General features: G+C 24.5%; 3 protein-coding genes and 1 non-coding gene across 4 annotated transcripts; all 4 read left to right on the forward strand.

Annotated features, from left to right (window-relative positions):
• The first annotated feature begins 22,170 nt into the window (after positions 1–22,170).
• Positions 22,171–22,252, forward strand: Trnas-cga (transfer RNA serine (anticodon CGA)). The gene has a single exon. It is a non-coding gene; the product is annotated as a tRNA-Ser (tRNA).
• A 1,856-nt stretch (positions 22,253–24,108) lies between these two features.
• Positions 24,109–33,611, forward strand: LOC145829465 (uncharacterized). The gene is made up of 14 exons (XM_082937267.1): positions 24,109–24,188; positions 24,671–24,738; positions 25,005–25,073; positions 25,299–25,335; positions 25,664–25,743; positions 25,823–25,901; positions 26,228–26,316; positions 27,204–27,394; positions 28,589–28,748; positions 29,077–29,114; positions 31,220–31,341; positions 31,928–32,093; positions 32,546–32,568; positions 32,644–33,611. Exons 1-14 carry the CDS (start codon positions 24,158–24,160, stop codon positions 32,904–32,906), a joined length of 1,416 nt encoding a protein of 471 aa, XP_082793393.1. The 5' UTR covers positions 24,109–24,157; the 3' UTR covers positions 32,907–33,611.
• A 6,715-nt stretch (positions 33,612–40,326) lies between these two features.
• LOC145849837 (macoilin-1-like) lies at positions 40,327–92,272 on the forward strand. The gene is made up of 14 exons (XM_082954914.1): positions 40,327–40,450; positions 42,946–43,087; positions 43,445–43,571; positions 48,979–49,108; positions 53,193–53,362; positions 70,186–70,281; positions 70,636–70,820; positions 75,142–75,302; positions 82,166–82,327; positions 83,170–83,349; positions 86,809–86,932; positions 87,922–88,096; positions 88,605–88,754; positions 92,137–92,272. Exons 1-14 carry the CDS (start codon positions 40,359–40,361, stop codon positions 92,187–92,189), a joined length of 1,947 nt encoding a protein of 648 aa, XP_082811040.1. The 5' UTR covers positions 40,327–40,358; the 3' UTR covers positions 92,190–92,272.
• A 14,755-nt stretch (positions 92,273–107,027) lies between these two features.
• LOC145849645 (ubiquitin-conjugating enzyme E2 S-like) lies at positions 107,028–121,661 on the forward strand. The gene is made up of 8 exons (XM_082954646.1): positions 107,028–107,074; positions 114,370–114,406; positions 114,665–114,812; positions 115,833–115,909; positions 116,389–116,502; positions 117,073–117,220; positions 120,095–120,141; positions 120,436–121,661. The coding sequence occupies exons 2-8, from the start codon at positions 114,398–114,400 to the stop codon at positions 120,529–120,531; spliced, it is 639 nt and encodes a 212-aa protein (XP_082810772.1). The 5' UTR covers positions 107,028–107,074; positions 114,370–114,397; the 3' UTR covers positions 120,532–121,661.
• The last annotated feature ends 16,076 nt before the right edge of the window (positions 121,662–137,737 follow it).

Consider the following 137,737-nt stretch of genomic DNA (forward strand, 5'->3'; position numbering starts at 1 on the left):
GACTTAGCAATCAGTTATAAAATCGTACTTTAGTTTAAAACATTTATTTATTTTTAGCGAAATAACAAAACTTATGTCAATTAGAAAAAATATCCTTTCTATTTTCTTGAGATTAACTATTTTCTTACTACTAGCTCTTTTAGCATTAAACTACTTTCCCATCCAACATAAGCATCTGAAACAAAAAATTCTTACTTCTATTTTAGTAGAGATAGATAATGTTTATTTTTTTGTTTATGTATGTTATAAAATATTAGTTTTTCTACGTAAGTAGACATCTTTTAAGTATCTAAGTTGAACAAACTTAATTTTAAAATATTAGTAAGTCTGTAAAATAGATTAGAAAACTTTTGTAATTATTTATAAAAATCTACATTTAACATTTGAAACCGGCTCAGTTTAAAAATCGTTGGTATAAAAGCTAATAACAGTTTAAGCTCGGTTTCAGTTTCATAGTGCTAAAGGTGTATTAATTTGTGAAAACAAACGTACTGTTTCTTTTCTCTAACTTAAATGTTTGTGCGTACCACTATCTGAAATATCCCAAATATACTCTTAATCTTGATAACAACACAACCATTATTTACAAACACTATATTATATACTCTATCTTAGTTGTAGAAACGTCTTGTACCATATAAAAACATAAAATAATTTTTACTATGATTATTTTTTATGAAAAAACCTTGACAAGATTTATACGCGTCAGGCTAAATCAATTTTTTTAAACTACTAGCAAAGAGTCATTTTTTGTCAGTTCAAATGCTTAAAAATTATCTAATATGTAAATTAAATTTGGGAATAAGTTTACATTTTGAGATGATTATTAAATTGAGCTTTTTTTTCTAATAAAATGTTGATTTTTGTAGTAAACAGTTATTTTAATAAAATTAAGGCAATGTTTTAAAAATATTAGGGTTGGAATTTTTTTAGATCAAAAATGAAGTTCAAAAATATAATTTTCCTCTTGAAAAACATTCCTCTTGAAACAATATTATCAGACTTAGCATAAAAGCTTACTAAAATATTTTGCTTCATGCTTTCTTATTTTGAAAACTTTTTTTTGAATACTTATATTTGAAAACTTTACAAGATAGTTTTAGTTTAGAAAACTCAAGTTTTCACCATACTTTCAAGGGCCATATCTAATAAAACAATTAAGTATAATATATTAAATAAGTATACTATAAAATATAAATTCCTATTGTTAATATGCTACTCTGTTACAACTAAACTAATAGTCTTGAAGTCAGCAGATACTGATGGCTCAGTATCTGCAAGACCCGTTAACTTATTTTTTTGTCTTAAGCCCTTCTTAGTCTTAATCATTCTAATGGTATAGTAATCACTTAAATAGTAGCTTAAATTAAAAACAACCGGTTATAAATTACACAGCACAGTTTAATTAACAATATTTTATAACAAATGTGATTTAAAAAATACGTATTAACTCAAGTAAAATTATACAAAAAGTTGATAAAGCTAAAGAATAATTCAATAATTTCTTTAATAAGCAACAAAGTTTAATCTATAATTTGGTACTTCTTTTAAAGCAACAAATTTACAAAAGTTTAAACACTCAACTGCAATCCACTCAGAGTTCCAATTCAATGATATGTCATCAGCAAGAGTTCAACAATAAACTGATCGTTGCTACAACAAGAATAGCATTTTGTATTAAAAATTCGTCGTTAAGCAAACGTCATAGTGCTTTAATAAATTTAAACTTGTCAGTGTTTACAACTAGTTATTTTGTAAAATTATTAACTATTATCACAACGCAGGGCAGATATCGATTACAGTCTATTTTGTTTTATCTATTTATAAGCCCAATTGGGCGCCGAGCCACAAGGTTTAGAAAAAATGGCAGTCTAAAATTGTAAAACCCTGCTATGACTGTTTTCTACAAAATATTCAACAAAAAAGTTCTCAAGACAACCGTATAGTTTTTTTCTAGTCTAACCTTACAAAAAATAAATTAACGATGGTTTAAAAATCTACCAGTTTATTGCAACATTTTGTTCAAATTAATTTCGGACAACCGTCCTTCATCAGTGAACTTTAAAACTAGTAGAACTAAACACATTCATGCAACAAAAAAATAAATAAAAGTTAAAATATATTATGACGTAGTAGTTCAAAACTATGTATAAAACTTAAATTTTAAAAGCTAGACGATTTTTACATTGTAATGATAATTTTGTATGTAAAAGTAAATTAAAATGAAATACGTATAAAAACAAACACTTTACCGTTATAAACTTTAAATTAAAACCTATCTTAGTAAAGAAATGTTTGATGTAAGTTATTGTTAATAAATATTTACTGCTATCGGCGAAATAAAAATAAAAACTTTTCCCAAACAATACTTAAAGTAATTATAAAAACCTATATTAATAAGAAGCTGTATCTTACAAACTTTTTATCTTAAAGAAATAGTTTAATTCCTGAATAAAAATAACTATTTTGAAACAAAACTTAAATCTAAGTAAGATAATAATACAAAAATTATATAAAGAATTAAATTAACTTGTTGCAGCAGCAAATTATTTTTTCTAGTATATTGTTTTTTAAGGTAAACATTTTATCAAATAAACAAACGGTTAAACAAATTGTGAAACAAAAAATATTCTTTGTGAAACTATCCTATTAAAAACCGATAACTGTAAAATTATTGATTTTATAAGTTTGCTATTGTCTATAAAAAGGCAGTATTGTTTTATTTATGTTTATACTTGCTTGTAATAAATTAACCCATTTACTCTCTAAGTAATCTAAGTTCGTATAGTTGCTTGTTGAGTCTGTAAAAGTGATTGAATATGCTTCTTCAAAGGTTTTGTTCGATGTTGGATGCTTGTTGGCGTAGTGAAGTTTGAGTGCAGCTCGATCATTTGTCTCGCTTGTGGTCATGTTCTTCCAGTTATGTCTGTGAGAGCACCATTATAGCACCATAGTCTAACCTTGAAATTTAAATAAAATAGTACTTATTCAACAAAAAATTGTTGTAATTTTATTATATTCTAAAAGTATTTTCGATTGCATAACTAAATAAACTATTAACTGTAAATTTGAATCAAAGACGTCTTAATAGTTTATTTAAATTAAATGCAAAAAAAATTTTTGTCTCCAAGCAGCAAGTTTAGTGCCAGTCAGTTTTCATTGTCATTAGAGAAACAGTGATTGCTATTCATAGACTCCCTAAATACAGACTATATAATTTGTTTCTTAGAGTTTTCATGTATAATTCATTGTATAAGAAATACTGTATTAAAAAGATTTTTCTAAGGTTTAAAAAATCTTAACAGTCATTGTAAAAAGTCTGTATTTTATAAAACATTTATATAAAATGTTAATGTTTTTATTGTTGGAAGGTTTTTGACGTAAGTAATTACCTGCATTTTTAGTTGCAAATATTAATTAAATTAATATTTGCAACTAAAAAGTAAAATAATTTTGTTCATTGTTAACTCGAAGCTTTTCGTCTTACTTCCATAAAACTTTATCAAGATGAAAGATGAATTAATATTTAACTTTGGAATAAGTTTGTAATTTGTAACATTATGACGTAAACAATAGATACTTCAGATTTAAAGTGTTTATAACCGTAGATAGTTAATATGCTAACTCAATGATAAATTTATAAAATTTTATTACAATACAATGGTTCACTCGTTTAAAAAAACGAGATCTTCAGTTGTTTAAAATCTGTAAAAATTTATGTGATAACAAGTAGGAAGACATTAGGCTAAACTTGAAATAAAAGAAGTTAAAAAGAAAAAATGTATAACAAAAAACTGAGTAAAATCTAATTAAAACCTATAGTTTAAAGTTACTAGCGTATGATGATTTTAATGTTGCTAGGTTAAATTTAGGAAAATGCACGTTACTTAATAATTATACAATCTTAAAACTAAAACAAATAAAAAAAAATATACAATAAAAAATAATTCTACTAACATTTAGTGGCCTTGTGAAATCTGTAGATAACTAACAAAGAAAAACATCTCTTTAACTAAACCTTTAAGTTAAGTTTACTCGTTTAAAAAAAAAAGTTTGACTCAGGGGTCGGCAAACTGCGGCCCGCGGACCAATTGCGGCCCTCGAAGGGTAAATCTGCGGCCCGCGAGCACGTTTTTTTTTTGAATGGAATGCGGCCCGCGAAAGAAATTTTTGTGGCCCGTGAGCATGTTAATGTGGCCCGCTGAGTAACGATATATTTTAAGTTAAATTTTTACTGGTAATTTGGTTTTTTTTATTTCGTTTTAAGTTCATGTATAAAATTTTTAAATAATAAAAAGACTTTACTGTATTAGCTTAAAAATGTGAAAAAAAAGATTAGCTTTCTAACAGGGTATTTTATAATTTTCATAATAACTTTCTTCTTACAACAGCAAGAAATTATTCGAAAAAAGAGTGTAAAGATTGCTTAGATTTAGTAAGTCAGTTATATAATAGCTACTTAGTAAATAAACCAAATGCAAATGTTTTTCATTTTGCACTAAAGTAATGCACAGTAATTAAATAAAACAGCATTTCTTTACAGTTTAGGTACTCATTTTAAATGTATTTTATACCTAATTTTCTTTTATAGATGTATTGTTACTAAATATTATATTTAAGTGTACACAAATACATTTAATATAACATAATAATAAGAAATAAGGTTTATTTCATTTTAGTTTTAACACGTTTGGATGTTTTAGTAGTTTTTTTAACTTTAAATTAATTCCAATGCACACAAGTGTACAAAGATGCTCATATTTTAAATCACTTTTTATTTACTGCTTAATTTAGATTAAGTTTAGTTTATGCATAATTTTCTACCATTATTGTATCTACATTTAATTTCTAAGTGTGTTCCGAAACATTTAAATCAATATAAATGACATAAATAAAAATAGTTTTTGTTATGTAGATATTTTTGTTTTTCAAACAATGTTTTTTAGAAAATTAAGTTAATTTTTATGCGTTGCATACTCATATAAACAATTGCTGTTTTTTGAAACTACCAATTTAATACAAGCTAGATTCAAGGATGGTAAATTTATTAAGTTTGTACATTGTGAATCAAATAAGTTCAAATTCAATTTTATAAATAACTAAACATTGCTACAAACTCAGACTATGACCATTTGAAGACTTTAAATCTCAGGCCAGTTTAGTCTTTTTTTCAGTTAGTTACTTGAATTGCTTTTTGTATACGAAAATATCAGGCTAGTTTTTTGTCACAAAGGCTGGCTTTTTTCTTTAAAGAGTGACAAATTAAATTTATGATGTATGTTTCGGTCAATACACAGTGTTGGTTTGAATTATAATACATGTAAAATTTTAAATCTTGCTGCTGATACAATTTGAAATACTGTTTATACTACTGTATATAAGTGTGAATAATTAGTTTTTCCAAAAAACTTGAGTCCCGGTAATTCTTGGAATCTGAAAATTTATATCTAAATAATCTGAAAAAAGTTTGAATTTGAGAATTTTTGAAAAACCTGAAATTTCAAACAATTTTTACATGTAAAGTAATGAAATTTTGATTTAAAACAAAAATTTACCATATAAATATTTTTATCCAAAACCACATTTAAAGTAGATTAAGAGCGTCTTTTTAAAATTGATATTATTTTTAAAAGATTTTTTTACCTTTAGTTTAATTTTATACTGAAAACAGAAGAAAAAATTTGTACTTTCACAAACTTTATATTGGTGCATTGCACCTTTGCTTTTAAAATTTATTTACCTATTGCTGTGCTTTGCATTGCAACTAAACCTAGAAATTCTTCTAAAATTTCAAATTTAGTAAAAACAACTCAAATAAAAATTCTCAGATAACATTATATGTTTTATCAGTGCTCTCATCTTAACAGATTGATTAAAGTCCTAATTTGATTTATGCTGCTTTATAATCTTCAGGCATTTATTAAACACGATTTTTGTTGTCAGTAAAGAAATTAACAAAAATCTTATACTACCGTCAACATAAATTCTTTAAGAAAATTATAATTCTAAACAGTATCTTCTTTTTAGTAATTAGTTTTGCTACTTTATAACTTGCCTTAACTTTTTCTTCAATCAGTCTGTAGGTACTGAAGATAATCATGTGCTTTGTTGGAACTGAATTAAGCGATTTGCTTTTTTTTCGTTTATTGCAATAACTCCTAAATAACGTTTTTCAATGCTTATAGCTCGTCTTATATTTCACATTTACTCTTTTCAAATGCAATATTTTTATTACAGATAAAGAATTGCTATAGTTCTTAATAAAAAGTTAGTTATTCTTCTTCATTAAAGGCTTAATAAGCTTTTATATTTTTGTTAAAAGTGTTTAATAAACCGTAATTGTCCATTAAAACTAAATTAAAATACTTTTTTTTGATTTATATTTAATTCACTGTTAATAAACTTCGTTATTTCTTTATTTTGTGAACTTTCTTTTAAACATGGTTGCCAAACAAGCAGGCTAGTTTAAAAGTTTTGAGAATACAGACTAGTTAAACCTGTTTAAGACATTTTTGTAAGACTCAGGTGTGTGTGAAACTTTTATTTTAAACACTTTGAATTCTCAGAATAGTTTTTACAACCGTAATGTAGTTTACTAATTGTATTTTTCTTTCTTGTCTTCTTACATATTGTGTACTTTTTTATAGTGATGATGTTTCAATTAGGTATTTAAGCTTGATTAACACTAAGTTTTATGCTTTTTCAACTTTTAATTAACTTGGCTTGTTTGATATAACTTAGACATTTTGCTGTTAAAGTGGCAACCATGTAAAATACTAATTAATTACTAATAAGGTATTTTACTAAAGTATTTGAGAGTTAATCAGGTTAAAAATCTGTTTTAGATTTTTACATAACAAATAGGTATTAGATTTATTTAGTTAATTAATTACTGAAATTTTTAAAGAGTGTAAACTATTTTAGACGCAATTTTTTTTTTAATTGATATTTTTAGAAACATGAAAAAAGGGTAATAGTACAAACAAGGAATAAAAGTGACCTCTAAAATATTTTTAAGCTCGACTTTTTTACAGAGTTACGTTATAAGTAAAATTACAAAATATTAAGTTTAACCTGTTAGTCTTTAAGAAATAACATAGTTTATTAAGACTTAAGTACATTAGTCAATGTAAATTTTATTCTATAAAGTATTTATAATTTAAATAGACATTCTCTGTATATCTAAAAGTAATTTGAAATATCAAAGTGAATAAAAGTTAAACTTTCTCTAGTAAGACTAATAGCAAATTGTTATTTAAATGTCACTAAAACTAAAACTGCAGCCCGCGAAGACTTTGAAAACTTTAAATTTGGCCCGCGAGCACCAACTGCCTGCCGACCCCTGTGCTAACTAAACAAAGTTTAACAAAGTTATAACAAAAAGCACTTAAAACATTTTAATCAATACACACTTAAAACTGTTCGTTTTCCTTTCAAAGTTATTTGCGGATTTAATACAGGGTTTTCTTCCTCAATGACCATTGATTATAAACTATAAAGGTTTAATCGCTTTAGAACTTTAATATTTTATATAGCTTTAAATAAACTTTAAAATTGTCATAAATATTTGTGTTTTGGCAGGATTTGCAGTTGTAGGTATGTTGAAATATTGCGCTGTTCTTGTCGGATTCTTTGTGGTCTTCGATTCGTCAGAAAAGTTGTCTGGATGTCTCTACCACGTAGGAGATGTTCTGATCTTTTTTGCTGTAAATAATAGATTAATTATGAAACAAAAGTTATAATATTATTTAATAACATAACGTATTTGATTTAATTATAAATTTGCAACTACATTCACAGTCTTTTTTTTCAAAAACAATTTGTTCAATAAAGTTTAACTTTATAACTAAATAAAATAAATTGTATTATTAAGTAATACTATAACTTTTGTTTCATTATTTGTTTTGTATATTATGAAAGCTCGCTTATTTTATTAATAAAAGCTTCGAATCTTGAGTATTTTAAGTATTTTGAAAAGTTTGTTAAAATTGTTTGTTATATTCATAAATATATACTCAAACTCTATAATGTAGATTAAATATATTATTAATAAACTAATTTTATACAAGATTAACTATAAAACATTTATTGTTATTATTTATTTTTTCTTGTTTTTTTTTTAATAATAAATTTTATCAGGTTTTTTTTAATTTTCATTTCTATCACTGTTACCCTTACCCTTTGTAACTGTTTTTTTTTTTGTCTTTAATTAGTTAATATTTTATTCATTTTTTTTTTAATTTATTTTTGCTATCACAGTTACCCCTTACCCTCGGTTGATAACTTTTTTTAAATTAATTTACCACTTATTTTTATTTTCTTGTTTATTTATTTTTTTTTTTTTGTACTTTTGTGCAAACATAACCCTTCATGCAAAAGAGTCTCTTCGTGCATGCTTAACTCTTCGCAAAAAAGTGTCTTCGTGCATATTTGACCCGTTCCTATTTGATATATTTATTGATTAAGAAAATCGACTATTATGATAACAATAAACTGAAGACAATGATATAATTTCATTTAATATATATGACTTGTTAAATAAAGCACTAAATAGTTGTCTACTTAAGGTCATTAAAGTGTTGATAAGCTGCTTGAAAAATATTAATTTTTGGGGCAGTAGTAAGACAATGCAATAAATGTGTTTTTAAGTAGAGATGCAGGCTAGATTTGAGGAAAATATGAAATTAAGTAGACCAAGATAAGATAAAAACAATGGTATTTGGATTATATACTATTAGTAAATTTCGACGAAATATTTCGAATCAAATTCTTCAAGAAAAAAAAATTATTGACTAAAGATGGATAATACAATGGCTTAAATTCTAAACTATACACTGTTTTTGACACAAAAAATAACTTGTCTTTCAAAGAATTAAATGTTCATAAGAAAATTAACGTTCATAGAGTTTAGGGTATAGATACCATTAAAAATTATTTATGAGAGTTTAGTTATGCAGAATATGCTAACAAATATTTTACAAACAGTATAAAAAACATTTAAAATTTTTAATGTTTATGGTAGAGATAGAGGATAATCTAAAAAAAAGTCGTATATCCAAGCATTTAACTATTAATAAAAATGATCAAACTTAATGTAAGTTTTGAAACAATCTGAAATTTTTAAAACTTTCTTATAATAAAAAACCAAATAAACTAGGTTTTTAATTTTCAACTCGAATTACTAAAAACTTAGTTTTGTAGAAACTTCTGCTACTAGTAGTAAATTTAAAAATTTACCTAGGTTTGTAGTTTTTGTTCAAAAAATACATAATGTCATTTAATTAACTGTCTTTAAAAAATATGCAAAAATTACTCATATATTTATGTAGCTAATAGCATCCTACAAATTTTTGTGTTTTTAATTTTTAAGAACACTATTTTGGTACTTATAGAGAAAAAAACTAACATTTTTAAGTTTTGTAAAAGTTTGAAGATTAGCTTAAGTTTACTTTCTTTTTTACCTTTTTATTGAGTTTGTATACTGAAAATAGAATAACAGAAGATTAACAGACTTATATACAAAAACAAGGAGCAAATGATTTTTTTAAGTTTTTTAATACAGTGATAATACTTTAATTACATCAAATAATATTTCTTTTAAGTATGATGGTTTTGACTTTTTTTGCTAAATTTAATAACATAAAATTGAAACTATATACTTTTTAATAAATTTATAAGAAAAATTAGTATTTTTTGATTTTTAAAGAACATCTATATCTTTTTAGCTTTTAAATATCTTGCTGTTTATGTTATAGTTTAAACTTAATTTACCCTTGATAATTATCTATAACAGAAAAAGGTAAATGTTACCTTGCTTCCTTTTCAAATTTTAATGCTCTTAGTGTAGTTTTATTAATTATTTTATATAAAAAAAACGCCATACTTACTCAAATGTCTCATTGACATTTGTTTGTCTATTTGTCTAATATCTAAAACTTGTTTGTATTAGTTTTTTCATTAAATAACAGATGAGATTACTTTATAAATGCATAAATAACAACACTTAGATTGTTTTTTCTTTGAAACTTGCTCGTATACTTCATTTGTATATTATAAATAAATAAAATGTCACCTAAAATTATAAGTTTAAATAAACTTAATAAAAAAAAAGAATGCATTACTTTTTTTTTCTTTTTCAGTAACAACTTTACTACTTTTAATCCGTTTAAATCAAATACAAATAATTTTATAACTTTGTAATGATATTTACATTTCATTTTCTTATTTTAAAGCGGGTTGTAAAGTGTTTTTCACTGTTTTCATAACGTGCTTCCAGTATTAAAAAAACAAACAGTTTTTTATTAAAAACAAACACTTTTTTATTTTTAGGAGTTAATATTCATTTAAATGCGTATATATTTGCGTTTGTCTTTAAAATACGCGTTAGTCGCTTAGTTGGTGAATTAGTTATACCGCGCTTCAAGTTACGATTAAATTCAACGTTTATTTCTAGTTTCGAGAATCAAGAAAACGTCTACATCGCAGAGTTGATGTTAGTATTTATATAACTTTACGATTGTTAATACTTTTTATAGATTTTATTTGTGTCGTGATTTAATAGTTTCTTTCTTCAGAACTAAGAGTTATTATTGAAAATATAGTAAATTGCATTTATTCAAAGTGTGTTTTATTCATAACTTAGGAAATAAGCTTTATAACTTATACTGTTAGAATAATATTTACTACTCGTAAGTATAGCAGTCAGTAAGTTACTGGAGACCACGTGTCTAATATATAAACATAACTAACATTAATATAGCCTATTTGGTTAAAACTTGTATATTTTCTTTTAGTCTGTAGTAACTAACTTTGAAATCTAAAAAGCATACGATTAATAAAATGAACTTTTTAATTTTAACAATGTATAAAATAAACATGTAATATTTAAAAACTAAACTACGTAAACATGTTTAGTAAAATATATTAATTGATTAAATTACATATAATAAATCAAATTCGTAAATAAGTAATCAAAATAACTACTAAATTTAGTTAAAAATATATTTCAAAGTTAAATAAATAAAAAATAACTAATGAAACGTCAAATTTCAAAACATTGTTTTAGCTTTTGATTATACTAGACGTTCGTAAATTTTTAGATAATAAAATTTCAACGATAGTACTAAGTTTCAGTAGCAGATCTTATAAAATTTAAGAATATATGCTATTAATAGTTTAAAATACTATGTTCCTAGTACAATTTTACCATACATTTAACATTAAGGTTAAAGTTTGTTTTGTTTTTTAGTATAGACTTGTCTTTGTTTAAATTTTTAGTTTTGTTTACATACTATTTTTCATGACTGTTGAAAATATCTTTCTAGATTTTATATAAGTACTGATAAGGTCTTTGACTGATATTTAATTTATTAATTAAAGTCTTGAAATAATAAACTATATTCCGAGTACTTATAATTCTTAAATAATTTTTTACCAATATTCTAATGTTTAGATTTTACCAGAATTTCGATCATTTTAAGTTACGTGTAGGCAAATAGTTCATCGAACTAAAAAGGAAAAAGTCAACTAACATTTAATAAAAATAAAAGCTTTAATATAAAAAAAAAAAATTTTAGTACAAACATACAGTAATCAAATGAGTACATTCAAAAATTAACTAAGTTGTTAAAACATGAATTAATTTCAAGTAAGGTTTAATGTCTTAAATCAGGGTTTCTCAAACTTTTTGTTTCAAATGGCCCCGTTTAAAGAAGAAATTATCATAAACTAGCATTTAAAAAACCCTAAGACCTTTTTTTGCTCTTCATCTGCCGCTCAGGAATATATACTGTTAGTTGACTGCCCAAAATTTTAAAATCTCCCCCATTTCGCCCCTTTACTAGTTATTGTCCCCTGACTTACTAAAATCGCCCACTTTTGAGAAACACTGTCTTAAACAAATACGTAAAAAAACATTATTCATTTATGTCTGATAGGTTTAAGAAAATCAAAAAAGTTGTTATTAAGTATAATGTTTTGAATCGATTTCTACTTATCCAAACAAATATGATAGATATACGTAATACCAAACAAAATTTTCGGGCAGAAAGTTATGAAAAACAATTTAAATGACCAAAAATTTGAACTATTGAAAACAAAGATCTTGACAAATTTATAAACACAAAAGCTAATAAAGTTTAAAAAAGTTTGAGTTTGTGCAGTGCTAACAAAAATAAAGACTCCATCCCTGGCTGGATATTAGATGGTTAAATAAAATAATTTCGCAGTTTAAGTATTTTTGCTTTAAGTAAATATTTAAAATTTTCTTTTTTAAATTTTAATTTAGAAACAAACCTAAAGTATAGTCTATAATTATAAAATTATTTTTTTATTTTTACTTTAAGACTACATGTTAATATATAACTCAATATTCCATAGATATTTTAGTTTAAAACTAAAAAAAATATTATGATCTTCATGGAATAGTTGTAATAAAATACACTAACTTTTTTTTTTTTTTTGAATGTTTAGATCATTTATAATTAAGTAGAATATTTTCTAAGAAGCATTCTAATCAAAAAACTTTTTATGTTAAGTTTTTGTATTACAATGTTTCTTTTAAACTAGAACTTAACCGCAAAAAACAAAGACAACTTAACATTAAACATGATGTCATCTGTTGCAAAAAGGTTTTAAACAACGTCACAAAAGCTTTCATTAGATATAAGATGTATTTCGTTTCCCAAAAGATTTCAGATATCGATTTTAAATTACATATTTTCGTTGTAATTAAGCACAATTTTTCTTTTTTATTCTCTAAAGCATTATTCGTTTTTTTAAACTTACTAGTGGAGCTTACTAACTTAAAAGGTAAAACCGGTTAACATTTAACTTTATACTAATATCTATTTTTCTACAGTACTTACTGTTATTCGAGGTTTTCTTTAAAATTTATTAATTTTAGTACCAGTTTGTTGAAGTCAATAAACAGCTTGAAAAAGCAAACATTTGTTTAAAATATGTAAAGTCAATTCTATTTGACTTATAAAAAAACAAGAGAATCTCAATTATTTAGTTATTGACTACTATTTAAAGTTAATCTATGACTAAAAATCTTGTTATCTAACATTTAACTTTTAAACTTTAGATTCAAGATTCTGTAGCGGTATTCTAATAAAACTCAAACAGTCTTAACTATTAGCCAATTTTTTAGTTTTTTATAAAATTTTCAATAACTCTACACTTGTTGTTTACATATTATAGGAAATAACCCTGTATAAATAAACAACATTTTCAAATGCATTAAACATATTATATGTAAAAGAACTGCATCTAATAGCACAATATTTAATTTTAACCACGCTTGAACAGTTTTATAAGATCGTCAGAAAGTTTTGATATAAGGACTTACCAAGAATCCCAAAAGGTTTGATTTTATCGATTTTTTTCGTGTTACATATATTACTTCTCTTTGTTATGTATCATAATAAAAAAAATGTTTATAAAAATTTAAAAGTTTAAACCTTAGATATTTTGTATGATAGTTGATCGGTATTTCTTTTATAAATTTTTTATTCAAGTTTAAAACATCATCTGCTTAACATTTACGATAATCTTTAATAAATACTTTTAGTTAACTAAGCTGTTTTTAACAACAACCTAGTTTAACAGCTAGTTATATTTAAATGCATTGGTAGTTGTACACATTATCAATAAAAAATAGTGTTAGATTTAAAAACGTTAAAACTGAAGCTGAATTAAACTTACAATTTTTAAGTATAAGAACAAGAAGACATTTTTTAATTAGTAGTTCTCAACATTAAAATGTAGCACATTAAATATAAATATGTACTTTGTAACATTTTTTTTGTTAATAGATTAAAATTCCAACTTATTGTTTAGCAAATATAAATTTAATTAAAATTACAGTACCTGGATTTTTTTGTGTCTAAAAAATTTTTTTGACATACATACTTCTAAGTTAAGAAAATAAATAGCAATCTAAAATTTAAGACACTTTGTTTATTTTCATGATCAAACAAACAAATAAATCTTTTTAAGAAGTCAGTTTGCTAACATATTGAAAAGTTTAAAAAAACTACATTACGGTATAATAAATCACAGTGTAATAAATATCTTTGCGAATGTTTTAAGCTAAGATTTTATTAATTATAATATTTCTGCTTAAAGTTTTAATTAGTTTTTTTTTTTTGATAAACTTCAACACTTTGATCTAAAATTAAATAAACTCTGCACAGAAAACGTTTGAAAAATCTTTCAAAAATCCAAATTTAGACCAAATTTGATTTAAACACAAGAAATTCATTGCACACCAGACATGGAAAAATTTCCTAAAATTTTTACTAAACTTAATCGATTTTTAGTACCAATGAAATTTTAAATGTATTGTAGTAATTTTTTTCAATGAAATATAGATAAATGAAGTATGTTAGATTTAAAAGTGAAGAGCAATTAGTAACCAACATTATGATAACATTTTTTTTATAAGATACTTTTTAAGTTTTTAAAACGCATTTAAATCGATTTAGAAAAAAATTAATTAAATAAATAAACAAATCAAGTTTGTTAATGTAAAAAAAAAATGTTAAGCTTGTATTAATTATATTGGTTTCAAAAAAAGTTACAACATTGTAACTAAAAGGTATAAATAGCCTTTTTTTAGTTAACAATTTTCAATAACAATCAAAAGCAAATACAACTTTTTATTTAAAAGGTTCTCAAAACTATTTAATATTATTTTCTTTGTTTTGCAAATGCTACTTTTTTTTAGAGAAAAGTTTTTACTGCTTTTTAACAGGTCTAGCTATTTTGAAAATAGATTACTGTATTGCTGTTAAAGCAAGTTTTTTAAATTTTTTATCGTAGTTTCAAGTTTATTTACGGTTTTTTAGTACTTTGAAAAGTTTTCTTGGTTTGAAATGATGTTATTAATTGTAAAAATATATTAAATATTCAACAAATAACATAAAGCATCAGTGAATTTGCTTAATTAAAAAAAAAGTTATTAGTGTTTTTAAAATAATTTCTGCACACACAACTTACATGTTTCTATATTACATATGAAAACCAGCAAAATCACTTAAACCAGCTTACCTTCTTTTGATTTTTTTCTGACAAAATTAACTAAATAACCTGTACTTATTATCCAGGTTCTACTTCCTGCACTCTTTTTAACGAGATATTCTTCACAGCTGTTTTATTTAAAAAACTCCCTTTTCCTAAAACTCCTGAAATTCCGTTCTTCATCCTTGCGCTTCTGTAAAATTGGGGCGAGTGAAGAGGCGATATGGTTGCAAGGGTGACCATACTAAACAATCCGGTGGTTATCTCCCCAGCAACTAGGCTACCACCGTTGCTATTGTTTACCTCATTCCTTCTTGTTGAGCATGGGGTGTTAATTATAACGTCATCACAGCGGCACAACTTCCTTGCCAGCTTCGCTATGCAATATGATGACAATGCAGCAACTACGGCAAATAAAATGAAAAGAAAAAACTGAGGAAGGTGGGCTTCAGGTTGAGTGACGTAGGTGGTTGCTGGTGACGTCACTTCTTCTGTAAGTGAGAGCGTTTCAACTCTTGATTGCGAAATTGAATTTGTTCGGTTTGATATTTCAGGTGTCGTCACGTTTTCGTAGCTCACTGTGTAAAATAATTCACGGTAATTAATGCACCAAACATTTCGAACTTTTAATTAAATTGTTTTTTAATTCTAAACTATTTGAAACACACTATTGAAAAGATTAACTTACTATAACACTATTTTGAACTTTTTTATGTTTTTTATTTCAAAATTAAGTGATGCCTTAATCTAAAAAAAAATTTCATTGATAAGCTATAAATACTTTGCTGTTAAACTTAGACTTAATTTAAAAAAAGAACAAAATCACTTAATGAAGGTTTTTAAATAAATTAGCTAAATTTTTTGATAAACAATTAGCACAGAACGTAAACAAACGTTGGTAAATACTTCTTAGAACTATAAACAAATAAAACTTTTTGAGTGTTTAAATTTAAGACTGAAGAAAAGTTCTCTTTAATTTTTAGTTTAATTTTTTTTTAATCTTTTAAATATTTTAATCTTCAATTTTTTGTGTATGTTAATTATAATTCATATGTTCTTTAGTTTTACTATGTTTTTCAATTAAAAAAGCTTATCATTTCACACCTAACTATCAATCATTATTATTAAAACTTTAATTTACTGTGAATTTTTTGTTCAGTTATATTTGTCCATTTAAAATGTTGTACCAATTCTTAATTGTTTTTGTAAATTATAAAACGTTGTACAATTTTTTTTAAAGAAACTTAATGGTTGTCAAGATTTTGAATTGCTTATAGAAAAAGATGTTTTTAGTTTAAAAAACATCATAGTATTCAAACTTAGTGATATTCTATTTGAATTTTAGTTAGTTTTAATCATATGAGATACTTTACTCTAAGATTTAAGCATACAGTTTTTGTTAAACATATTAAAAACCATTAGTAGTTTAAACTTAAATTTCAAATAAAACTTTTAAGCTGTTTTTATTTTTAAATAAATATTAATAACAATAATATTATGTTTTAAGTAACCAATTAATAATAAAAATATAAATGTTATATTTTTTTAATAAATTTTAGTTATATGAAAAACTAACTAAGAGTAATTATTTATATACTAACATCAATAAAAAATATTTAGTTCCTAAAAACTTAAAAAGAAAAGGCATGTATATGTAATGGAGGTATGAGAAAGCAAAAAACATGAATAATTTATCTAACTTTCGAATCTTGTTTAAAATTATTTAGGTTTTCAGCCTTGTAAAAATAACTAGGTGTTCACATATTTAAATTAGTTGTGTTTTAATCTACTTCATTTAAGCTTAAATGTACAAGATATGTAAAAGATATAAACTTTAAGTTGAAATTTATGGTTTTATAACTTTTAAACTTATCTGACTAGGCGCTCTACACTTATCAGTATAATTTGACTGAGAATAACTAGTTAAAATATATACCTGTAAAATATTAAAAAATGTTTTCACAGTAAAAAAAAACTTTTTTTAGTTACAAAAACTTAGACAGTGCTGATTAAAATTTAGATGTTAATGTTTTTTAGGAAATTTTCGTAGATTAAAAATTATTGTTTTCGTTAGCTTAAACTTTTACTAAATTTAAGCTTTAAAGTTTGAAAATTATCAATTATTTTCTTAATTTTTCTTTGACTAAATTTTTACAGAGACCTTGTATTATGGCTTTAGAATAAGTATATAGTTGTTAACAATATTATCCCTATTAGTTTTTATATAACATAATCGTACCTTTTATAAGAAATAAAAAACTAAATCTTAACTTTAAGATGCATTAAATATTATGAACTTGAGTTGTATACAGAAATTTGTACATACTTGATTTATGTAGAAATCATTTTATTCTATGTTATATGATTTTAAATATCATTTCAAGAATATGTCTTAAAATTGATGCTATAATTAAAAAGCCTTAAAATTTAAAAAACTTTTATCTAATGTTTTATAATTTTTAAAGACGAAAAAACTTGAAAAACATAACTTTTAATTTAAAAGAAGTTCTTGTTTCACCTGACTAAAATATATAGTTTTAAGTACACTTATATCATTTATATGTACAGTGTATGTACAGTTGTTTGAATTTAACATCGAAACTACTAATGTACAACATTAAGTATATTAATATTTCTAGCTTGTTTAAATTCATTTTTTAATTTCGTCAATTTTAAAAGTTAACAATTCATAAGAGTCTAAAAACAAACAAAAAATTAATTGATATATAGTCAAAACCATTAAACTACATCATGTAATTTATTATTACTATTTTGTTACAAAACTAATTTTCACTACTTTTTTAGACTTAAGTCAGTCATAATAAAAACTGTATTTTTATTCTAAGTTTATATATAAACTTGATTTTTTTTTAAATGTGTTTTTAATAAAATAAGTAAGATTAGTTTAAATATTTTATGTAATTAAATCAATACATAAGTTTAACTAAGTAGTATGTCATTTAAAATATTCATAAACAGCTTACCTGTGTACATTCTTCAGGAAAGTACTGCATTATATTCTTAAAATGTTTCTTTGTTTAAACTTTAGTGGTAACTTTTTAACTTTTATGTTTTTTAACTATAAAACTTTACGAAAAAGTGTTTAGCATCAGAATTTGAGGTAACTGTTTACTAAATTCGTACTTCAATTTATTTTAATACCTTTTCTTGTTTTATAAAAGCTGTCATTTGTTTTGATTTAAAATTGTAGCACACATTAATAGCTTTTATAACTATTTTTTTTTACATAAAAGAAAGTCCATACTACTGAATAAAATTACCCGACAACAAAAAATAACTGTGTAACTTTTATTATCTTCGTTATACTTTGTTGGTGATATAATATAAAAACACACAAAAGGAATGTAAAAGAAAAAATTTCTATAAAACAACTGTCTAGTAAAATAATATTTTGACCATATGAACAAAAAAGTTTAATTAGTTTTTTTATAATAAAATTCAAAAACATTGATAAATAGCTTAATAATGAAAAAAATCGCTTTTTCATGTATTAAACACAATTTCAAAATATATACATGTATTAAGGTGTTAAAAATAAAAACGCTGCTTGAAGCTTTTTTTTTTATGTAAATGTTTGTATAAGACTTTGATAGCATAAAAGATTTAAAGATAGTTAACATATTTTTTAGACCTTTTAATTAGAAAAAAAAAAACTGTTTGAAAATTGCAATTTAATGTCTTTTTACAAAAGATGCATTTAGTTGTATTTAAGCTTTAAAAATACAGAATCAAATTATTTCTTTTTTAATCATAGAACTAATTAAGCTTTTATTACAAAAGTTGATAGGGCCTCAAACAAATAGTAAACTATTCAGCATAAAATATATTTTTAGAATAATCTAATAAAAATAAGACTAAATAATGAAAATAAAGCTAACTTAAAAAGAGATCATTTTGAGCTACGGCAGAAAAAAAAGTTAAATTTTCTACTACAATACACACTAGTGTCTGCATAGATTTTACCTTTTTTTGCTTGTTATCTTATGCATACTTTATTTGCAAAACGAAGTGATTTATTTTCATGACAAATACAATACTTTTGATAAGCATTCCTTTTATTGCTTTTTTTTGGTTAATTACCAATGTGTTCAATTGTTTTTTTGTTTTTAAATGAAATATTGTTTCGAAAAAGTAAACAAGTTTACAAGATCGTAAACACGTTTAATCTTAAAATTTAAGTTTTCCCTCTAACTTATAAACAACTTGATTTTTATATGTTATACTTTCACTTCGTATTTTTTCCGTTGCATAATTTTAACAACAGACTAAAAACGAAAAATAATAAAACTATTTAGCGACAACAGGCTTTTTTTCTTGTTGTCAATTAATTTATAAACTTCTAGCTTCCTATAACTTAGAACAAGTTCTTATAGAAATTTATAGTTTTAAAACAACAAGTTTGAAAATAAAATTTAAGTTTATAAAATATGCTTTTTTTTCATAGCTAACAATATAACTGTAGTTTATAAATATATAAAATATAAAAACAATATAATACTATAATATACATAGTATACAATGCTTGAAAACTAACTTTAATATAATACCATTTTCTAAACGCTTTTTTTCTTTACTTAATATTTAACGACAGCTTAAAGTCCATGAAAAAAAAAACTTTTAAACCTACACTACAGATAAAAAAGTCTATGTCTAAGTTTTTTGAATGCTCTAATCTTTTTAACAATGAAAACTGTACGTTACTTTGACTTTTAGAATATTTACGTCTAAATCATAAAACTTTAACGTTTAATTCAAAGTACATTTTAAGATATAGTCTTATCAAGTTTATGTCGTAATATTTACAGAATTATAAAAAAATATCGATACAGTATCTTTACGCACTTGTGACGTTATGCACTCTCGTTTAGTTACGCATTTTAGAACTCTAAAAAATCTAAAATATAAAAATTTTAATTTCAATTCGTCAAAATTCTCATGGCATAAAATTTAATTTCTAATTAAAAAATCCGTTAATATATCTTTAATACAATGCAAGACAAGTTTATCCTTATGTGGGCAAAGGTCAAATTAAAAAAAGTTGTAGTAACATAAACAATTTTTATTAAACATTTTTCTTATATTTTATATATTTAGTTCAAAAGAAGAAATCCATTAGAGTACCAAATGCATATTTTGTAAAAGGCTGTAGAAAAAAACAATAAAGACACCACACCATTTAATAATTGTAAACAAAAGCTTAACTATAAATTAAATTTGCAAAGTAGAAGAGAATATAAATGCTAAGTATAAAATAAGTCACATATAAATAAAGACAAAGATAAAGTCTACTTATTATAAAAATTATTAAATTTTTCTAAAAGTATTATCATTTTATACAAATTTAAATCCTTTATTTAATATATGTATAGTTTCATCTTTTCTTTTCATATTTAAAAATAAATTAAACAAGTTTTTAAAAAATGAGAAAGTCCCCAGTCTGCTTTTAACTAGAAGGAATATCAAAAACAGCCATTATAGTAAGTATATTTGGTACCTCTCGTATCTTTACGATCTCTCGTATCTTTACGCATCTTTTCTGGGGACACAAGTGCGTAAATAAGCGAGAGGTTACTGTATCTAAACAAAACTCGTTATTTTTTAAAGTAACGTAAAGTAGTTTCTTTTTTAATATAAGTAGCTTGCTATGACAATAAACATAACTTAAATTGCTAAATCTAAACTTATTTACAACTTTTAAAAAAGTTGTGAAGCAGAAATTAAACAAAATGAGGAATTTTAAAAAACAAACACAAGAAATTTTGTAAAACTTATGCTTCAAACCATTTGTTTAGCAAGCATATATATTTTTAAAATTCAAAAAAAAATTATCAATAAACAAAACAGTTCAAAGAGGAATAAAAGACTATTTTAGTGTTTTATAACAAAACAGACTAATTTTTATTCCTCATACAGTATTTATAAGTAACTAAAAGTTCAAATATCAACTCTTTAAAACTTTATCGTTTATAAAAAAATAACAAGTTCAAAAATAAAACTACTAGTACTTAGACACGCTAGAATTAAAATATGATTTAAACAGTTAGTTTAGCTAAGATGATAATAGATCAAATAAAGTACAACGTATCTATATTTTTAATTTAAATTTGCTGTTAAAATTGTGTGGGAAGTTTTGAAATTTAATAATCAGTGAGTTATAGAGAAAGTAAAAGTTTTTAAAAGTACTTAGCGATTTTTAAGTATAGCAAACAATGATACAAGTAGGTATACAACGCTACAAAAAGTTTTTACTTTTTCAATATTAACTGATCTGTGGAAAGAGTTGTAGTTGAATTTCAAGCTGTAACACATTTTAGTTGTAAGTTTAACAGTAATAACTTTGTTTTAAGGTATTTATCATTAAGTTTAGAGTTTTGTTGGTTTTGATTAAAAGTTGTTATAATGATTTTTAGTATTTTTTAGTGCTAGTCGAGCGCAAAAAAAATGATGTTTTCTACTTTAAATAGGTTAGTACAAAAACCTATAACTCAGTACATTTTAAGAAAGTAAAATAAATTGTAATCATAACAAGCTAAGTTTATTTTTTATTCGATACTAATTATTTTTACGTAATATTTAAGACATAAGACTTTTTTTCTTTTTATAGGATTTAATTTGTTATATTTAAATAATTATATTAGTTTTATAGTTCTTTTGCAGTTTTCCATACGATAACATTCAATTAACTAATTTATTAAACATTTTACAGTAAAACCTATTAAAAATCTTAAGCTTATTATTGGTTGATTCTTTTTCTTAAAACTTGCCGAGTAATTGAAAAAAAAAATATGAAAAAGTTTTCAAATAAAGTTATTTGATATTTCTAAAACTAACAAAAAACAATTTCAAATAAAACTTAATTGATAGCCGAAAGTGTGACAATTCTTTATTTTTTTTTTCTTTTAAGTTTATATATAAAGTGTTTACTTTAATATGATTTAAATTTAAATTCAATATTAAGTACTTTATTGATTCATTTTTTATATTATAAATTTAATAACACAAAATTATATATTAGATAAAAGTATACAGACACTACTTCACACGTGTTTCAAACACTATGTATAATGGTTAAAAAAGCTTTCTACTATAAATGTTTATATACTATCATGAATTGGCCTCATCAGAGCTGCGATGGCCGAGTGGTTAAGGCGTTGGACTCGAAATCCAATGGGCATTGCCCGCGCAGGTTCAAATCCTGCTCGCAGCGTTTTTTACTAAATATGAAGTGCAAAATTTTAATCTAAATGTTCAATTATTATGTATTATTAAATATATTTAATACTAAGCGACATCATCTTATCACATTATACTTTTATATACAAATGTTTAAAGCTCATCAAAGTGTCTATGCACACTGAAAACTGTTTATATTTAAAAGCACTGATTTTATAATACTGAATATAATGAAAACTTACTGATACTTATATATACTGTAATTAAGCTATAATCAGAATTTTTTTTTTTTTAGCCAAAAGTTAAATATTTATAAAATATAAACTATAAACTATAAAATATAAACTATGAATGTATATGCTGCTTCAAAAAAGCTCGTATTCTAATTATATATATATATATATATATATATATATATGTATATAAAACTAAAATACACAAAATAAATTTTTGCTTGGGACAGCTGTTTCTGCGTTTAATACGCATCTTTAGCCAAGTTTTATTCAATAAAGAGCAAACTTGTAAGTACAGCAATAAAATTATACAAAACTAGGTATTACGTAATAATAGAATAGATAGTTGATTTTAGACAAAATTATTAACAGAGTTTTTAGATAAATTGTTTACGATAATGTATGCAGCCAGTTTGTAATTCGTTTCTTTTGTTTAGAGATTCTGATTTATTAATTTTTAAAATTTAGATTTTTTTCGCATTGCACAACTTACATCCGTTTTTTAAACTGTATTTATATATATATATACATTCATAGCTAATTAAAAAAACTAATTAAATAATCGTGTTTTTATTTTTTCTATTAGCAAATTAAATACTTTTATAAGTGTAAACTTTCTTAAACTTTTTTTTTATTAATAAAATATTTTTCAATAACTTGAATAAATTTAGTTAAAGGTAATTATCATAAAATATTTTCTTTTTATAGGTTCACATACATTTTCTAATATATTTAAAAAAACAAAACTTTAGGTTTTTTTATCAAAAAGCTTAAAAATAATGACTGTTGTAAATAGAGTTATTTTTAAGTTAGAAATAAAACACATTAATGTGATACTATTAGCATATTGTTGAAATTTTAATATATTTTCTTAAATTTTTTTTTGCTTTAGTTTCAGTTTAAATTTGTTTATGTAAAACTATAACAACTTTTAAGTACTGTCAAAAAAAGTTTGTACAATTTATTTGTATTGTAAAAATAAACGAATAACTCTAAATAACTTTTTTCTTTAAAAAATATACTTCTAATTTATGGTATTTAAACTACTTGATTGTATTAAAAAGAGGTCAGCAAATTGTAGCCAACCAAGCAGAAATCTGTGGCTAGCAAAGTAAGTGCTAATCAAGCTAGACTTTAAACAAAGAAAAAGTCAACTAAAAATATTTTTTGAATCAACATCGACAAAAACTTTATTAGTTTTCAATAATAGTCTTAAATTTTTACGAAGAAAACTTGTTTTAATATTTTTATCATTTATTTGTATTGTTTTTAACCTTATCAATTAACTTAAAAATTATTTTAATGTAAAATATTTTTTGTATGGTTTTAAAAGCTTCTTAATAAAGTAGACAAAAAATTATTAAAAACTTAATATATCAAAAAAGGTTTTTTACTAGTATTAAACGATTTAACATATGTGTTATATGTGTCTACATTTACAAATGATTTTTTTTAAGTAGTCTAAAAAAGTCATCTTTGTACTTTTGCACGTTTTCAGCATTTTTAAATATAAATATACATAAATTGTTATCTATTTAAGAATTTAAAGATTTTCTTTGTAGAACCTAGGTAGCTAATACTTACTTTAATTTACTCATTTTGGTAATAGTAATTATTATTGTTTTTCAGTTAAAGTAAGTTATTTAACAGAAAGCAGTTTAACAAAAAAATTTTATTTAAACTTCTTGAGATATTTTGTAGCTGCTATGAATAATCCAAAGAAAACTTCTACTATAAGTAAGTTTTTTTTTTAATTTATTAGTAGTAAAATAAAGTTATTAAAACGTCTATATTTAAAATAAAAAAAAATATTAGTACATTACTTTAAAAAGACAATTTTATGGTATTATTTATTTATAACGTTATGTATAACTCTTTTGATTTATTAGTTAGAAGTAATGTTTCAAAATTACTTAAGCAAACCTAATTTTTGAAAAAGAAATATTTTTTTTACTATACTGTTGTACTAAGTAATTATAGCTATTTTAGTTGTTTTTGGTACATTTTTATACCTAAAATGTTTCTATAAACTATTTTTTGTTTAAATTTTATATTGTATAAGTTTTCAAAACTATTCTAAACAGTTCTAATTTTGCTTTGTTTGAATAAATAAGACTACGTTACATATTTTCGACTAGTAGATTTTTATACTTGTATTTAAACTATTGAAGTTAGACAAAATTTTTAACTGTAAAACACATAACGTTATCATTTAAAAGGTGAATCGACGGAAGATTTTCTAACTAGAATGATGGATGTTTACTCAAGTTCTGAAGCTACTGTTAAAGTTATTTTGTTATACGGCACACTTTTATATAACAAAATTTACTTTCAAAAGCAAACCTTATTATACTTATGGAAACAACTACTTTCTTTTTAATATTTATTCAGCAAGATTTAAGTGATTTATTTAAATATATTTAATCTTCTATCAATTATTAGTTACTTTGGACCTTTATACATAAGTACCATACAATTAGTTTTTTTTTCTTTACACAGTAATTTAAGATAAATTTGTAAATTAATAAACTTACTCCATATATAATTTTTAAGATTTTAAAGGCTCAATTAGAAAAAGTTCAAGAGTTAAACACAAAGCATGTAAAAAAGAAACAAAATAAAGTAAGTTTTACTTTTCTATTACTTTATTTATTTTTCATAGTTGTAACGTTTTTAGTTGATTTTTAAGTATAGCGTTTACGTTGTTATGGATAAGACTTAAAACTGTACCAAAGTGGTGTACGACTTAATAACCAAAAGGTTTTTCGTACACCAAGTCCTATTTTGAGCGCTTTTTTTATTAATTAGACAATTTATGTAAGTATGAATTATAAATTACATTTTCAGGAGTTTCATACAATAGAAACAGGATTAATATCAAAAGGTAATAAACTTTATATGATGGTATTAATTTTACATCAAAACAAGATATTTCAATACACTAATTTTTTGACTTTATTTAGAAATTGCCAATAAAATTAAAAATAAAAACTTTCACCGCTTTAAATAAAGATGACAATAACCAACTGTTTATACTTTTATACATTTTGATAGTGCTTTTTTACAACTACTAAAATTTATAGTTTCTGAAATTAATGATATGAAAAAGGTGTTTTAGGTTTTTTTTTCATGTTAAAGTATATAAACTTATCAAAATCTACAGTTAAAATTCAAGCATTAGTTCAAAAAACTAAATAGAATATTTATTATAGGTCAAAAGAATTTAATACCACTATACAGCTTTCAACCTTTCAAAAACAACGAATCTAAATTTAACGCACCTTCGTGTCAGGTTTTTTTAAAATAAACTTTAAGAAAAACTGTGACTTAAAATTTGAAAAATACTTTTATAAATATTTATTCTTATCTAGGTCAAAAATACTGGAAATAACCTTATGGAAAAAAAACAGATGGACAATTGCGAAGTTATGACCACTACTAGCTGTCCAAGTTTTAATTTTATTATAATTTTATAACTAAAAATGTCTTAAAAAAGTTATAATTTAGTTTGATTGAGATGTTAATTTCATAATCTATCATACTAGATTTAAACAACAACAAAAAAAATTAAGTTATAGTATAATAACCATATTTTATGTACAATTTTTGATAAAATTTGATTTATTTATGATCGAAATCATTAGTTATAAATATCTAAAAGCGTCTATTTTGACTAAATTTTGAACTTTTATTTTTTTACTACTTATTTGAAATTTAAAAATAAATTAAGCATTAATTTAGTAACTGTTTTAATTTAAAAACAATTTTTTTTGTAGGCCAATCGGTTATGGATGATGAAAGTATTTCTGTATTTTTACAAAATACAAGAAGACATTACAGGCAGGATCTCGATGATTTTCAACAAGTATTACTTTTGACAATTGTTAAAATACTAAAGTAGTTGTGTTATATCTGAAAAACCTTAAAAATAGTTTATTTTACATTGGTAAGATACTAAAACGTATTTACATACAAATACTTGTTAAGTATATAACTCGAAAATACCTCAAGCATAAAATTAGAAAAAAAAATTGGTTTGTTAGCTTAAAGTAGACATATTTAATTGGACAGTATATCAAGTATATTTTTTGAAGTGTTTAGTAAATCATTAATTATTTGAAATAAATGTTTAATCAGTTTTACCAGCTAAATGTAAACTGTTTTTTTATGTAAAGTTAAATAACATCCTTATAGTATACTTACACTAAAAATTTTTATCATTGTATTAGCCAACTAATTTTAAAGTTTTTAGATTTCTGACAAAAATAGTGAGCATGCGCTTAGATGTTTAAAGAAACTTTTTGGTTTTACTATAAAATTTCTCACCAAAACATATTCTTAATTTTATTACTTTTTTTTATTAGGTGGCTGTATTAAATATAACTGTGCAAAATATAGTCTTAATTGTTTGCTAACAAAAGATCCTAGTGAAGTAACTTCACTTGAATATAAATAAAAACAAATTATACAGTAATCTTCCTTTATTATACCAACATATGTTTCTGTGAGTCAACGAATCAACACACTTCAACTGGGTTGTTAATAGGAAAGATAAGTTGTTAATGGAAAATGAGTTATCTTTCCTATTAACAACCCAGTTGAAGTGTGTTGATTCGTTGACACACAGAAACATATGTTGGTAGAATAAAGGAAGATTACTGTATAATTTGTTTTTATGTATTAAATTTATAAATTTAAAGTTTAATTAGTTTAATTTATAGCTTCCGATTGTTTAGTCTAACTAATTCATAGGACTCTCAGAGGACGGATATTTCCTCAAAAGTTTGGTACCTAGATGGAAAAAATCAAAACAGTTCAAATGATAAAACATTCACATTAAATATGCATGAAAAAAATTTCAGCAATAACATGAAGCTTCAATGTAGAAAACTTGAAAGTACTTTGATGTCATTGCAAAGTGAGAACATACACTTAAAAAGCAGGTTCGTTTGTTTTTCAATAATTTAGTTAATTTATTTTTGTAGTGTTTCATTTATTTTTATATTTCCAGAAGATATTTGTCAATTAATTAATTCTTTTTTAGTTTCTCATATCATTACTGCAGTGTACACAATGTTTAAAACTTCTTTCTGATAATATATTTAAAAAAAACAATAAAAAACTCTAGGTGGTGTTAAATAAAACTTTAAAAAAATATTATATTCAATATGTTTATAACCTTTTTATTCATAAATATGTTAAGTATAAAATATTTATTTTTGTATTTCTTAGACTTTGATTATTTTACCATCGATCTTACATATAGCCAACTGGTTTAATACAGAAACTTACTAGAAGTTGAGTTAGTTTACATCGACAAAATATTTATTGATGTTATCTATTTACTGGGTTTTGGATAAAAATTAATAAGGGAAACTTAGCTGGTATTGAAAATATTAAAAACAATATAAAAAAAATATTATAGTAGCAATACTTAAATATCTAAATTTGTTTTGAAGACTTACGTAAAATATTTTTATAAAATAAAAAAAGTTTTTATTAAAATTTTTAATAAAACTTTCAAAAACAATATTGTTATAATAGGTAGTACATTTATTAATGATTAAAAGTATAATAAAAACAAATGTTTAAGCACTGCTTTGGTTTATTACCGGTTTTCGGTGGGCCTTAGCCGACCTTTTCAAATAATTTCAAAACAGATGATTAAAAGTAGTAAATTTCTGACCTGCCATGCGAAAATCTTCATTGGATTTTTAGAAATACTTTTATTAATATTTATGTTTGCATTATTTGTAAAAGTATTTTGTTTTCTTAAAAACCTTTCGTATATTATTTTTTTGCTATTTACTAGTTTAACAATATGACTGAAGTTTTGATATCACTTATATTTTTAAAATTAACTAAAAGTTTTGAAAAAAATATGTGTAAATTGAAATGTAACTATGAGAAAAAATAAACTTCATTTCTAATACTTATAAAACTAATTAGTGAACACTATAGAAAATTGACAAAAATTTTAAAACTAGTTTGCTTAGACTATTTACTTAAATTGCTCAAATTGAATTTATGTATTATATACATTCTGATAGCTGATGATTTATTCTAAATGCCTAGTTTTAAGTATCTACAGTCTATTGCTAATTTCATTTTTTTTTAAATGTTAATGTGTTTTTCAGATTAGGAAAAGATAAACTTCATAGTTGTTCAAGTTGTAAAAACTTAAAAGCTAGTTTTGATGAAATAAACCAAAAGCTTCAAAATTGTGAAACAAAAAAAATAGAGTTACGACTTGAAAATAAAAAACTAAAGCAAATTGTAGAACTTAACCTGCAAGAAGTTTGTTTTTTCTTAAAACTAATACTAAAGTCTGTTTTATTTATAGCTTGAAAACACTACTAACTATGTATAAATCTAATATCTATATTCAACGGTTTTTAAACCTCACATCCATTAGAAAAATATCCAACTTAAACTTAAGTGTTTGTAAAAATTTAAACTATAATTGTTTTATAAAAAATAAACACTTAATGAGAAAAAGTTTAAACTTTATTTGCTTTAATCAAAAGTTAGAGCCTACAAAATAAATAAAAAGTTAGCGTATCAGTGTTTTCTCAAAGTTTCAAAACTAACGTAGTTACTGAAGAAACTCCTAATTGTTTTTCAGATAGACTCGGACAAAAAACACTCCTGCAATAAAATTAAGTAAGCTGTTTTATTTTATTACCTAAGTTTTGCTTAATTTTACTTACAAATTTAATCTTTATCTAATTAAAAAAAAAATTTAATAAGTAACATTATAAAATTTGTTGCTTGTAGTATTGTTTATTGAACGATAAAAAAAGCGCTCAAAGTGTTTGGTCCTAGTACCTAGTGTACGAAAAACCTTTCTGTTATCGAGTAGTACACCAATTGGATACAGTTTAGCGTTATTTTCCAGAAAAAAAACTTTTGTATACAAAAATAAAACACTAATTAGTCAAAAACGAGAATAACTGCTTTGCCGTTTAATATGTATAATAGGTTTTAAGTGTTTTTTTTCTGCTTAGTTATAGTAATCTTGATACCAAAGTTTAGTTAAAAGCAAAACCACTTAATAAATATAAATATAGTTACAACATTAAGGATAAACTCAAAAACTTTAACAAATTAAAGCTTTTTTAATTAAAAACTTAGTATTTAGAAATTAAAATTTAAAAAAAAATTATAAATTATTAAAATTCTTTGACTATCATAAATGCACATTTGTTCAAAAACTGTACACTAGAGGAAAAATTAAAAACATAAGTGTATTTTAGATCACATGTTGAAAGTATGTAGTACACTAATAAACATTAATTGTTATTCACAGAAAATTTTATACGTATAGTAAACATTTTAATACATATATATATATAGAAAAAAACATGATTGTAAAAACCTGATCACTTTCCACAGAGCCCACTTGAAGGGCTTTTAAATAATTTATTAAGAAAACTCGATTTTAAAAAACTAGAACATACGTTTCATAAAAACAATAAAACTGTCTATAATCTTCAGCTAGTACGGGTTGGTATCAACCGGTATGTAAATTTTGATTGTACTGTTCACTATTTTCGTTAACCTAAATCTAAACTTAGATTTTTATACGTTTTTGAAATTTATATTTTATTCATCAGGTATGTAAATGTTAATTGCACTTTTCACTATTTTCCATTATCTATATTTTGTATAACCTTTCAAAAATATTTTTTATTTCTTTGTTTTAATCATGGGATATGCGAATTTAAATTGCTATTGCTCTGTTCTTTATTAACATTACATAAATAACCTGAAGCGTATTTGTTTTAAACGTTGGATTTTGTATACTATTTGCACGTTAATAACTTTTTTCCTTGTTCCTTTAGTTTTCGGTTTATTTTAGTATAAAACACTATAATTAATTCAAAAATATAATCCTTTTGTATTAATAATTTAAGGTTTTTGTTTTTAGTTTAAAATTAAAAGAACACAGCGTTTTTCTCCTTATATGTACCCAACCAGCAGTACGTACCTTAGAAATACGTACCTAGGTGGCAGGTTACTGAAGTTGTGTTGCAACGTATTGCAAGCGATATATAATTTGGCTTAAAAACAACTTTTGCAAACTTGATATAAAAAATGTTTACAACTGTTATTTTAACTTTATTTACACATCAATGCTTAGTATTTGATCAATTTAATTTTGTTTTGCTTTAAAAGAATTTTTTTAGTACAAGTTTTATAATTTTTTTATTTAAGCGGCTTTAAAGGTACTTTTTTTCTTAATTAATAAAACAAAGAAACTTTTGAAAAAATTATCAACTGTAGCAAGACTTAAAAACACGTATAATTTTTTTTATATCTGTATTTAGATAAATTAGTTAAAATAAAACTATTACTTCAAAATCTTAATAACAGATAAAAAGTTAATATTTTTTATGCAATTGCGTATTGTAAATTGTTACAGCTATAAGTTGTTTACAAATTTTTTTTTACAACAAATTGTTTACATATCGATAGTTAGCAATTACTGTTTTATTTTACACTCTTACCTACAAATTTACTTTACAACTTTTAATTTTATGCCTATAGTGATATTAATTCAACAAACACTTTAAGCACAGTTTAATTTTAGTTTGATTTAAACTGGTGTGACAACTACTGTTGAAATTGAATTTTTCTTTAACGATATACTTTTTATGATATATTTACAATTTTAAAAACCAATTAAAAAATATTTTTTCTTATTAGTTTAATGGTAACTTAATTTTGAATAATGTATTACGAGAATAAACATTTAATTAACGTAGAATTGAAGACATAAAGGAAAAATTGAAACATTCATACAAAATGATTGATGAAGGTATGCTACATCGACAACAATTACATAAACTATTAGCTGAAAAAGAAGAATTTATTACTAAAATGCAAGGTTATATATCTTAGATTTGATTGCTTAGTAATATAAACAATATATTAGTGACATATTTATTTTTAACATTAGTTTGAATAAAAATATAGACACATAATGTATTTTTACTTAAATTTAATTTTTTTTACAATAAAACAAAAAAAAAAAAAGTCCTAGAACTGTAAACTACTTTATAAATTATTTGTGGGATTAAGCTAGTACACAATATAAAAGATTTTTATTAATTTAAAGTTTTCTTAAAATAAGAGTAAAAAATAGTTAGCATAAGCAACAAGATACAAAGTTGAACAGCTGATCATCAAATGAACATTTTAAATTATTCAAAAAACATCTTAAGATTCAATAATACTATATAAGATTAGAAACACTGAAAATTATGTTTATAAAACTTGTAACAAATATTTTAAAAGAATTATGTTTTTTTTATAAATATAGTTAATTTTTAAGCATATCTTGAAAAGAAAATATTATTTAGTATTTTTTTTCCTTTTTTAAACAGTTTTAAACCGAACAGTTTGTATTATCGGTATGTACTTACAAAACTACTTTAAAAAATTTTTAATAAATTTCAGTGTTAATTTTTTAGTACGACTGGACACACTCGAATTAGCTTTGAAATGTTCGAAAAAAAACAAAGAAGTAATAGAAATAGAAAACATCAAAACTTCTTGTAAATTCAAAGACTTAAAAAACGATAAAAGTGAAGCAAAGAAGCAAATAAGCGAGAGACATAAGAAAACATACAGTCAAATGTAAGCTAAACAAACATTCAAAAAATAATAATGCATAAAATAATTTTCAAAGTTTCTAAACAAAATTTTTATTTCCACTTTAAAAGTTTGGTACTTAAATTAACTTATTAATTTATGATATAAAACTGCTTACCAGTGTAACTAGTATTATCATTATTATAACTTTTTTTTTGCTATCTTTAAAAGTTACATTTACTCTTTTTAAATTACTTTTTTTTATAACGAAATTTACAACTATGAATTTTTTTTACAATATTATGCTCTTTAAAACAAAATGTCTTATACTGTTATACTAAAACATTATTTCCGCATTGTTTTTGCTAGCATTAGAAAGCTTGTATATATTGTAAATGTAACTGTCTTTTACAACAACTTTATCAAAAAATAACTTAGAGACCTTAATTTAAATATAATTTTGCTTTTTTTAATATCTAACAAAACAAAAATTGCAGAAAATCTATTGGAACTATTCCAAGTGAGTCCTTTAATTATTTTGTTGAACATTTAGTTTTAAAATACTTATAATAAAAGCTAATAAAAATTTTTTTAGGTAGTGAAAGTTATAACTTCTTGAAATTTCAAAATGAGTGTTGTATGAAAGAAAACTCGGGCAATAGTATTAATGGAAATAATTTAAAAGATCCGATACAGGCTGAAATAACAAGATTAAAGCTACTTGACGACGATAATGACGTTAATGACGTCACTTTAAAAATAAATGACGTTACATTAAATAATGAGTTCACAATTGGGAGTAACAACGATTTATTAGTTGAAGAACTTTTAAAAAAATATAACAAAACGTCATTTTAGAAAAACTTTTCAATTAGTTTCGAAAATCATACCTAACACAAAAAGTTTCTTTTATGTTTAATTAAGTTTAATTTTACTTTGTTACTATACTTTGATATATATAGTCTACAAGCATAACAATGGTTTAAAAATATTAAATCAATAGAAATAACACAAAATAAAGCAAAAGTTTTCAAAAACAAAATATTTTTATTTTTTAATTAAACGATTTGTTTGTTAGAATTAACGTACTAAAACTTTTTTTCAATTTAAAGTCCAGTTCAGATGCAAGAACAATTTATATACATCAAGGTAGCTCACTTAATAAGCCATTGGTTAAAGCGTCATATTATTTAATAAAAGTAGTTTTTGCAAATGATTGAATTGTTATTAAAGATTTTTTCAAAAATTTTTTCGACCTTTATCACCTAATGCACCTAAAAAAAGTGTTTACTTACAAACTTTTATTTCAAATGAAAACATTTATAAGATCATGAGGAGCTTTACTTTGTTGTTTCAATTTATGATTACTTCATTTTGCTGCACTTTGATAAATATAAATAATTTATGAACTCGTAAAACATTGCAGTTTATTAATAAAAGACTAACCTGAAATAGTTTGTAAGAGTTATAGCACTTACGAAGTATCTCAGAATATTATTATCTATAATAATACTAAATGTTTTGTGTTACGTAAACTTACAAACTTTTTTTTTTACTTTATGTTGCTACAATGTTTGTTTTTATCATAAAACTATTTTAGTTGTATTTCTCCTAAAAATAAAATAAGTTAATAATAAAAATTATTTTAATTTTTTTACAAAAGTAGTTTTTTATATTTTTATTATTATAATAACAGTTTTTCTAAAATTTTACTACTTCAATAAACTTAAAACAGTGTGAGTGCGCAATTAAATTATTTTGTTATTACTAAAAGAAAAAATGTAGGAGTATTTTTTAAATTTTGACTATTCTAAACGGAATTTGTAGAAAAGTTTTATTTCCTTAATATTAAAAAAATAAATGGTTATAATTAACGATTTTCTATTGTACATGGAGTCATAATAATTTGTCTAGTGGATGTAAAAATAGAGTACTTCTATATAAATACAATTAAATACAGTGTTATTTTAAAATAAATATAAAGTACTCGAAGTGTATTCCAGTAATACCAAAATAAATAAAAAAGAAAACAAAACTTAAATTGTTTAAGTAAGTTATGAAAATTTTTCTAGTCTTATAGATATAAAATATTTAAATAAAAAATACTGTTTTTTACAGTGATTAATAGTCAAAAAAATATAAATCGATCTCTACAAATTTATGCAGTCATTCCTTAACTAACTTCATAAAAACATGCTTACTATAGATTTAATTTTTAAAATAAGTTTTTTGATAAAAGACAACTCTTATTTTGTTATTAAAAAACTTACTTGAAAAAAGTATCAATCCTAAAACTCTAAATAAGTCCTAAAATGAAATTTATAAGTTTATAAAACAAAATTTTTTAAATGGAAAAACTAAACAATAAACACAGTTAAAATACAGCATTTTTTAAATCTAAATTATGTATATCAGTTTCAAACGTATAATTTTATGTTTAAAGATCTTTATTAGTTTTATTAAGTTAATTTGTAAAACAAGTAAGCAAGCAGTAATGTAAACTTTAAGTGTCCTACATTACAAGTAGCTACGTAATTATGCATTAAATTCATAAATATTAATAAATTTTGAAAAATTTTAATACCGATTTAAATTAAAATGTTTTAATTAAATTAAATTAGAAATTAATTTTTTTTGGTTTAACTAGTTTGATAAAGTTCGACTAAGTGTTTTGATATTCATCTTACTGCAACTATAAAATTACTCTAAGTAACGTAGAATATGTTATTAGATTTTTAAATTATAAAATCAAAAAAAACGTGAATTATTTATCAATAACTGCAAATCAACTCAAATCTCTTTATTTTATATATATAGATACTTTAAAGTAGAGAAACTAAAACCGAAAGGCATGGTCTATTAAGCATAGTTATTTAGTCACAAAGTGTTTTTACTTGAACACTATTTATAAAGAAAAAAGTCATAGTTAAACAATTATATACTAAACAGTTATTTTTTTTTATTAATTACAAATTAACAGTGACAAATACAAAGTAGTAAGTATATCATAATTTAATTTTTTAAAGTTTTCCACGAAAAAAAAAAATTCTAACAAATCCTACCCGACTAAAAATGATATTTCCTGTATTTAAAAACTAGTGTCAAAATAAACGTTTATTACCATATTTTTTGATTAAGTAAAAGCAATCAAATATTAAAACTAAAACCATTTATTTATTGACGATTTAACAAACTGTTTAGTTTATTAAAAGCCATTAGTAGTTCTTTTGCTGAATTTAAAATAAGAGTTTGTTGAAAATGCCTTAAACAGGTATTTTTTCATATTTTTTATTAAGTATCTTCAAAGTCATTGTATCAACCTAAAAAATAAATTTTATATAAATGAAAAACCTTTAACATAGAGTTGCTTTACATCATATTTTTTTATACATAAGCTATTTTAATTGATAAAGCATAAATTATTTTTAGATAGGTTAAATTAAAAAAATTTTATAATTGTAAATAAATTTTGTTTGTTTCAATGTTTTTACTTAACATACCAAACTAATTTGTAATAAGACTTAATTTTATCTTAGTACCTAAATTTTTTAATTTTTTTTTAAGTTGTAGTTAAACATATTCGCTGTTCCTTATGTTGATTTCTTCAGCTAAATTCATAAAAAAATTATTTCATCAAACTTTTATTTTTATGTTATTAATTTTGTTTAGTAAAAACTAATAAACTAATTAGATTATATTTGCGCCTAAATTGTTTTAATTTTTTACATGGAAAAGTTGTTTTTTTCTTTGCTTAATGAATACTGAAGTAAACACTAGTTTAAATTAATTATTTTTAATTTTATAAGCTTTTTATATAAAAGATCAACAATTAACAAAATAAGCATGTTACAAGTTTACGAGTTTAGTAGCCAAAAAATTTAGTTGTATTTCAATTTCAAGACATTTTTTTTTATTAATTAATGAGCACGTACTATTTCAAATAGTATAGATGACATAACTTTTGCTTAAAATTATTAGTAAACAGACGAAAATCAAGTAGTGTTTGTTTATAAACTTTACAAAACTTCTAAAAAATTCTCTGTTTTAAAGTGAATCTTTTGAATAAGCTATATAAGTTATTTTAAAAGTCAATAAGCTTATGGATTTCAATTAAAAGTTTTGAACTGGGTTTCCCAATTGTTTTTTAGCAAAAACTCCTTTAAATAAAAAAAATTAAATAGCTCCCTCGATTAATATTAAAAAAAACCTTGCTTAAGACTTTTTTTTTGCTCTTCAACACCAACTCTAGAATGTCTAAGGTAAATTTCAAAATTTTTTCGTAATATTTAGTGTAAGTTAATACGCATAAGATATTTTTTCATCATGAACTCCAGACTAGAATATCTATTACAAGTTTAAAGCTACAACCTAAGGGCCCTTTTACTTGTCACGCCCTCCTTTGGGACCTTCGCAACCAATAGCACCCAAAGGGGAAAACTGACCAACATTGGAAAACCCTACTTTAAACTAGCTGTAAAATTTATACTACAAAATTTAAAGCTCGAATATTTGTATTGCTTTTTAATGCATAATGACTAATGTAAGTTGTAACTATTAAAAAAAAAGCCAGTAAAATTTGACTATTGGATTACCAATTTAGTTAATTAGATAAGACTGTTTTACTACTCCAACTTAAAAAAACAATTTTGTGAGTTATAACCTTGTCATGCTACATAAAAAACTTTACTTTTTTACTCACTGATAGAAGAAACTATTAAAAATTTAAGTTTTAAAACTAAAACTTTAATTTTATATTTAAATATATTTTGACACTTTCCTAAAAAAGTGTTATTTTGAATTTTAATTATTTTACAAAAAATGCATTCAGAAATAAACTCTACCTGAATTTACTATATTGGTCTAAATGTGTTACAATTCAGTTTTTGCAAAACAATATTATAATGTTTTAAGGTAGAAAATTAAAACAAATCAGCAAAAACTTATTTTATTAAGTCTTCAAATCAAAAACACAATAGAGTTCTTCGAAAAAGGGAAGTGATTACATAAAATTATATGTTTGTAAAAGAAACATTTGTAAAAATAAACATATATTAAATAAGTTTACTTTGTGTTAAATCTTGCTTTAATTTCAATTTTGTACTACAGTTTTTTTTTGTATTTTTAGTTACAGTCTTTTTTTTGATATCTTTGATTTTCTAAATTTGCAAAGCTTACTGACTGAAGTTTGTTATAGACTAATAAATAATTTTAGTTAGTGTCAAAATAAAAAGTAGACAAAAAAGTGTTTGGTTTCTGTGTATTATTTATAATGATAGCATTGCTCAAACATTATTGATTTTGTCTTTGCTAAAATCTGCAAATCTTAATTGTCAATGCAACCAATAATGCTTAAAATATTTAGTCATACTGTTACTTTGTTACTCATTTTGCCATCACTTTTAATTTATTAATAAAGTATTTAGATGTATTTAATGAAATATTTTTAAACATTTTTACCTATATGTTTAGCAAAACAATTTTTTTTCTTGAAATATTAAGTTTTAATAGTTTAGATTTTAAATTGTAAACAAGTTTTTGTTTCAATATATATTCATTGATTTGTTAAACATTTTTTTATTTAAAAGGCTTTAAAAACTGGTAACCATGCATGGTTACTTATAGTTTAGTTTGACTTCTGAAAAAGTTTAAATGTATATTTACTTTTCTTTTTTATACATAAATCTTAATAAAATAAAATTAAGCTGAATATTTTCATAAATATAAATAGTATACTTTTCAAGCCTATCAAAAATATACTTTTTGATACTTACAAACAAATTACCTTGACTCATTTTTCAGTTTATGATATAAATTGTTTTGAAAGAATTGTAAAGAAAAAATAGAAATTACTTTATGTTAACTAAATGTTTTTATTATTTGTTAAGCTTTAATTTTCAATCAAATGTATAATTTTGAACAATTGCTATCATTCACAAAGTTTTAAATGTTTTTAGTATCATAGTTCTTAATCTATATGGTAAAGCAAAATATTTAAACTTAAGTTGATTTTTTTTTCATAGTTATCTTGTAAAAAAGTTTATTGAGCTTTTGCTATAATATTTATAAAAGGCTAAGATTTTTTAATATGATTAAAGTATTTTTTATACTAAAGACATTTATAAATTTACAAAATTAAAACATTGTGAATTTTATAACAATACATTTCCTCTTTATGCCAAGTAATTTATAAAAATAACTAGTTTATATAATATGATTTAAAATAGTCAAATCAAAGTACTAAGAAGAAAGTTTTTATAAAATTTGTAAAAATTCTCATAATTTATTGCTTATTGTAGTTACAGTCATACTTGAATGATTTACACACTGTACAATTTGTTAATTATGTTGTTATTATGTGTGCTGAGACTTATACTACATGTTATAAACTATTGACTTAGAGGTTTTATTTAGTAACATAAGTATCAACAATCAGCATGTGTTTAAAGCATTTTATGTCTTAAATTTTCAATCAAATTTAGAATCAAAAACCTTAGACTTATTATACTTTTAAAAACATATAGTTTGTTTAACAATTTTTAAGGTTTTTTTTTAGTTTGTAGTTTATGAGTTACATTTTAAAAGTGGTAGAATTATACACAAAACTTAGCAAAACAAGGAGTTAGCTTTAAGCAGTTTAAAAGTTACTTAATCTTATATGTAACAGTTATTTTATAACTACTGTTTTTAATGTTAAACATGTACATTTACATACATTTAGTATTTAAAGTTTATTTAATTTGTCTAAAAATTCTCATAACTCATTGCTTATTGTAGTTACAGTCATACTTGAATGATTTACACACAATACAATTTGTTAATTATGTTCATATTGTATGTGCTTACATTTATACTACATGTTGTAAGCTATTGATATAAGGATTGTTTTTTGGCCATATGTGTGATTGAATTTTTTCACAACTTGGTCTTATTTTGTAGAGTTTTAACTAAGTTATAAGTTGCGTTTTACAGATTTTAAAATTAGACATAATTTTTGAGATATAGTCGGTTAAAGTCAGAGAGGCCAATTAGTTCTTTATAGAAGGAAAAAATCATACCACTAATAAAAAGAAATCACTAAAAATCTATCTTCTCCTACGGTTTTTGAGATAAAAAGCTCAAGTATTCAAAAAATGTTCCTTACACTATTAGAAATCTGTTGTAGGAGTTTTAACATTTTTCAACAAATAAAACTAAAAAAACTTTTTTTTTCAAAAAAAGTGAAGGTTTTTTTTATGGTCAATTTTTTTTTTAATTATTTAAAATTTTGTTAAGTCAATTTTTTTTAATATTGTATAAAATATTTTTGAAAGTTTGAGATATTTTCAAAAAATGTAGTATGAGATAGGTTTTTAGTGATTTCTATTTATTTACCGTTTTAGTATTCTCTTCCCATATGGAACTTATTTTACTCCCAACTTTAACAGCTATATCTCAAAAATTGTTTCTAGTTTTTAAGTCTGTAAAATGAAACGTGTAGCTTAGTTAAAAATGTACTAAATAAGATCAAGTTGCAAAAAAACTAATTATATAAGACAGATATCAAGATGTATGGTTACATGACAGTTCAAATTCAGACAATTCAAATTCTTATAGAAATATTTAAGAGACCATATCCAAAAAGTGTTATATATTAAAAAATTTAAAAAGTTTGTTTGTAGATCTTATTAAAATTACTAGGCATTTTTTATTTTTTGCAAAATTTATAATGTTTTTGAAGATTATAAAAAAATATTATTTGCTAAAACTTATTTAAGCCATATCCCAACAAATATTTAAAATTTTGTATCAAAAAATAGCTTGTAGATATTAATAAAACCTTCATATTTATTTTTAAAGATATATATTCTTTCTGGATTTATAGCTCTTAAAAAGAATTTAAGAATTTGAATTGTCTGATTTTTTATAGTAGTGCACCCAAGATGTGTTTTTAAGTTTTCAATGAAATTTAAATTTACTAACTTTACTATACTTACACTTTTAAAAAGATAAAGTTTTTTAAATAGTTGTAAGGGTATTTTTAAGTTTAAAGTTGGTGACTAATGTTTTATAATGATAAAACTATGAAAAAAAAATAACTATGGAGTATGATAGGAGCCAGCTTTGAAGAGTTAAAAGATCTCTTTATTTTGAATATAACATTAATTTTTAGATACTGTTTTAAATCTTCAGTTATATAATTGTTCTGTTACTTTTGGTATTTTATTTAGTAAAAACTACCGAGTAAAATATTGGATCATATTGTTTTAAAATTTATAATTACTATAAGTTTATAAATTAGAGATTTTCTAGTTTAGCATTTTTAAGTAAAATATGAGGCGAAGAACTGGAAATATAGAAGCTGGAAAACCTCCTAGGAAACAAGCTATGAAAAAATCTAAATTCGCAGACACATTTTTTGGAAGGTCTTTTAAACATATTTTTAAAACATTAAGTTGTTATGTTTTTATTAATTTGAAATATTTCAAAATTTAAATTAATTGCATTGCTTGTAAGTCAATTTATGTGTTTAGTTTTTAAAATTTTATAACTTTTCACGCATAAATCTTTGATAAAACTTTAACAAATAAATAATACATTTTGATAACATTAAATTATTTTAATATTTTTGTTAGCTCTCTTCAGAATGAAGTTGCTAAAAACTAGATAATATAATAGAAATTTACTCCAGTTTAAATTTTTTGAGATATTTAATAAAAAATAGTTATAACATAAAAGGTCCAAAATAAATAACCTGTTTTAAGATACTAATTTTAAATTAAGTCATTCTTTACAGTTTAAAAATTAAGTTTAAGATAGAATTAGTCAAAAATAAATAACTAAGATTATAAAAAAATTATATAAAACTGAATTAAAAAGTAAAATATTAAACTTTAAGTCGGTAAAGAACTACTAAATACAAAATTTAAAATTTTACACAGATATTTACATTAGGCTCTTTTGGTACTATTTTTGTTAAAATAAAAGTTTCCAATCTTTTATACACAACTGAGATAATTATTATACTTATAGTTTTTAGCCATTTTATTCTGAGGAGAGATAAGTAAAAGTATTAAACAAATGTTTCAAATTTAGAAAAAGAGTTGTTTTATATATGTTTTATAATAAAAATTAGTATCATGAGAAAGCTTTTCAAAACTTTTCATAGTGATATTAAATGTAAAAAATAGTATAGTTAGCAGTTTTTGTTTTACTATATTAATAGAGTTTATTCCTGGCTTTCTGTTATATTGCAAATTTTTTGAACTTCCTATAAAATTATAATTTGAAATATTTTTGAAAATATGGGATTGAATTTAATTAAAACCTTTGTTTACTAAAAGTATGAAATATACTTTGTCACCTTAATTAGGGCTATCACTCTATTAATTCAATCAGGCTAACTTGAACTGTTTTAGAATTAAAAATCTCCATATGACTCAATGATTTTTCTTTGAGTTAAAAAATACATAGATTTATTTTTGATAATGTTTAAATTTTTTGCTAAATAAAGCTGAAATTTCACTTGAATTTTCTATATTTTGCCTACCATAATTTAGTTTTAGTATTTTGTTTTAATCAATGATCAAAGATAATGTAAGATAATAAAGATAAAGACAATTAAAATAGAATCAGTTAGAAAATGTTCATTAACTTTTAGCTTATAATGGAAAATCAATGTAGAAGTTTTAAGTAAGTTTCTTAAACAAACATTTTAAAACATTTATGCGTAATATACATGGTTGCCAATTTACCTGGAATTTGACAATCTAGGCAAAAAAAAAACTCAAAAAACCTGGAATTTGAGAAACTAAAAAAAACTGAAAAAACCTGGGGTTTTGAACAAATTTTGATGATGACAATAAATTTTTATCTATACGATAGATTTAGCTCAAAAAATCTATCGTATAGATAAAAATTTATTGTCATCATCAAAATTTGTTTCTTTTAAAAAACACATTTAAAGTAGCTTTATAGTATCTTTTCAATGTTTTTATACTATTTAACACAGTTTCTTACCTTAAACTTAACTTTAAAATAAAAATAGACCCAAAAGTCTGTACTTTTAAAAACCTGGTGGAAAAAATTTTGAAAACCTGAAAAGTTTTTGAAAAAACGAGTGGCAACCTTGAATGTATAATTAAGAGAATATTGAGGGTTAATAAACATTTTGAAAATAATTATCTTAATTTTGAAACTTTTAAGTAAGCTATATGTTGCTTTTTAAAGTTTTATGATATTCAAACTGGGTTTTAAGATATAACCTGTTAAAGTTGAAGAGTACAATATGATCCTATCGAAGGGGAAAAATAAAATACTAAACAATTAAAACTTACTAAAAATATATCTTCTCCTATGTTTGTTGAAATAAATACATCAAATTTCCAGAAAATTTTCCTTGCAATATTAAAAAAAAAAGTATGTTGTAAATCTATTTTGTTGCTTATATTTAAGAAATTTAAATATTTAACTTTATAAATTCTTTGCAACAGATTAGTTTAGATTTTAACTTTAAAATAACTAATACATTATTTTAAATCTTTAAAACATATTTTTTTACATTTTTGAGTTGCATTATATTGCTTAATTTTGTAAGCAACTAGACCTTTATCATCAGACCTGAATCTTTTGGTAGACTAAGACCCAGGTTATGTTTATACTGTAAATTTTCAGTAGGTCATAAACAAAACAGCTTGTAGTAATTTATCTACAAAAAACATTTTTATGTTTTACCATAAAGCTACCATTTTCTGGTATGATACAATGTTCACTAGCAAGACAGCTATCTTAATTATGGTGATGTTGATAATCAAAGACGAATTCAAGTTATATCACCAACTTATCTAGGCTCTGATAACTTTTGCCTATTTCTATCTAAGTTTTGTGAGTTAATGTTATCAATATTTTTTTTTCTAAACAGTTCAATAGTCTACATGAAGTTTTTTGGAGCTTGGGCATGTATATTATTATTGGACTTCATTGTTGAGTTCAGATTTGAATATTTGTGGCCATTCTATCTACTAATGCAAAGCTGTATTGAAACTTGGAAATGTCAAGGAGTAGTTAGTTGTTTATTATTTTTATACAGATAACTCTCATAATTAAAGAAATAATAATTAATACTTAATCAATTTTTTTTAACGTTTTACAAATTTTTATAAGTTTTTAAACAACATTGACTTATTAGATATCAACAGTATTCTATCAAGTAAAAAAATGTTCTAAATTATTAAAATTTTATTAAAAGCACACTATTTTTATAATGCACTTTTTGATAAATCCCGCTGTTTATTATCATTTTATTTTTTTCACTAAACATAAAAAAAATTATTGTAATATATTTCATATGTATATAATTGCTAGTCTATTTAAATGTTGTTGAATTTTATAAATTTGATAACCACTAATTGTTTCCACAGATATATTCTGTTTTCTTTGTTTTTGTTGCTGTAACTTCTGACGCAATTTGTTTCTTTTTTATACCAATTCAATGGATATTTTTTATGGCATCTACATATGTTTGGATCCAATATGTTTGGCATACAGGTTAGATGTTGACCCTGTAGTTAATAATAGTTAATAATTTTAAGAAAGACTTAGTTTTTTAAATATTAGTTAAAACACAAATGTACAGCGTACATATCTGTTTAACAAATAATGTAGTTATATTCTTGTTGTTTTGTCAATTTTGTCACGTATAGTTTTATAAATAAGTGCATAAACAGTTAAAAACAGCAAAGTTTTTTTTTTATTGCAAAAAGTATTATATGTAATGTTTTTTTTACATCTTTGGAACTTTAATTTCAATATTATTGTTCTAATACAATGTTATTGCCTTCTCATACAAGTATCTTAAAAATCTATGTAATTAAAAAATTTTTTTTAAAGCCTTGAAAGTACTTATGTAAACATTTTTTGCTTGTTTAAACTTATTTGTTATAATCGTTTATGCTTCAAATTACAGTTTATCAATTGCAAAATGGTAATTACATCAGATTAATTTCTTAGTCTTGAAATACACAAACTTTAATTTTTCAAACATGTACTAAATTTAAAAAATGTATTTTTAAATCCAGAAAAATTACTTAACTAATAGATACTGTTTTCTATGTAAGTACAAAATTGTTTTTTGGTCTTTTATGAGAAAGTTACTTAAAAAGTGTTTCTAATCCCAATATAAATTCAAAATTGTAAGAAAAAAATGTTATTATGTATTGTTAATTGCTTCTAATGAATAATTAAAAATAGAAGAGTTTTGTATTGATGAACAGTTATGTAGTTTTTAAATAGTTACTACTATCAGGGTTGCCACAAAACCTGGAATCATGGAAAAACCTGGAATTTGAAACAATTTTTACATGTTAAGTAGTAAAATTTTGATTTGACATGAAAAATCTATCATATAGATAGAAAAAATTTGCCATCATCAAAAGATTTTTTATTAAAACCCATATGTGAAGTAGCTTTACAGTATCTTTTCAATGATGTGATACTATTTAAAATAGACTTAAGTTTAAACTTAAAATAGACCCAAAAATATTTAATTGGAAAAACCTAGAAGAAATTCAGAAAACCTGGAAGAAATTTCTCAAAAACCGGCGGCCACCCTGTAATACCCAAAAATGAAAGTAACATTAGTCTTATAGTTAAATCTGTAATTTTTCTTGTTTTATGTCTTGCCTTACTAATTTTATATGGTAAAAAGTATTGAGATTATATAAGTAAAGTAATATTGACATAAGCTTAATTGACATTAATTTTTTTTTTTGTTAAAGATTTTTTTTATTTTGTATCCATAGTTCAAATATCTAATCATAATTATAAATTAATTTATTAAAGTTTTTTATTTTTTAATGATACATTGATAAAAAATTGAATTCACATACAAATGTTACAGAAAAGTTATTTTCTTTATACTTTTTGATTGATTTTTAAATAATATGTTTAATTTATGAAAAAAATAAATATGTCTTTATAACCTTGCAGTTAAGGTAACTATTAACAGAATCATTTAAGTTTCATCCAAAGGTTTTAATTTGCGATAATAGTTTTTAATCAGACAATAACAGTAAGACTAAACAAAAAGTATCAATTTCAAAAGTATTATAAAAAAGAAAAATACCCTTACCCATATCTTTAAATACTAACTGGTTTAATTTGAATGTTTTAAAGAAATAAATTATTACTAATTTTAATTAAATTAGTTTGCAGTTTGTAAAAAAAAATTGAAAAATTAACATATAAATATATAAAATTTGTTTAGGTAAAAATAGTTCATTTAGTTATATTTATAATATTCTGAAACACACATTATTTCTTAAAGACTATTTTTAAAATGGAATCTTCGTGGGATTTAATTTCTGTGCACGACCAATGAACTTGTGGTTTATTATTTAGAATTACCTTTATATTATATTTAGTATTCTCATAACAAAAAAAAAAAAGATTAAAGTAATAAACGTTTTGTATGTAAATGTAACTTTTTTGTTTACTTGTTTATACTAAAAACTACGTATTGTGGTTTATATGTTTAGTTTTGCAATTTTATTTGATCAAAAACTGAGATTACTTTCACTAATTGAATTATTATGTAATTATTAATTATCATTAATATGATATCCTACCTTTAACAAAAGTTTTTTTTTTATTATAATTTGCATAAACTTTTTAGTTTGTGCAGATAAAGTGTTCTATAGTGAAATTATCTTATTTAATTTATCTGTTTAATTTAATAAAGTAAGCAATATTAAAGTCGTACTTTAATAATTTTAATTAAAAATTGTACACTACTGTATTCTTACTAATGAAACATTGATTCTTTTAAATACAATTTACTAAAGTATTTAATAATATATACGACAGAATTTGCTGTGACCAAATATTTTTTCATGTAAAAACAGTTAAAAAATAAATAAAAACGCTTGTTTTAAATATACCCTGCAAAGTTAGTGACTTTTTAGTAATATATAAAAAAATTTACACTATACTTGCAAAAGTTTTTTGACATTGTGGAAAATACTTACTAAAAGTTTTAAAGTAAGTGAAATTTAGTACGTTTTAATTTATTTTAAAATATTTAAGTTGAGAAACTTAACTGATTAGAATTTGGAAACATTATTTTAATTTTTTATTGTAAATTTTAAATAACGTATTAAAATCTAGTAAATTGCCATATCAATTCGATTCATAAGTAACTTTAATTTAAGAGCCTTAAGTGAAATGACTCATTGGTTTTTGAATTAATTGTTTATAAAGTCAGCTTAGTTTGAACTTTATTCAGCCATGTAAGTTTAAAAATAATTTTCGAAGTTAAAATTTCAAGTATATTTTAAATTTACTTATTTTTCTAGTATATAAAACTTTTATTTTTAAACTACTGTGCATAAAATACAATTGTTACACAAATTAAGAAGAATATTATAGACGAAGGTTAATTATGTTTTTAAACTTTAACTTAAGCGTAATTTTATTTTAATAAATATAAGACAAAAAGTTTATACTTAGTTTGAAAAATATTTATTTATTTGCAAGTATTTTTTTACCTCTAAACTTTTGAAATAATAGTTGCTTTTGTGTTTTTATTTACTTGAAATATGTAGTTTTTACTTATAATTTTTTTAAGTATGAAAAAATAAGCAAATGTTTCAATTAAATTATAAATGTTATTGTTCAATTGATAATATATTTTAATTAATATGGTTGCAACACCAGGGTTGCCACGGGTCAGGCTAAGTCATTTTTTTTGGGTCAAAATAACCAAAAGTCAGTTTTTTTAGGTTAAAATGCAAAGTGTCAGAATTTGTCAGTTCTAATTAAAGAAATTCCCTTATTTCCAAAGCCTTGAAATGATAAAAAATTAACAGGAAGTCCTTTACAAAGTCAGACTAAAATTGCAAAGTTTTCCTAGAAACATGTTGAACTATTACCCTATTTGAACAAGTAGTTGTTGTATTTGATCTTTTTAGTAAAGTGATAGTAAGTGTGGCAAGGACACTTCCATAGTGAAACTTTGATATATACACAACAGTCTATTTTGCAAAATGTTAGAATCAAACTGTTTTTGTTTAAGTAAGTTTTTAAGATCTTTATAACTAAGCACTTAGTTTAGTATTTTATGTAACAAGTTTATTGGTATGGTTTTCCTCTTTATTTTTTCATAGTTATTTAAGTTTTAAAAATAAGTAAAAGTAGTTCATGTTATTTATTTTTGTATTTTCAAGATTTCATTACAAATAATAAGAAAAAGAATTTTATAAAACAGATGTATGATTTACTTTATTCCAGTTATTATTAAGTTTGTAAAGTAAGTAAGAGTAGAAAAGTACGTATTAATTACAAATGTTTAAATTTTAATACCATTTTTCGTTTTGCAGAATTAATTATAATTTAGTTTGAGTATTTTAATTAAAAATTATTTGCTAGTAGTTTACTTCACATTTGTGACACTTGGAGGTCATTTACTAAGAGGTAAGCAGTGAGAAAAAAGTATTCCTAGTTCATTGCAAAAATTTTTATAATTAAGTTTATATTATTTATTTTTGCACTCCAATAACTTATTATTACAGTTATCTTTTACTGAGGCACACATTCTGAACACAGCAGCTACTCAGTTAAGAAATAGAATAGAAAGTTTGTAAGTAATAACTACTAGTCTAAATAAAAAAGAAACCCGACAGAAAGTTTTTATTTTAGTTCAAAAATGTGTACTGATGTGCGTACTTTAATGTGTACTTATCAAACTATGTGTGCTCAAAATACGTACTTGATAAAGATTTTCGTACACATAATGCGTATTTAACTGGAAGTGTGTACTTAAAACCAGTACCTAAGAGGAGAATAAATGTCAGGCTTAATCGGTCAAAATCTTAAAAATTCAGACTAAACTTACAAAACTTTGTGTGGCAACCCTGAACACACTCAAGATACCCAAGATAGCTAAGAATATTTTGATTTTTTTTCAAGCCCAGAATGACTCAGGACCAGATCTGGTAAAAAGCACAGAATAATGTTATAAAATCCCCGGCAGTAGGATTTAATAATTTTTAAATAAATTAATTTTTACTGCCGGGGATTTTTTGACATTAATCAGTACTTTTTACCAAGTCTGGTAAAGACAGTTTGATTTTTTATAATAATCTTAGAATAGTTTTAAGACTTTTAAAATTTCTCAAGACTTATTTTTTTCTAAATGTTCATTAGATTTAGTTGATCTAGTTTCAATATTTTGTTATCTTATATAACCAATTTTGTTTAAGATTATGATGTTTATTGTTTTTGAAAGCCTTGTGGCAAGTTCTTTACTGTTCTTAGAAATAACATTGAAGTATTTTTTTAATCATAAATTTATATTTATCATGATTTGAGTTTACATTAAACTGTTTAATGAAAACTGAAGTCAACATTAAAGTTAATGAATATGCATAAAAGTGAGTACTTTGTGTGGTAAGGTTTAAGTTAGTCATTTAAAATGTCAAATAATAATTAAAACTATTTTCTATTATATATAAAATTAACTAACTTAGTTACATAAAAATATCCACAAGTTTTGTTTTAAAATCTCAATTGATTTAAACGTTGAATCTTCGAAAAACAGTATTTCTCATAAGTTTAGTGAAATGCAGAAGCATTCACATACAACCTTCCTTTTAATTAATAAGAAGAAAAGTAAACATGCGGTGTAAGTTTGCGCAAGATGCAAAAATTTCTTTTTAAGGTTTTAAAAAAATCAGGATGACTCGTGGCAGTTTAAGGTCACTCAAGGCAGTTTTTGGTCACTCAGGACAGTTTTTTTGACTCAAAGAGTGGCAATCCTGTATTAAACATTTTTACAATTGATTATTAAGTAAGACTTAAGAGACACAATTATCTTTGCCAATAGTATTCTTATAACTGTACTATTAAAAAAGATATGTAAATACTTTAAATATTTTATTTATGAATTTTTTCAACACAGATAGAGGAATATGTGTACCAACAGTATTATTATGGACGATATTCATGTATGTAGAGACTGTATTAAGACTAAAAAATTTACGAAATCATTCCTTGCATGTTAAACTGTGTCTACCATTCGCTGCCCACTGGTTAGTTTTAAACATTTGGTATCATAAAACGATTTCAATCTAATTCATAATAGACTTAAGTTATTACCTAGAAATAATGATTTTACATTATAGAAACTTGAGTTAGTATATTAACTATTTTCCCTTATTATGTCTTAGGAAGATTTCATACAAGTTTAAGTTTTAAATTATTTCTTTAAAGTTTTTTTTGTCACATACATTTTGCTGTTCTGGTTAATTAACTCGAACTTACTTATTGTTGAGTAGTAGTGCTCACTTCTGACTTGAATTTTATTATATTTCAGTATGTTTGATTATTATAAGAAAGTTAACAAATTTTTTGTACTTACTTAAAAACATTTAGGCCTTGTTTTCAAAGTAAGTACAGTTAACTGAATATAAAATTTGAAGTTAATTTAGAATTTTAGATTTGTTTCTTTAAAAGTTATGTTTCCGAAAAGTTTCTATACTGAATTAAATATGAAGTTTTTATAAGCTACTAGTTAAATTTTAAATAGTTTTATAGTTTTTTTTCGCTGTTTTAGAATTGTCTTAGAGATTGTTCGGCTTTCATAAATTTGTAGTTTGGTTTAACTTAATGCTTTTAATAAATCGACTAATTATTATCAAAAAAGTGTATATACAACTATTTATAATTTTTTTTAGACGTTATAGTATATTTTGTTTTCGAAATTATATATTTTCATAATGTAGTTTTCTCAAACCGAAAAATTCCTCAACGTGATAGAGTCTGTAAGTAAACACAACTATTATTAATTGTCCAATATATGATATAACAGATTAAGTTGACTAGTTTGTATTTAGTGTAAATTTACATGAAACTTGATAATGTGTAATCAGCATACTTATATTGCCGTAGTTAATATCATTATTATAACAACTATTATTGCTAATCCAAAATGATATTTTAAACTGATATGGAAAAGAGTTTTTACATTAGTAAAACACTTTTAATAATTGTTTCTCTTATATATTGTGTAAAAACAACTCATATATGTATTTAAAAAGAAAAAAATAAATTAAAATCATTTAAAAAATAGCTGCAAAATTTGATAGATTATAATAACAGTTTATAAATTATCTGTGCAATTTTCAATATAATTTATTTATTACACATAGCATTGATTGCTGTATTGATTAGTTAAAAAAACTATTATAACGTCATAAGTGTTTTCTGGACATTGATATTAGCTCCGAGTTTTCATGAGGTAATAGTTTAATTGTTTAATAATTTTTTGTTTTATTCTAGTCTTTTTAAACTAAAATGTTTAAGTTTGTTAAACTTTTTTGTCATATACAGAAAGTTATTTTTATTTCAATAACATAGTTTTTTTGAGCCATTAAAATATAAAAAAGTAAACATGATAAAGTTTTAATTAAATTTTAAAATAGTTTTAACGTTATGCTCTATTCTTATTCAGATAACTGATACTTTAATTTATTTTAAAACATAGCAAAGTAAAACTATTTTCATTAAAACGTCTTGTGAAACTTAAATAATAACTTAACTTTTTTTCTAAAACTACAAAAAATTTAAAGTAGTTTAATAACAGTAAAGAACACTCATATTACATAAATTATCATAAAAATCGTCGATAAAATACATTTAGTTTGGTAAATTTATTTTTGTGATTGATGAATTTTAGGAGAATTAATATTGGCATCAATACTGTATGTAAAGCTGCATTTTAAGTAAATAAATATTTTAATTTTTTTCTGGTAATTTGTTAATAATACTTGATCTGTAAAAAATAGTCACTCATTTTTGGTTTTTATAATTAGTAATTCTTATAATTAGTTCTAGTAGTAATTTATTGTAAAACTATAAAACAAATATTAGCAGATATTTTAAAGCCTGATTAATAAATCATATAAAACATATGATACCTTTATATAACAGCTGTAAAATATAAAATTTCACTGTACGTGTGAATTTGTATAACGTTTTGATAAAAACTGATCATAATTATACACGTTTTTAATAAGTCTTAAAAGTTATGTGTAACACAATATTATTATCTATATTTCGATACTTGAAATTTTTTATATACTTTTATAATCATTTTAAATTTAAACACAAATATAACGTGTTTTGGCATTAAACTTTAAAATCTAAGCGAGCAAAGCGTGTATGAGAATCAAAACAACTGTTTTAGCAAGCAAATACTTTATTAGACTGACGACGTTTCGCTGCCCATAAGATATGTAAAAGTCTTATATATTACTTATGGAATAACGACTCTGTAAAGCTCTTCATGTCTTAAAGAGTAGCAAAAGGTTGTCAGTTTGAAAAAGTAAATACGTACAAAAATGCTTTGCAAGGTGTAATAGTTAAATAAATATACATAATAAATTGAAATTTGGTCTATACAGACTAAAATTAATATTTTTTAAGAAATTTAAAACAAAACAAATATTGTACAATAATATAAGTTTTTCACACTTATAAAGTGTAAGTATTTGGTTTTTAAATACATTTATGATATTGAGTTTTGTATATAAGTAATTAATTTTATTAATGTACATTGAACATAAATGAAAAATTAACATAAGTAACAAAAATAGGTATTATAAGATATTTTATATATAATTTTTAATAATGCAATTGGTATAAAATATAGTATTACATACTGCTATCAACTTTATTGTCATGTTTTTCAAATTATTGTTTTTAATTACAAAGATATTTTAAGTTTTTTGATAAAGATAGTTTATTTCTAATAAAAGTTTTACAACTCAAAAAGCTGTCGTTTCTTATACACTAAAATATATGTTAGTAAAAAAATTGTTAAAGAAAACTGTTAAAAGTAATATTTACCATTAAATAAAAGAAATTTTGTATTAGTTTATATTTTATAGGATTACTGTAGAAAAATAAAATTAAAATTAAATAAAGTCCTATCTTTTTCATACAAAAGTTCTAAATAATCCACGAATTGGCTAGTTTTGACTTGTTATAATTTATTTTCAGTTGAAATTTTAACTTTTTATGAAATTTTTATTTATCAATTCAGTCGAAAATCTGCGTAAAGTTTGTAATTTCCTGTTATATCATGTATATAAAGGGAAGCTAAGTTTCATTTATTCAATATTTTGTATGAAAAAAATATCAATTTTTTTTACGTTGCCTATCACTGCAAGTTGTTTTGATTTTTTACAAGTTTACTATGCAATACATTTAAAAGGCGTTTGATACTTGTTGAGTTACAATTACATTAATTACCATGCGTTTACAGATAATAATAAATTCTATTCGATAGCTTCAGAATAAAAAAGTATGTTTTGTATATTATTTAATTTAGCATTTTAATTTACAACTTTTAGGTTTAGTTTTTATCCTAAAGTTGCTATATAAAATTTATTAACTTTTATCTAGTTCAAGTTAACTTTTTTAAAACTTTGTTTAATAAGCTAGTTTATAAACTTGAATTTGTATTACTTATATGTTTTACAAAACCAAAATATATATCAAGCTTAATAAAAAAAAAATAAATACACATAACATTTAGTAAGAGAATATTTAAGACGATTAGTATTTTATTTGAATTATGTTAAACTAATTATCTAATGATAAAAACGTGTGATCTTTATTAAAATTTTTCAAGGCGTGCTCTACATTTTGCGGACGTATACTATAACGAAAAGTGTCGGAAACAATTTTATAAACTTTACTTTATAAAATTTTAAATTTTGCAGTTTAATATGAAATATTTTGTTTTGACCATAAATAGAATATTTACAAACAATATGTGCAACAACTATCGAAAATTTAATAAATTTTACGTTATTTAGATTTGTTTTTATCAATTTACTTTTGACAAAATTTTGTATTATTTTTTTTCACTGTACAACAAAACGGTTTTGCTAAATAAATTTACAAAGCTGTTTGAATTTTAACTGTTTTATCAAGGTTTAAAATGTAGAACATTTTATAAATTGTTTAATAAATTTTATAAGTTAGTTTATGTTGTGATGTTTTGTTATACTAAAAATTTTGGTAATGGATCTCAATAAAAAGACCCGTTGATTTGTAGCATGTAAAATCCTGAATTTTTTGGCTTTTGTTAATAAAATATTTTTATAGTGTGGGCCATCCATTTGTCTCGTTAGGATTAGGATTTAAATCATACATTCAGTACAAAATGCGAATAAAAACTCAAAAGCATGTCGAAAAAGAAAACAATTTCTACTACGAATTATTAAAAGGTGCTTTACCTCAGCCTGAGCCGCAACAGCTAGCTATACAATCTACTGGTTAGACTCATGTTTAAATAAACAATTAGACTATAAGTAAAATAAAATTTATTTTTTAACGGTTTGCTGGTTTTTGTTATTGACAAAAGTTATAAGAAGAAGCATGCTTGTTGTGCGATCAGATATTTTTGAAAATAAATAGTGAATCTTATTATTGATATAGTTTACATAAATAGTTTTGCTCTTTAGTAACCCTAAATGTTTTAAATATAGTTCTAGCATCTAGAGTTTTTTTTTGCATAACGTCAATAAACTAACTGATGTGTAATAAATTATATGTAATCCCCAAAGTGTGTACCAAAGAATACAATATTTATATATGTGAAATTTGTTTTGATACACTTAATTGATATGTAAGATACAGCTAAGTTAAATCTGATTTACTATTATTTAGTTTGAAATATGCGTATATATACCACAGATGTTATTGTGTTAAAACTTTATTCCGACTAACGGCGTTTCACTGCTCTCAAATAAATTTAAGAACAGATCTACGGAGTATATAAAATATTAACACACATTAGAAAAAAAGCAGAAAAAGCATGTATAATTATGTATAGTGTTTATGTAGGTAGTAACTATAAACGAACTTTATGGTTTAAAAACAAAGTTCGGGATAAAAACATAAAATTATAAAATTGTCTACAAAAAATACAAATTTAGTAAAAGTAAGCACTAATCTCAAATAGCTCTAAGAATAGGCAAGTTTTTAAAATGAAAATTAAATTGAGTTGTGCAGAAATGTTACGTCTTAATAAATTTAACAAATTGGTCAATAATTTATGCATCTTAAAAACATGAAATATTAAATTTGCAAACATTTGTGAGTGTGAGTGTTGTGAAATAAATTAGTACATAAGTAGACAGAGTTATTTAAAGTAGAATCGTCGGTTGTGGGGACAAATATTCGATAAATCTTGTTGCTGTAAATTAAATAAGAATTAAACTATTTTTTTAATTATAATATATTTTTGATCAATATTTATAAACTGTTGTAAAGTATTATGGGTTTGTAAATATTTTTTGTTAGTAGTGATAATAGTTTTTGCTAAATCCATACTATTTTCAAAATTTATAAATTTTATTAAGTAAATTTTTTTTTTGATCTAATTCATTAATGTAAATGTTGTTTTTTCTAAGTTGTATAAAAAAGTTAATCAAAGTTGTTATGAATAGCAAAGGAAAAAATTTAAATTTATGAGAATTTTTTACTAAAGACTAAAATAAGTTCTGGTTAAACCACAAACTTAAGTTGTTGAAATAGTTTAACTGTTTAAATCTATTAAATGGTTTTAACTTTTGATTAGTTACTTTTAGAAAATACTTTTTTTTTTCTAAATCTAATCCAGCTAATATCTGTAGATTTGTTTTAAGTTGAATTGATAAATTTTTTTAAGTTTATTTAGTTTGTTGAGGTTAATCAATTAAATTTTTGAATAAAGAAACTCCACAAAGATAACTTTTAATCAGTTAATCAACTCCGAATTATAAGTTTTTTTAAATTACGAGTTTGTAAGTAGTGTTTTGATCGAAACGTTGATTAATATTGTTAATGCAGGCTAATTATTTAAACTGAAATTTTTCAAGTTTCAAATTATCTATATCTTAGTTGAAGTATATTTTACAATTTGTCTATAGTTATCAATATTAACTGCAATTTTTTTATTCTTAACTCTAAATGAACTTTTATTTAAGTTATGAAGTGTTATAAAACAATTTTTTTTATAGTAATTTCTATGTTTTGAATGAGACTTTGACTAACATTAATTTTTTTAAATTTTTTCTATAAAATGATTAAAATGTATTTGAAAAAAAGTAATTTCAATTTGTTTTGTAAAGCTTTTAAAAACAAAAATATCAAGAAAATCAACGAAATTCTTTAAAATAGTCTTATACTTAGTTAACTTACTTTGGACAGTAACTCTAAATACTTAAAGTATGCTAAATAGAGTTTTCGGTAAAACTAGTTAAATTATATATATTTTCTTATAGTACATAGAAATCAATTTAGTTGCTGATGTTTATGTTAAAATAGTAAAACCATGTAATTTTTGAATCAATATTTTAAAGATTTTTCTCATACTTTTGCTTGTTCTACACTTTATTTAACTACTTATGAACAGTAAACATATACCTTTTTTTCATTAGCATTGGAATTCAACATTTCTATAATTTGAATATTTATGTTTTTCTATAATCTAAGTTGTTTTTTTTTTCATAATATAAAGTTTTTTTTTTATGTTTTACCTTTAATTTTAATTTAAAACAGAGTATTTTACCGTTACATTTATTTACTTAAATAAGCAATTTAGTGATTTACGTCATTATAAAGGCTTCCTCATTTATAATTAATAAGTATGTTGTTTACTGATTTATAGATTTCAAACAAATTTCTAACAAGTATTGGTGTATAAAAAACGTAGTTTCAAATAAAGACTGTTTATATTTTTTTGATATACTTTATTACTATTTTTAATCAAGAATTTTGTAAAACTTTGAAATTTGGAGTGATCTTTTCTTAATAGTGCTTTTTATTTTTATAAATATTTAACTAACAAAGTTAAAGTTAAAAACTAATTAAGACTTTAAAAAAAATAACCTACATATATAACATTTTAGATATATTTATTAAACTTAGATAAACAAAACAAAAAAAAAACTTAAAGTAGAAAAGTGAATGAATAAATCAATTAAAGGGGTGTTAAGAATTTTTTAACAAAATTTAACATTGGTTCCTATATAAAAGCTTTAAGTATCAATTATAAGTCAATTTTTTTAGAATGTAATTTTTTAATTAACTTTTGTGATTTGACGTTTTTGTAAAAAGTTTCCCATACAAATTATAGACCAACATTTTTTCATTGTTTTTTTCTCAGAAATTTGAAAATTTACTTAAAGTCTTTCTATTTTTGGGGTAAAAACCTCAAATTGTTAGGCAATATTCCTCATAAAGTTTGAAAGACTCTGAACGTTGAAATTTTAAACATTACAGAATAAAGAAATTTAGATTATAAAAAAAAAAGATTGTTTTTTTAAATAATTTATTTTTTCTTTGATTTTATTATTTTTAGTTTTTGAAGTTTATGTATTAGTGTTGACTTACTGTAAAAATTCAAAGAAGATCGGTTAAAAAAAGAAGATCATTTTTAGTTAATTTTTTTTTTTGCGTTTTTAGTCTACACTTTCCATTAGGATCCTAATAACTTTTATTACTTAAGTCTTGAAAGTTACTCTAAATTTTTTTAAATGCTTAAAAAGAAATTGATAGCAAAAACGTTAAAAAAATAACATCAACTTGTAAAAAAACTCCATAGAACTGCTCATATTTTATGAGCAGCTAAACTGCTTAAGTTTAAATAAGTATTTACTTACAAAAATCATTTTATACAATTAACTATTATATAGTTAACATTAGTTCATTAATGGTAACTAAATTGTTGTAGCTTGTATTTAAAATTTTTGAAATTATTTGTTATAAAATCTTTTATACGTATGAAGTATGTGTACTTTGTATACAATTAGTTTATAATTATTATTTTTTATATGTTATTTGCAATATTTGTTTATAACTCAATAAAGTTTTAGATTTGTAATGTTTTAAAAAAATAATTTGTCAGAAGTTGTTATTAGTTTTAACCACTAGTTTTAGTAAAATGTTAGTTTGTAGTACCTTTATAGATAAAGTTTAATAATGTTTAAATTGTATTTAGTTATATATGCTTTTAGTTTACAGCAGTAGCTCCAAAACTAACGGAGCGATATCGCCTTCTTTGGAAACTACTGGTTTTCAACAACGATATTTTTAACTTTAAAGGATTAAATGTTTTATAGATTTGAGATTAAATATGGACTATAAGATAAAAAAAAACAGTTTAATGTCAGTTGTATAGTAATAAAGTTTTAAAATCCAATCTAAAAACAATGATTGAACTTAAAAGCTGAAACAATTAAAGACCAATTGAATTATTGTTACGTAATTAAATTCTTCTTAGGTTTTTCAAGCTGAACTAAAAAGCTACTTAAATTTGTTAACATTATAACTATTAATACATTTGAAAGTTATTCAGTATGAAGTTTAATCTTTTTAAATAGTTAAGTAAAACAAAGTTTCTCTATACGTTTTTTTGGGTTGAAAAAATGTTGTATTAGAAAACTATATCTATATTTTTATATTATACTGTAACGTTTATAATTTTCTATTTTATTTAACTAATTTGCTAACTTTTATCGTTGTTTACTTACAGATAATTTTTCGTACTTTTAAAGTTAAAAAAAAAATAACCTGTCATTGTAACAATATTCTTATACAGTTTTATAATTTATTACTTAAATTTATTCCTAAATTAGAATACGACAGCCTATTACTAAAATCGATCCGAAAATCATATAAAAAAAGTGACAAAACAGTTATGAATGAGATAAATAAAGAAGCCAAAGAAATAGTAACAAATCTAAAACTTGAAAAGAAATTAGTAAACCACTTACCTAAGCAACAATGCTATATAACGCTAAAAGACCACAAAAAGGATTTCGCCAGCAATCCCAAAACAAGATTAATAAATCCTAGCTATTCAGACATAGGTCAAATTAGCAAATGTATAATTGACAGAATCAACAATGTATTAAGAAAATCAACCAAATACCTACAGTGGCGAAGTTCCCAAGAAGTCTTAAACTGGTACAAAAAACTAAAAAAACACAAATACAAGTTCATGAAGTTTGACATTGTGGAGTTTTACCCATCTATATCAGAAAAGCTATTAAGTAAAGCCTTAGCTTTTGCAAAAGAAAGTACAAAAGTAAGCGAACAAGAAATTAAGATCATCTTAAACGCATCTAAATCTGTATTACATAACAAAGAAGAAGTATGGGTAAAAAGAAAGAGTAACACAGAAGAGAATGAACTTTTCGACATTACCATGGGAGGTAAGCATGGAGCGGAAATATGCGAACTAGTAGGTCTCTATATACTACATAAACTCAGGAATGCTTTAACCAAATGGGTTATTTTTATTGATTTTTATGTTTTATGTCTTAACTACGTGGTCTCCAGTAACTTACTGACTGCTATACTTACGAGAAGTAAATAATATACAAACAGTATAAGTTACAAAACTATTTCCTAAGTTATGAATAAAACACACTTTGAATAAATGCAATTTAATTTATTTTCAATAATAATTCTTAGTTCTGAAGAAAGAAACTATTAAATCACGACACAAATAAAATCTATAAAAAGTATCAACAAAGTTACATAAATACTAACATCAACTCCGCGATGTAGACGTTTTCTTTATTCTCGAAACTTGAATAAAACGTTTAACTTAATCGTAACTAGATCATACCGCGGAATAACTTTGCAACTCACTTTTACGCGTATTTGAAAGACAAACGCCGATATATACTCGTCGGAATGAAATTAACTCCTTGAAATAATAAAAATGTTTGTTTTTAATACTGGAAGCACGTCACGAAATCTGCGTAGACAGTTTACAACATCCGCTTTAAAATACGAAAATGAGATGTTAATATCATTACATTGTTTCTTTTTAAATTTTCAATTTTAACGTTTTAAGCCTGGTTTTAAATAATTTAAATCCTTACAATCCTACTTAACTTTAAACTTTTTTATAATTATTAAAAGGCCGCGTCAAAAAAAAAAGTAAGAAAAAGAAACTGAATAACTTATTATTTCAAAAATTACATAATTTACAAAAATTAAGTAAAGACACAACATAAGGACAAATTAAATTCATTTTGTTGTCTTTAATCATTCTCTCCGGCTTCTTGTCCTTGGACTTCTTGTAATCGGGCTGCTTCTTTTACTGTGGTTTATTTAGCAGGCACGAATTCTTTTAATTCGCTTGTTCTTATCCAAATTCAAAAATTCATCGAATTCACTTGTTGACATAGAAAATATTCATCTTTTCATTGTCCATCATTGTTGTATTCATTTGAAAGAATTCATTCCAAAAAATACGCGGCTCAAAAAAAAAAAAATGAGATATTCTTTCAAGAAAGTTTAGTAAAAACTACTATGTTATTATGCCAAAAGACAATAACGAAACTGTCAGAATTTACTTTCAAACCCATTTTTTTATACATAACAAAACAAAAATTAAGCATTTAAAGATGCATTTAAAGAAAATTAATAGTTTAAAAAACATGAAAAACTTTAATTTTGTTTTTAACTTAGAAAAACATATGTTCTTAATATTCAACTCGCAAACTTTAATAAACAAAACAGAAAACATTTTCTTTAAAATATTTTACAAAACAATAAGTAGTATTTCATGCACAAACTTTTATAGGATTCAACTATAAAATATTTCTATTAAAGCAACACAATACTTAAGCATTATAGAAATTTATAAAGAGAAAAATTTAGCGAGTGCTATTTTCGATCGTTAACAGTCAAAACTAAATGGGAGTTGAAAGTAATTTAAAATTCAAAATTTATAGGAAAAATTTATCACGAGTCGAATTGAAAGCTTTAAACTTGAACTTGATTATTTTACGAGCAAAAATCTGATAAATCAGTTTTGTTTTAAAGTTAAGAGTAAAATGTAGTTACTAAATTCTCAATATAAAAATAGGCTTATAAAACTTTTTAATTGTATAATTGTTATGTCTTAGCTTTTAATTAATAGTTCAGTTACCAAACTGTAATTTATAATATAAAAAACTTCATAACACATCATTAAAAGTAAAAAAACTATAAACTTTTACAATTCAGAAATTTTATCAGAAAAGAACACAAAATAAATAGACTTAATAGTTTCTTTCAGTTTAAATTCTTAAAAATATTACCTGAGTTTGAAAAAATTTAAAATAGATTTTCATGTTAATAAAAAGTTACAACTTTTTACCTTTATTAAAGTCTGTTTCGTTAGTTTTGTGAAAATATTTATATTTTATCTTCAAAAGGCTTTATGATAAATGTTAAAAGTTTTAGACCTGCTATTAGTAATTCTGACTCTTTTTTGTTCTGTGTTATAATTTCTTTTTTGTCAAAGGAATTAAGTACTGCCAAATTGTTTTTCTCTTTAGCTAATATGTTGCTTGATACGCTAGTTTGTGATTTTGTTTTTGAAGAATCGTAATATCTTGAGTCTTGTTTATAACTTTTAAGCTGCACTGTTGGCGCTTTATGTTTTGGCTCGCTATCATATTTTTTATTGTAACTGCTATTTTTCTGATGTTGTTTCTGATGTTTTTCTTTGCTAAGTTTACCTTGTTTTGCTGTAAAAACAAAAACTTGCTTATAAGCTCTATTAGCTTTTCTTTTCCGCTGTTGAGGGTTACTTGAATAATAGTTTCCGCTTAATCTTTTTTGTTGAAACTTTTGGTTGTAGTTTGAATTCTTATCTACAGCATATTTAGACCCTTGAACTGTTTTACCATTAGGACCTGTCACGTTTGCGGCTTCTGACATGTTATTTTTACCTACAACAATATCAAACTGGACTTTTTCTCCTTGTGCAAGAGTCCTTAAGAATTTGTTCGGGTTGTTTTTTATGATAGCTGTATAATGAACAAAAATATCGCTGTTCCGATCATCACGTTGAATAAAACCGTAACCTTTGCGAACATTAAACCATACTACTTGACCAGTTACTCCAACTGCTATAGTGTTTTTGGTTACCTGAGCTTTTTCTTTAACTGTTTGAAACTCTTTGGTTGTATTAGATGTTTTTGTAGGTAAGTTTTGATGACATGACAAACACTGTGCTATGTTAACATTATTACTACTATTCACATTGTATGATTTTCTTAGTTTAAAACTATCTCTATCTTGGTTATGTTGACGATAATTGTAATTATGATTAATACCATTATTTCTAAAATGAAAATTTTGTTGATAATTAGGACGAACTCGCTTATGGTAATTTATTTTAGACCTATGCTGACTTTGCTCATACTGCTGTAGTCTATTGTAATTAACTTGCTTAGGTACTAATGCGTTTTCTTTATAAGCATTCCATATGGCTTGTCCTTTTCTTTTAAAAACTTCTAAGCTTTCATCAAAGTGTTCCCTAATCTTATCTTTAATCGAAAAGGGCATTAAGTATGCAAGAAAAAACTTAATTCTGTCCTGTTCTCGACATTTGGCCCAACTTACGGCTGTAGCAAATATTTTATTAAAGTTTGTACACTCATTCCAAATTGGAATTTTATCTAAAATTTCAGCTAATTGATTGTCCCTATTAATAAAAAAGTTTCTTAAAGAACTGTAGTTTCTTTCACCTCGTTCTGTCATTTTATAATAGTCTGACAACTCTTCTCTCGGCCAAAACCCAGTTAAAAATTTATACTTTTCTGTATTACTAGAAATATTTTCATTTAACATTTCCTCCTCGAAAAAACTAATAATATCACGAGGGTTTCTTACAAAGTCTAACCTTTTAAACTTTTTACTTAGTCTTTGCGCCTTAAATGTGTCGCTAAAAATGTTTAAATTATTTTGATTACTTTTTTTGTAATCATCGTAAAAAGGTTCGCGTTTTTCTAGCATCGCACGTTCGTAATGTGGTGATCTAGACTGCTTTAATCTATTATTTAGTTTTTTTATTTGCATTTGCAAAAATCTTAACTCTTCTTCATTTGTTAGCTGCTTAACTTCGCTTGATTTTCTAAATTGTTGTTGAATGCTGTTTAACTGATAAAATTCAGCATTATCAATCATCATCTCTGCTTGATGAGAATTATTAAGATTGATATCGTCATTGTTGTTTGTGTGCATTTATTTTGTTGACTGCTCAAAGATTCCTACCAGAAGAAACAAGGTTCTTAAAAGACACTGCGTGGTTTCCACTTTAACCAAATTGGACTTTACTTTCGAGCTAGTTTAATATAGTTACAAACTTATTCCTAAGTTATGAATAAAACACACTTTGAATAAATGCAATTTAATTTATTTTCAATAATAATTCTTAGTTCTGAAGAAAGAAACTATTAAATCACGACACAAATAAAATCTATAAAAAGTATCAACAAAGTTACATAAATACTAACATCAACTCCGCGATGTAGACGTTTTCTTTATTCTCGAAACTTGAATAAAACGTTTAACTTAATCGTAACTAGATCATACCGCGGAATAACTTTGCAACTCACTTTTACGCGTATTTGAAAGACAAACGCCGATATATACTCGTCGGAATGAAATTAACTCCTTGAAATAATAAAAATGTTTGTTTTTAATACTGGAAGCACGTCACGAAATCTGCGTAGACAGTTTACAACATCCGCTTTAAAATACGAAAATGAGATGTTAATATCATTACAATGCGCTCCCAAACCTAACAACAGGATTGTACCGCGACGATGGCTTAATGGTCATAGAAAAAAACAAAAGTAATGTTGATATAGAGAAAATTAAAAAATCCATGCACAACATATCAAAAGAAATGGGAATAAAGTTAGATATTGAAAATCCTTCACGTAAAATTAACTATCTAGACTTAAGCTTCAATCTATACAACCACACATTCCAACCATATAGAAAAGAAAACAGCAAAATTATATATATTAATTCAAAGTCCAACCACCCTCCAGCAATACTGAAACAAATCCCAAAAATGATAGAAGAAAGACTTTCCAAAAATTCTAGCAATGAAAATCTATTCAATGAAATAAGTAAAGATTACAATGACGCAATAAAGTTAAGTGGCTATAATTACAAAATAAAGTTGTAATGATATTAACATCTCATTTTCGTATTTTAAAGCGGATGTTGTAAACTGTTTTACGCAGATTTCGTGACGTGCTTCCAGTATTAAAAAAACAAACATTTTTATTATTTCAAGGAGTTAATTTCATTCCGACGAGTATATATCGGCGTTTGTCTTTCAAATAAGCGTTAAAGTCAGTTGCAAAGTTATTCCGCGGTATGATCTAGTTACGATTAAGTTTAACGTTTTACTTCAATTTATCGAGAATCAAGAAAACGTCTACATCGCGGAGTTGATGTTAGTATTTATGTAACTTTACGATTGTTGATACTTTTTATAGATTTTATTTGTGTCGTGATTTAATAGTTTCTTTCTTCAGAACTAAGAATTATTATTGAAAATAAAGTAAATTGCATTCATTCAAAGTGTGTTTTATTCATAACTTAGGAAATAGTTTTGTAACTTATACTGTTAGTATATTATTTACTTCTCGTAAGAATAGCAGTTAGTAAGTTACTGGAGACCACGTAGTTAAGACATAAAACATAAATCATCATTACAATAACCCATTTGGTTAAAGTGGAAACCACGCAGTGTCTTTTAAGAACCTTGAATCTTCTGGTTACAAATCTTTAAGCAGTCAACAGAATAAATGCACACAAACAACAATGACGATATCAATCTTAATAATTCTCATCAAGCAGAAATGATGAATGATAATGCTGAATTTTATCCGTCAAACAGCATTCAACAACAATTTAGAAAATCAAGCGAAGTTAAGCAGCTAACAAATGAAGAAGAGTTAAGATTTTTGCAAATGCAAATAAAAAAACTAAATAATAGGTTAAAGCAGTCTAGATCACCACATTACGAACGTGCGATGCTAGAAAAACGCGAACCTTTTTACGATGATTACGAAAAAAGTAATCAAAATAATTTAAACATTTTTAGCGACACATTTAAGGCGCAAAGACTAAGTAAAAAGTTTAAAAGGTTAGACTTTGTAAGAAACCCTCGTAATATTATTAGTTTTTTCGAGGAGGAAATGTTAAATGAAAATATTTCTAGTAATACAGAAAAGTATAAATTTTTAACTGGGTTTTGGCCGAGAGAAGAGTTGTCAGACTATTATAAAATGACAGAACGAGGTGAAAGAAATTACAGTTCTTTAAGAAACTTTTTTATTAATAGGGACAATCAGTTAGCTGAAATTTTAGATAAAATTCCAATTTGGGATGATTGTACAAACTTTAATAAAATATTTGCTACAGCCGTAAGTTGGGCCAAATGTCCAGAGCAGGACAGAATTAAGTTTTTTCTTGCATACTTAATGCCCTTTTCGATCAAAGATAAGATTAGGGAACATTTTGATGAAAGCTTAGAAGTTTTTAAAAGGAAAGGACAAGCCATATGGAATGCTTATAAAGAAAACGAATTAATACCTAAGCAAGTTAATTACGATAGACTACAGCAGTATGAGCAAAATCATTATAAGTCTAAAATAAGTTACCATAAGCAAGTTCGACCTAATCATCAACAAAATTTTCATTTAAGAGATAATGGTTTTAATCATACTTACAATTATCGTCAACATAATCAAGATAGAGATAATTTTAAACCAAAAAAATCATACAATGGGAATAGTAGTAATGTTAACATAGCACAGTGTTTGTCATGTCATCAATACTTACCCACAAAAACATTTGATATAACTAAGGCGTCACAAACAGCCGAAGAAAAAGCTCAAGTAACCAAAAACACTATAGCAGTTGGAGTAACTGGTCAAGTAGTATGGTTTAATGTTCGCAAAGGTTACGGTTTTATTCATCGTGATGATCGGAACAGCGATATTTTTGTTCATTATACAGCTATCGTCAAAAATAACCCTAACAAATTCTTAAGGTCTCTTGCACAAGGAGAAAAAGTCCAGTTTGATATTGTTGTAGGTAAAAATAACATGTCAGAAGCCGCAAACGTGACAGGTCCTAATGGTAAAACAGTTCAAGGGTCTAAATATGCTGTAGATAAGAATTCAAACTACAACCAAAAGTTTCAACAAAAAAGATTAAGCGGAAACTATTATTCAAGTAACCCTCAACAGCGGAAAAGAAAAGCTAGTAGAGCTTATAAGCAAGCTTTTGCTTTTACAGCAAAACAAGGTAAACTTAGCAAAGAAAAACATCAGAAACAACATCAAAAAAATAGCAGTTACAATAAAAAATATGATAGCAAGCCAAAATATCAAGTGCCAACAGTGCAGCTTAAAAGTTATAAACAAGACTCAGGCTATTACAATTCTTCAAAAACAAAATCACAAACTAGCGTATCAAGCAATATATTAGCTAAAGAGAAAAACAATTTGACGGTACTTAATTCCTTTGACAAAAAAGAAATTATAACACAGAATAAAAAAGAGTCAGAATTACTAATAGCAGGTATAAAACTTTTAACATTTATCATAAAGCCTTTTGAAGATAAAATATAATTATTTTCACAAAACTAACTAAACAGACTTTAATAAAGGTAAAAAGTTTTAACTTTTTATTAACATGAAAATCTATTTAAATATTTTCTAAACTCAGGTAATTTTTTTAAGAAGTTAAAATGAAAGAAACTATTACGTGTATTTATTTTGTATTCTTTTCTGATAAAATTTCTGAATTGTAAAGTTTAAAGCTTTTTTACTTTTAATGATGTGTTATGAAGTTTTTTATATTATAAATTACAGCTTGGTACTAATTAATTAAAAGCTAAGACATAACAATTATATTATAAAAAAGTTTTATAAGCCTATTTTTATATTGAGAATTTAGTAACTACTTTTTTTCTCTAACTTTAAAACAAAATTAAATTACCAGACTTTTTGCTCGTAAAATAATCAAGTTCAAGTTTAAAGCTTTAAAATTCAACTCGTGATAAACTTTTCCTATAAATTTTGAATTTAAAAGTACTTTCAACTCCCATTTAGTTTTGACTGTTAACGATCAAAAAAAAGACTCGCTAAATTTTTCTCTTTATAAATATCTATAATGCTTAAGTTTTGTGTTGCTTTAATAGAAATATTTTATACTTGAATCCTTTAAAAGTTTGTGCATGAAAATACTATTTATTGTTTTGTAAAATACTTTAAAAAAAATGTTTTCTGTTTTGTTTATTAAAGTTTGCGAGTTAAATATTAAGAACATATGTTTTTCTAAGTTAAAAACAAAATTAAAATGTTTCATGTGTTTTAAAATATTAATTTTCTATTTAATGCACCTTTAAATGCTTAAAATGTTTTGTTTTGTATAAAATAATAGGTTTAAACGTAAATACTGACAGTTTCGTTATTGTCTTGTGGCATAATAACATAGTAGTTTTTACTAAACTTTCTTGAAAGAATATCTCAACTTTTTTTTTTTGAGCCGCGTATTTTTGAAATGAATACTACATTGATGGACAATGAAAAGATGAATTTTTTCTATGTCAACAAGTGACTTCGATGAATTTTTGAATTTGAAGTTTAGAGAAGAACAAGCGAATTAAAACAATTCGTTCCTGCTAAATAAACCACCGTAGAAGAAGAAATCGGAAGAGAAACGCCGGAATAGAAGATGCCCGAGGACAACAGGCCCAAGGACAAGAACTTCGAAGACAACAAGCCAGAAGCCAACTAAATGACTATCATTGTTACTTAATTTGTCTTTATGTTGTGTTTTATCTAAGTTTTTGTAAATTATATAATTTTTGAGATAATAAGTTATTCAGTTTCTTTTTCTTACTTTTTTTTTTTTTTTTGACGCGGCCTTTAAACAATTATAAAAAAGTTTAAAGTTAAGTAAGATTTTAAGGATTTAAATTATTTAAAACCAGGCTTAAAACGTTAAAATTGAAAACTTAAAAAGAAACAATGTAATGATATTAACATCTCATTTTCGTATTTTAAAGCGGATGTTGTAAACTGTTTTACGCAGATTTCGTGACGTGCTTCCAGTATTAAAAAAACAAACATTTTTATTATTTCAAGGAGTTAATTTCATTCCGACGAGTATATATCGGCGTTTGTCTTTCAAATAAGCGTTAAAGTCAGTTGCAAAGTTATTCCGCGGTATGATCTAGTTACGATTAAGTTTAACGTTTTACTTCAATTTATCGAGAATCAAGAAAACGTCTACATCGCGGAGTTGATGTTAGTATTTATGTAACTTTACGATTGTTGATACTTTTTATAGATTTTATTTGTGTCGTGATTTAATAGTTTCTTTCTTCAGAACTAAGAATTATTATTGAAAATAAAGTAAATTGCATTCATTCAAAGTGTGTTTTATTCATAACTTAGGAATAAGTTTGTAACTATATTAAACTATCTCGAGAGTAACCTTTTTAGTTAAAAAGTTCAAAGATGAAGATGATGAAAAGAAACAGCCTAGAAAAAGAAAAAGAAAAATAATATGGTTTAATCCACCATACTGCAAATCAATAAAAACAAACATTGGCAAGAAATTTCTCCAAATAATAAACAAATACTTCGGAGTAGACAGTAAATTCAAAAAATACTTGAATAAGAACAACATCAAATTAAGTTACAGCTGTTTGCCAAACATTGAGACAATCATAAAGAATCATAACAAGAAGCTCACAAACTGCAACAAGAATGATGAAGATGAAACATGTAACTGTAGAAACAAAGAGAAATGTCCTTTGAAAGGCGGTAACTGTAGAGCAAAAAATGTCATATACCAAGCCACAGTAAAAACCGACAATGCAACTAAATCATATATTGGTCTAAGCGCCAACCAATTTAAAAAAAGAGTGGCAACCCACAGAACGACAATAAATAGCAACCCAGAAGATAAAAATTATATTCAATACAAACAAGCAACTGAGCTATCAAAATACATCCACACATTGAAGAACGAAAATAAGAATTATGAATTGACTTGGACAATACTGGAAAAAGAACATGAATCAAGACCGAGAATCGAGACGTGCAGGTTGTGCTTGAAAGAAGCATTAAAGATCCTACAAGCAGATAAGAACTGTATTAACAAAAGATCAGAAGTAATGAGCTCTTGCAGGCACAGAAACAAATTTTTATTATTCTATTGGAATGAGTCTAAAACCTAATAATTTAAATATTTTTAGCATTTTAATCATCCGTTAGTTTTTTCAGAATTTTGTTAAGAATTTGTTGTGTTTTCGTTTATATTACTGCATTTAGTTTTTTAATTTCTTTTATTTTTATTTATTAATTAATACCAATATTTAGTTCACCTAATTATGCATTTTTCATTAAAATTTGAATAGTTAATGTTTATTTATTTTTTACGCATCAATGAGTTCAGATTCACATTACTGCCAATGTCTAAATGTTATTTACTGTTTTGAAATTATTTGAAAAGGTCGGCTAAGGCCCACCGAAACCGGTAATAAACCAAAGCAGTGCTTAAACATTTGTTTTTATTATTATAATTTATTACTTAACATATTATTTTATATGTGGTAATAATATCGCTTTTAATTGTTTACTATTTTTCTCTACTTAAATTTAGACTAACTTTTAAAATTTATTTTATTTTTACTTACTACTTTTACTTTTTAAATGAAAGAAAATGAAATTACATGCATCGTTACTTTATGAATGTCTACCGCTTAAGTACTTAAGAAAAAATTCAAGTTTTTTTATTTACTTTTTCAAGTAATTTTATTTAAATATAATTTATAATATAAAACGTAAACTTTGCATTTTTTATTTGCTACATAAATTTTTGATTAAGTTTTTTGGTTTGTCTAAAATACAATAATTAATAATTAGCTCAATTTTTAGTCCACATTTATTGTTTAACTTATACTTTGCTTTTCATGTTAAATAATGTATATTAAAAAAACCCAGAGGTAGACAAACAACCGTCCACGGGTTGTACCGGATAGTAGTGACCATGTTTATACTGATGCTGTCTACTTAGTTTATAGCAAGTTAAAGTTACATAGTTTGATTTACTCTTTTTGTTTTTTTTTTTTTGAATCCTCGACCTTGTTTTTTAAAAATCGTGTAGTAAAAGTCTTTTTTTATAATTTATAATTATTAATAACTTCAATTGATCTTAACAATAAACTATTAATTTGAAAAGTATTTGCTTAATTTATAAGGAGTTTTGTACAAAATGAATACAATAATTAGAAGATTACACTAAACTGTATTTTTTGAAGCCTAAAGGTAAGTAAGGCAATAACAGTTAAAAAAATATTATTTGTTTCTTATTTTAATGACTTTAAAGGCATACTGTCTACAATCTGAATTTATGTAATACGTGAAAATAGTTGTTATATGTTTTAAGAAAGTTTTTAAAAACTAAAATCTTTTTTTCTAGTTTGAATAACAAGTTTTAAGACTGGAAACTCAAGCTAAGTTGTCATATAAATTAAAAATATGAGTTTGAATTTTAAATTTTAATAAACAAGAAATAAAATTTAGGTATTGTGCTCATGAAATTATATAACTTAAAAATGATTAGTTAAATGGTACCATTTTTTATTTTCAAATTTTATCGGTTGCATGCTTAAAATTGTACTTATGATAATCTTAGGAAAAAATTATTATTATAAAAATTTTATTTCTAAGCAACTATGAGATTTTTTTCTCTATTTTAACCTACTTAATTTTTTTAATTAATGTAATAAAGTAGAACTTTGCTAAAGTCTATAACTTAAACTGTTTCTCATGATAATATAAAAAGTACGTTTTCACTTAGTTTAAATATATTTTAAGCTACTGTTTTTATTTGTGTTAACATGGTCTGTTATTTTACTTATAGTTTTAAGATCCAAAAAAATTATTGCGGTCATAATATAGAAAAACTTCATATATATACATATATATATATTAAAAAAGTTTTTTCCGTACAGTATTATTATGAAAAATAGCTCAACTTTAATAATATATTAAGGAAAGTTCTCTCACTCAATTTCAATTATTAAAAATAAATATGTTTTTTTTTAATGTTATAATTTCATTTACATTTTTTATCGAAACTAAAAATTTTAAGTTTAAATTTTTTTTTGTTAAGTATACTTAATCCCTTAATTTTGTTTCCATAAAAGCTGCAACTGAAATTTAAATGTTTTGATTAAATTGGTAAGTAAAATAGTTTTATAAATATTTATTTTTAGACCAACAACTTCAATGTCTACCTGCACCGATACCTGTAACCTCACAAAAGAAAAATTCAGATAAAAAATCAAAACATACTACAAGTCAAGAACAAGGTAGTGTAAATGTATGATCACTAACTAATTATTAGTTTTAAAATAGTTTTTTATATATCGAAATTCTTTTACAATATGTTTTTTAAGTAAATGTCAATTATTCATTTACATATTTTCGGAAAACTGTGTAAATAACAAAATATCTTGTTAAAAAACTCTTTTTTTAAATAATGTTTTTTTTTTCAATCATTCACATTCTTATAATAATAAAATATGTATATACTGTTGTCAAATTTTTATTACGATCGAAATGCATTTATTAAAAACTGCAATTTGCAATATAAAACGAAACATGTTTTATCTTCTAGCTGAATACAATTAAGTAACCAACTCATAGTGATGTTGATTTTTAAGGCGACGTACGCGATATTCAAGTAACCACTCGGAATCGAGCGTCGAGTAAAAATAAACAAAAAGAAACGAAAAAAATAAGAAATACAAATAACAACCACCACGACGGAAACGGTGATAATCAAAATGGCAAAAGTGATAAAAAAATTAAAACTGTTATCAGAAGTTCGTCTCAATCATCACAAAATGTTTGTTTATTAATTAGCTAGTATTAATATTAGCAGTAGTTAACGTTTTTTTTTACTAGAAACTGTTGTAACTTTGTTATTTTAAAACTGAGCTGCTTTGCTTATATAAACACAAAGTACTATATAATTTTTCACCATATTCATAACTTTTTGTTGTTATACTATTCACATGAAGATATTTTTTAAATTTGTAATGAGTTATTTCGTTATATTTTCCACTTGCTAAAGAAGAATTTGAACAATATAATAACAAAACTTATCTATTTCCCAACTGTAATTTTTTCAGTTTAAAATGATTTTTAATTAAATCAAGTGACTAGTAAATTGGCCATAATATCAAGAGCAGGGTTTCCAAAAGTGGACCAAAGGATCACATAAATTTAGGGGACCATAAGCAGTTAAGATGCCGCAGGTGGGCCGTGAGGTTATAATTTAGAACTTACTCTAGAAAAGAGAAGAAGGTTTTAGGCGGTTTAATGGTAGTTTTAAAACTTAAATAAGATATTATGAAAAATTTTAGGAAGTTTAGGGGGCCATAAGCTACTAAAGGGGGAGCCACAAGGCCATAGTTTGAAATTTACCTTAGATATTCTGGAGTTGATGATGTAGAGCAAAAAAAAGTCTTTATAGTTTTTATGGTAGTATGAAACTTGTACTAGATGTTATGGAAAAGTTTTAAGAAATTTAGGAGGCCATAACCTGTAAAAGGGGGAGCCACAAGGCCATAACTTTAAACTTACACTAGGTATTCTGGATTTGATCATGAAGAGCAAAAAAAGGTAGTTTTTGAGGGGGCCATAACTTCTTTAATTTTTTTAAAAGGGGCCTTTTGAAAAAAAAAGGGAAACCCTGATCTAGAGTAAATTTTAAACTAACCAAAAGTACTACTAAAACTTTTTTTTGCTCTTTATCATGAACTCCTGAATATCTAGTGTGAGTTTTAAATTATAACCCCATGGCCCACCTGTGGCACCTTAAATGCTTATGGCCCCCCTTAATTTCTGTGATCACTTGGCCCACTTTGGGAAACCCTGCTCTAGATATTACGGTAAATTTTTGAAACTTACACTAAATCTTCTGAGGTTCATGATAAAGAGCAAAAAATGGTCTTAGGGTTTTTTATTGAGAAATGTAATTAGGAGAAGGCCATTGTTTCTAAATTTCTTCAAGGGTTTTTCTTATACAAAAAAAAAGTTTTAAAAACCCTACTTTATACAAAATTTGTGTTTATTTCTATTTAAAATTTATCTATAATATAGTCCACTATTCTTTTATAAATAATACATTGATTTACTTCGTAAGTAACTAATTATAACTTAATTTATAATTTTTTTGATCGTTTTACGATTTTACTATTTAACAGAAAAAATATTGAGTTAAAGATAATTTAGTGATGTAAATCGCGAACTTTCAGTACCAAAGTAAGTAAGCAGCTTAAAATTGTTTATAGTTGTTATTAAAGATAAGTAAATAAATCAATAACCAAAGTCTAAGTTATTTTAGAACTTTAAAATTTAAAAATACTTGTTTACTTAGATTTTGAGTATCAACTGTGTGGTGTTTTTTTATTTTAATAAATATATATATTTTTTTAATTTATCTTATAAAAACTTAAAACATTAACCGCCTTTAATAAGGTTTCTCAAAAACTACCCTAAGTCCTTTTTTTGCTCTTTATCACCAACTCCGTAATATCTTGTGTAAAATTCAAATCAATGGCCTTATGCCCCCCTCCCCTTTGCAGCTTATGGCCCCTTTGGGAAGCCAAAGTTGTGTAAGCTCCAAATTTTCTGGTAACATCTGGTGTAAGTTCCAAAACTACCCTTTAATACGCCTTAGACCTTTTTTCTCTTCATCATGAACTCCAGAATATCTAGTGAAAGTTTTAAAATGAATTTCATTCACCCTAAAAATCTGGTGAAGACCACTGGACTAACTCCATATTTCGTTCATTTTGAAACTCGTAAGTTAGCCTAGCAAAGCTGTAGTCATCAATATAAATCCTGATGTAGTCGTCAATAAAAATCCACAAACCTACTTTTTGCTGACAGTATAAGTGACGTCAGATTTAAAAATTGTCGTCCAACGTGAAAAATATGTTGTCCACTAGAAATAGCTTGTCTGTCTACTAAGAGCGTTTGTTTAAAATGATCAAAATTTGTCGGCAGCTTAAACTAGTTTATAACATTACTTAATTATAATTGGCTAGTTTATATTTATTTTACGTTTAATTTTTTTTATCAATATTAATATTGAAACGTAGCTGAAATTGAATATTTTTAGTAACTATTTAGCCAATATATTAAAGCGCTGCCACTCACTTCTTCTTGTTAAAGTATTTATAAAAGCTTATACTTATTTATTTAAACTTTATTAATATTAAACTAGTCTATTTATTGAGTTAAGGCTATGGAAGTCTAAGGATTTTTACAAAACTAACATTGGCTATAGTCAAGAGTCATAAGTATGAACTACAAATAACTTTTTATAAAATAATTTCCAATAAAGATAATAATTTACGTATAGAGAGCTTTTTATTTTTCTTTAAAGCTTAAGAATTCCCTTAATACTATATTCTCCTAGGTTTTATAACTATGGGACTTTAAATTTTCAGTAATATGTTCTTTCCTTGAATAGTTTAAAACATCTTCTTGTATTAAATACATTCTTGCTTATACACAAATAAGTAATGTAACTTTATTTATGTTTTTTTTTTAATATCAAATTATTATCTAGAAGCTTTGAAAAACTAATACAAGCATTAACTAATAAGTATAGAATATTTAAACTGAAAAAGTTTTGAGACGATTGCATTAAAACAACGAAAGAAGATAGACTCTTGAAAATAAAATTTTTTTCTCCGTTTTATCTTAATCTATAATTATTAAAGTGTTTATGCTTAAATTTTAGTTCTGAGAATTTGTTTTAAGGGGTACTTAAGCAACTGGTAGCTAAATTTAGTTTGTGTAAAAGAAGACTAGTATATAAAATAATGTTTTGCACCTTCTACGGCATAAGTTTTGTTTTAGTTGTTATGTTTTTCAATAGCTCAGATTTCTACCATATTTTATTGTTAATTTTATTGATATAGTGATTATTTAATATTTATTGTTTAAACTTTAGGTCATTATTTTCTTATTATTTTTTAATTTTTTTTTTAATTTAGCTAGTTTTTTTCTTCAACGAGTGGTAACCCTAGTTTGTTTTTATGATATATTTATATTTGAGTGTAATAAAAGAAACCTGTTTGATAAATTTAAAGAAACATTTTTAAAGTTTAGCCTCATTAAATCTTAAAAACATTTAAACTATATCTAAATATATGCTGCTATTGCAAATAGATAAAAATAGTTTTATAATTCAATAAAAATAATTAGAGCTCACGTTTTAAAGTATATAACTCAAATAAATTGTTTTGACATTATTATTAGCAATAAAGTGACTCTCAAGTATACTTAAGTAGATTGCATAATTGCTTGTCTAAACTTCAAATGTTTAACAAGCCTTATAAAAAGTTATTAAAATATTGATTATAATAAAGTTTCAAAAATTAAGTTGACTATGAAAACTTTACAAACCAAAAGTTGTATGAATTTTTAGATATGTATCCTAAATGTATTTTTCAAGAGTATTTTGAAAATTTACTATAGTCAAGGATTTAGTTTTGTAAGTTTAAGGTGTAAGTTTTAGTATGGTTAATTGATAGTGTTTATTACTATTCATAACTACAGTTGAAAATTGTAATATCACCTCTTCTCAAACCATAATAGCTGCTTTAAATTTAGTAAATATAGTTATAATTAAGTTTAGCAATTTTGTTTATGAAGTGTATAGACTTTTTGAAAAGTTTTGATGTGTTAACAATCTTGTTATACTTGTTATAACATTTTTAAATCCGAATGAGTAGGCTTAATATTTATGTAAAGACATCGTTTTTTTAGTGGTTTTGTGCAAGTATTAAATTAGTTTTTCAGTATTTTTACAGAAAATACTTAACTTTTATCATTTAGCTAAAAATCATGTTATTTGTTTGTTTTAATAAATGACGTAAATACTATGAATAAATAAAAATAAAATATCTATTCTTTGTTTTTTATTCAGAAATTAAAGTCAATTTAGTTGATTCCTTTTTTTTACCTAAAAAGTTTAGCATTTGTTGATCTCTAAAGTGAGCTAGAATAAACTTAATTTTGAAATTATTAAAATAAAATTTACAATAATTTAAAACAGTCTACTCTTGAACTTTTTATTAGAAAATTAGTGTATTTAAATTCTTAAATAACTTTTCTTTGAACTTAATTCTGTCCTTTCGTTTGAACAGCCCTCACCAAAAACTAACAATAATCGGAAATCACCAAAACTAGTAAAGAAGAATGTTTTGCCTAGTAACGAAATAATTACCAAGACAACGTGCATAGTAACCAATACTTGCACAAGTGCTGTAACTTCACTGGTTAATTCTACTAAGAAAATTGAACTCACGTTAGTAAAGCTAAAAACATAAAATAAATAATTTACTTTAAATATTTTATTAAGTATAGGTTCTTTATAGTTTATGTTATGCTATTAGAGTTACTAAAATCGAAGATATCAAACGTAAATTTTTACTATTTTCTAAGATTTTAAAATATGAGAATAACGTTTAATATGTTTATTATTGACAAAATGTAACAAAGTCTTCTCAATGCAGCTTTTGTTTAAGATAGTTTTAAACCAATCATTTTTGTCATAGATATACTATAATGATATGTTATTATGATTTTAATTTTCGTGTAGACCTCTTTTCTACTGCAGTCTAGATGAATAAGGTTGAACCACATTTTTAAATAAAAGTACATTTATAATTTTAGTAATTAATATGATTTAGTTTCTGAACGGCAAGTTAAAATGTTTAAAAGCAATATCAATGTAAAGTTTTAACTAAAAAAGTGTAAACACAGTTCTTATTCACTTATCCGGACTTCATTTATCCGAACAGTTTCAGTCGAAAAAAAATTTCAAAACTAAATAAAAAAAGCTTTGTGTGATACAAATATTTAAGCTGTCATTGTGTAAAAAGACTTAAGTGTATTATAAATTTTGCAATTAAGACCATTATTATGACGTTATAATACTACTAAAGCTTACATAGAAACTTTGTTCAAAGCTAGTCAAAAATCAAAAAGTTTTTCATCTAAATAAAAAAAAGTTCTTGATAGTTGATAAGTTCTAAGTTTTTTTAGAAAATAAATGTATAAAAGTTCTTAATTCAAAAACATTTTGTTTAAGATGAGGTGTATGACAATTATTCTTAGTTTTTATTTAAAAGTTATATAAGTTAGACACACTCAACATACCAGGTTTTAGAAATTGACAAGACATAAAAAACAAACTAGTTTCACTAACCGTTGAAAAATTGTGTAGAAGTTTGTAAAATGATTAAAAAACGCGTCAAAGTTTTTTTATAATGGAGCAGTTTAACATAGGCAGGTCGACTTTGTACGACATTTTGTAAAGTAAAGAAAGTTTTGAAGATTTTAAAGCAGAAAAAGAGGAGCTGAGCTTTTATCATTTATTATGCTTTACATAATATACAGCAGTTATATTATTTTTTGAAAAAATATATACTTTACTTATCCGGAAAAATGCTTATCTGGACATGTTTACGGAAAAATCTTGCCCAACATGTCCAGATAAGTGAATAATCACTGTATAAACAAAACAAGTGTCTTTAATTATTATACACTTCTAAAGTATTAAAATTACTAATGTTTTCTCTTGTCAGATTTAGACTTTTTTTATAAATGTCTTTACCATGACCATGTAAGAGAAAAGTATTATAAAGTTATTTATAATTGTTATAAATCCATTTTAAATAAATAATAACTTAATACAAAAATCTATTTTAATGTTTCTAATGTGACTGAAAATAATAACAGTAAAAGTTAAATCTAATAATAAAGTTAATAGATTAGTTAAATTTAACTATATCAATAACTTGATAGATATATCACACTGTTATTTAAGTATTCTGTGAATTAAATTGAAGTATTTATATTTTTAAATACTTTATATGTTTAATCGCAGCTTGTATAATAATAGTATAAAACTATTACTAAAGAACTTAGTATTTGAAATGTTTAGAACTTCTATTTCGTTTTTATTACATATAATATTCTAAAGATTTCAGAAGTAATACTAATTTTTTTTAAATATAAATAAGAAACTTGTTTAATCTTTATTGGTTGAATTTTCGGCTTAACTTTCTTAGTTTATTTTATGTTTATTAGCGTATTAAAAAAACTTCAAAAAAATGCTTATAAAATTACTTAGAAAATAATATTTTAAGCTGCTAACAATTGTCAAATTTGTTTGTTATTGGAAATTTATAGAAAATGTAGGTGTTTGGGGCGTAAATTAGAATTAAATTATAAATTTCTGATTATAAATAAACATAGTTTTTTCAACTTTAATTGTCAATGATATAAACATAAAATTACGTCAATACTTTTCGTACTTCATTAATCAATTTACTTTGTTTTCCTTACGATCAAATTGAAAAACTTAATAGTTCAAGTTAATCTATCTTTATATTGAAAACATGTTTGCTGTTTAATAAGTTTTTAGTGTTCAAAAATATAATAAGTATTGTGTGTTGTGGCTTATATAACGTGTCATTTTTAATTATATCAGGTAACCGTTGATACAACCTGTACGATTTCTAACATTGATAATTTTTTATATTTTGTTGTAAAAGTAGTTAATAGTTTTTTTGTTTATTGGTAAGTAGTTTTTACATAAAGTAGTTCTTTTGCTACATCATCTGTTAAAAAAATACAATGCGGACGAAAACTAAATGTTTTAGAATATTGCTTTGTACGTTACCATGAGGACTACAAGAATTATATTTGATGTATTATTTTTATTGAATCACAAGAAGAGTTAAATATTTAATCGTGTAAAATGTGCAGTGCTTAAAGTTTGACAAAAAAAGGTTTATCTTCTTCGACATACAAACAAAAGTTGAATTTTGCTAGTTTTCAGTAAAATAGACAAGTTAAATAAATTATGTTCCCGTAAATGCTTCGTTATTTTCTTTTTTTGTTATGGTAATAAGAAATTAGTTTTATTTAGGGAAATCTATAAATATTGTGAATTTAACTCACCCACATTTTTTATTTACACAAAAAAGTTATTTTTTATCTTCGATTTAAAAATTTAAACAATAAGGTTCTTTTAGACTTTGACTAAAAATATTTCCTGGCAGTAAGTCACTTACAAATAAAAAACAAAACCAACAGAAAAATCTAAATCTATAATTTTAAAAGAGCTTGTAGGATGATAAGGTATTCATCTGGCATTGACGGTGAATTAAGATTGCAAACCTAAAATTTAACTAAAATCGCTTTATTGTCTTCCGTTTTAATGACCTTTGGTGTCACTCCTTGATTTGCAAAAAGTAATTTTTGAAAGCAGAAGTTGTAAACTGACAGATACAACTACTCTGTAATTGTATAGTGTTAACCATTTATCAGACACAATAGATTATTATATATTAAATACATTGGAAAAAATGTTCTAAAATGTTATAATTTTCCTGTAAGATTTAACTTAATCTCTTTAATAAACTTAATTACATTCGAAATAGCTGTGTAATTTCGTGCCTCATTTCAGTTTCCTTTAGTGTTTAATATGGAATGTCCAACATCATTACTTTATGAATCAGTTAGAGAAAACTCAAATGAAATGTCAGTATCATATGATTAAACAAAGTTTAGCAATTTATAATTTATTCAGCATCTGTTGCCATGCAGTTTCTGTAAAAAATTCTTTAGGGAATAGGGGGGTCCAACATTTTTTTTTTTTACTAAATTTAGTTTTGGTTCTTATATTAAAGCTAAAAGTATAAACTATAAGTCACATTTACTAGAATATAAAATTTTTAATTAGTTTTTGAGATTTAGATGTTTTTGTAAAACAACTTCTATACTAACATACGGACCGCAATTTGTTTATCGTCAGTTTTTTCGGAAATTCAAAAGTTCACTAAAAATTTATCTTCTTCTTCATTTTCTAAGCTAGAAAACTCTAGTTTTCTGAAAACGATCCTTTTATAGTTAAGACTATGAATGTTGCAATTTTAAAAATATTAAAAATTGAAAATTTTAGATTAAAAAAACAAAAAAAAATTAGTGGTTTTTTTATAAAACTTCTATTTTGCAAAATAAAAAATTCCTGCACTCATTTGATTTAAATATTAGTTATGGACTTTCTGTGAAATATTTGAAGTAAATAATGAAGGATAGAATAGATTTTTAGTGTAATAGTCTTTTTTTTGCGTTTTAAGTTTGCGCTTTTCATTAGGAACTTATTGAGCATGCCGACTTTGATCGCTTATATCTCAAAAGTTACTTTATTTTTTTTAAAGTGATTAAAAATGTCTGATAGCTCAAATATTAACTCTACAAATAAGATCATCTTGTAAAAAAGATGATGGAGCCCCTTCCCCCTTAACTGTTTTTTGGCTAATCTGGTCTAAGGCATGCTATTTATTTTAGACCAAAAGTTTTCAATGATAATTCTTTAAAATCATTAAGGCGTCGTTCAAGTGCAAAAATTTTGCACTTCGGCTTGTCTGTAAATCTATTTGCTCGAAAAATAGCGAGTGAATAAAGATGTTTAAACTGAGGTTTATACGTTCGTTAGAACCAAATTCCTAAAAAATTCATCAGGCTTTTGATAAAACTTTTTTTTTATTGGTTTAATGTTGTTAACAAATTTTGTCAAAAATCTATCAGTTACCATCAGTGGCACTCTATTTTGGAAATAAAATAAGTCATCGTCATTTTTTTTTATGTGAATTTTGAGACGATAACTACAAATCAACAAATGCAATGTATTACATTTGTTTTAGCATATTGGAACCTAGGAATAAATGACAAATGTTGTGAGGTGTTTATTACGGGAACGGGTCAAATATACACGAAGACATTTTTGTATGAAGACATTTCTGCACGAAGGGTCACTTTTTCACAAGAATAATAAATAATAAATTAATTAAAAATAAAACAAAAGAAGAAGAAAAAATAAGTTACCTACCGAGCTTAAGGGTTAGGGGTAACAGTAGAAGTAAAAGTAAAATAAACAAAAATTCAATTTTAATAAAAAAATAAAAAAAATAAAAATAAAATTTAACTCTTGCAAAAGTGTCTCTTCGAGCATATTTGACACCTGTCCGTTTATTACATTCTCGCAATGTAATCCTGTAACCAAGGCAGGGTTGCCAAAATACCTTGAATTTGACAATATAGGCTAAAAAATGGAATTTGAGAAAAAAAAAAAAAGAATTTTGAACAAAATTCACCAAAAACGTGAAAAAACTTGGAATTTTAAACAACGTTTACATGTTAAGTAGTAAAATTTTGTAATTAGTAAACTAAGTAGTGAAATTTTGGTTTGACACAAAAAATCGATCTTATAGATAAATTTTTTGTCATCATCAAAAATTTTTTTTATTAAAAAATACATTTCGATAAGCTTTAAGATATATTTTCAACGTCGTTATACTATTTAGCACAGTTTTTTTTACCTTGAATTAATTTTAAACTAAAAATAGATCCTAAAACGTGTAGTCTTAAAAACCTGGAGAAAATTTGGCAAATACCAGTGGCAACCCTACCAAGGGATGTTGGTATACTTAATTGGTTTTTACTATTAATTCTAACTTTTTTATTACGATATGCTACTTTATCTAATCAAGACGCAACAAATGATCAGATAAATCTATTTTAGAAAAAAAAAACTAAATACTATTAGAAAACAGTATATTTCAAAGTACAAACTACTTTTTATAAATCTAAAATTTGGTATAAATTAAAAATTAATAATAAATTAATATTAATAAAATAAGACCTACTTACAACAACTGAGGATCTCCTACATGCAAGTATAGGAGTGAAATATTGTTTTGTTAGTAATAAACTGTTAAAATAAATATTGGATAAAAATCTCCTTGAAGACATTTAAGTCGAGAATTTTAAATTGTTTAATTTGAAACAAGTTATAATATAATAAATTAAGTTTAAGTACAAAGTACTTTAAAATCTTTAACTAATGTGAAACCATAAAATATTTAAATCTTACTCAAAACGAACTAAAATAATTAATTATTGTTTATTTAGAACTATTTATGTATAAACAATAAACATACATTGATTGGTAATGTACAGTTCTTACAAGATAAGTCTTTATCTTTATTTAGGTGATCTCACAATAATAACTGAGACTGAACAAGAATCTAATGTTGAATGTTATGTTTGAACACATACTTTAAACTTCCATATATAGTTATTTGGTCAGTAATATTTCTAGTTGACTGACTCCACAAATTTGACATTTAAAACAATAAAACAGCAAGTAAATATAGCAGTTTCATTACAATCCCACAATTTCTTGTTCACACATCTGTGACGGACTGAAAAGTTTCATAATGTGTTCTGTGAACCAATTTTATTGTTTTTCTGAAGAGAATTTATCCATCTTGCAACGTGATCGTTAAAAAGCTACGGTGCTTCGAGGTGACCATTTTGTTTCCAAGTCTTAAGGATACCGAATGTAAAACGACGTAAGACTTTGTCTTGAATGATATATGCTTCAAATAGTTACTGCTAGTGAATTGACTTGTTTGTTTCTGTGCGTTAAAACAACATTGCTTTTTACTTTCCTCAAAATTTTAAGTGGAATTACTCCCTTTAGCTGCAGTGGTTATATATTACCACATATTCAACTTTAAAATGTTTTTATTTTTAAGAGTCATTTTCGCATTTTTATTTTATTTTCGTTCGTTGTTTTTGTGTAAAATTAACACCAAGCTTATTACTGTTGCACTTGCTCATTTGTACAAATCGAGCACTTTAATTTTTGTTCACTTAGTATATCTTATTTTTGTTTTAATATAAAAAAAAACAAGATAATATTACAAATGTATCATTGAAACTTGGTTGATTTTAATTTACATATTTGAAAAAAGTTTAAGGAGGTATTATCCTATTTGTTTACATATACAACTAAAGTGTTTTAAAAATGGCCTACAGACTTGGTTATGCCATGAATGATTTATTAGTTTTTTTTATTTATTTCAAAGTCTTTTAAACTAAATAAAAGTTAACTATATGAGACCGTAGTTGCCAAAAATAGCCAAAAAAAGGAGTATTACTACTATGGTTTGAAGCTATGTCAAGTAAAATAGAATATTAAAGGTATAATTGCATACATAAACAATCTCTCTTAATTTATTTTTATTGCACAGCAATGAAATATTGAAAGCTATATTACTAAAATTATCAACATAATTTAACTGTTAACAGAATAGAACAAAAGTTTGAACAGACAATAACCAAACTTCGTTCTGAACTTCAAGAAGTTAAGAGAGAATCTAAACATAAGATAGATGCAATTACAATAATTGAAAGAAATACTAAAAATGAATTGAAGAAATTAAAAGAAGAACATGAAACGTTAAATAATAAGTATGTTTTTTTTTTTACTTGAAGTTTTTTAAGGCCAAAGAGTGTATGAACATTTCCAGAAAATTTAAGGTCTTTAGCAAGAAAATTTGAGGTCTTTAGCATGAAAAACCTATAAGATTATAAAAATGAAGTAAATTTTTAAAATTTGTATTAAAATAATCCCTCCAGTTGTTTGTATTACAATTTTTTACAAAACTAACTGTGTTTCAAATATTATCTTTTAGGTATTTTATAGTTTATACTGCTTTTAAATAAGATGGTTGATATTTAAAGAATTTTTGACCTACTTCGTATGGCCTTAAATTGTATTAGTACTTATTAAATGATTTTAGGTGCTATAAATAATAAAGTTTTTCAAAAGTTGCAACGACATAGGCTATTTTGTTTTAAAATTAAACGAAAAACAATCTTAAAAGCTATTTTTTGTTTGTATAAATTTATGATAAATTAAATAGCTTAAATTCAGAAAGGATATTTTTTTAAATAGCACCAAATAATTAATCTTTTACTTAGCAAATACTTTTAAAACAAGCTTAAAATCAAGTGAACGTATAAGTGTAACAAATATCTGATAAGAATTACTTTCAGTTAATTAAAGATGAAACAACTGAAATATGTAGGGGTCTTACAGTTTTAAGTTATACCTTTTTAAAACATTAACTAAAAAAGGAATGCAGTATTATTTAGAAACATTTTTACTGTAAAAAATAACTTAATGATTTTAAACTTAAGCAAATCCATTGTAAACTCATCTAACTTTGCTTTAACTTGAAAAAAGTTTTTGTTTATAAGTATATAAAAGATATTATAAGTGTATTACTAGAATAAAAATAATCAATTAGATATCAGTGTCTATGTAGTGGAAAACAAAAAGATAAATTATCAATAATGTCAATGGAAAGAAAAATTAAGGTTGAAATAGAAAACAGAAATTCAACAGAAAAATATTTACAAGAAGAAATTAGAAGATTAAAAGAAAGAGACGAAAATAAAAAAAAAGAAAATAATGAAATTCTAAACAAGTTTGTTATTCATGTTTTATATTATTGATAGTGCTATTAATTGGTTTATTTTTAAATTGAAATTATTATTCAAATACTTACTTGTTTTGTTACTTTTTTAGTTATATGTTTTATTATTCAGTTCATAAGGGGACCACCCTGTTTTGTACATGTAGAGTAAGAATTTTTTTAAAAGTTTTGTTTTTGTGCATACATTACAGTTTTATTTATTTTCTCTATGGAGTATACTAACAAATATATATACAAAATACACTTTAATGAACAAACAGTTCTACATCTACCTAGTTTACTCAAAGATTAAAATTTTCTCTTAGAGGGGATTAAATAGCTAACAAATGTACTAAAACGAACTAAAGTCGAAGTAGTTAAAAAAGATTCTTACAGAATATGATTTGAAAATCTGTAAACAGATAATCTTAATTGAAAAACTAAGAGAACGCACAACTAAATAATTCCTTTCCCTACAAAATCTAAACAGACTAATTTCACGCTAAATCACTTCTGCTGCTCTATCAACAGTGTTCAACAACAGCAGTAAATTAAAATTCAGCAGAAGCAAAACGATCAGGCTCATCAACAATTATTAGTTCATCAGTAAATCAAGCTCAAATCTCAGCAGTAAAGAAGCCACAGAACGGTTGTGCTCAGAATTTCACCTGAAGCTATTTATCAACTACGGTAATCAATAGCATTTCAAACAACTACTAAGCCTCAAATTTACAACTCAACAACAAATATGACAACCGCTAATATGCTCCATTGCTTGGAGTTTTAAAAGAAGACATCAAAAATTTTCTGGTAAAAATTAGAAAACCATTTTTCACAGTTGGGTCATCGATTTAGCTGTCCAAAGAATGCGGCCACTTCACATTCAAACCTTTCTAGCTAACTAAAGTCCTCAAACGTTCTCCAGAATTTTTCATCGAGCGTTTTTCGGCCTTTGTCATCTTTAGCTTTGACATACAGATGCTACACATGTATAATATTTCGCTTGTTTTCTACTTTACCACTTAATAAGCAGAAAATAAACTACGTGTGAACACAAGTCTTTAGAAACTCCGAAGTCGCACTAGATGTGAATTCCAGTTTGCCATCACTAAATGCTTTGTTAAGTACCCCAAGTTCGAAGAAAAAATCGTTGTAGCACTTAAACAATCCACGCGAACCACCCTGAGAAGTCTCACAGGTAGTTAAAACTTTTTACAAAAAGCCTGACAGTCTGATACACAATATCTACAAGTTGTTTGCGGGAAAACTCGAAGTAAATCCGCATATATTTATTTTAAATGGGCTTGTATGACCTTTTATACTTTCTTTATTTTTGACGGCTGAATTGTAATTGCAGCCTTGGCCTTTGACTTGAATTGCGTTATATTTTGTATGATATTTGGAAAAGAGACAAATTGTTTGGCATCACTTTGCATTGACTTCACGTTTATGCTTGAAATGTAGCTTTTTGAGAACACGGAACCGTAAACTAACCAGTAAACCTGATCTGCCCATGTAGAGTATGACTCCATCATTTAGATACAATGCATCAATAATATTAATAAGCAGAAAATTTGTTTTAAGATGATAGAAAGCACTTTATCATTTCGTATCTCTAATGCAGCTTCCTTCCTAGCAATGGCCATGAAATAATATGCTTCATTAACCAATAAAGACCAACTATTTTCTTGAGTTGTTTACCATAAGGATTTTGATCAGGCATTTTACGATTTGATCAGCTACGTTATTTTCATACAAATGCAGTTTAGTAAGGTCTTAGTAATTTGAAACTCACAGCAACTTCAAAAAGTTGATGAGATGGTTGAGATCTAATTGTAGGGAAGTTCTTATTCATGAACTGGAAACTATAATTTTTTTATTAAAGAAAGTTCATGTTACAGTATCACACACTTTCACAATCCGTTTATATTTGATTTACACTTTCTTTTAAGACATTTCGCTAAAGTTAGCTTTGAAGGTCTCAAAGAGGCTATCAGTGTTTTTTGCAGCCCGAATAGTCATGGTTACATTAATTTTCTGGTATAGAAACCAGCCTCCTAAAAGTTGTTTCATCCTTAAAGGTTCGACTGTATGCCAGTATCAGCTAAAGCACTCACCCATGCAGAGTCGTTTGTGCCACGTTTAGCAATCTTTGCCATATTTTGATTTTACAATCTTAACCATGAAAATGATCAGTGTTTGCTTTTGTCTTACGCAAGGTGTTATTTTCAATATGATGCTATTTAAACCAATCGTTTGCTAACGTGCTTTGGTATTATGTCTGAGTATCTTGATGTAAAAAATCAGAATTATTATCTTATATTCAGTATAAGTATACATGTATAAATATAATCAGAAATCTGAAAAAAGTTAACTTTTTTTGATGGACTGCGCCAACAAGGAAAGCAGTATGTGAAAAAAATTTCAGCTCAAAAATTAAAAGTAGTAGAGCTTAAAAAATTACTTAAACCTTGAGGAATAGTATAAAAAACAGCACAAAAATAGATTCCCAGCGGTTAGCCAATTTGAGTTGATGGCATTTGAAATTTTGTTGATATTTCCAAAAGGTTAACGGCTCACTTTGTTTTAAATTTTTCACTTACACTAATTTTAACATTTATTCGTACTTTCTTACAAAAAAATAGCATTTATTTAGATTTTTGTCTTCGAAAGGCTAACCAAACATTTGATTTGGAGTTGATGTTTTCATTTAAAACGAAATTAAATAGTTTTTTGTGATTTTTTTGTATGATTTGCCACGCTAAAAAATTTTAACTAAGCTCAACTCTAGTGTCAAAGCTCTTAGTTCACCCTACAGTGATGGTCATACTTTACTTCGTAAAGATTTAGAACAACACCCCATGTTCACCGGTGTTTGATACTTACAGTCATTAAAAAAATTACCTCCTCTATGTCCGAAGTTGTTTCTTAAACTTTAAGTTTCGAAAACATTGTAAGGATTTGAAATATTTTTTGTTTAATTACAATACAAACGATTCAACTCTAATTCGAGACGTTCACTAAACTACTCAATAAAATCTGAAAGCAAAAAAGTATAAGAACGTAATAAAATCAGTTCAATTAAAGTTTTTATTTCTTTCATATTTAAACCAAATACCAATCTCACCAATCTGTTATATAATTATCACTTATTTATTTGTTCATAGTTATAAAATTAAAGTTAACAGTATATTCGTTTTAAACTGTTTAATCAAATTTCAGTTATATTTACTCTTCTACATTATGTAAATATCATACAGTTTTTTATTGTTTTTATAGCCAGCAGAAGTGTTTTGTAGTCTATATCTATATTAAAAAAAAGATAAAAACAAAATTTGTGGAAAATAAAACTACATATTTTTGGTTTTTAAAACGTTTTCTAGCTAAACTCATCCTTTCCTTGAAACTTTATAGAAGCCACTTAACACTTTTTTAATTAAATATTTTTGTTTATAAGTTGTTATTTTAAAGAGAAAAGGAAGAATGTATTCAGTTACGGAAATCAAAAATTGAATTAGAAAATAAAATTAAGAAATTTTCTGAAAGTTTGAGTAAAAAAGAAGAAGGATTTGCCTTATTGAAAAAAGAAATTTCGGTGAGTTATGATGTCAACTTACTTTATTTATTTTGTTTAATTAAATTTTACCTTAATAGAACATGAAAGTTGATCAAAGTTTTTGTTTTATAACTAACAAATAGTTATAAATAAATTTAATCTTTTTAAGTAGTACTAACCCTACAATCTTTTATGATCTATTTTTCCTTAACTAAATTAATTGACAGCTTCACTGAATTTTATAATAGCTGTTATTAAATAATTAAGTAAAACTGTACAAGTAACATGCTAGTGTAAAACGTATCAGCTAAATGAAGCTCAATACCTCAATAAGAACTGATTTTTTTTTATAATATTTTTTATTGAACGATAAAGGTAAAACGCTCAAAAATTTTGGTCTAAGGACCTGGTGTACGAAGGAACCTTTCGGTTATCGGGTCGTACACCACTAAATAAGGTTTTCAAAAGGCTAGCTGTTGACAAATTTGTAAAATCAAAAAAATAATTTTATTGAAAATATATATATATATAAGTTATTTTAAGATTAATAATAGTTGTAAGATGTTCTTTTCATTAATAAAAGCAAGCTTTGTTTATCTGATGTTTTTTTTAGTCTAGAGTTACTTAGAAATTTTACAAAGTCTTTGTAAAGTTCCTTAAAAATATTGTCAAAACAATTAAAAGTTTTGACTTTTTACTAAACTGAAATCTGCTCTTTCAACAGTTTTTATAACTTATAGCAAGTTAGAAAAAATATATTTTGTTAGAGATTTAATATTGTGCAGTACTAATGTAAAACTAAAATATAAAACAATAGTGGATATTGTAGGAGCATGTAATTAAATTATACATATTATACACATGTGTTTTATACTAAATATATATTAAATAATGTACTTGTTTAAATGGCATCTATTATTATTTTAATAATTAAATTTAATTGCAGGAAGTTTTAAATTTCTCTACTAAGCTATGAGTCACTTTTTTTTTTTTTTCAACATACAGTTGTCAAGTAAAATATATTATAGCAATTACAACAACGTGAACGAAATGCAAAAGAATCTGAAACACTGATGTCAGCTTTAGAAGCGATGAAAGAAAAAAACTTAATGTTAGAAAATTCACTGAGCGCTGAAACTAAAATCAAACTTGATTTATTTTCTGCGTTGGGAGATGCTAAAAGACAACTTGAAATTAGTCATCGTTAGTTTATTTTCGAACATTTTTTTGTTCAAAATTACAGATTTTTTTATTATTATTCTGTTTAATCAAATTAAGCAACTGCAGTAAAAAAGTGGTTTGTAATACTTTAAAGAGCATTGCACAACTGATATCATTAAAAGTTCTCTGGTTTTGTTTTATAAAAAACAATCATCATTTGATTTTAACTATTTTTAACTACACAGTTTTTTTTTATGCTTAATTTTATAATTAAATTTTTAACAAAGTTAGTACAAAATAGGTTTTTACTTAATTTATACTTTTTTTTAAACTTTAATGTTACTTTTAAGTACAAAATGATCTGTAAAATTATTTATCAAGAGACTTTAACCAATTTTTTTTTATGGTAAACAAATTACTTTTTTTAAATTATGATTTTCAGCTTTCATAAAGTTTTGTGTCTGTTTAGTGATCGCTAGATTGAAAACTTTTATTGCAAAAAAAATTCTTTCATGTGCCTCACAAATTAAGTATGGCTCTTTTTTTTTAGGAATGATTTTGAAACGAGAACAAGAAGCAAATGAATTAAAAAATCGAATTTCAGAAATGATTTCAATTATGCATACCAATCAAACAAATTACCAACAAAATTTTCACGGAAACCAACAAAGTAGACCACCTTTTTATAGCAACCAACTAGGTTAAATATACATTTGTAAAAGTACAATATCTAACTAGTTTTTTTTTCTAACTGTATGTTTATACCCAAATTTACTTCAATCTAAGTTTTATTTTCGAGATTTAAAACATTCTATCTGTATTTTTAATCACCAGTTTAAGTTAATCTAATTAGCTTTTGTTTTTTGTACATATATATAGTGTTTATTTTTATAAATGACACTTATTATTTTACTTTACTTTTTCTGTAGCAAAGACGTTGTTTTATCAAAAAGTACTGCCCTAATATTTTTTTATGTATCTAAAACTTAAAACAAACAAATAAAAATTTTGCCCAGTGTATTTAAATTTAAGATAGCATATTCAATTGTATAGCGTATATACTCTTGTACTTTTAATTAAGTGAAACATCTAAGATTTTTTAAGTTGATTAGGTCATCTAAATTTATAGGTACTAAGTATAAATTTTAGTGAAACAATTATATACTACATACTTTTTCTAAAGTTTATTTTACAAACAATGTTTCGCTCGATATATTTGAAAGTCATATTTTTTCAGAAGTCTTAGTTTTATAAACACTGAAAACTCTTTGGGCGATACATTTTTTGTAGAATAAACTTAGGAAAAATAAATAGTAGTTAATCTGTCCTCTTTTTAAAAGTAGAGATTTATAATTTTATCTTTAAACAATCGTTTAAAATCAAACAGTTATTTTAAAAATTAAGTAAATGGAGAGAGAAATTGTTTGTGATTTTTTGTTTATAAATTAAAATCTTAGTTTTTAGGTATTATTGCCAAGTTTTTTAATAACTTAACTAATACCCAAATATAATATAGTCAAAAGTTCAAATACATCTAAGGAAGTAGTGAAGATTTTTGATACATCAAGAAAATACTTTTATAATTTAAAGTGTTTCGTTTTGTCTTTATTTTTTTATATACTGTTTTTCTATAAAGATGAGTTTTAAGTTTACAAATATTTTTATTAATTTATATTAATATCATAATTTTTTTAGTTAAGTGCTTTATAGTTCTTATTTAAAATAAACTACAAGTTATAAAATATATATCTCCCATGATATTAATATTAAATATTATCTATTTAGGCCATAGAGGGGTAATCTAATTTTTTCAAAGTTGATTATAATTTGATTTATATAGGGGTTTGAACATACCAGTTTAGTTATCAGACCACAAGCCTTCGCTAGACTGAAACTCGAGTTTTGATTTCAATAAAACTCATCAGTCAACCACATCCCAAATATTCAATGTACGAAAGGTTTATCATGTTTTAACATGAAGCAACCGTTTGCTGGTATTTATCAGTGACTTCAGAATTGTATTTTGCCATCCAACGTTTAATACGTTGTTTACTAGGCAAGACTGCTGGTATGACGGTATTGAATACGATCAAAGTAAAAATCGACGAAAGTCTATAGAGCTTAAGCCTGGACTTTCGTATGCCGTGAAACTGGGCAAGTTGGGAACCGCTTACCAATCAAGGGTTAGGGGTAACAGTGATAGTAAAAAAATAAGAATAAATAGATAAAAATAATAAAATTATAAATAAGAGTTAAATTGGGTGGGATTCGTGAGTATATCCTCAAGTTAACATAGATGTTTGATCATACCAATTCGATCATCAGACCACAAGCCTTCGGTAGACTGAAACCCGGGTTTTATTCTTATTGCGCACGAAATTCCAGATCCAGGCTCTATATTTCACATATCATAAGCAAAAATAATTTTTCTCATTATTCAACTAACAACAATAGCTTCCGAGTCAATCTTTACCTGAACTCGTCCTTATTAAGACTTATCAAGCAGATACAACTGCTGTTTCTCCAACCTTCCGACATAAAATACCTTAGCATTGAAGTATACGTTTGTGCGTACAGTAGAAAAAATATTTTACAAGTTAAATTGTAGTTTTTTTATTTGAAATTTTTTTATTTTTTTAATGTGTTTATAAATCCAGCCCTATAAATATTTTAAACCATTTCATATATCAGAGACGATAATTTTTTTGTAAAATAAATCTTTACCTCCCTCTATGGCCTTTTATTATAATTATTAGCTTTTAAAAGTATACTATAATGGTGTATAGTATTATAATATATATCTATATATATATTTATTTGACTATATAAAAAACAATAGGATTAATCGACCGTTTCGTATATGAGATGTATAAGCTCATATAGTCATCAGTAGAGCTAAAGTTTATTAACAATGTTTAAGATAAATGTAAAATTTGAAATTTTTTATAACTATTATGACGTAGTAATAATAGAGATTTTTTTTGTACAGTAAGTTAAGTTTGAAAAAATACGCTTATCTTGTTAGTATAAGAATTTATGCATTTTGAAAAGTTTGGAAAGGGGTGTATTAGAAAAAATTTTTAAACTGTATTAAAATAAATGTTTTACACTATATCAAAAAAATATTTTAACTATTCTTGTTTGCGGCTTAATTTTACTTTGATTTAATATTTAGTTAGTTTTAATTTTTATAAAAAAAGTGTTTTTGGTAATGAATGCATATATTTTGTTATTCGCTTTTATATATCTATATATATCTTTTTGATTATATAAAAACAATAGGTTTATACGAACGTTTCGTATATGAGATTTTTAATCTCATATACTCATCAGTAAGCTAAATTTTATTTACAATTATAAACAGAAATTTAGAATTTTATTGTACAGTAAGTTAAGTATGAAAAAATACGCTGATCTTGTTAGTTTAAGAAAATTAAGGACTAAAAAATTGAGTGGGAAATATTAAACAGGACAAAATCAAAATTCAATACTAAATTGGGCTGCAAACTTTTTAACTTTGAAAAAATAGAAAATTATAAATCAAACAAGAACATAACATTAAACAAGAAAAGCGAAATACAAAATATATGCATTCATAGCTAAAAACGCTTTTTTAGCAAAATTAAAACTAACTAAATATTATACCAAAGTAAAATTAAGCCGTAAACACGAATAGTTTAAAACATTTTTCTGATATAGTTAAAAAAAATATTTATAATACAGTTTAAAACGTTTTTCTAATACAACCTTTCCAAACTTTTCAAAATGCATAAATTCTTAAATTAACAAGATCAGCGTGTTTTTTCAAACTTAACTTACTGTACAAAAAATCTTCATTATTACTACGTCATAATCATTATAAAATTTTCAAATTCTAAATTTCTGTTTAATATTGTAAATAAACTTTAGCTTACTGATGAGGTTATGTATCTCATATACGAAACGGTCTATTAAACCTGTTGTTTTTATATTATCAAATAAATATTAAGCTCCAATTCAATTTTTCGAGCACTATCGACTTAATAAGATCTTTAAATATATATGTATATCTATTTAATTCTAACTTAGTTTTTTTCAACTAGAATATCAGCATAGTAACACGCCAACATCAAACTACCATGGAAACAACAACTAGTTTCCAACAATATTTAATGACGTCATTTTTGTACAAAAATTTGTGTCTGAATGTGTACCTCGTAATTAAATGATATCTGTAAATGAATTAGTTTTCTTTTAAATTTATCTTGTTAAACAAATTTACATAAACATACTTAAGTTAATTAGATAACAATTCTAGATTTTTTTAAGCTCGATGATAAGTTATTAACAATTAAAAATTTTAATTTATCAATGAGTGATTTTCTTTACAAAGCATAGTTTTTTAATATTTGCTAGAGGCCAAAATTTAATTAGACATATAAATGTTTCGTGCAAAAAAATTTAATCTATGTTCTTTAAATAAAAACTTATTTAAACAAATTAAATTAAGACTTTTTTTTCAATTAACAATAGGTTTTAAATAGCCTTAATTTCTACTAAATGTCAATTGATTTCTATAAACATCTTGAGAACCTGTTTTTCTTGTTTTTTTTTTGAGTAGACCGTTAAAGTTTTTACTTTTTTCTTAATAACAATTTGGTTTTTGTAGGAAATATGTCAGTATAAATCGTTGAAAATTTCTGTAAGAGTCTAGAGCAGGGTTTCCCAAAGTGGGCTAAGTGGCCCCCTTACGGGCCATGACAGATATTCAGGGGGCAATGAGCAGCAAAGGGGTAAGAGGTGGGCCATGAGGTCATAATTCGAAACTTACACTAGATATTCTCGAGTTGCAAATGAAGAGCAAAAAAAAAGGTCTTAACTGCAGGGTTCGTGCGCGTCAGGCTAAATCAGTTTTTTTTTTAAAAAGGTGAAAAACGTCAGGCTAAATCAGTTTTTTTATTTAAAAATTTGAGAGTTCCAGTTTTTTTTCAGTTGAAATGCTTGAAAATTTTTGACTAAAAAAATGGAGAAATCTTTTGAGATGTGAATTTATTTCTAAATGAAGATTTAGTTATTAAAGACAAAATCATTCAGTATTTGTACAAATAAATGCTTAAAACCTTTTGTTGAATCTTTAAAAAAGATTTAATAATCTTTATTATTTTGTTTTTAGTAGATTATAAAGGTCATAAATATGAAAATTCACAAAAAATACAGTTTAAACATTACAGTTTAGTTCAACAACTTAGCTGTTTGTTTGAATTTGTTTACATTAGCTATGTTTTTCAGAGCTTAGTTGGTTGAACTGATTTAATTTCTAATTTAAAGGCTTTATACCAACTACTTTTTAGATTAAAATTTTAGCAATTTTTTCATATATTTTACTGTTTGTTTAAAGTTAATAGAGATATTCAAAACACTAAAACTTTGCTTTATGATATAAGTACTAAATTTTTTGGGAGTACAAGTTTTAGGTATAATTCAGTTTTCTTTACAAAAACAAAATAATAAAGATTTTTTTAAGTCTGATACGACATCAACAATCACTGTATTTATTTAGAATTTATATTTATGTATCAATTTTAAGTATTAGTCAAAATACTATAATAATTTTTATTTACTTATTTTAATATTCGTGTAAGCGATTCATTTTAAATTTTAATAAAACACGACAATGCACTTCATTTTAATATAAATCTTATGGTTATAATGTTTTTACTTAGTGCTCAATTAAATTAAACAATTGTGTTAATAATATACATTAAATTTTTACACTAGAAATATATTAGATATAATACTTATTTTAAAACTTATCACAGAATTTGCTATGTTAAGGGCATAGGGGGGTATTCAGCCTTTTCACAATTTAGTCTTATTTTATTGATTTGTAACTAAGCTATGAGTTGCTTTTTGCAGATTTTTAAAGCTCAAAATATTTTTAACATAAAGCTGGTTGAAGTCGGAGACTACAATAGTTCTAATGAAGACCCCCCAATACCTACAATGACTTCTAAAAGGGGTTTTCCTTACTTTGAAAAAATGTCAGGCTAAATGAAAAAAAAATTCGCGCACGAACCCTGTAAGTGTTTTTAATGGTAGTTTTTGAGTAATCTTGTTGAAGGGGGCCGTGGCTTTTTTAATTTCTTTAAAGGGGGCCATTTGCAAAATAGTTTGGGAAACCCTGATTTAGAGATTTTGTTTTGAGCCAAAAAAGTGAGTATACCAGTTAAAGTTATTTTAAAATTTAAGAAAAAGTAATCTAGTACTCCGAAAAAAAAATGTTAAGTATGTCTGTAGCAGTTAAGTAGTAACTCATTTTCCAAAAACTTGTATAATATTTTTCAAGGACCGGGCCATATCTAACTTGATTCTAATAAGTTACGTGAATTCATATGGTTTAACCATGGCGCCGACCAACAAAAGCTAGAAAAAGTGTCAGAATCAAGGACTGTAAGTCTTTAATTGCAAAGTTGTATACGAACCCTCTACTACAAGACAAAAACGAATCTAAACAAAAGTGGAGACGTTATAAATGTATACTTGATAACATATAATATATTCAGTTATAAGTATTAATTTTATAGCAAAAAAGTAAATAGTAAGTTTTGTAAAGTGTAAAAACATTTATAGCTTTATAGGTAGCATTTCTAGTCTAAGTTTTTTTTTGGTTTGTTGTTGTACTTTCGTCGTATAACACGATAAAAAATTAGCGCTCAAATATTTCGATCAAGGGACCTGGTGTGTAGAAATTTCCGTTATCGAGCTATACACCAACTCTTTACTTTATCTAACTTGTGTTATAAAACAAACAGAAAAAATGTTTTTTAGTCTCAATAAAATATCTAAGAAGAAAAAAACTCACTTTAAAAGAGAAATAAAACACACTATGAGACTTAACTTAGAATAAGTAATGGTATTTAAGTAAAGTTGTAGAACAAATTTTGCTTATAACAGTAACTTAGCCTATTTACTTGTATAAAATTGTTTGTAGCCACAAATGTATACATGTTGATTCAATTACAAAAGGATAACCACGTAAGCAAACAGCAAAGAAAAATTATTTACTACACTAGTTTCTTTATAAAAAAAAAATATATGCAATACTTTAAAATGTTTCTTTTATTTTATCAGTAATTTAAAAATTTCAAAGGCATTATTATATCAAAGACTTTGAAAAGGAACATATCTAAAGGAAAAACTGACTTATAAAATGAAAGTTTTGCAATAGTCTAAATATAATTAAAATATTATAGTCTTGACTGGATCAACGTCATAATAATTGAACTAACATATTTAGCAGCGACTATTCCTAGGTATCGGTATAATCCTAAAATATAATTATAAATAACTCAAATAATAAGAATAAATATATTAAAGACTTTTCAAGAATTAACACTAATAAACTTTTAACTGATGCTACTCAATTTTTTAACAAACACGAAACAGATAAAATTATTAAATCTAAAAATTCCATAAATACCAAATTTAATTACATATTAAGCAAAATAAAAGAGATTACTGACCAAAATGTTCCAACTAAAAAAATGTCCAAAATTAAAACTAAAATCTAAACCCTGGATAACAAAAGAAATACTAAAGTCCTTAAAAAATATATTTTATGTAAAAACCTTTTCAAAAATAATTTTAATAACCCAGTTAAACTGCAAGAATACAAAAAGTACAGAAATAAAATTACAAAAATAGTAACAAATTCTAAAAAAGCATACTATGGAAACATTCTAAAAAATTCTTACAAAAATACATCTAAAATTTGGAAATTAATAAATAACATCACTTGTAGACAGAAGAAAGACAGCCATTTTCCACATAGACTAGTCATGAATCAAAAATGTTATATAAAACCATCGGCAAACTGCGGCCCGCGAAGGGTAAATCTGCGGCCCGCGCGCATGTTTTATTTTTGAATGGAATGCGGCCCGCGAAAGAAAATTTTGTGCCCGCGAGCATGTAATTTTGGCCCGCTAATCAAAAATATATTTTAAGTTAATTTTTTTTCGGTAATTTGGTTTAATTCGATTAAATTCATTTTAAGTCCCTGTATAACATTTTTTAATAATCAAAAGACTATACTGCATTTGCTTAAAACTGTTTAAAAGAAAGATTGGCATTCTAATAGGTTTTTTTTTCTAAGTTTCAGAATAACTTTCTTTTTACAGCAGTAAATAATTATCTGAAAAAAAGTGTAAAGAGTGCTTAGATTTACCATGTTAGTTATGTTATACCTTTTTAGTAAATAAATTAGTTGCAAATGTTTTCAATTTTGTACAGTAATTAACTAAAATGTCATTTTTTTACAGTTTAGATGTCTTTTTTAGATGTTTTTTATGCCTAAATTTCTTTTATAGATTTTTTATTATTAAATGTTATATTTGAGTGTACACAAAAGTATTTAAAACAACGTAATAATAAGATATTAAGTTTTTTTTCGTTTTGACTTATTAGAAGTTTTCTTCGCACTTTAATTTTATTCCTATAAACACCAATTTAAAAAGATGCTTATATTTTAAACCACTTTTTATTTAATACTTAGTTAGATTAAGTTTAGCTTAGCATTATTTTCTAACATTATTGTTATTACATGTAATATCTAAGTGTTTACAGACACATTTAAAACAATATATATGTAATAAATTAAAATAATTTTTGTTAGGTTTTCATTTTTCAAACAATGTTTTAATGGCAAATTAATTTTTATGCCTTGTATTTACTGTTTTGAATTTATTTGACAAGGTCAGCTAACGCTCACCGAAACCAGGTAATAAACTAGAGCAGTGCATAAACATTTGTTTTATTATTGTGCCTTGTATACTAATATACACAATTGCTGTTTTTTGGAACTACCTATTAAATACAAACTAGATTTAGGGATTGTAATTTTATTAAGTTTGTACATTGTTAATCAAAATAGTTCAAATTCAAGCAATTAAACAACTAAACATTGTCAAACTTTCAGACTATGACTGTTTTAAGACTTCAAATCTAAGGCTAATATAGTATATTTTTCTGTTTTTGGCTTGAATTGCTTTTTGTATACGAAAATACCAAGCTAGTTTTTGGTCACTCAGGCTGCTTTTTTGCTTTAAAGAGTGGCAAATTAAACTTATGATTTATGTTTTGTTCAATTAACAGTGTTGGTTTAAATTATAATGTATGCTAAACTTTAATTCGTACAGCTGATATAATTAGAAATATTATTTACATTATTGTATACATATTAGTGTGAACAATCAGTGTTGCCAAAAAACTTGAATCCCAGAAAAGCTTTGAATTTGACAATCTATACTAAAAAAATCTGGAAAAAGCTTGAACTTGAGAATTTTTGAAAAAACATGGAATTTCAAACAATTTTTACATGTAAAGTAATGAAATTTTAATTTGACACAGAAATTCTACCATATGAATATTTTTATATTAAAATTAAACACATTTAGAGTATCTTGACAGTATCTTTTTAAATGTTGATATACTATTTAAGACAGTTTTTTTTTTAATTTTGTCCTTTCAAAAACTTTATGTCGGTGCATTGTACTTTTGCTTTTTAAATTTACCTATTGTTGTGCTTTGCGTTGGAACTAAACCTTGAAATTCTTCTAAAATGTTAAAGTTAGTAAAAACAACTCTAATAAAAATTCTCATATGAACAATATTTGTTGTATCAGTGCTCTCATCTTAACAAATTTATTAAAGACCTAATTTGATTTATGCACTTTATAATCTTCAGACATTCCTAAACACGACTTGTAGTCATTGAAGAAATAAACAAAAAATAATAATTTCGCCATTATAAATTCTTAAAAAGAAATTAAAATTCTAAACGGTGTCTTCTTTTTCGTAATAGATTTTGCTACTTTATAACTTGCCTTAACAATTTTTCTGATCAATCTGTAGTTACTGAACATAGTCATATGCTTTGTTGGAACTAACTTTAGTGATTTGTTATTTTTTCGTTCTTTGCAATAACTCCTCACTAACGGTTTTTAATTTTTATTAGTCGTCTTTTATTTCACACTTACTCTTTTTAAAAGCAATATTTTTATTGCAGATAAAGAATTGCTTTAATGCTTAATAAAAAATAAGTTATTTTACTAAAATAATTACTTAATAAACTTTTATACTTATGTTAAAAATGTTTAAAAACCTAACTGTTAATTCAAACTGACTTTTTTTTTTGATTTATATTTAATTTGCTGTTAATAAACTTCGTTATTTCTTTTTTTTATGAATTTTAATTTAAACAGCGTTGCCAAACAAACAGTCTAGTTAAAAAATTTGAAAAACTTAGGCTAGGTTAAACCTGTTTAAGACATATTTAAAAACTCAGGTGTGTGTTAAACTTTTATTACAAACACTTTGAATAAATCTTCCAATTCTCACAATAGTTTTTATGACTGTAGTGTAGTTTACTAACTATAATTTTTCTTGTCTTCTTACATTTTGTGTACTTTTTTATAATGGTTATATTTTAATTAGGTATTTAAGCTTGACTAACAGTAAGTTTTTTGCTTTTTCAAATTGTAATAAACTTAGGCTAGTTTGATATATATCAGACAATTTTGCTTTTAAAGTGGCAACCACGTAAAAAACTAATTAATTACTGATAAGGTATTCAATTAAAGTATTTAAGAGTTAATTGTGTTAAAGTATTTGTTTTAGCTTTCTAAATTACAAAAAGGTATTAATTTTATTTAGTTAAGTAATAACTGGATTTTTTGGTGAGTGTAAACTATTTAAGAAGCAAAAGTTCAGAAATATTATAAAAGGGTTAATAACATAAAAAGTGTATAAAAGTGACCCCAAAATGTTTTCAAGCTCGGTTTTTATAGAGATTTAGGTTTTAAGTAAAACTACAAAAATATTAAGTTTAACTTATTAAGTGCTTAAGAAAGTAACTAGTTTATTAAGATTGAAGTATATTACTCAACGTAAATTTTATTCTAATAAGTATATATGATTTAATTAGGCATTCTACGGGTAGCTAAAAATCATTTAAAATGAAATAGTGAATAAAATTTAAACTTTCTCTAGTGTGACTAAAACCAAAAGATTATTCAATTATCACTAAAACTGTGGCCCACGAAGACCTTGAAAACTTAAAATTTGGCCCGCGAGTACCAACTGCCTGCCGACCCCTGCACTAGACATAGTGAAAAAACTTAACATTCATTTTTCTAGCATTGGAAAGCAAACATCAACACAAAAAGGTAATCCACTAGGTTTTACTGAAAATCTCAGGAATGTTAGAAAAACTTTTTTGGTTTGATGCTACAGACACTGAAGTATTTAATATTATCAGGAGTTTAGATCCAGTGGTGAGGATAGTATATCTGTAAAGATCCTTAAGAAAGTAAACAATCTTATAACCCCAGTACTAAGCAAATTAATTAACCAAGCATTTTATGAAGGTGTTTATCCAAGTAGCCTAAAACTTACAAAAATGATACCAATTTTTATATCAGGATTAAAAACATTACCAAGAAATTATAGACCCATTTCACTTCTATCAAATTTAAATAAAATAATTGAAAAAAATATCTATAATCGCCTGTACAGTTTTTTTTTTTCTAAAATAAAGTTCTAAATAATTCTCAGTCTGGCTTTCGACAAAATCATTCCACCACTTTAGCTTTGTCTGTGTTTGTTGAAGGGGCTCTATCCAATTTTGATAAAGGAAACGCAGTTTGTGCAGTCTTTTTGGATTTAAGTAGAGCATTTGATAGTGTAGATAGAAATATCTTACTAAGGAAAATAGAATGATATGGTGTGAGAGGAAATATGCATCTACTAATCAGAATATATCTAGATGGAAGAAAACAGTTCGTTAGCTTTAGAGGATATGAGTCAACCTGTGAAAAAAGTTGGGGTACCACAAGACTCAGTATTAGGACCGTTGTTATTTCTAATACACATAAATGACTTACTAAATAATACTTGTCTTAAAGTCCTCAACTTTGCAGATTATACAATGCTATACATAACATTTACAAAAGACACATACCTAAATGACAGTAAAAATTTTAACACAGAACTAAAAAAGGAATCAGATTGGCTTATGGGAAACAAACTTAAACTAAACCTTAATAAAACCAGAAGCATCATTCTACATCAATCAAAAAATAGTTTTTGGAAAAATATAGAACTTAATGTTAAAATAGGTAAAACAGTTATAACAAACACAGATAGCTATAAATATTTTGGAATAATTATAGACAGAAATGTAAAATGGTTAGAACACATAGAAGCTTTAAAAACAAAATTACAAAAAACATTGGGTGTATTATATAAAACTAGACACTATATTAAATGAAAAAGCATTATATTTAATCTTTAATTCTTTGTTTATGAGCAATGTTAGATTTGGCTTGTTGTGCTGGGGAAGAGCAAACAAAAAATGTATAAATGATATCAATGTTCTCATAAACAGAGCACTTAGATGCATACACTACAAAAAATATGATGATAGTGTAAGAGAATTAAAAACTCACAAAATATCAGATGTTGAAAGTCTGTATCTATATAAAATAGGACTGTTTAAGTTTAACAATAACTTGTTACCAAATAACTTTAAAATTACTATAATTAATGTCCTTAATTATCATACGTGGTCTTCAGAAGCATACTTTTTCCTACCAAGATTCAACAGCAAAATAGGTCATAAATCGCTATGCTACCAAGAAATTAAGTTATGGATTAAGCTGCCATTATGTTTAAAAAATATAAGTCATTTTGGAAAGTTCCAGGATGAACTTATAAGTTATCTTTCAAATAATGATTCTCAAGGTCATTAGTGATCATTCCTACTAGTCTATTTACTTTTGTTTAAGGAGTTAATAGTATTTGTCATTTAATATCAAAATTTTTATTATTTTTTTTTTTTTTATTAATTTTTTTTGTTCGAAAGTTGATTTGTTTGGTTACAGTAAGATTGGTTTAGTCTAGGTTTTAGCGTTTTCTGTCTAGTTATTTTTTAAGATTACTGTTGTGAATTAATTTCAGAATATTTACAGACTATTTTTTTCTTATGCTTACAAACTTTTTTTTAGCATGCAAATGTAAAAGGATAGTTATAGATGTTTTTACTTTAGCAAAAAATAAAGCATTTAAATAGTAAGCTAAGATAACTGTTTCAAACAAACTTAAGTTAAAAATCTCTTTTTTTTTTGAGGAAATCAAAGAAAAAAATCTTATTTTTTATGTTTGCAAATGTTGCTTGCTTTTTATTAGTATAGTTTTAGACTTGTACAAGTATTTAAAAAAATGAAAAAAAGTATATTTTAAAACAGAAGGAATATTTGTTGTTGTTAATATCATTATTGTTAAAATTATTATTGTTTTTTTTCTATTAAAAGCATAAGTTTTACAGTACTTATCTTCATATTTTTATTTATAAAAGTTAATTTCAGTTATTGTATAAATCACTTCTTTAAAATTCTTAAAAAAAATTTTTTAATATTCTGTTTAACTATTCAAATGTAATTTCTTTTTACTGGTCAAGTTAAACTATTAAATAAAATATAAATTACCTTTTTAGCACAAAATACTTATAAAAGAAAATTCGTAAAAATATTTCAGCGTATTACTTTTTACTTTCTTTAAAGAAGTTGTAACCTATAATTCAAGTATTCACACGTTTGTTATTAGTGTTGTTTGTCTTCTTTTAAAAGTTAATTTAATGTTATATTTATTTTTTAGTTCTCGTGTTACTAAACAAGATCCATAATACATTATTAAACACAAAATTAAGTTAAATTTCGTTTAGTTTTATTTTCTTTCATTTTTACTTTCGTTTAACTAATTGTTTTATTACTAAAGATTTAAATATTTAAATGATAAAAAAAACTATGTGTAATAGCTCGTAAGAAACTTTATAAGCATGTGGTGTACGACTCGATAACCGAAAGGTTCCTTTGTACACCAGGTCCTTAGACCAAACTTTTTGGGCGCTTTTTTTTATCGTTCAATAAACAAAATGAAAATTTAGTCATATTAAAAAGTCTCTCACATATACCTCCTACCCTACAAAATGGGCCTAATCTTTTAAGAAATTAGACATATAACTGTGCTAGAGATTTATGTCCATTATTACTGCTTTGTATAAAAAAATTATTTGAAAGAAAAAAAAATTGTATTTTTTTACCATAACTATTTTTTTTAATTATTTTTGTACAACTTATTTTTTATTTTATTGATGTTAATATGCGTTTAGTTATCCAAAATTTAAGAATATAATTTTAGTTAGGTTTAGATAACTTTTATTTAGTACATTTTTGTCTGTTATCTCTTTAAGTTTTTTATTATCTAGTCAAACTTAAAGTCTATAGTTCTTTTAAATTTAATAAAACTATCAGTTAACTTGTTGTTTGTGAATGTGTAAAACATCGCTTAGAAGTTTGTTGTTATTATTTTAGGTAAGGTTTTGAATGTATTGAAGCTACTTTGCTTTATATTACTGTCATAAAATTTTAAATAAAGCGGTCAGATATATCAAATAAAGGCGAAAACACTTCTTGTCTTGAACAACAGAAGTGATTAATCAAGATTCTACCTAAGATTTTATTTCTAGTTGGAACTATAACTATATATTTTAACAAGAATTAAGCAGTTTTTAATATGATTATTCTTTTCATTTAGAGAGTTTATATTAATATCACCAAGTATACAAACAGAATAATCTAGAATTGTTATGACATAAATTGTATTAAATGACAGAATTTGAGTCGTTGTTCTTCCTTTAAAGACATACTAATCCTATTTTATACAATGTTTAACTTGTTAACTTACTTTTTATTCAAAGTATCATGTTTTAAATAGTTCATTTGATGTTCTATTCTTACTTTAAACAACATAGAACTTTGGTTATATTAGCTTGATTTTTACAAGACTTTTTTAAGCTAAATAAGTGATATTTAAAAGTTTATTTCAGCTGATTACTCAAATAATTTTTACAAAATATCCGTACATTTCAAATATTTGTTATTATTTGTAAAAAAAACTGTTTAAAAACTAGTCTATTTTCTACTTAGTGTAAATAAAATCTTGTTGGTTGTAAGAACATTTTTAATTAAAAACTTATATAAGTCTTTAATATATTTGTGTAATTTTTCTATTGTCAATTTCTTTTTACATCAAAAACATTTCTACTTGCAACAAGATTTGATATCTTACCAATTTAACAGTTTAAAAATTCAATATAAATAATTAGTTTATTAAATAAAGTACTATCAAACAGGTTTATACACAGTTTTAAACATTTGTTAGTTTGAATTTTTAAAGAAAATATAAAAAGCAAGGTCAATTTAGTTGAATATTTTTCTAATTTGTTAATAAACAATCAGCTGCTAATTGAGCAATAATAATTTGCTATAAGTTTTAAAATTATATCTTTTTTAAACACTCTTTACAGGTGTATATTAAGTTTTAACAAACGTTTAGTAAGAGCAATTCACTTTCATTTCTAACTCTTTTACAACAATTTTGTTTCTAACTTTTGAAGTTCTATTTTTTTTTTAGTTTAATATTAATTTTCAGTAGTAAGTGTGATCTTAATCAGGGGTAGGAAAACTGTAGGCCGCGGGCCAATAGCGGCAATCAAAGTTAAAATATGCGGTCCGCGAGGTAATTTTAAACCTAAAAACTTTTATTTTTTATAAATAAAAAAAATTGTTGTAACATTTGCAATCAAGTTCTTAATATTGTAATTATTGTTTACTACTGTTCTATTATTGCTTATGTAATTATATTTTATGTTTAAAGTGATAGTTTTATATCAATTACTACAGTAATTTTTAGATAACTGCGGTCCGCAAAAACTTTTTTGTATATAATGAAAATATGTTTTCTAGGAAAATCGGTCCGCAACTTATAAAAGGCTGCTACCCCTGAATTAAACTAATAGTTGAATTAGGTTAAAATATGTTCATTTAGAAACGTAAAAACCAGAAAACGAAAAGTTTTAAATGATTGGAATTTAGAAAACATATTTAAGAATTATCGACTTCCATTTAGAGCAGCATTCTAATCTAAATCTTTTGTTTTTCTATTACAAATGTAGCAATTAAAAGTTTACTTAAAACAAAACTAAAACTACAATCAACTCATATTTTGTTTTTTTTCCTCTGTACTCAGTTATTTCTAACAAAAGTGCTTCATAAACAACATTTTATTACTGTAGTTTTTAGACTAGTGTATATAAGATTTTTTGAATGAACGTTATGTTATTTTTGCTTTAGTTCGTAAACTTAAAACTATCGAGCTTTAAAAACTATAAACTTTTTAATTTTTTTAAGGTCAATTTGATAGTATCGTTTTTTTTAATCTTGGAAACCTTTTTTTGATTTAGTTTTTGGTTCAGATTCGTACTTTTATAACAAGGAATAGAATATTGTTTAGTTTCAAAAATATTCAGTATAAAGGTTTTGTTTTATAATTGTTTAAAACATTATAAATTAAGAAATGTTCAAGAAAAATATAATGAATCGGAACCTATTTAAAACGTTTCAAAATAATGTATTATTCTATATTTTTAACGCTTCTGTTTTCAAAATTCTAATCAAACTTAGTTTTAAACTACTAATAGGTTACACACAATTAATACCTATTTACACATAGCTACAGACTATTTTATTTTTAGAATGAACAAAAAAACATTTTAAAGAACATAAAATTAGGGATTGGTCTTTGCTAATTAAATATGTTTAGTTTCCATATACCGACATTTCTCTTCTTAATTTTCTTTTAATTAGGTGAGTTTAGCGCGGGTCAACCTGTTTGGATAATATTTTGGATTTGATTTTTATACATACTTGCCACCATCCTAAAAGTTCTACACATGAAAAAGTAAAATATTCACACTTCGTAGAGTTTTAACAAACATTTTTTAAATTTATATTTTTTGTTTAATAGGGTTAAACTAAATTTACTGGATGTGTCAACAAATATTACTATATTTTGTTTTTTTATGACAACCTGTTATTTGGCAACTTATTTATTAATAATACTCTCTGACTTATATGTAAACATTGTAATTTTGTAACTAAATACGCTCCCTGACTTTTTTTCTAACGTTATAGACTTTTGTTATTTTTGAGTTTTTGAGTTTAATCAGTCATACAAAATGTTAATACTGTTAAACATTCAGTTTTCCTTGGTAGTATGTTTGCACCCATTCGTGTTTTAGTATGTTTTATGCTTAGCAGAACAAATTTCTTTCAAATAATTTTAATTTTGTTTCTAACCTTATAAGCTCTGTTTTTTAATTTAGTATTTTAATTTTATTTTCTTTTAGATATTAAACTTTTTTTCAATTTTATTGAAATCTAAGAACTTTAAAAAACATCGCTAAGAATACTCAAGGACGATTATTTAAAAAGCAAGATTAAAGCACATTTCATTTTTAGCAAAATGGTGCATTTCCATTTTTTATTTTATACTTTTTTCAAGTAAGTCATTGCAATATTTAAATAATCTTACATTTTAATTTTAAAACTTTTAGTAAGTTCATCGAATGGGCTTTATTTTTAATTGTTTTTTTTCTTTATATAATACATTAAGAAGTGATAGTATTTTTAGTTAAAGTCAGTACAAAAGTAAAAGTAAATGTGATTTGAGATATGTAACTTTATTTAAAGTGAAATGTTAAATAAAGCAAAGGATTTTTTTGTAAATTATAACATTAAAAGCTATATTGTCTTGTTAAACACTAGTAATAAGGAAACCATGTCATGGTCTTTTCTTTTGATAAAAAGAAGTAGCTTTTTACAGATAAAAGCGTAAGTTAGGTATTAGTAACTGACCTGGCAAAGAATAAACTATGCTTTTTAGTTAGTGTGAAAAGATCAAAAAGCGGGTAAGCGTAAGGGTGGCCTTTACACGGTTTCAAAATTCAACTGAAAAAAATGGAAAATTCAACTGAAAAAAAAACCTTAACAACTTTTAAAAGCTACAACTTGCTTTAAATATTTTTTCTAATACTTTTAAAAACCTGTATACAAATAATAATGTTTGCTAAACTAAAACAATAGGTTACTTTACTACTTTAACAATCCAGAACTAATAATACGTGTAATACTAAGCAAATGCCAACTGTATTGTTTGTTATTTTCATATACTATAAACATAATGTAATATTTTATGCTTACGTTTTAATTCTTATATACACAAATTTCAGTTGCACTGTTTGTTATTTTCCTTAAATATATAAAACAGTATTTGTTCAGTATTAACTCTAAACATGTATTTGTTAGTTAATGTTTCATTTCAGTAAGTGTGAAATTTTTTCTATAAAAACTTACACATAACTTTTTTATACATTTTAAATAATAAAAATGCATTTTTAGTAAAGATTATCAATAAAAAACACCTATTTAAGCGGAAGATTAAAATTTATAATTTATTAAACGACAAAAAAAAGACGCTCAAAATATTTGGTCTTAGGACCTGGTGCACGGAGTGACTTTTGGTTATCGAGTCGCACACAACGGAATAACGGATACCTTTATTACATCTTGTCTAGTACAATTTACAGTACATACAGTGACTGTATGTACTGTAAGTTGTACTAGACAAGATGTTAAAAGGTATCTGTGGTGTGTATCACAGTGCATCACTGTATTACAGTATGTCATAAAGACAAAATTAATATATATATAGTTTATTGAACGACTAAAAGATTATAGTTTATATTATAAATTGTACTTCTGACACCCATTTTAAAAGTTATCTTGTTTTTATTGAATTTTTGACCAACTATTTTTAAAGAAAACATTTTTTTTAATAAAACTGTTTTAAGAAACTATATAGTTGTATTCTTAAAATTATTTGAAATAGTTAGTTTGAACAAGTGTTAAAATTATAGTCTCTGCTAAACTGGGCGAAGTTTATATTTGCTTGATTTATGTTTTTCAGTTGTAGAAGGGGAATTACAAGTATTTGAATTAATATTACAAGGCGGAATCTAAACAAGTATGTATGGAATCAAAAGTCAAAGTAGCTGACCAATGGAACTTGAAACAATCAATTAAACTTGTTAATTAAGAGATTTGTTTCTATAAATTCAAATGATATATTAAGTATTGTTTTTCATTCAATGTTTATTGTATTAAATATGTTCCAAACTCATTAAATAAAACTTATTATTTGTCCAGTGTAGCAGATTGCTGTAATAGTAACATTATTCATTCAACCTTTTAAAAATGTTTGAGTAACTTAACAAGATTAAGAAATTATTCAGAAAGTCTAGTATAACCTTAATTTTAAATCTACTAGAATAGTGCTAATAGACTTAATGTAAACACTGTTAACTTAAAAACAAATTACTTTAATTTCTTAAGACATTGGGAAGTTCAACATTAAAAACAAACATTGACCTTTATTTGAAAGCTTTGTAATTACCTAGTATGATGTGTACCAATATCAAGCTGAAATTATATTATATTTGATGTCTTTTTTAACCACAATTTTAGGCTAAAAATTTATATTTATAAATACATGTATAAAATTAAACTTAATTTAATATTAAATCTTTAACATTTAGTAACTTTTATTTTACAATGTAAATACACAGGGTTGCCACTTTACCTGGAATCCTGGAAAAACCAGGAATTTGACAATTTAGGCTAAAATTACCTGGAAAAACCTGGAATTTGAAAAATTTTGAAAAATCCTGGAAAAACCTGGAATTTTGATCAAAAACCTGGAATTTTCAATAATGTTAACATTTTCAGTTGTAAAATTTTGATTTGACATTAAAAATCTGTCATATGAACAAGATTTTTTGTCATCATCAAAATTTTTTTTTATTAAAAAACACATTTTAAGTAACTTTACTGTATCTTTTCAATATTTTTATACTATTTAACATAGTTTCTTAAATAGAAATTAACTTAAAACTAAAAATAGACCCAAAAATATGTACTTTTAAAAACCTGGAAGAAATTTGGAAAACCTGGAAAAAAATTTGAAAAAACGAGTGGCAACCCTGAATACAGTATTGTAAAATAAAAATGATGTAATATTTTAATTTATAATAAACAAGTTTAATTAGTACTATGTGTTTATATAGATTCTTTAAAACAAAATGTCTTTTTATAGATTAAACATATTAGGCTTAAAACATTGATTTTTAGCCTAAGTTATGGTTTTAAAGAAATCAAATACACTATAATTTCAGCTTGATATTAGTGCAACATCATCCTAAGTAATTACCAAAAGCTTCAAGTTAACATTATAATAAAATAATTTTAAATACTATAAAATTTTTCAATGTCTTCTAAGATATAGTTAGTTTTGTAAAAAATTACGTATGCCAAACCTATTGCAGAAAAAAAAAAGTTTGTTAATTTTCATGAAATTTGAAAAGTTTTGAAACCCTGTCTCTAGCAGGGTTGCCCAGAAAACCTGGAATTTAACAATTAAGGCAAAAATAACCTGAAAAACCTTGAATTAAGAAAATTTGAAAAAAACTTCAAAATTTACTAAAATATATGAAAGATCTAGAATTTTAAACAGTTTTTACATCAGGGTTGCCACTTTACCTCAAAACCTAACCTGGAAAAACCTGGTATTTGACAATTTAGGTAAAAATAATTTGGAAAAACCTGGAATTTCAAAAATTTTGAAAAAACCTAGAAAAATCTGGAATTTTGATCAAAAACCTGGAGTTTTTAATAGTTTTTACATTTTCAGTAGCAAAATTTCAATTTGAGACAAAATATCTATCATATAAATAAGACTTTTTTGTCATCATCAATTTTTTTTTTGTTTTTAAACATATTTAAAGTAACTTACAGTATCTTTTCATTGTTTTTATACTATTTAACACAGTTTCTTATATAGAAATTAGCTTGAAACTAAAAATAGACCCAAAAATGTGTACTTTTAAAAACCTGGAAGAAACTTGAAAAACCTGGAAAAAAAATTTTAAAAAGAGTGGCAACCCTGTTACATGTAAAATGATTAATTTTTATATGAAACAAAAACGTATCATATACTTTTTTTTCTAAGCATTAAAATTATTTTTTACCTTAAATATTTTTCAAGTAATATTAAATATGTTTTGAATATTTTTATACTATTTAAGACAGTTGTTTACCTTAAATTTAAATTGATACTAAAAATTGACAAAAAAACTTCCACCTTTAAAAACCTGGAAAAATGTCAGAAAGCTTTTGGAAACCCTGCTCTAGCCAATTTAACTCATGTATATAGCAAGTGTTCCTTGCAATATCTATAATTACTTGTAGGAATTGGTAGATTTTTTTCAATTATGTGACTATAAACATGCTTTTTGTTGTATATAATTTTTTTGTCCTTTTTTTACAACATGGTTGTATCTTTTTAATGCGAGTGACTTCTAACTAGCTTGAGTCAGCCTAAAATTATTAGAATACTTTAAAAAAGTCCTCAAGCAAAGTTATAATACATATATACTAATAAGCATTGCACACAAAAAATATTTTAGGTAAAAGTTTGTGTTTAAATAATTTTTGCCAAAACAACTTGGAATTTCAAACAGAATCACTAAAAACTTAAAATTTTGAATTATTTCACATAAAAAGTAATAAAATTTTGATTGCATCAAAAAATCTATCATAAAGGTATAACAATTTTATGTAGCACTAAAAGTTTTTTGTTTTAAAATCACAACTAATTTGCTTCATGTATCTTTTCAATGCTGTTATACTTTTAAGACTATTCTTTACCTTAAATTTTACTTAGTATTAAATATAGAGCAAAAAACTTGTTCTCTAAAAACCTGCACAAAATTTAGTAAAACTAGAGAAATTTTTTTGAAAACTTTTGGCAACCCTGATAATTACTCTTGCTCTATTTTTAAAAGTTGTTTCAAGGTTAAAATAACATTTAACTATAAAAACAAATGAACTATTAGACATTTACTTCTATTAAGGGCATAGGGGGTGAAACAAAGTTTATAAAAATTTTATATAAAAAATAAACAAAAAAAAAAGTTTTTTTTTTGTCGTAAATTTTTTTTTTCTTTTTTAAATTTATTCTGACAGAATTTTCTAAATGTTGCAAGGAACATTTCCTTAAAATTTGAGGTAGTTATCTCAAAAAACGTAGGATGAGATAGATTTCTAGTTATTTGCAGTTTTAGTTTGTGCCTCCCATAAGAAACCTATTGTTGCCTCCAACTTTGACTGCTTATATCTTAAAAATTATTTTGAATTTTTTAAATCTGTAAAAGCATTTTATAGCTTTGTAAAAACTATATAAAATAAGATCAAATTGTGAAAAAAGTGTTTAACCCCCCCTATGCCTTAATAAAAGTAGTAAAAATTAATTTATTTGTTGTGCTATTATATCAGTGATTCATTGTCTATTGTTTTTTAGTATGCTTGAAACCATTGTTATTCGGCTTAAATATAGTTATACTTCATTTTTTAAATAGTAAGAGCAAAAGTATAAATATTTTTTTCTTACTTTTTTTTACAAATAGACTAATGAAATTACATTTGTTTTATATAAGTAGAGTTGGCACACAGCAGAAAATTTTTCCCAATTTTTACAATCAACACTGTAAAATAGAATGAAATAGTAGAACACAAGTTATATAAAACATAAAAGTCAGAATACCTAAAATAAAATCAATTTAAATTCATTCAAATCTTTCAAAAAACTTGCCTGAATTTCTCAAATAAAAGCCAATTAGCCTTAGTCAGTCTGAGTTATTTAACTTTAAACTAGCCTGAGATTTTCAAAAAATTCAAATTAGCCTGAGTGTGTGGCAATTCTGGATATTGTCAGGGTTACCACTTTCATGCTGACTCTTGTTTTTTTGAGAGAGACTTAGGCTAGCTTCTTGTCCTAATGATGTAGGAATGCAATAAACCACACACTCAAGCTACTTAAAAAAAATTAAAAACTTCCAAGCCAATGCTGGCTGGTTAAGTTTAAAAAAAAAACTTAAGCTATTGTATCTTAGTTTTAATTTGAATTTAGGTTAGTTCTATTTTTGAAGTTTTGAAATTTTATAGTCATTTTGAGTTCTACCATTTCTATTTGTTTATTTTAAATTCTTTGTTTTAATTATAAGGTACTTTCTGCCTTGTGACTAGGTTTACTTAAATATGATAGAAGTATACTTGAAAAACCTAAAAAACCTCTAATTGATAATTTAAGCAAAAAAAACTTATTCTGAGAATTGTTGAAAAAAGCCTGGATTTTTAAATAATTTTCCATATAAATTGTTAAAAATTTTATCAGGTACAAAAAATTTATGCTATAAAATTAAGGCCATAGGGGGGCAAACCGTGTTTTATACAAGTTGATCTTATTTTATAGAGTTTTTTTCTAAGCTTCAAGATGCTTTTTATTGTTTTAAAAAATTCAAATTATTTTTTGAGATATGACCAGTCAAAGTCCGGCCGCATAATAGGTTCACTATGGAAAGGGAAAACTAAAACAGCGAAAAAAGACTATTTCATTTAAAATCTATCTCCTCCTACATTTTTTAAGCAATCTTCTTCAAACTTTTACAGTCTAATCTTTATACAATGACAAAAAAACGTTACTTTAGAATTGAAAAAAAAATTATAAAATTTTTTTTTTTGAAATAAAAACACTTTTTTTTTTAATTTTTGTGATAAATTTTTTTTATTTTTTTAAATTATAAAAATTCTAAAGTAACGTTTTTTCCTTTTAATATAAGGAACGTTTCCTGAAAATTTGAAGAAGATTGCTTGAAAAATGAAGGAGGAGATAGATTTTTAGTGAATTTTAAAATTTCCGAGAAAATTGACCCCAAAAAATTTGCGGTCCATACGTTTATATTGGAAAATTTTAACAAAAAATTAAATATCTCAAAAGTTTAATGATATTTTTGAATTCTATAAAAACTGGCTTGTAGTTAGTACTTGAAGCTTTCATATAAAAGCCAAAGTTAATTTTTGTAAAAAAGAATGTTGGACCCCCCCCCCCTATGGCCTTAAATTTCTTTGTATCATTTTGAATTTTATTTGTTATAAAACTCATTTAAATTAACATTACAGTGTATTTCCAATAATTTTTACTGTTTAAGACAGTTTTTTACCTTATAAACTTAATTTTATACTTAGCAGACCAAAAAACTTGCAATTCAAAAAACCTGGAAAAAAGTTCAACCCTGATAAGTGTTTATAAATAAACCAAAGCCAGAATTTTGTAAAACTGATATCACTGATAAAAATGTTTGCAAAGTAGATAAATTAGTTAAGATATATTTAGTATAAAAAATACTTTTTTATGGATTAGTTGTCTTTTAGTTGAATGTCATATTAAACCTTGCTTATATGAAATCCTAAAAAAGAATAATAATTATCATTAGAGTGCTTATAAAAAAGTGATTTTTTAGTTTTCAGCTCAAAAAAATATATTTGGCAAATGCCACAGAAACATCTTGTGCAAAATTTTAGATTATTTTGGTGCTAGCAAATTTTGATTATCTAAAACCTACCTGTATGATATCTAATCAGTGCACTGAGGCATTTCTTGATTTTATGTAATTATTTATCACTTTTTGTAAACTTACTTGAATTTTCTTAATTTCAAAAAATCCTCCATGAAATTTATTTTAAATTGTTTCGAATTCTGCACAATGTGTTTTTGTGATAATTGCCACTTTGTAAAACAATTTCTAGCTAAAAACTCAAAAAGTCACATTTTTTTGGGTCTCATACAGTTTGCATTGATGTTGTTGTCAGAAAATCAAAATTTGCTAGCATGAAAGTTTCTTCAAAACATATAAAATTTTGCACGGGTTGTTTTTGTTAAATTTGCCACATTAAGGGCATAGAAGGGTCCACCTTGATTTTTCAAGTTGATCTTAGTTTATAGAGTTTGATCTGAACTATCAGGCATTTTTAACTGCTTGGAAAAATTCAAAGTAATTTTTGAGATATGAGCGATCAAAGTTGGTGACCTCAATAGGTTCCTAATAGAAGGCGCAAACTAAAAATGCAAAAACAAAATTTCATTAAAAATCTATCTCCTCCTTTATTTTTTAAGCAATCTTCTTCAAATTTTCACAGAAAGTGTATTATTAAATTTGAAAAAGATTGTAATTAGGAATTTTTATAATTTTGAAAAATAAAATTTTAATTAAAAAAACCACTTTTTTTCTTTTTTTTTTTTTTTAATCTAAAATTTTTATTTTTTAATGTTTATAAAGTTCTAATATTCAAGTCTTTTAAATTATAAAAGGAACGTTCCCTGAAAGTTTAAGATCTCTAGCTCAAAAATGGAGGAGAAGATAGATTTTTAAGTTATTTATTAAATTTCTGAGAAAATTGATCTCAAATAACTTGCAGTACATATGTTTGTATTGGAAACTTTTTATAAAAATTACATTATCTTAAAACATAAATAAGATTTTTAAATTCTATAAAAATGGCTTGTAGTTTGTACTTTCATATAAGATCCAATGTTATTAAAAAAATCTTGGACCCCCTATGCCCTTAAAAAAAATTTGAGCTGAAATCTCAAAAGTAACCTTGTTTATAAGCATCCTAATTATCATGCATATATTTAAACATATGGTCAGAGTTGCCACACCCTCAAGTTATTTAGAAATTTTTCAAAATCTCAGAATATTTAGATTTTTTTAACTGAGTCAAACTCAGGATAGTTTTGTTTTTTATAAAGTATAAGGATAATCTTGAGCTTTTTAAAAATCTCAGGTCAAATATTTTCTTTATTTTAAATAAGATTTAATTTATTTATTTTAGATATTTTGTTATTTCATAACCGATTTTGTTGAAGAACTTTATTTTTATTAATTTTGAAAAGTTATAAAAAAGTTCTTAAGGAATTTAAAAAACTCAGGTTGAATAAGGGCAGTTTTTAGTAACTCACAACAGTTTATTTTGACAGTGGAAGTAGGTATGTTTATACCTCATTTATTGTCCAGTGAAATATATATTTTATTACACTAAAATATCTTATGTGTATTGGCTTGTAGATGATTGTGCCAAAGCTGAAAAATTGTTTTTTGAGGAGTTTTAGTTAACTGCTAATTTTTTGCCTCAAAAAGTGGTGACCTTTATGTCACATAGTTCTATTTACATACTCTTTAATAAATTAAATGATAATTTTTATATGTACTTAATGAAGTCAAATTTAATCAACATAATTTTTTCATTAAATCAAATCATTTCAGGAACTATAATGAAATTTCCAAAGTTTTTTTTAGCTTAATACAGTGTAATAGTATTTTTAAACAAGTAGAAATTATTTTTTAATGTTGTAAAATGGTTGCTAATTGAAAATTGATCTAGTTTCTGAATTGCTAAAAATTAGAAACTTATTTTTCTCTCATTTTTCAGATTCTTTAAAGTGTTGCAAAAGCTAATCATGTCTATGGTAAGTATTTATTTCTAAAATAGAAAAATAGTTAACAATTAAAGAGAAATTTTTCCTTGACTTTTACATAACTCTTTACAATTCTTTCTTTAATACAAAAAGCTTTGTTTGCTGAATAATTTATATATGGTAATAATATTTTTGATCTTTTTTGAAGTTGAAATCTAAATGGTTTTCTGACAATCAAACCTATAGTTAATATTAAAAATTTCTAGTTTATTTTTTTAACTATTCCCAACACACTTATCTCTTTAACAGAATGAGAATCAGGAAAATCTACCTCCTCATGTGGTAAGAAAAGTTTGTAGTGAGTTTAAATCACTGATGAAGGAGCCAATTGATGGTATTGAAGTTCAAATTGACGAAAAGAACATCTCCCAGATGATTGCCAACATTCAAGGACCCCGTTGGTTTTTAAAGTTATTGTTAAAATAAATTAAATGAACAAATCAGGCAGTTTACTATTTTAAAAATTTTGTATTTGACTACTACGCACATAGTTATAGTTCTTTCATAACCACTGTACTAAAAAGACTTGATAAGTTACATTGACTTCTAATTATTTTAAATTTTGTGCTCAGTAGATGACAAAAGAAGTTCTAAGCACGTTAAATTGTTTAGTTGACAATAAGATAACTACATTTCACTTTTTAATTATATGTTGAGGTATACTATTTGCTTAATTCTTAAATGTTTTAACTGTTTATCAAAAATATTGCTCACAGTATTATACTATACAGTACAAGTGTAGAGCTACATATTTAAAAGAAATTTGGTTTCAGAAACTTAAACAAAAAACCTGAAATCGTAGAAAATCTTAGAATTTGACAATTTAGGCAAAAATAAAACCTGGAATTTAAGGAATTTTATTAAAAAAAACTTGGAAACCTGGAATTTCGAATAAAAATTACTCACAAACCTAAAATTTCAACAATTTTACATGTAAAGTAACAAAATTTTGATAAGATACAACAAATCTATCATATTTTTTTTTGTATTAATAAGAAAAAATTCATTAAAAACACATGTAAAGTAGCTTTACAGTACCTTTATAATGTTGTTATACTATTTAGGACAGTTTTTTTTTAATTAAGTATAATTTTATAACAAAAAAAGACCAAAAAACTTATTTTTTTTTTACCTGGAAAAAAATTACAAAAAACATTTGGTTACCCTGTATTTTAGGAATTTTTTATTTCTTATATTAAGTTGTAAGTTATAAAAAGTTCAGTATATCTAAGTAGTTAAAAACTTATATAGTAACTATTTTTGTTTAAAAAAATATGTTTTAGAACTTTTTCGAGAATGTTTCATTCCATAACGAAGTACAGTATTTTTATTTAATCAGTTCAAGCATAATTATTTCCCAAAAATCAAGAAATCATTAGTTTGTTTGAAAATTTTTAAGTTTTTTATTCTTTTTTAGAAGGAACTCCTTTTGCTGGAGGATTTTTCAAAATAAAGATTGTGCTCACCAAAGAATTTCCTCAGCAACCTCCTAAGGTAAAGTATGATTTATATATGCATGTAGCTAACGTAAAAAATAAAAATAATGTAGTTTTCTTTAGCACAATATTTAAGTAAGTTTAATTAACTAAAGTAACTACTAATTAAAGTATGTTTATATGTTATTTATTTTTTTATAACTTAGTATCTTGATCCACTTATACTGTCAATATAAAATTAGTTGGTATGGAAAAACTGTTAACAAACTTTTTAGGTTAAAGTAAAGTATTGCAGTGTTATTATTCATGTAGTGTAAAAGTTTACATAATTTTTCAAACAGAGCAAATATTTGCTTTTATAAATGTAGCTTGTCAAAATAAGTTCAAAAATTGCTAACAAACAAAGACCTAACTGTTAACTATAGTCTAGTTAGAAAAATATAAGCTTCAAACACATTAAAACCAAGTTTACAATTTATTTTTTAAAGAGTTTTAGTAAAGTAAATGGCATGTAACCTTTATATTTTTTCCATATAGGGTTTCTTCCTGACAAAAATATTCCACCCAAATGTTGGACCTTCAGGTGAAATTTGTGTTAACACTCTCAAGCAAGATTGGAATTCAAAGATGGGAATAAAAAATGTTTTGCTGGTTTGTTTACTAATGTTGTATGTAATAAATGCTAAGATAATTAATAAAATTAGAATTTTTAACATAGTTTTATTATAATGTACTTAAGAAAAAAACTTAGAGCTTGAATTTACCAATTATTACAGGGATTAAGTTTTTTGTGCAATAGTAATTAAAAACTAAATATTAACTAAATAAAAAACTGTTATTTTATAGCTTTTGATATTTAAAGGTTATAGTTTGTTTAATTTTATATAAAAGCTTAAATTAATTATGTCTATAAAATGGTTTTTAAAATACCAATATTTTGATTGTCTCAGAAACTTTTTGAGTTTGGAACTTAAGCTGATTATATGTGTTTAAATTTAATTAAATTAAAAGATTTTAATTAAATTTATCAGTAGCATGTAAGTATTTTAGAACCTAATCATTTATGTTAAAAAAACTCTATCTAATTAAAATATTTTAACGATGTTAAATTAGATGTTGTTCTAATATTTTGTATTTCTTTCTAATCATACTCAATTTAGAAACCAGGACAAAGTTAACAAAAAATAATGTTTATATTGAATAAAATGTATAAATTTTCAGACAATCAGGTGTTTGCTCATCCATCCAAACCCTGAATCAGCATTAAATGAAGAAGCAGGTAGAATGTTGCAAGAAGATTATTCAAGGTATTCCACAAGAGCTAGGTTGATGACTGAAATTCATGCGACACCTAGTCCTTTACAACAAGGTCAACAAAAAATTTTTAGTACAATTCAAAAAAAAAAAATTAGATGTAATCAAGCCTATAACAAACATGTTATATTTATTTTTTAATATTAGCAAGTTATAACTGTTGAAAAATATTGGCTTGGCCTTTAAAGTATGTGTTATAGTTGTTTAAAAAATAATATAAATGTGATAAGCATAAAAAAATAAAAGAAATCTAGTAAGTTAGAGAAAAATGCTAACCTACAATTTTGTTGTGATAGTAAAGCTTTTCTGACAATAATTAAATTGATAACTCATACATTTATTAGGTAAAAGGCTAAGGCAAAAATTAAATTCCCAAATAGTTTAATAAAAAACTTCTATGTTATCAAAAGATAACCATTCGTTAAAGATAATTGAAAGTTAAGTTGAATTTGATAAACATAGAAAATTCTAAATAAATTAGTTCTATATTAAATAAAAAGGCTATCCAGTAAAAAACTTGTTTGTTCAATAAAAATTGTATGTAAAGTTATCAAAATTTATGAATTTGTAATGTTTTACACTAAAAACCAAAACAAACTAGTGTACCTATAACAAAAACTTAATTTGACTTATTTATTCATTAATAACGAATTGTAAGAAATTTTTATTTTAACAATCTTCGTCAATTGTAAACAATATATATTAACTTAAGGTTACCCATAGTTTAGAATGACGTCTTCAAATTTATTCGAACCATTTTGTTCATATAAGCATAGGCAGGTCTTAATAATTTTTAAGGCATCTCCATAGTAAGACCTAAACAAAATTTAAAGTTTTAAATACACTTTTTTTTGTTATGTCAAAAAAAGTTATTGAAACAACCATCAAAAGTAAACCTGTTCACTAAAGAAAACTTTTAACAGTTTATGTTTGGGAAAGTTATTTTCCTTATCCTTGCTTTTTGTTTTCTACTTTAAGCTACTCCAATGCATCGCAAAATTAAAAAAACGTCATTTAAATTTTTAAGCAAATCAACATACTAACAATTGATATAATTAACTTGGTTCTAAACTTGAACTTCAAACTATACTAATAATACAATTAAAATAGCAATTTTGATAAAATAAAAATGTTAAGAGCTTTATTGCACAAAAAAATAAACACTTAACTTTCTTGGTAACTAACAAAAATAAAGTGATGTTTCTAAGTCTTAAGGTTTCTGGTTTTATTCTAAGGTTTTATTTCTATATACGTGAATTTAAAAAACCTATTTAGGTTTCCTTCTGAATAACAATTTTTCTATAAGTTTTTGCTTTAAAACGTTTTTGTTGTATTTCAATTTAAACTGTTTTTGTACTTTTAAACTATCGATCTACCGGATCCATAAAATTAGTATCTTGCAATATCCGCATCCGGGTCTTATTTTTAAATTAGTATTAGGCCGGGTTTTATTTCAGCTGGATCCTATGTAACTTTCAAAGTTTTCTCTTAATAACGAATGTAAGTTTCAAAACTACTCTCAGATACGCCTGAGACTTTTTTTGCTCTTCATTATGAACTCTGGTACATCTAGTGTAATCTTCAAAATATATCCGTAATATCTAGTATAAGTTTCAAAACTACCCTTAAATACTCCTAAGAACGGGAACAGGTCACTTTTGCACGAGAGTAAAAAAATTTAAAATAAAGAGAGAATTTTGTTATAAAAAGAAAAACAAGATAAAAAATATAAAAAGATCAATTAATAAAAATATAAAAAATGTTTTTGGCCGAGGGTACGGGTTAGTGGTAACAGTGATAATAATAATAAAATAGAAAAAATTACAAAAAAGAAAAAAAAAACTACTGACCGAGGGTAAGGGATAAAAGTGATGGAAAAAAAAAAATCCTAATAAAAATTATCAAAAAAAAAAACAGGAACAAAAATTAGATTTTTTTTTTTTAATTACCAACCGAATGTAAGGGTTTGGGGTAGTGGTGAAAGTAATTAAAAAAAAATCAATTTGTGCAAAGTTGATTTTTACAAGTTGATCTTATTTTATAGAGTTTTATCCGAGCTATCAGACATTTTTAACCGTTTGAAAAAATTCAAAGTATTTTTTGAGATATGAGCAGTCAAAGTCGGTGACCTCAAAAGGTTCCTAATGGAAGGCGCAAACTAAAAACGCGAAAAAAGACCTTTTCACTAAAAACCTATCTCCTTTTTCATTTTTTAAGCAATCTTCTTCAAATTTTCACAGAAAGTGTATTATTAGATTTTAAAAAGATTGAATGCAGGAATTTTTTTGATTTTGAAAAAAAAAATATTAAAAAAAAAAACCACTTTTTTTTTTTTGTTTTTTTTGTCTAAAATTTTTATTTTTAGTGTTTTTAAAGGTCCAACTTTAAAAGTCTTTTAGACTATAAAAAGAACGTTTCCTGAAAATTTGAGGTCTCTATCTCAAAAAATAAAGGAGAAGATAGGTTTTTAGTGATTTTTAAATTTCCGAGAAAATTGACCTCAAAAAACTTTCGGTCCATACGGTTGTATCGGAAACTTTTTATAAAAATTACAATATCTCAAAAGTTAAATAATATTTTTTAATTCTATAAAAACTGGCTTGTAGTTTGTACTTTAAGCTTTCATATAAGATCTAATGTTATTCTTAGTAAAAAAAATGTCGGACCCTCCCCCCTATGCCCTTAATAGACTGATAACAGTTATTTTTTCTCAAAAATTTAATCAGCAAACAAAGTTTCGCTCAAAGAGCTTGTTGGTGCATTCAATGAATAATTCTTATTAAAAAAAAAGTACTTCTATTGGTAGATAGCTGTTCTTTACAAAAATAAATAAGCAACAACACACAAACTAGCTTTAAAATTTATAGTTTTTATGATATTAGCTATTTAAATTAAGATGTATATTTTTGTTAAATTTTAACTTACACAGGAGGACCTTCCACTTCTGCAATGGCAGATTCCAATTCAAAAAATCAAGTATGTTTTTTATTACATAGTTTGATCTTCAGTTAATTAAATTAGATTAGAATTTTCAACTACAAAGTGTTGTGTTTAATTTATATATAAGTAAAGTTGTTTAATTTTAAAATTTCTTGTATCTATTTTAAATATAAATAAAAAAATGTATTGAAAGTTAATTTTTTTTTTTTTAAATTTTACAAAATTTTTTTTTTTAAACTTCATTTTTAGTAAAATTTCAAAATTATGCCACTATCTCTTGCATAATGTATAGCCAGAATGTTGTAATTTTTTGTGAAATAATAATTTCAGGGACCATCAACTTCTAAGCAAGCCAAGATAACCTCTTCCATTCACAAAACAGAAAAAAAGAAGAAAGATAAAAAAAGAAATTTAAAGCGATTGTAAAAATACAACAACTTATTATAAGTTGACTATTTTTGAGAGACACCCTGGAGAAATAACAGTTTTTTGTTTTTTACTGATAATAAGACTTATTCTATTTTACAGGTAAGACAAAAAGAATTTAATAAAGTTAAGTCTATAGAAACTTTAGGGTGTCTTTTGAAAAGAATATTTAAATTTGAAAAGTTTTGGCACAGTTAGTAATAACTCTCTATTGAATTTCAGGCTGAAGATTGTACATTAATTTCAGAATAATTGAACTTAAATTTGAGCTGTTAATGCTAAACTTGAAAAAATTCTTATACAGAACCGCTCTTTTTAGTTTTATATCTGTAGCAAACAGTCTGTTATAAAGTTAAAAGCTAAAGTAATGCTAAAAATTATTTTTCTCGGGGTACAATTTGATTTAAAGTTTTATTCAAAACTGTGCAAAAAAAATTTCAAATATTAAATTGCGTCTAATAGTTTAGAAAAGTATTAATTTATTTTGTTTGAATTCTGAAAACTTTCCCTTTTTTATTTTTTGCTCAGTTTGTTTTTATAGTCAGGAGTATTGTTCATTGATAATTTGGGATTTTACTTTATTAAGTCTCATAGTAAATTAACAAAAAAATAGTTAGCATTTTTTGTTTGAAAATTAAATTTAATGCTATTTACATTTATAGCCGTCAATTAAAGTGATTTTTACATCTCTAAAACACTTTAAATTTTCCACACACTTTCTATCATAAACTACCTTTAAATCTTGTATTAATTACTGACTCATGATTTCGTCTTGCTACTTTTTGTATTACAAAAATGATTAATACTTGATTTAAATAGTATGTAACTAGTTAATAAGCTAAAATAGTTATAATTTGTTTTGTAGTACAAACTAAGTAAACTTGTATATTCAATTAAAAATTCTTAGCAAAAGTTTCTCTGACCTGAATTGTCTATACAAAATTATTTCCAGAACTAAAGATTTTTTATTTATGTCTAATTGTACAAGCATAGTTACCAATAAAGGTTCCTGGTAATTTCTAAAACTTGATTGTTAGTAGTTTTATATATGCTTTTTAATGAAATAAGTTTGCGTTTTTACTGGCTACGAAGTAATATCTTTAAATTAGTATGGTTCAAGAGCAGATATACTTACATGGTTTGATTCTTTTTTAATAAATAACTTAGTGTAAAGTTTTTTGATGTATCAATATAGGAAGAAATTCTAAATATTTTCAAAATATCAATAAATAAATAATTTTGTAATAAAAAGGTTGTTGTTTAACTTAAAACTATGCTAATATATGTTACTTAATAAAACTAAAAATGGGTATCATAATTAAAAGATTTACAAACAAGTATCAACATAAGTGTTTTTTTATTGATTGATTACATTTTAATACTTAACTGAGACTTATCAAGTTACTCAATTAAGTATAATTTATTATTGAACTTGTTAACATAAAAGCTTTTTTTTTAACTAGTTATGTTGACTGTAAAATTTAACTGTTATCATTAAAAATAAACTTTAACCTATAAAAAGTTTTTTACTAACAGTAATAATAATTTAGAAGTATGCCACCTAGTGAAAAAATATAGTAGCTCATACATCTTGCTTTATTTACCATCAAGTGGTAAATCACAATAAAATAACTGTTACCAAATAATTTCTATAACTAGTAATAAGTAAAGTTCCTAAATATTTACCCATAATACTAGAGATATTGTGATTTTAAACTATTGATAAATTTAATTTTACATCCAATTTAAATAAAGAGGATATCGTGAAATTAAATAAATATTTGTGAGTTTAAATATAATACAAACTTATATTTTATTGATATAAATTAGCTAACTAACTTTTTATTAGGCTAAAGAACCTGCTTTATAAGATTTTTATTAAAAAATTTCACAGCCTGTGACATTGTTACTATTATCAAGGATTTTTTTCACTTTCTATTATATAACCTTAATATAAAACGTTTGAATTAGTGCAAGTTGTCAAAAAGTTATGATCACTTAATTAAAATGAACTCAAAGACTTTATAATTAGGTCTCCGGAAAAAAAATCAATCTAAAACTTACTGTTTTATTTTTAGATTTGTCAATTTTGAATACGATACGTAGAACATTAGTTTGATGAATTTATCTTTCATTGAAAATAAAAGTCAAACTACTAGTGACCAAAAGTACGATTTATATAAAAATTATCTGATGAAAGTAATTTTAAAACAAGCAATTTTAAAAGCTTCAATTCCTTTAATAGTTTTAAAATCGTTCAAAAGAATTAACCGATTGGTAACTTTTTTAATTCTAAACACTAATTTTTAATAGTATTATTTTTTGGTTAAAAATTTATTATTGAAACAGAAGGAATTTTAATAATTTGTTTAGATTGTTTTTTATACTATGCCATATTAAACTCCAAAATTAAAACTTGAGCAACTAACGTAGGAGATAAACGAAAGAAAAGAACAAAAACATAATAATAACTGGTAGACGCATAAATGTTTAAAAAGGTAAAATCACAAAACGTAAGTTTTTCTTACACTTAAAAAGAAACGAAAACTTAGTATGTAAAGATAGCATAGCACTTAAAATTGGATGTATTCAAAAAGTACGAGGAAACTTATAATAGATTTGATCGAAACAACTTCTAGTTTAATCAATTAAAGGGACATTAAAAGGATTCAATAAGGTTTAGAAGCTATAAGTGTAAAAAAATAGACTTTGATAAAACGAGTTGATATGTTTTTAGGAGAACTGAAACAAATAGTTACTAACAGTAACTAAACAACAACACTAAATAAATGGGATAAAGTAAAATTATTTCGAGTGCTTTATTAAAGGTTATCAGAGGGAAATAACTCTTTAGGGGCGAAAAAGTAAATGGGTAATTATCTAGTAACGAGGAAATATTTAATGAAGCTTTTTGTCAAGTGGGCGATTGTAAACAAAATTAGGAAACAATAAAATAAAAAAGTAGCAAAGTATTTCTAATATTTTTAAAGTAATATGCTGTATTTATGGCTTCTAAACTTTAAAAAATCTATGCACATTATACTCGTTTTGTAAAAGGTTTCACACGTAATGATTAATTTAAGTCCTTATCATTCAAATAATAAATTTTAGTGATTATTTTTTAAGCTGGAAAACATATTTAAAAAAGTAAATTTAACAGTTTTAGAACATAACACAAAATGATATATTGATAAACCAAATAATCTAAAAAAGTATATTTTAACCAATCTAAAAGTTTTTAGATTAAAATTCTTTTATTTGGTTAACAATAGCAAAGTTGCTGTAAATAACGGGTCGGCAAACAGAAGCCTGCGAAGAACAAAAAAAAGCGCTCAAAAAATTTAGTTTAAGGACCTGGTGTACGAAAAAACCTTCGGTTATCGAGTTATACACCAGGATGCAGTTTAGTGTCGTGTCCAAGACAGGCTTTAATTTCTTTAGCTTAAAATCCTCTAAAGGTTGTTTAAGCAAATTTGGTCTGTCATTTGTAAAAGTATTACGACTCTGTTTTTAGACAATAGAAAAATAAACAAATCTTAAGTTCTGCTTTAAAAAATGAAGCCTACATAAGTATTTTTACATCGTTAAAAACTAAGTTTTGATAAAGTTTAAAAAGAAAGTTAACTTTAAGTTCAAAATTACTTATACAAGTCATCAAGTACTTGATTCAAGAAATAAATATAAATTTTTTTTTAAGAGTAGTTTGAACGCTTTAGACACAAAATTTTATAACGTACTTAACTGTATTATAAACATAGACAGTTTTTAAAGTAGTGTAGTCCTAAATGGCCTGAGGTAGGAACTACCTTTAATTGGGGGAAGTCCCCTTTTTTTGTGGTTTTTACTGAATTTACCTTACTCATTAGGTTTAACTTAGTAATTAATAAGTATGTAATAAACTTAATATATATAATTTCTTTAATGAAGTGAGTTTATTGAAAACGTGGTGTTAATGTGAAAATTAGGAAGTAGAGATAATAAAGCAGCCAATTTATCAGTAGAATAAAACTGCAAATATAAACACAACAAGTAAACACCAAATTCTACAAACTAAAATGTCTTAATAATGTTCTTAAAGTGTCTTAATGACACAATCTTAAGCACAAAATAGGTCTTACTAAAAAACTACTACTAAAAATCGTGCTTCATGCACAACGATGGCTAAACTAAGCACAATAAAATACAATCATGCAAATAGACATCAAGATCTTATAAAATAATAAAACAGTTCTTATAATCAGTTAATGTACATCTCGCACGGTCTTATGGCCTAACTGAGCACATTACAATACAGTTATACAAATAAAGATAAAGTTCTTATAAAATGACAATCATAACAAAGTTCTTAAATTCAATCAGTGTCTTAAGTTCTTAAAATTAGTGTGCTTTTTGCACGATCTTATGGCTAACTGAGCCAAAAACAAAAACCGCGAACAACATATCGAACTGCGCGTAGTGCGCAAGCTAGGGCCTAATGAGCATTATCACAAACATTTTTAAAGTTTTATAGTGTAATTTGATATAAAATCGTCTAACGCCCCCTGGCGGTCATTTAAAATACAACAAAATGCATATTTTGTTACAGTAGTAGTGTCAATAAACATTTCAAATAATTTTTTTTTTGATGGGTCTTCAGATCAAACTTGTAATACAACTATTCTGATCATTTTTATTTAAGTTACTTAACGAATAAGTGAGAATCAAAATCAACTTTATTTTTTTTTTTTGTACTTGTAATTTATTTTATTGTTGTGTATTTTGTGCCTAATTAACCTTTTTAAACACAAAACATTAAGCCTATTCAGACTGATAGCTAATTGCTATTATTGATATTAATGATATGTTCTAAATACTAAAGACTAGTTTTTCAACTTGGGGCGGCAAAGCTTCACATGACATGCTGAAAAACTTAGGACAACTTGGTAAATATGCATGTTGCTTAATTTAAAGAAAAAAACTCCTAATTTAACTGCTGTTTTTTACTAGAATAAAAAAAAATTAAAATTATAGTACAAGTTTTTTTTTCGTTTTTGTTCGTTAAGTTTTAAATGCTAGTTTACGAGCACCAATGATGAAAATCAAGTAAGGATCATATACCAAATTACGTTGTGCATTATGTATTTGCAAAAAAGTTACTTAATTTTTGGCTACTTAAAATACTTATACTTTAATAACAATTATTATTTGATTATAGTGTTTAGCTAGAATGGAAATCATATTTTCGACTAAATCAGCTATTTTTTCGGCAAATTAAAATAAAAAAACTAAGCATTCGTGTCTTAATAGTTTAGTTAGAATATAAAAGTAAAGATAACTGTTACTTCTAATTTATTCCCATAACTATAATATTTAAAAACAAAATAAAACTCGTAAAAGTAATAGTTTTGACTTTTAACAACACATCACCTTTTTTTTTTTTTTAAATCAGCTCTTTATCATAATGTATGGTTTAGTTCAATCTGACTCTCATAGGTACAAAACTCACAATCAATAAGATAATGAGATTTTTGAAAAAAATAATCATATGTTAAATAAATTTTGAAATAAAGTTAGGAAAAAATAAGCTTTACTTTTATAAACAGCATAAAAAGATTAAGTATTTTTTGCAAAATCTAAAACTAACATTAATAACTATTCAAATTTAAACCATCTAGTTTTGTAAGAGTATTTTGGTTCTTGAAATTATAACGTTGACATCTACAATCTCAACAGCTGTTTGATCCTAGTAAAAACCTGTTAAAAACTCTATAGTTATCAGTAGCCTTAATACAACTTTAAAATATCTACTTTTTTCTTTAAATTTATATACAAAAAAACACCCACATAAAATTTGTTTGTCTAAACTATATTACAAGAAAGGTATGGAAATATTAAGGTAGACTTTAGTATTTTGAACTGTATTGATAACAATTTTATAATTTTTGGTTTTTAAACTAGTTTAACTTTTTTCTTTAGCTTTTTGCCAAGAAAACTTTAGTTGTATTTTATAAAAACGTTTGCTTTTGTTTCAATAAAGATACTTATAACAATGCAAATAACTGGTGAAAAAACTGACTATCAAAGAGTTAACTGCTCACTTAACACTAAAACATGACACACAAAACATAAAATCTTTTTTCAAATAAAAAAGACACGTTTTAAACTTAAATAAGTTTTTGTAAAGTTGGTGAGGCCCTACACTTGCATCCAGTTAATACTTAAAATTTGGGAGCCGATAATTTCTAACCCGCTATCATTTCTAACCCGTTCACTTCTAACCCGATCACTTCTAACCCGATCATTTCTAACCCGATCATTTCTAACCTGATCACTTCTAACCTGATCATTTCTAACCCATTCACTTCTAACCCGATCACTTCTAACCCGATCATTTCTAACCCGATCATTTCTAACCTGATCACTTCTAACCTGATCATTTCTAACCCGATCACTTCTAACCCGATCACTTCTAACCCAATTATTTCTAACTCGATTACTTCTAACCCGATCACTTCTAACTCGATTACTTCTAACCCGATCAGTTCTAACCTGATCATTTCTAACCCGATCACTTCTAACCCGATCACTTCTAACGCGATATTTTCAAACAAGATCATTTCTAACCCAATCACTTCTAACCCAATTTAGCCCAATCATTTCTAACCCGATCATTTCTAACCCGATAATTTCTAACCCGATCACTTCTAACCTGATAATTTCTAACCCATTTTACTTGTTTATTTTATTTTTTAATCTAGATTTCATTCAAAAACAAACTAGTCTTAATAAAATTGTTTAAGTATTTTATTATTAGTTTCTAAAAAACATTATGATTTTAATGTGTTACGTAAAAAACATTGTTAGTATAAACTTCAATTTTAGTATTAGCTTAACATAGGTTCAATTTACTTTAATCACCTTATTTTTTGACATTTGGTTCTACACATAATTTTTTTTTTTCATTATTTCATATTTTTCATTTATTTCAATTTACTTTAACAGACGTTTTTCGTTAATGATTAATACAATTTAAATTGTTTATTTTACAATATTTTGAATTATTCTTTGTAGGATTTTAAAGTAAGCACTTATAACTATATTTAAGTTGGATCTTATAATATATTCACGTGACTATAATAATTTTGTCATAAGTAAATTTAAAACATTTAACCTTTACAATTGTAATATTCAGATACAAGACCTTTATATTACGGTCTAAAAACTACGATGTAAGTCTGTTTTAAATGTTGTATTATTGCTGACTAGTGTAAAAACGTTTTATAGTAGATTAGTTTTAAGTTTCACTTTAAACTTTAATAAATTGTTATACAACTTGCATTGGCCTATTAATATAATGGAATTCAAACAAACACTAGGAGAAATTAAATACTTTTGTTATATTAAGTAAAAAAGCCCGATTTCAGGTATAACCTAGAAATTAAAACAGTTATGTCATATAACAAACCGCAAAAGTATTTTACGTCGATTGAACGTCTTGATTTCACATCATTAATAAATTCCTACTTAGTCTCAGAGCAAAAAAAATCACTAACATAACAATCAAACAGACATGTTTATTTGTATAACAAGTCCGAGGTTAATCAAATCTCGCCGAGGTAATCTTCATTAAAACCTTCACTTAAATAAATATAATAAAAAAATGCTTTAATTAAGACTTAAATTAGTACTTTAGTTGACAAAAAATTCTTCAAAATTTACTTTGTTATGAACAGCTGAATTAACGTAAGTAAAAACGAAATAAACACTGATAAAATATTTTTAAATTGAATAACAAATTAATTATAATTAAATTAACTATAACTAGGAGCAGAAGTTTATAAAAACTTCATCAAGTTTTTTGTTTCCTTTAATCAACTATTTATTCAGACAATTATTACACGCAATATGTTTACTTTTTATTCATTACAGTAAAGCCAGCTTGAAATCTATTGACTTTATTCTCGGTGCTTTTTTGCGCCTCTAAATTTCTATAAAAGTCATGAGTTTTTTCTTCATTAGAAATTAAAGCCTATATTACAGTTTCACAACACAAAGCAATCTTATTATTTTATAAAAATTTTTTTAAATACATAAATTAATCAAGTGACTTATGCCTTTGTTTCATATTTAATTATCGCTAAATAATCTTAAGTTTTTGTGTTTTTTGAAACCTGTGAAACAATAACTTTTAAAAGATATCAAGAAATATTTTAATGAAGTTTCTATTATTAATCGTGAGAAACTGTTATTTCAATTTTAAATTTTGAAAACTTTTAAAGTTTCATGATTAATGTAAATTTGTTTTGCTCTATACACATCATATTTTGAAAGAAAAAAAAAAGCAAAATAATAAGTTTCCGACACTTAACTTTTATAGTTAAGTTTATTATATAATATGTCTTATTTAATCTTTAAATATAATTTACCAATGGCTAAAAGAAAGAAAATTAAATTTAAGTTCTAGTAAATGACGGGTTCTAAATGTTGAAAAACGTCTACTTCTACTTTTGACTTATTAAACAGTATACATTTTCGTTTTAAGAACTTAAAATTTTATAATAATAATTTTAAATGAAACCACCATACTAAACACGATTTCATTAATTGTATTATTTCAAGTTCCATAGATACTGATATTATTATTCTTAAAAATGTATATTTCATATAAATTCGCCCTAAATTTGAATGCAACATGCCAATTTGGTCTCAATACTTAAAAAATGTGTATTAACTATAAAGAATATCTTCAAAAAAAAGTAGAGAATAGTCTTAAACTGCTGCAATACTCATTATATTTCTTACACTGACGACTATCAAAACTTAATATTTAACCTTTAGAATACAAAAGACTTATACTTTTCCTAATTCCATTTTAAAACTAATTAAGTACAGTTAATTTATAATCCATTTTTAAACTTTATTAAAATAATTGATTACCACGAAAAAAAACCATTGATTCATAAACCTAACGAAAATAAACCATTATAAACCATTGATATAATTGTAGAATTTGGTTCATTCTATAGTTTGATTTTAATAGCAGCGCCTTTTCTATGTAAATAATAAAAGGTTTTTCAATATTTTCGATAGATATTTATTTAGCCTGTATTCCTAATGTGCTTTGGACTTTAAATTAGTGGTTAGTCAATGCACTTAATTTTTTTTTTTTACAATTTTCTGTACCTTAATTCCAATAATGTTTATTTAAATTGAATCGATTATGCTTTGGCAAAGCGAAAAAAAATAATAGATAAAAAATCAATGAAATACCAAACGGTTGCACAAATAAACAGAACCTAACTTTAAAAGTCAGGATGTGTATACCCGGTTGATGTTTGAACAAGAATAATTTTTTTTCATGAACTTTTGTAGTTTGTTTGAATTCTGACATTATAGTATGTTCTAAAAGAATTTTATAAAAGTATCTATGTAGCTTCTTTTATTGAAGAAGTGCGTAATATAGACTATTTTGCTGATTGCTACAATAAAATCATTGAAATAATTTACTAAATCGTCTCAATATGTGTTGCTGAATTTTTAAGAGAATGTTTTTTGTTGAAAATAAATCGGAAATAAACTCTAAAATTAAAGATTGTGCAACTGTGTTTGGTTTTATTGTAACTCACTGATCGATAAAAGAATTAAAGTTAAATTTTCTTATTATGGAGTTAAAACCAAATATTTTAAAAACCTTTTCCTTTAAATCATAAATAAGTCAATTAGTGTTATACTAAAGTATAAATCTTTTTTGCTGTTAATCTATAAATATTAGATAAAACTATAGTTTTTGATTTTAAGGTATATAAATTTGCGTCTCTTTGTTAAGTGTCATTCAAATTAAGTGGCTTAGCTTTTGATGCCTAGGTCAAGCGTAGAATAAAAAACTTCCAACAGCAATGTATATCAAAAAATAAATTTTAACAAAAGCTATCTGAACATTAAAATTAAATTTATACAAAAATAACTAAATTTCATAAAAAAACAACTTTGTTGAGATTAATTTGTTTTTAAAACAAATCCTAATTTCAAAACAATAATAAACAAACATATTGATACAGATCGGGTTAATAATTTTCGGGCTAGATCGGGTTAGAAATGATCGGGTTAGATATGATCAGGTAAGAAATTATCGGGTTAGATATGATCGGGTTAGAAATAATCGGGTTAGAAATGATCTGGTTAAGTCGGGTTAGAAATGATCTGGTTAGAAATGATCTTGTTAGAAATGATCGGGTTAGAAGTGATCGGGTTAGAATTGATCGGGTTAGAAGTGATCGGGTTAGAAGTTTTCGGGTTAGAAATGATCGGGTTAGAAATGATCGGGTTAGAAGTGATTGGGTTAGAAGTGATCGGGTTAGAAGTAATCGAGTTAAAAGTGATTGGGTTAGAAGTGATCGGGTTAGAAGTGATCGGGTTAGAAGTGATCGGGTTAGAAGTGATCGGGTTAGAAGTGATCGGGTTAGAAGTGATCAGGTTAGAAGTGATCGGGTTAGAAGTGATCGGGTTAGAAATGATCGGGTTAGGAGTGATCGGGTTAGAAATGATCGGGTTAGAAATGATAGCGAGTTGGAAATGATAGTAAACCTAAAATTTAAAGACTGTTAACAAATAAAACCTTATGAAGTATAAAAAGCTCTTTTTTTAATACCAATGGTTTTGGACAGGGGTCGGCAAACTGCGGCCCGCGGGCCAATTGCGGCCCGCGGGCCAATTGCGGCCCGCGAGCATGTTAATTTTTTGAATGGAATGCGGACCGCGAAAGAAAGTTTTGTGGCCCGCGAGTATGTAAATGTGGCCCGCTGAGCAAAAATATATTTCAAGTTAAATTTTTTCGGTAATTTGATTTAATTTGATTAGTTTGGTTTTAAGTCTCTTTATAATATTTAAAAATAATTAGAAGAAATTACTGCTTTAGTTTAAAATGTGAAAAAGACAGATTAGCATTCTAAAAGGATATTTTTCTCAGTTTCATAATAACTTCTTTTTTACAACAGCAAGTAATTATCTCAAAAAAGAGTGTAAAGAGTGCTTGGATTTAGTAAGTTAGATATATAATACCTATCTATTAAACAAACTAAATGCAAATTTTTTCCATTTTGTACAAAAGTAATGCACAGTAATTAACTAAAGTGTCATTTCTTTATAGCTTAGATATTCTTTTTCAATATTTTTTATACCTAAATTTCCTTTATAGATTTTTTATTTGTAAGTGTTACATTTTAGGGTAAAAACATTTAGCATAACATAGTAATAAGAAATAAGGTTTATTTGATTTTAGTTTTGACACATTTTAATTTTTTAAAAGTTTTCTTTGCACTTTAAATTAATTTCTATGCACACCAACTTAAAAAGATGCTCATATTTTAAACCACTTTTATTAATACTTTAGTTAGTTAAAGTTTAGTTTATGCGTAATTTTCTAACATTGTTTTTGTACATGAATTATCTAAATTGTACACACACATTTAAAACAATATATATTTTTGTTAGGTATACATTTTAATTTTTCAAACATTTTTTTTTGTCAATTTTAGTTAATTTTTATGCCTTGCATATCAATACACACAACTGCTGTTTTTTGAAGCTACCTATTTAACATAAGCTAGATTTAGGGATGGTAAGTTTATTAAGTTTGTACATTGTTAATCAAAATAGTTCAAGTTCAAGCAAATAAACAACTAAAAATTGCCAAACACTCAGACTATCACTATTTGAAGACTTAAAATCTCAGGCCAACTAAGTCACTTTTTAATTTTTTGGCTATAATTGCTTTTTGTATACAAAAATATCAGGAATGTTTTTGTTGACTCAGGCTGGCTTCTTTGCTTGAAAAAGTGCAGATTAAACTTATGATGTATGTTTTGCTCAAACAACAGTGTTAGTTTGAGCTATAATGAATGTTAAATTTTAAGTCTTGCAGCTAATAAAATTCAAAATAATATTTATATTGTTGTGTACATTTAAGTGTGAACAATCAGCCAAAAACTTGAATCTAGGAAAAGTTTTGAATTTAAAAATTTATGCTTAATAATTCTGAAAAAAAACTTTAGTTTAAGAATTTTTGAAAAACCTGGAATTTCAAACAATTTTTACATGTAAAGAAATAAAATTTCGATTTGACACAAAAAACTTACCAAATAAATTTTTTTCTATTATAAAATATATAAAAGTAGCTTAACAGTATTTTCTAATATTGATTTATTTGTTAAGACATTTTATTCAACTTTAATTAAACTTTATACTAAAAATAAAAGAAGGAATTGTAGTTCCAAAAACTTTGTTTTGGTGCATTGCACCTTTACTTGTAAAATTTCACCATTTGTTGTGCATCGCTTTGAAACTAAATCAAGAAACTCTACTAAAATGTCAAAGTTAGTAAAAACATCTCTAATAAAAATTCTCAGATGAGCAATAGTTTTTTTTTATAAGTAGTCTCATGTTAACAGATTGATTAAAGTACTTATTTGATTTATGCGGCTATAACCTTAACGCATTTCCTAAACATGACTTCTAGTTGTCATTTAAGAAATAAACAAAAGCTTTTCATTACCGCCAACATAAATTCTTTAGAAAAGTTTTCAATTATAAAAAGCATCTCATTTTAAGTAATAATTTTTGCTACTTTATACCTTGCCTTTACAATTTTTCTGATCATTCTGTAACTACTGAAGATAATCATGTGCTTTGTTGGAGAACTGACTTTGGTGTTTTTTTTTCTTATCGTTTCTTGCAATAACTCCTAACTAACGTTTTTTTATTCTTGTAGCTCGTCTCATATTTTACAATTACTATTTTTAAATGCAATATTCTTATTTCAGATAAAGAATTGCTAAAATGCTTAATAAAAAATAAGTTTTTCTACTTCGCTAATGACTCAATAGAATTTTATACTTTTGTTAAATTTGTTTAAAAATCTTAATTTTCCATTCCAGCTGACTTATATATTTTTGGCATGTAATTTATATACTATTAATAACCTTTGTTATTTCTTTATGTTGTGAACTTTATTTTAACTGGGTTGATACACAAACAGGCTATTTTAAAAGTTGAAAACTCAGGTGTGTGTGAAACTTTTATTTCAAACACTTTAAAGAAATCTTTCAATTCTCAGAATATTTTTTATGACTGTAGTGTAGTTTACTAATTGTAATTTTTTCTTGTTTTCTTACATTTTGTGTACTTTTTGATAATGATGATATTTTAACTAGGTACTTAAGCTTGACCAACAACTATTTTTTAGCTTTTTAAACTTTTAATAAACTTAGGCTGGTTTGATACAACTCAGACATTTTTGCTTTTTAAGTGGCAACCATGTAAAATACTAATTACTAATAAGATATTTTATTAAAATTTATCGAGAATAAATTATGTTAAAGAGTTTGTTTTAGCTTTCTGGAATACAAACAGGTATTAATTTTATTAAGTTAACTAATTAATAAATTTTTTAATGAGTGTAAATTATTTATGACGCAAAAACTTTTTTTGAAGTAAATATTCTTAGAAATATGAAAAAAGGGTTGATAATATAACAAATGTATAAAAGTAACCATAAATTGTCTTTAAAGTTAGGTTTTTATAGATAGTTAGGTTGTAAGTAAAAATACAAAAGTATTAAGTTTAACTTATTAAGTGCTTATAAAAGTACATAGTTTATTAACACTAAAGTATAATAGTCAATGTAAATTCTATTATAATAGATATTAATTTAAATAGGCATTCCATGTATAGCTAAAAGTCATTTAAAATAATAAGGTGAAAAAAAGTAAAACCATTCTTTAATTGTGACTAAAACTAAAACCAAAATATTATTCAAATGTCACTAAAACTAAAACTGCGGCCCGCGAAGACTTTGGAAACTTGAAATTTGGCCCGCGACCACCAACTGCCTGCCGACCCCTGGTTTTGGAGATGCTTAACGTTCACTAAACTAAAAATAATCAAGATTTACTTTATTAAGTTTATGAATTTCAGATAAAATTGAAACTTAGAATTTTTTCATATAAGCTAGATGGAACTACAATATTTAATGAGCATAAGCTAGACAACTATTGCTAAAGCGTTGCGGTTGGCCCAAGTCGCGTTTAACTAGAAATAGGAAAGAAATTTTCTTAAAAAATCAATATTTGTGAATCTTAATAAATATTTAATTCAAATTTAGTTTAAAGTTGCACCTAATGAACATTCTAAACTAATAAACAATTCCTTATTGAACAAAATTACCAGACTTTAAGAAAAAGCTATCATAAAATGGTTTTGCTTTATGCATTTTTTACACTATATAAGCCTTTGTGTTAAAAATAAAAATAAGACGAATTAAATTCATGTTTTAATTAATTTTGTTTTTTAAGATCTTGTATATGTTTAGTAGGTACTAAACATAAAGTTTTCAATAACAAAATAAAAAGTATTTCTAATATAACTGTTTAATCAAATTTTTCTAAATAGGTTATATAAGGTGTTTTTGAAAATACTTCCGCTAATTTTATAGAATGCTTCGTTCTTATTAAAAAACCGTATACTATACTGGCAAAATTTTTTGATAGATTTTATTTTAAGCAACTAAATCTGAGGGTTTGAAAATGGGGAGCTGATCATTTCTAACCCGCTATCATTTCTAACCCAATCACTTCTAACCCGATCATTTCTAACCCAATCATTTCTAACCCGATCACATCTAACCCGATCACTTCTAACCCGATCACTTCTAACCCGATCATTTCTAACCCGATCACTTCTAACCAAATCACTTCTAACCCGATCATTTCTAACCCGATCACTTCTAACCCGATCACTTCTAACCCGATCACTTCTAACCTGATCGTTTCTAGCCCGATCGTTTCTAACCTGTTTTACTTGTTTATTTATGTTTATTTTTTTCAGGTTTTATGCAAAAACAAACAAATCTTAGTAGAGTAATTAAAATAATTAAAAAAAGTTAGTTCAATTTTTAATCTATTTAAAAAATATTGATTTAATATGTTACGTAAAAAATAATTTTTGTAAAATTTTTTTTTAGTATTAACTTAACATAATATTAGTTTACTTTTTTTACCTCATTTTTTGAGTTGTATAAACTAATCTAATAACTTATATCTATAATTCATATATAATGATCGCTAAATAATCTAAAGTTTTTGTGTTTTTGGAAATCTGTGAAACAATAACTTTTAAAAGATATCAAGAAAAATATTAACGAACTGTTTACTATTAATCGTGTAAAATTATTTTTGCAATTTAAAATTTTTAAAACTTTAAATTTTTATTAAAAATATAAATTTATTTTGCTTTATATACAACATATTTTAAAATAAGTATGAAAAAATCAAAATAATAAGTTTTCGACACATAACTTTTGTAATTAAATTTATTATGTAATATTTCTTATTTAATCTTTAGATATAATTGACCATTGGCTAAAAGAAAGAAAATCTAAATTAAGTTTTAGTAAATGACAGGGTCTATTTATAAAAAAAATTAACGTTTACCTCTACTTTTTACTTTGTATTAAACAGTATACACTTTCGTTTTAAGAACTTAGAACTTAAGGATGATAATTTTAAATGAAGTTACAATACTAATTACGATTACTAAATTTTATCAAATGTATTATTCTAAGTTTCATATATACTCATACTAATACTCTTAAAAAATAATATTTTGTATAAATTTGCCCTAAATTTTAATGCAACTTGCCAATCTGGTCTCCATACTTAAAATTTATGCTAACCATATAGAATCTCTTCATAAAAAAGTAAAGAATAGTCTTTAACCGCTGCAATGCTCATTATATTTCTTACATTGACAACTATCAAAACTTAATATTTAATCTTTAGAATACAGAAGACTTATACTTTTCCTAATGCTTTTAAAACTAAAAACTACAGTTAACTTATAATCAATTTTTGAATAATATTAAAATAATTAATTACCACAAAAATAAATCGAAAAATGCATGCAGTCATAAGTATCTCTCAGTTTAAATGTGGAGTTAGCTTTTAAGCAAAATTAATCTTTGCATAAAGTGGAACAAATTTGATTAAAGCTTACTTGATCAAAATAAGATACTTATATTAGAAACTATCAGTAATTTAACAAATTTTAAACTTATGGACCATTGATTTAATATGTAGGATTTTGTTCATTCTATAGTTTGAATTTATTAGAATTGCCTTTCCTATGTAAACTATTTTTCAATGTTTCCGATAAATGTTTATTTGACCTGTATTATTAATGTGATTTGGACTTAAGGTTTTAAACTTAGTGGTTAGTCAATGCATTTAAATTTTTGATTTTTTTTCAGTTGTCTGTACTTTAACTCTAATAATGTTTATTTTAATTTTTCGATTATGCTTTGGCAAAGCTACAATAAAAATATAAAAAATCAATGAAATACCAAACGGTTGCACAAATGTGCAGAACCTAACTTTAAAAGTTAGGATGTGTATATCTGGTAGATGTGTATACAAGAAGAAGTTTTATTCATAAATTTTTGTTGTTTGTTTGAATTCTGACATTGTAGTATATCTAAATGAATTTTATAAAAGTAATCCTGAACCTTATTTTAATGTAGAAGTGCGTAATTCAGACTATTTTGCTGATTGCTGAACTAAAATCATAGAAAAAAATTACTAAATTGTCTCAATATGTATTGCTGAATTTTGCAGAGAGGTTGTTTGTTGAAAATAAATTAGAAGTTAATTCTAAAATAAAAGCTTGTGCAGCTGTGTTTTGTTTTATTGGAACTCACTGATCGTTGAAAGAGTTGATATTTAAGTTGCTTATTATAAAGTTAAAACGCAGTTTGTTAAAATATTTCTCCTTTGAATCATAAATAAGTTAGTTAGTCTTATACTAAGTGTTGATTTTTTTTGCTGTTAATCTATAAAAACTAGATAAAACTGTAGTTTTTGATTTTAAAATATATAAGTTTTTGTCTCTTCGTTATGTGCTATTTAGTTTAAGCGACCCAGATTTTTATGTGTCGGTCTAGCGTAGGAAACAAAAAACTTCCAGTAGATATAAACATCAAAAATTAAATTTTATTAAAGCTATCTAAACATTAAGTTTTACTTTAAACAAAATAAACTAAAATTCGAAAAAAAATAACTTTTTTGAGATCTTTTTTTTTTAAACAAATCCTTACTTTAACAAAATAATTCATTAACTATTAATACAGATCGGATTAGTTATTGTCGGGTTAGAAACGATAGGGTTAAATCGGGTTAGA

The sequence above is a fragment of the Thalia democratica genome, chromosome 2 (genome assembly GCF_965202585.1).
Source record: "Thalia democratica chromosome 2, ktThaDemo2.hap1.1, whole genome shotgun sequence".
In the NCBI taxonomy this organism is placed as follows: domain Eukaryota; kingdom Metazoa; phylum Chordata; class Thaliacea; order Salpida; family Salpidae; genus Thalia; species Thalia democratica.

Bases quoted from the DNA above. Each gene is read 5' to 3' on its own strand.
- LOC145849645 (XM_082954646.1), top strand. The intron at 114,813-115,832 runs GTTGGTTTTTAA...ATTCTTTTTTAG, and splicing joins TGCCAACATTCAAGGACCCC to AAGGAACTCCTTTTGCTGGA. The intron at 116,503-117,072 runs GTTTGTTTACTA...ATAAATTTTCAG, and splicing joins GAATAAAAAATGTTTTGCTG to ACAATCAGGTGTTTGCTCAT.
- LOC145849837 (XM_082954914.1), top strand. From the start codon at position 40,359: ATGAGGCGAAGAACTGGAAATATAGAAGCTGGAAAACCTCCTAGGAAA. The intron at 70,282-70,635 runs GTAGTGTAAATG...TTGATTTTTAAG, and splicing joins TACTACAAGTCAAGAACAAG to GCGACGTACGCGATATTCAA. The intron at 82,328-83,169 runs GTATGTTTTTTT...ATAATCAATTAG, and splicing joins CATGAAACGTTAAATAATAA to ATATCAGTGTCTATGTAGTG.
- LOC145829465 (XM_082937267.1), top strand. From the start codon at position 24,158: ATGAATAATCCAAAGAAAACTTCTACTATAA. The intron at 25,902-26,227 runs GTTTTAATTTTA...TTTTTTTTGTAG, and splicing joins GACCACTACTAGCTGTCCAA to GCCAATCGGTTATGGATGAT. The intron at 32,569-32,643 runs GTGAGTCCTTTA...AAATTTTTTTAG, and splicing joins ATCTATTGGAACTATTCCAA to GTAGTGAAAGTTATAACTTC.